We start from the raw sequence: 144,179 nt of genomic DNA, 5'->3' as shown, positions 1-144,179 counted from the left end.
CGCACCGCCATTGTCACCCACTTTTAGGGGGTACAAAAGCGTGCCTTATACCCCCCAAAATATGGTAATTAGAATTTGCCTTCTGGTATATTTTTCACTGTTTACAGAAAACAGACAATGAAACCCCCACCCCCCTTCCCCAACTTATTCTCTCTTTTCTCTTGCATGCCTGGCAGTATGACAATCACTTTAAACGAAAACACCAGGTGACTTCATGTATTGATACATCCTGCTGAGCTGTTATTTCAATCCAAGAAGACTGATAAAATGCACAATCAATGTATTTGGGAGACTGCCATTGTTCACACACTGAATGCAACACTTCAAGAGACAAAAGAGAGATTCACATCTCTGGACTCACTACTGAGTTGGAAGGTGGAAGGATAAATTTGTGACCTACCTTGCTGATGTCTCTTACTTTGTCAAAAATTAGATTGGCATTACATTAGGACAGGAATACATTCTTTTTTTGCTTACCTTATCTGCCTGCCTGCCTGCCTATAAATCCATCAATCCATCAATCCATCAATCATTCAATCCATCCGTCCATCCATCCATCCATCCATCCATCCATCCATCCATCCATCATCTATCTATCTATCTATCTATCTATCTATCTATCTATCTATCTATCTATCTATCTATCCATCCATCCATCCATCCATCCATCATCTATCTATCTATCTATCTATCTATCTATCATCTATCTATCTATCTATCTATCTATCTATCTATCTATCTATCTATCTATCTATCTATCATATATATGGCACTCTCTTTCCATGTTCCAGCATAACTCTGAAACCCCTTGAGCATTTTCAACCAAACCTGGTACAAAGATGACTTACTCTCTGGAAACAAATACTGTATCGTGGGGATAAGACACCGCTAACACCCCTCGGGGTGTGTGTTCTGTCAGAGGTGGGTTGCTCCCAGTTCAGCCCAGTTTGGCCAAACCGGTAGTGGTTTTTTTACCTAGGTTGCAGAACCAGCAGCAACCCGGGCTCTTCATGTCTGCAAACTGATTCCCTCGCTGCCGCTGATGTCACCGCCATATTGTTTTGTAGTGACTGCGGGTGTGCAGTTCACTGTAAATTGTTCTGCGCATGCGCAAAGAACAATTTACATTGAACTGCCCACGCATGCACAGCGCATGCACAAAACATGTGCGAAGTGAACTGGTAGTAAAACCGGCAGCAACCCACCCTGGTTCTGTTATGATACAGCCTGTTGTGCCTTAAAATGGCTTCTACTGTACAGCGCAGTGGAGTTGGCATGGCAACAGCTTCAGAGTACTCCACAAGGGTGCTCCCTCTGGTAAGGGGGAAAATCCAACATTAGAAATTACGTTTGGTCTGGACATTTTTCCCCCTATAAATAAATACCCGGGTAACGCCGGGTTATCAGTTAGTTCTGCATAAATAACAGAGAAGTCTATGGAGATTCTCAATCACCCAGGTCACGGTTGTTCCAAAGGTGCTTTTCCAAAAAACAATTGGACTTTCTTATTTGTTTGTTTTGTCCTTGAACACATTTTGCTTCTCCTCCAAGAAACAAACGGAAGAAGCTTCTTGGATGAGAAGCAAAACGTTTTCAAGGAAGAAACCAAGAAAATCCAGTTGCTTTTTTTGAAAAGCACCTTTGGGACAAACAACAGAGAAACCATTATGGATGGAAGCCTATTACAAGATTCCAAACAGGGGGGAAAAGTTAAAAGATTCTCTTTTACTTAGATCTTCTACTTAGCAAATTAATGAAATATTTCCGTTTTGCAGAGTTTAATCTGTAAATCAGGACCAAGAGAGCATCCTCAGTGGAGATGATTGAAAAGTTGGAAATAGGACAGAAATGTCATTTGTCATCAGGAAAAGACCCTTCCAACTCTGTTAATCTGTAATCTTTGAAATAATGTTCCATCTCATCTGATAAAGTTTGTGAGATGATGGCACCTTTCCCTATAATTCCAGCTCCGTGCACAGTCTGATGCCTTTTCTCCAGAATTAACATACATTCATTACATCTGAGAAAATCCATTCCTTTATATGTGTCTTTTCTGTTGCTTCTCTAAAGAGGCCGTTAAAGTGTGGTGAACAGATAGATGCACGAAGAACAGACACACAAACACAAAACTCATAATATACCTGATTTATTTCCCTTTTGAAGGTCATCTTTACCTCTGGCATATTCTAACTTTTGGGGGAGCCTCATTCCCATAAAGATTTTTCCCTCTCTCTTTGCCCCATGGAATAATAACAACAAAACGTTGCATTTATACTACCGAACGCTTTCTCCCTGTGCTTCAAGGGTATGAACCAATCAATCCTCCCAGCATCCTTATGTATCAAGCCATTTTTATTTGGTGCAATTGGGGATAGACAAACAGTGTAGAAAGACTGATGAGAACCTAATGACATAATTACTTCCCAAGAGATGACTTTGTCTGCAGCCCGTTTTCTCAATTCCAAGAAGAGTAACAAGGCATCCTTTGCAGAGACAATTGCAGGAAATTAGCACCCACCCTTCTCCTAGAAAAGGGGTGGAGAAACCTTTTTCGCCTTGGGTGGCAAAAGCATGCGTATGCATGCCATTGCATGCCCAAGTGTGCCCACACCCATAATTTAATGCCCTCCTGTGCCATGTCCCCTGTGCATGCGTGCGTGAGACCCCCCTCCACTGCCCCGTGCATGTGCGCATGGCTGTTTTTAGAGTTTGGGGAGGGTGAAAACGGTTTGTCTAAAGTGGTATATAAGTTTTCCTGCTTCAATAGGGGTTGGAGTAAAAACAGTGGTGGGTTCCTCTCCCTGTCGCCACTGGTATGCACACTCCACTGCCCCTGCAACAACCAGTTGCTTGTCGGAGGTCCCCCCGTCCCCGGAGCCCTCCGGAGGCTGTAAATGCCCTCCCAGAACCTCTGTGCGAGCCCTATACTTACCGTATTTTTCAGAGTATAAGACACACCTTTTTCCCTCAAAGAAGAGGGTGAAAATCTGGGTGCATCTTACACTGAATACAGCATTTTTTGCCTACTGAAACTCCGCCCTCTACACCAAAATGGCCATGCATAGCCTTTAGGAGGCTTATAGAGTGCTCTTGGGGGCTGGGGAGGGCAGAAATGAGGAAAAAACGAGCCATTTTTGCTCACTTTTGGACCCCTAGCCCCCAGGAGCACTCTATAAGCCTCCTAAAGGCAATGCATGCCCTTTTAAAAACAGAAGCAGCCTTATTTTCGCAAAAAAACATTCCATTTTTTGCTCATGGGGGGGGCACCCCCAGGAGCACTCTACAAGCCTCCTAAAGGCCATTCATGCCCTTTTTTGAAAAAAAAAAATGGGCCGTTTTGGGAAGGTCTGCAGAGTGCAAAACCTTTTTTTAAAGATTTGCCTCTTCAAAATCTTGGTGCGTCTTATAATCCGGTGCGTCTTATACTCCGAAAAATACAATATGTGGCATCATATGGAAACTCCTGGGGAGGAAGTGGCAGCACAAAATCAGCACATACCGCCATCATCACCATCACGTTCCCAGAAGAATGAAATATTCTAGGAAATATTAAAAAGGGAGAATATTCTACCTCCTTGGGTGAGAAAATGAGAAAGGTGCTCTTGGAAAGCAGCCCCACACTTTGTTAATAGCCCCAGAAAGACTGGTGCCAACCAGAGGTGGTATTTATAAGGTTCAGACCGCTTCACCCAAACCGCTAGCAGAAATTGCGGGTGGGCTTGTCCACCCGACCCAGCGGTATGCCATCCTATTTAGGCATGTTTTTGAGGCTGGGCGCATGCGCGGAAGGCATGCTTGTGCCTGCGAAGCGACTGTGTGTGCAACGAACTGGTGGTAACAAAATGTGAAACCCGCTGATGGTGCCAACCTATCTACAAGACAAAAGACTGGGCCAGCTTACCTACAAAACAAAAGACCTTCACCCTCAGGACATGATAGGATTAGCCCTCACTCAAGATCCAAACCAGGACAAAACCATTAAGCCATAATAGGAATTGCTCAAAACCCTTTCAGAACACAAGGCTCTTCATTACATCACCCAGTATAGTTCAACCAAGCTTGACTCAGAAAATCTACAAGGTTATTTATGACCCCTACCGCAGCCACAGGAACAGGAAGTTCAAATTCAAGCCCAAGAGAGGGTATCTCTCTCTCTCTCTCTCTCTCTCTCTCTCTCTCTCTCTCTCTCTCTCTCTCTCTCTCTCTCTCTCTCTCTCTCTCTCTCTCTCTCTCTCTCTCTCTCTCTCTCTCTCTCTCTCTCTCTCTCTCCCCCTCCCTCCCTCCCTCCCCTCTCTCTCTCCCATGTGCTCATTTGCCCAGGACCCCAAAAACCCATGTCATGTCCTGTCCACCATTATACCATCTTTCCAAATAGCCCAAACCTGTAAACATGAAGTGAGGAAAGCTAAGGCTCACAATGAAGAAAGGCTTGCCACAAAAGTAAAAAAAAACTAAAAAAGCTTCTTCTAACATGTTAAAAACAAGAAAAAGGTTAAGGAAACAATTGGTCCATTGCTGGGAGAAAGGGGCAAGAAGGTGACAAGCAACAGGGAGAAAGCAGAATTATTTAACTCATGTTTTGCATCTGTCTTTACACAAAAGGATAAAACAGTCCAACCTATCAAAAACAGCACCACAAAAATCAGATTAGGAACACAAGTTGAAATAGGGAAGAAAATGGTAAGTGAGCACCTGTCTACCCTAGATGAGTTCAAATCACCAGGACCAGATGGATTACACCCCAGGGTTCTGAAGGAACTGGCAAGTGAGATCTCAGAACCACTGAATTATATCTTTCAGAGATCCTGGAACACCGGGGAACTACCAGAGGATTGGAAAAGAGCTGATGTGGTTTCCATCTTCAAAAAAGGGGAAAAAAACAGATCCAGTAAACTACAGACCTATCAGCTCAATACCAGGAAAGATTCTGGAAAAGATAGTCAAACAACGAATTAGCGAACACCTAGAAGTAAACAAAGTAATAGCCAAAAGCCAACATGGGTTTGTCAAAAACAGATCATGCCACACTAATCTTATTGCATTCTTGGACAAAGTGACAAAATTAGTGGGCCAGAGGAATGCTGTCGATATAGTTTACTTGGACTTCAGTAAGGCATTTGATAAGGTAGACCATAACCTACTACCAGATAAAGTAGAAGAATGTGCATTAGACAGCATCACCATCAGAGGGGTTCGTAACTGGCTGACCAAGCACACTCAACGTATAGTCCTCAATGGAACTGCATCACAGAGCAAACAAAGAATAGTCACCTTTGTTGTCACCATGTGCTTTACTGCTTTATTGCTCAACTCTTTTAACTGTAACAGGAACCCTATGCTTTACTGCTCACCATGTGCTTTACTGCTCAACTGTTTAAACTGTAACCATGTGCTTTACTGCTCAACTGTTTAAACTGTAACCATGCGCTTTACTGCACAACTGTTTTAACTGTAATAGGAAACGAGAAACTCTCCTTAGGACAAAGGAGCATAGAGCATATACCATAGACTCAAACCGTGCCATCTACTGGCTAAATACTACTGTAGTTGTTGCATAAAAATAGATTCCAACAATGAATTCCAACAAGATGTCTGGATGTCAACTCCCAGAATTATCCAACCAGCTGGCTGGGAAATTCTGGAAACTGACATTTCACACAACACAAAGTCACCAGGTTTGAAAAAGATTCAATAGGCAAACTCACAATTGTTGATTATCAAATGAAGTCTCCTTGATGTTTATTTATTCATTTGTCGTGCTTCTAGACCGCCCCCTCTCCCAAAAGGGACTCGGGGCGGTGTACAGTCCATGCAAATATATCAAAATACAATAAAAAGTTGAATATGTACAGTTGGAATGGAGGAGGTTAAAAGTGGAATTAAAAGAACTGTACAAAGCCAATATAAATATAAGTTTTAAACCCCTAAAACACACACAATAAGTTAAAAACAATACCCCTAAAATAACCAGTTAATAGTCCATTTGCCAGGAGGGACAGTTGTAATTATGCCAGGCCTGCTAATCGGAACAGGTGAGTCTTCAATTTTTGCCGGAAGGAGCGGAGGTCAGTATGTTGTCACTTTGGGTTGCTTTTTAACTTAACATGCTTTCTCGTTGTCTCAACCTTCAGTGAGTTGATCACTGTTTGAGCCATTGTTTCACTTTTTGATCTCAACTTTCAACTTATGAATACGGGTTGTTCTTGTTAAAGAATGGGAAGTTTCCCTCCCACCTTCAATTAACGAGGTGCGGATCACAGCCCTTCCAAGAAGCATATCTCTTGATAAGAAATAAATAAAACCCGAGAACATGTTCTAATGAAAACAACTTTAATATGAAAATAAAAATAAAACCTTATTATCTAAACTTTACATTTTGGCAAGAGCAATTGTTGCCCACCTCCTCCGGTAGGCAAACGAAGATCAGAAGGAAAGTACAAAAATGTGTGACGTATTACGAAATGTGTTAGGAAGGCATGCGCAGTAAATCATTGTCAGATAAGAACATTTCTACAGTATAACTCAGAATAGAGGCTCAAGTTAGACAAACAAATTAACGTAGTGACAGTTCTCAACTTACAACAGTTTGTTTAGTGACAAGTTACAATGGTATTGAAAAAAGCGACTTATGTTGTGTTTCACACTTCTGATCAGTGCAGGGTCCTCATGATCATGTGATTAAAGCTCAGACACTTGGCAACTGACTCATATTAATGACAGTTGCAATGTCCCCGGTTCATGCATTCCCTTTTGCAACCTTCTGATAAGCAAAGTCAATGGGGAAGCCAGGTTCGCTTAACAACCAAGTTACTAACTCAACAACTGCAGTTATTCACTTAACAACAGTGTCAAGAAAGATCATAAAATGGGGCAAAAATCACTTCACAAATGTTTCACCAAGCAACAGAAATGTTGGAGTCCATTGTCCTAAGTTGAGGACTACCTGTATACAGGAAATGAGCCTTTGGCAACCGAAATGACAGTGTTTGGAGCTCCTTTTGGAGGTCAAGCGATTGAAGAATCACTTTATTTTTAAAAAAGGACATCCCAATAACATTGGAAGAAGACAACCATTTTCTGCTGATGCCTGAGGTAATTTGTAATGGAATGGATAATTCATCAGCCCTGAGGGAGACGACGATAAAAGCAAGGGGAACCGCAAAAGCTTATGGGAAATCTAACATATGTTGAAGAAATGCAGTTTTTTCCTGGCATGCTGGTATTTCTCATAGGCTCAACGTATGCCACACATTGCAAACTGAATAAGTGGCAGAACTAGTTCAAATATTCTTCACGCTTGTATATATAGGTAGCCTTTGCCTCACAACCATTCATTTACCAACTGTTCAAAGCTACGGTTGTGGCCCACCAACAGCTGGCTGATTTGGCAGTAGATTCAGACAGTGAGGAGGTTGGGGAGGAACATGGGCCAGTCCTGGAGTCTGGGGAAGCCTCTGTGTTGGAGGCAGAGAGGGGGCCAGAGCCATCTGACAGTTTCAGCTCCTTTTGGAGTCGGACATCAGTGGGGCCGAAGAACATCTGGAGCCTGTTCCCAGTGTGCGCATGTGCAGAGCTGCCAGCAGAAGGTAACAGTTAAGGAACAAGGGTTGACTCAGGAGTAAAGGCACAGGTGAACGTGAATGGCTTCTCCCATAGGGAATAAAGAGGAGCGAAAGGGGAGTGGAGTTTGCAGGAGACAATTAGTTCAATTCATTAGAGTAAAGATCTGTTCCTGACTTCTTTCCAAGTATTGTCTGCTACAGTGTGGCCTTTGGAAGATATCGGCCTGGCAGCTCTCCAAGCCTGATAAAGGTCTGTAGTTGTGAAATCTCATGAAAGACTGTTGGCTGGGACTTTGTTGGAGAGGAATTTCCTTTAACCTAAATAAAAGAGGTTTTATCAGGACGAGGAGTCGGCTTTGTGCTTTTGGGAAGCCTAGTTCAGAACAGCTACATTGGCATTGAAAAGTGTGATTTATGACCAGTCCTCATACTTACGACCATTGCAGTGTCAAAATTTGAGCACATGGAAACCTTGGGCCAGTCACTTTCTCCCAGCCCAACTTAACTTACAGGGTTGTTGTGGTAGTAACGGTGTCGAATATGTTCACTGATTTGATATGTTTGTAAAAATAAATAAGTAAATATTTGTTGGAGGGATCGATGGGTGACATAGACAAAGAGAAGATTAAAGTAACACATCCCAATGATACATATAGGAAAGGTCTGGAATATGTGGTCCCCCCCCCCAATGTTCTTTAAAGCACATTAAAACTGGTTCAGGACTTCAAAATCTTTCCTACCTGACTAAGAGAAGAAACCGGGGGTTACTCAAAATGATGGCTTCCCCATTGGGTGGGAGGGAGCTTCTATTGTCTTAAGAACCCATCTTCCTATATAGAAAATGGGAATTGAAGGAGGTCCAGCTGGAATGAAGTATGAAATTTTTATTTAGGCAATTTGTGTGCTTCTCCTCTGAGCTTCAGACTGTAAGGAAAGTTGTTGCGATAAAAAAGCTGTTCTCGACAGCTTTCATCCATAATGCATAGCCTTGTTAAGACTGGAGAACCTACTGTTGTGGCCCGCCAGTGGCCAGTAGAGCTAGCAGCAAATTCGGACAGTGAGGAGGTTGGGGAGGAACATGGGCCAGTCCTGGAGTCTGGGGAAGGCTCGGACGAGGACTCTGTGTCAGAGGCAGAGAGGAGGCCAGAGCCGTCTGACAGTTATCAGCTGCCTTCAGAGTCAGAGATCAGTGAGGCAGAGGAACAGCTGGAGCCTGCTCCCAGTGTGCGCATGTGCAGAGTTGCCAGACGAAGGGAACAGCTAAAGAACAGGGGTCAACTTGGGAGTAAGGCCACGGGCGGACGATGAATGTCCCCCTCCCAGAGGAAATAAAAGAGGAGCGAAAGGGGAGTGGAGTTTGCAGGAGACAATTAATTTGCCTAATTGGTTTGAGACTCTCTGAGACTCCTAGCCAAGTTTTGCAGATCTCGGCCTGTTAGCTCTCCAAGCCAGAGAAGGTCTATGACTGTAAATCCTCCCTTGAAAGACTTTGCTGGATGTGAATGAGCAGAATTCACAGTAAATTAATAAAAAGAGTTTTTGTCAGGACAAGGAGTTTGCTTCATGCTCTTGGGAAGCCTTGGTCAGAACACCTACCAAGTGGGGTGAAGAGGAAGATGGCTTCATGATAGATTAGGCAGGTGGCAGGGGGGCTGCATTTAATGTTTAAAGATGGGTTCAGAGCTGCAGCAAAGAGGATGAGGATGAAGATTGGGCCAACTTTGATGTAGCAAAGTTGGTCAGGTTGGACCACTTACCTGGACAGTGTGTAAGGGAAGGGCATGTGTGTGTGTAGGAAAAGAGGGTTGTGTGTGTAGGAGAAGAGCAGGCAGAATTGGGGGTGGAGTTAAACATGTCATCAGCTTAGAGTCCTTACATTGCCGCAAATGACCCAAATCCAGCCTCCTTGAATTCTGTTGCCTTTTATCTATGCCAACTTAGTGCTGACCATTAGTTGACTAGATTCTGGTGCATAGGCTTGAATAAACCGCCTGTGCTGCAGCTTAACGTATGGTCCTGATCCTTTGTGCCTAACAGGAGCAGGTTCCCCATTCTGGGGAAGCTTTTATATCTTTATTTATTGCAACACTTTACTGGCTGAATGATTCCTTGTTATAAGTATTATTATTATTTTTGAAACAGATTAAATCTCCACTAGAGCTTACGCAGCGGTTTTTAATGCAGCTTCTATTTACCCACTGCAGGAAACTGTCCAGAGGCTTTAAAAAGGACTGATCATGTATTTGTAGGAAGCCAGTTGATTCCCCTGAAGCTCTCAATTATTTTTGCAAATTGCAGAAGGGAATTTAATGGTGCAGTTTTAGGAGGCTGCCAGAAATGGAGCCTTGAGGATTGTACATGTTGTTCCATACATAGAATAGAATAGAATGAATAGAATAGAATAGAATAGAATAGAATAGATCGAGTGGTGTAGTGGCCTAAAGATGAAGATTCTCACCTCTCACTTGGAAGGTTGAGGGATCAATCCTAGCCAGCAACAAAGATTTCTCTATCAGGGTGCAAAGAGAAAATATTTGCTGCAAACACCACATAGGTGACAGGAAGGGTATCTGGCCAGCTGCATTAAATTGCTCTGACTCCACCCTGAATAAAAGGATTATAAGTTCATAAAAAGAAAAAAAATGGAATGGAATGGTTGGAATGGAATAGAATAGGATGGGACGAGATGGGATGGAATAGAATAGGATGGGACGAGATGGGATGGAATAGAATAGGATGGGATGAGATGGGACGGGATGGAATGGAATAGAATAGAATGGAATAAAATAGAATAGAATAGGTTTATTTGGCCAAGTATTTTTAGATATACAAGGAATTTGTCCTGGAGCACCGGGGGAACTACCAGAGGACTGGAAAAGAGCTGATGTACTTCCCATCTTCAAAAAAGGGGGAAAAAACAGATCCAGGAAACTACAGACCTATCAGCCTGACCTCAATACCAGGAAAGATTCTGGAAAATATAATAAAGCAACGAATTAGCGAACACCTAGAAGCAAACAAAGTAATAGCCAAAAGCCAACATGGGTTTTTCAAAAACAGATTGCATTCTTTGATAATGTGACAAAATTAGTGGACCAGAGGAATGCCGTCGATATAGTTTACTTGGACTTCAGTAAGGCTTTTGATAAGGTAGACCATAACCTACTACTAAATAAAGTAGAAGAATGTGGGTTAGACAGCATCACCACCAGATGGATTCGTAACTGGCTGACCAACCGCACTCAACGTGTAGTCCTCAATGGAACTGCATCTACATGGAGGGAAGTATGCGGGGGAGTACCCCAAGGCTCTGTTTTAGGCCCAGTACTCTTCAACATCTTCATCAATGATTTGGATGAGGGAATAAATGGGGAACTCATCAAATTTGCAGATGACACCAAGCTGGCAGGAATAGCCAACACTCCAGAAGACAGGCTTAAGATACAGAAGGATCTTGACAAACTTGAACATTGGGCACTATCTAATAAAATGAAATTCAATGGTGAAAAGAGTAAGGTTCTACATTTAGGCAACAAAAATGAAATGCACAGGTACAGTATAGGTGGTACCTTGCTCAATAGTAGTAATTGTGAGAGGGATCTTGGAGTCCTAGTGGACAACCCTTTAAATATGAGCCAGCAGTGTGCAGCAGCTGCCAAAAAAGCCAACACAGTTCTAGGTTGCATAAACAGAGGGATAGAATCAAGATCACGTGAAGTGTTAATACCACTTTATAATGCCTTGGTAAGGCCACACTTGGAATACTGCATTCAGTTTTGGTCACCACGATGTAAAAAAGATGTGGAGACTCTAGAAAGAGTGCAGAGAAGAGCAACAAAGATGATTAGGGGCCTGGAGGCTAAAACACATGAAGAATGGTTGCAGGAACTGGGTATGTCTAGTTTAATAGAAAGAAGGGCTAGGGGAGACATGATAGCAGTGTTCCAATATCTCAGGGGTTGCCACAAAGAAAAGGGAGTCAAACTATTCTCCAAGGCACCTGAGGGTAGAACAAGAAGCAATGGGTGGAAACTAATCAAGGAGAGAAGCAACTTAGAACTGAGGAGAAATTTCCTGACAGTTAGAACAATGAATCAGTGGAACAGAAGTTGCCTCCAGAAGTTGTGAATGCCCCCACACTGGAAGTCTTTTAGAAGATGTTGAATAGCCATTTGTCTGAAACGGTATAGGGTTTCCTGCCTAGGCAGGGGGTTGGACTAGAAGACCTCCAAGGTCCCTTCCAACTCTCCTATTGTATGTATTGTATTGTATTACCTTAGCGTATTCAATACAATCCAGTAGCGGACATTTTGAGTAGTTCAGAGAACCAGCAAATACCACCTCTGGCTGGCTCTGCCCCTATTTATTTGCTGCATTCTGAATCCCAGTTGATCAGCATCGCAGCCGATTGGCTGAGTCTTCTTCTGTTGCCCTGCACAGGAGAATGGAGTTGGAAAGCAGGTTAGTGGGGTGGGGTGGAAATGGAGATTTTACAATATCCTTGCCCTGGAGTGGGGAGGGAATGGAGATTTTATATTATCCTTCCCCCAGGAGAGGGGAGGGAATGGGGATTTTGCAGTATCCTTCCTCTGCCACACCCACCAAGCCACGCCCACTAAGCCATGCCATGCCCACAGAACCGGTAGTAAAAAAAAATTGAATCCCACCACTGATCTGTCCTCTCAATTCTCCCCGGTTCTATCTGTTTATATTTTTTTTAAAAAAATCTACATTTATTCCTGTACACAGTTGCTCCAGTCATACAATATGTTCACATCTTGACCGAAGAATATACACATGTTTGTACATCATTCTCTCACATAAAAAGCCCATTTCCGTAGCCAAAACCCATTTTTGCAAAACTCGAGAAATGTTCAATTCAGCGGATAATTGAAGTGGCCCCCACATTCATCCCGAATGCATGAAAGAGACCGGTTTCTCTTTTAAATGGAAAAGAGATGAACATTTTTGGCAACGCGTGTTCCCCATAGTCGTTTCTTCAAAGGTGTTTCTTTGGAAGGAGAAGATGGATAGAATTCTTTGAAAGAAAATGGAGGGGGGCGGAGGAAGCACAACTGGGGAAAAAAAGAGATGAAAGAAAGGGAATAATTCCTGAACAGATCGGTGTCCATTAAAGGAATGTGAAATCTTCAGAAATGTGAAGTATAAATAAATAAATAAACGCGCCGAGAAAATAGGACACTAAGTAGTTGGAACCTGAGAGCAAAGGAATTGAATACAGTATTCAACTGGAAACTATACAGAACATTGTTTCCAGGACACAATATGGATTTTGGCTGAGCTCCACGTTACCAACTGTGGCTCTTATTTTATTTTTCATCTCCTTCGTTTGATTTCCTGCTGAATATGCAAGGTTCATTTGATGTTGAAATGGGGGGGTGAGCAACGATTAATCTCCCACGCTCTCAGACACCTCCAAAGTTCCACCTGCAAAAATAAATAAAAGTATGCGGCGCACAGAGCAACAAAACAGTGTGAGAGAACAGTTGATCTGATGTAAGAGTATTGATTTCTCCAGGCGTTTACACTGGGGCAGCTGGCACTTGGACACAACTGAGAATCATCGCCTTTAAGGCTGGAAAAATTAAGCCAGAGACAGGCACGGATTCTCCCTCACTCCATGTCCGTATGTCTCTTTCTCCCTTCTTTCTCTTCCCCCCCAAAAAGAAAGAAAAGTTTCTTTGCATTTCTTTAAATCCTGTCTGTTTAAAGAACACAAAGGCACACAAATGTGTTCTAACCTAGGCTTCTCCAAAAAGCATGAAGCAGATTCCCTACACACAGTCACTCATGCCCTGGTGACGTCTCGCCTAGACTACTGTAACGCTCTCTACATGGGGCTTCCCTTGGGACGCGCCCGGAGACTGCAGCTAGTCCAGAACGCGGCCGCGCGGGTTGTCATGGGGAGCTCTAGATACTCCCATGTAACACCTCTCCTGCGTGAGCTGCACTGGCTACCTGTAGTTTTTCGGGTGCGTTTCAAGGTCCTGATTACCATCTTTAAAGCGCTCCATGGCACAGGACCTAGTTACTTGCGGGATCGCATCCTCCCACATACATCCCTGCGGCCAATCCGCTCTCACAGGGAGGGGCTTCTCCAGGTGCCGTCCACTAGGCAATGCCAGCGGGCGACGCCAAGGAGTAGGGCCTTCTCTGTGATGGGCCCAACCCTCTGGAATGACCTCCCCCCCGATATCAGAACTACCACAGACTTCCGCTCCTTCCGACAAAAATTGAAGACTCACCTGTTTCGATTAGCTGGCCTGGCATAATTATAATTGTGACAACTGTTACCTCCTGGAAACATATTCTTACCTGGTTATTTATAGGGTACGGTTTTAAATTTAACTGATTTTAGGGTTTTTAGAACCAGATTTATATTCTTCCATACAGTTCTTTTTAAATTTTTAACCTCTTCCTTATGTGTATTTATATCTGTATTTATATTTGTATTTGATACTTATTGTTTGTTGTGTGGACTGTACACCGCCCCGAGTCCTTTTCGGGAGAGGGGGCGGTCTAGAAATTTGAAGAAATAAATAATAATAAATAGTCTCCCTTTATTTATTTATCAGCACAAATACAACAGATAGATAGATAGATAGATAGATAGATAGATGGATGGATGGATGGATGGATGGATGGATGGATGGATGGATGGGTAGGTAGGTAGGTAGGTAGGTAGGTAGGTAGGTAGGTAGGTAGATATAGATATAGATATAGATGATATAGATATAGATATAGATATAGATAGATATAGATATAGATATAGATATAGATATAGATAGATATAGATATAGATATAGATATAGATATAGATGGCTGGCTTTGACTGATTTCAAAAAAATTAAGGAAGAAAGATGAGATTAGAATTTGGAAAGAAGACCACCAACAGATCCTAGGGCTATGGAAGGACCAAGAAGCTGGAAAAACCACAGCGTTCTAGGGGTAAAGAAAAGCCAAGAAGAGCACATGGACATCTCCAGAAAAGTGTAGAAGAGTAAGCAGAGCTGAGGGATGAAGTTAAGTGAGTCATAAGTTTAGAGTCATTACATTTCCACAAACAGTCTTTTAAATTCAATTGGCCCTTATCCGTCACCCATTTAGGATTGAACTGGTTTCTTGTGTATAGACTTAAATCGTCTGAAATGCAACTTAGCATATGGACCGGATTCCTTGCACCTGCCACCCAATCGCCAAGAATATTTGTAGGTTCTTCACAGCCTGCTTGGAGAAGGCTGTTAATCTGAAAAAAATGGTTTATAAATAATAGTAACACATCCATTGACTGAAAGGAAGTGAAAGGACAAACACCATGAGGCTGAGCAGGGACCTCCAAGACCACAGCCTTTTTCTCACAGCAGGTCTTGAATGAAGTCTGAGCTTCAAAGATAACAAAAGGTAAAAGTTCAGAAGGTTTAGCTTATACAATAACGAGTGGGACAGTGTCCCTTTATATCATACTGGCAACTGTGTTCAGGGTTACAGTGAGGTTAACCAAGAGCTGGAACAGGCTAAGAGGGATCTTACGTGGCTTTACCAAGTCCTAGCTTCTTCCTTTTCTGGAAAGGTGGACAAATCATGCCAGAATCTAGACTTTCAAAATCCAGAAGAAAGGAGAAAAATAAAACTTCTGATTCTAGAGCCATGTTTTTGTCTTACTCTTTTTGTCCTTGTTGCAAAAACAAGATGTATGTCTTGGTAGCGTTAAGCTTTTCTTCTGAATCTCTTCTTGGAGACCATAAGTTTCCATGATTCTCACGTACACAAGGTCTGACCTACTGCCACTGCGAGAGTCCCCCCTCTCGCAGGTATGGCCTCCTGCCCTTTCGAGGGCCCACCTTGAGGACGGGTTTATTAACCCAGAGAGGTGGCGGAAGCGCACATTGAGGGGTTTTTTAATTAAAAATCTTTTAAAAATTATAAGGGGTTCCAGGGATGGGGGGGAGGAACAGGTCAGGAGGGATGGGAGAGCCAGGCGTCTAGGTGTGGTCGAAGGAGGAGGGAGCGGAGTGGGGGAGGAGAGGGAAGATAGCATTCCTGTGCAGGGCTCTTTGATACCAACGGTCGTGGGGAGGGGCAGGTGCGAGGACAGATCAAGAGCGCGTAGTCAGTTGGGAGACCGGGGTTTTTGGTCATTCCCGGTCGTTTGTACCAACCCCTGCATACTAGGTGGTCAGGATCTACAGACCCAAGGCCTGAGACTGCTGTTATGCAACGCGAGGTCCGTTGTCAATAAGGCCCCCCTCATCCACGATCTAATTTTGGAGGGGGAGCCGGACCTCGCAGGAATAACCGAGACCTGGTTGGGCCACGAGGGAGGTCTTCCCCTCGTGGAAATGTGCCCACCAGGTTATCGAGCATTTCACCAGCCTCGGGCCCAGGGAAGGGGCGGTGGGGTAGCAGTGATTATCCGGGAAGACTTAGAGCCGAGAGAGTTCACTGTGCCACAGACACCCGGGTGTGAGTCCCTTGTCGTGAGATGGGGCCCAGGGAGGCAGTTGGGCCTGCTGATAGTATACCTGGCTCCTCGCTATACGTCAGCGGCCCTGCCTGAACTCCTCGAGCTGATCTCATCGGTGGCGGTTGAGACCCCCAAACTTTTAGTGATGGGGGATTTTAATCTGCCGTCGATGGGAGAAGCGTCTGAGGGGGTTCGGGAGTTCATGGCTTCCATGACAGCCATGGACCTGACCCAGTTAATTCAGGGCCCTACTCACGAGGGAGGCCACACGCTGGACCTTGTCTTTGTCTCTGGCCAGTGGATGAGTGATCTGGGAATAGGGGATCTAGACACTATTCCCCTGTCATGGTCGGATCACTCACTTCTCCGGCTGGACTTCCCTGGTGCTACCCCCCGCCGCGAGGAGGCGGAACTGGAAGGTATTAGATGGTTCCGCCCCAAGCGCCTGATGGAACCGGATAGGTTCCAGACGGAACTTGGGCCACCTCCTGTGGACCTGACCCGCCCCCGAGTAGAGGACCTGGTAGTCGCATGGAATAGTGCGGCTACCGGGGCCCTAGACCGGGTGGCGCCTTTGCGGCCTCTCCTGCGACGAAGAACCACCCTGGCACCTTGGTTTACCGAGGAGCTAAGGGTGATGAAACGCCACAAGAGACGCCTAGAGAGTCGTTGGAGATCCTCCCGTTCCGAATTTGACCGAGCACAGGCACGAGCATATTTGAAGACGTACCTTGTGGCACTAAGAGCGGCCAAACGTCAACATTGCGCTGCTCTTATTGCGTCTGCAGATAACCGCCCTGCCGCCCTGTTTCGGGTGACCCGTTCCCTCTTGTTTGAGAGACCACGGGAAGCCCCTTTACAGGGTAGAGCAGAGGAGTTTGGGAATTATCTACAGGACAAAGTCGCTCAAATCCGGATGGGATGGACCCCTTTCAGTGGTTCAGTAGAGACGCCCGTTGCGAGTCTTGAGGGACCGCTTTGGGAGGAGTTTGACTCGGTTGCCATCGAGGATTTGGACAGGTTGCGTGGACGTCTGCGACCCACCACATGTTTATTGGACCCGTGTCCCTCCTGGCTTGTACTGGCATCCTGGGAGGTCACGCGTGACTGGCTCCTGGGCCTGGTGAACGCCTCGCTGGGTGAGGGGTCTCTACCGGCCGCCTTGAAAGAGGCGGTGGTGAGGCCCCTGCTCAAGAAGCCTTCCCTGGACCCAACGGACCTAGCCAATTATCGTCCAGTCTCCAACCTTCCTTTTTTGGCGAAGGTTGTAGAGAGTGTGGTAGCACAGCAGTTCCCACGTCACCTGGAGGAAAATGATTATCTAGACCCGCGCCAGTCCGGCTTCCGACCCGGTCACAGCACGGAGACGGCCTTGGTCGCATTGGTTGATGATCTCTGGAGGGCCAGAGATAGGGGTTGTTCCTCTATCCTGGTCCTATTAGATCTCTCGGCGGCGTTCGATACCATCGACCATGGTATCCTGTTGCACCGGCTAGAGGGGCTGGGAGTCAGAGGCACCGTTTTACGGTGGTTTGGCTCCTACCTCTCTGGTCGGACGCAACGTGTGTTGACAGGGGAGCAGAGTTCGACCCGGAGGCCACTCACATGTGGAGTGCCACAGGGATCGGTGCTCTCGCCTCTCCTGTTCAACACATATATGAAACCGCTGGGCGAGATCATCCGTGGTTTTGGAGTGGGATATCATCTGTATGCTGATGATACTCAGCTATACATTTCCACTCCGAACCACCCCAATGAGGCCGTCGAAATGATGTCCCGGTGTCTGGAGGCCGTACGGGTCTGGATGGATGGCAACCGACTAAAACTCAACCCTTCCAAGACGGAGTGGCTGTGGCTTCCGGCCTCCCGGTTCAACCAGGTGCTTCCATCTCTGGCCATCGGGGGCGTCCAACTAGCCCCCATGGAACAGGTGCGCAATTTGGGCGTCCTCCTGGATGCCCGGCTGTCCATGGATAACCATGTAACAGCCGTGGCAAGGGGGGCGTTCCATCAGGTTCGCCTGATGCGCCAATTGCGCCCCTTATTGGACCGGGATGCCCTACGCACAGTCACCCATGCGCTAGTGACGTCTCGCCTGGATTACTGCAATGCTCTCTACATGGGGCTTCCCTTGAGATGCACTCGGAGACTACAGTTGGTCCAGAACGCGGCCGCGCGGGTGATTATGGGGAGGACTAGATACTCCCCTGTAACACCTCTCCTGCGCGAGCTGCACTGGCTTCCTGTGGTCTACCGAGTGCGTTTCAAGGTTTTGATTATGATCTTTAAAGCGCTCCATGGCACAGGGCCTAGTTATATGCAGGATCGCATCCTGCCTCACACATCCCTACGACCAATTCGCTCACACAGAGAGGGACTTCTCCGGGTGCCGTCCGCCAAACAGTGCCGGGGGGCGACACCCAGGAGCAGAGCCTTCTCTGTGGTGGGCCCAGCCCTGTGGAATGACCTCCCCCGTGACATCAGGATTACTTCCGATCTCCGCTCCTTCCGTGTACAGCTGAAGACCCACCTCTTTCAATTATCTGGCCTGGCTCAATCGTAATTATTCTTATTCCTCCTAACTGGTTTTAAATTGTATTTTAAACGTTAAATTTTAATTCTATATGGGGTTTTTATAATTGGGGTATCTTAATGCGGGTTTTTTTAACTGTCTATATGATGTAAATTGTCTACCTCCTCCGAGTTCGAGTCCGTGTTTGTGTATCTGTATGTATGTTCTGTATGTATGCCTATGTGTTTTTATATATTTTCTGTGTTTTATATGCCCCATTGTACGCCGCCCCGAGTCCTACTTGGAAAGGGAGCGGCTAATAAATTCAAACTTATTATTATTATTATTATTATCCCGATCCAGAAGGGGGCGCAATTGGCGCACCAGGTGAACCTGGTGGAACGCCCCCCTTGCCACGGCTGCCACATGGTCATCCATTGAGAGCCGGGCATCTAGGAGGACGCCCAAATTGCGCGCCCGTTCCACAGGGGGCAATTGCTCGCCCCCTGTGGCCAGCGATGGGGTCAGCTGGCTGAACCGAGGCGCCGGTAGCCACAGCCACTCAGTCTTGGAGGGGTTGAGTTTGAGTCTGTTGTCCCCCATCCAGACCCCGACGGCTTCCAAACACCGGGACATCACTTCAACAGCCTCGTTGGGGTGGCTCGGGGTTGAAATGTACAGCTGAGTGTCGTCAGCGTACAGATGGTATTCAACCCCAAAACCACGGATGATCTCGCCCAGCGGCTTCACATATGTATTGAACAGAAGGGGCGAGAGGACCGACCCCTGCGGCACTCCACAAGAGAGTGGCCTCAGGGTCGATCTCTGCCCCCCCGTCAACACATATTGCATCCGGCCGGAGAGGTAGGAGCCGAACCACCGCAAAACGGTGCCTCCGACTCCCATCCCCTCCAGCTGGCGCAGTAGGATACCATGGTTGATGGTATCAAAAGCCGCTGAGAGGTCTAATAGGACCAGGATAGAGGAATAACCTCTATCTCTGGCCCTCCAGAGATCATCGACCAACACGACCAAGGCTGTCTCTGTGCTGTGTCCGGGTCGGAAGCCGGACTGGCATGGGTCTAGATAGTCGGATTCATCAAGGTGACGTGGAAATTGCTGCGCCACCACATTCTCAACAACCTTCGCCAGAAAGGGAAGGTTGGAGACTGGACGATAATTAGCTAGCTCCATTGGGTCAAGCGAAGACCTCTTGAGTAAGGGCCTCACCACCGCCTCTTTCAAGGCAGATGGTAAGGATCCCTCCCCCAACGAGGCATTCACCAGGCCCAGAAGCCAGCCTCGTGTCACCTCCCAGGATGCCAGTACCAACCAGGAGGGACACGGGTCCAATGAACATGTGGTGGGTCGTAGCTGTCCACGCAACCTGTCTAAATCCTCGGGGGCAACAGAGTCAAACTCCTCCCAGAGTGGATTCACAAGACTCACTGTTGACGGCCCGTCCAGACCACTGGAGGGGGCCCATCCGCTTCGGATCTGAGCGACTTTGTTCTGTAGATATTCTCCAAACTCCTCTGCTCTTCCCTGTAAGGGTGCCCCCCGCGTCTCCTGAACCAAGAGGGAGCGGGTCACCATAAACAGGGCGGCAGGGCGGTTATCCCCAGACGCAATAAGAGCGGCGCAATGTCTACGTTTGGCCGCTCTCCATGCCACAAGGTAGGTCCGTAAATAGGCTCTTACCTGTGTTTGGTCAGACTCGGAGCGTGAGGACCTCCACCTGCTCTCTAGACGTCTTCTATGGCGCTTCATCACCCTGAGCTCCTTGGTATACCAAGGTGCCCGGGTGAGTCGCTGCCGTAGGAGAGGTCACAAAGGCGCAACCCGGTCCAAGGCCCCAGCCGTCGCCCTATTCCAGGCGGCCACTAGGTCCTCCGACCGAGCGCGGGTCAGGGCTACAGGTAATGGCCCAAGCTCCGTCTGGAACCTATCCGGTTCCATCAGGCGCTTGGGGCGGTACCAGCTTGGACGAACTGGCTCCGCCTCCTCGCGGTGGGGGGTAGCGCCAGGGAAGTCTAGCCGGAGACATGAGTGATCTGACCATGACAGGGGGGTAATATCTAAATCCCCTATTCCCAGATCACTCGTCCACTGCTCAGATACAAAAACAAGGTCCAGTGTGTGACCACCTTCGTGTGTGGGGCCCTGAATTAGTTGGGTCAGGCCCATGGCTGTCATGGAAGCCATGAACTCCCGAACTACCTCGGATGCTGCTCCCGTCGACGGCAGGTTGAAGTCCCCCATAACTAAAAGTTTGGGGATCTCCACCGCCATCTCCGAGATCAGCTCGAGGAGCTCGGGCAGGGCTGCTGACGTATAGCGAGGAGCCAAGTATACAATCAGCAAACCCCACTGCCTCCCTGGGCCCCATTTCACACCAAGTGACTCACACCCGGATATCTGAGGAACAGTGAACTCCCTCGGCTCTAGGCCATCCCGTATAACTACCGCCACCCCTCCACCCTTACCCAGGGCCCGAGGCTGATGGAATGCATGGAAACCTGGTGGGCACATTTCCATGAGGGGTAAACCACCCTCGCGACCCAACCAGGTCTCCGTTATTCCTGCAAGGTCCAGCTCCCCCTCGGAGATCAACTCATTAATGAGGGGGGCCTTATTGGTCACGGACCTTGCATTGCAAAGCATCAGCCGCAGGCCCTGTCTCTGTAGTTCCCGACCACCTAGGTTGCGGGGGTTGGTACAAACGACCGGGCGTAGCCAGCAGCCACGGTCTCCCAACCGACCTTGTGATCTTCTCTTGTCCTCGCATCCCCCCCTCCCCGTGACCGTTGCAATAAAACAACCCTCTACTGGAATAGCTTGTTCCCTCACCCCCCCCCCCATTCCGCTCACTTCCCTCCTGGACTCACCTGTTCGTCTGGCACTGGCTTCCCTCCTGGCCTGGTTATCCCCCCCTCCCTTCCCAGAACCCCCTAAAAACAATATAAAACATTTAGCTAAAAAGCCCCTCAGCTTCCTCTTCTTCCACCTCTCGGGGTTCACAAACCCGTCATCAAGGCTGGCCCTTGAGAGAGCCAAGGGCCATACCTGCGAAAGAGGGGTCTCCTGCAGACGGAGCAGGTCAGACCTCGAATAAATTAAAACGTTGTAATAGTCCCAGTAGGGTAGGGGTGCAGATGATGCAAAGTTAGTAGTTAATAGAGTCTCAGTGGAGTGGAGGGTAGGAAGTTGATAAATAGAAGAGTCTCAATGGAGGGTAGGGGATATTCCAGTGTCCAGGTGGTACTTGGTGCTTGGAGGCAGGGAGGGGGGAGGGCAAGAAATGATTAAATATCCCAGGTGGTAGGGGGAAGGCAAAGGTAGCAAAAATGGTGGAGGATAGATGAAAGTTCAGCTCAGCTGTTTCCAGGTGGATACAGCCCCCCCGATGGATGGGGGGGGCACTAGTATAGATCTATTTCAAGCTATTTAGCTCTCATCAGCTAGCCATACCCTTACTGGGATTTGAACTTGGGCTGTATTACATATTAGGCAGATGTGTTAGCCACTAAGCCACAGGCTCTCCTCCTTATCAGCTGAGGCAGGGAAATAGGTATGTGTTACAACCCCTGGTATGCCCAAATATGGGAGGGAGCTCACTACTCCCCCTTTCTGTCCTTTGGCTCATTACAGAAGACCACCCAGGCAGAAAACCGCATTTTTATTTTTAATGTTGCCTTTGCTATGTTTGTGTTGTATTTGTGCTGATAAATAAATAAAGGGAGACTAGTATAGATCTATTTCAAGCTATTTAGCTCTCATCAGCTAGCCAACCCTTACTGAGATTTGAACCTGGGCTGTATTACATATTAGGCAGATGTGTTAGCTACTAAGCCACATATATATCACAGTTGACTCCTGGTGACTTCATGGACATATCCATGTAGCAACAGCTAATGTCTTCTTCCAGGAAGTTTCTAAATTTCTTAATGTTCTCCAACTTCATCTAAGTATGCAAACCAGGTCTGAATCTGCTTAACTTTGTCTGCCTTCCCTTTCTCTTTTTGCTTTCCATCTTTCCCAGCATCCATTTCCAAAGTGTCCTCTGTTCTCATAAGGTTGACCAAAGGATTTGAGCTTCAGCTTCAGCATCAGAGGTGGGTTCCTACCAGTTTGCAGTAGTTCGATGGAACGGCATGCTCGCCACGCCCTTGAACTGGTTCACCGGTCACCGCAACATCTTTTTTTAACCTTTTAAAATGTTCTGCGCATGCACAGATCTATTTATAGGCAACTGCGTTTGTGTGCGCACCGAACCTGCCATAATGCCAGCAGAAACCCTCCCTTGTTCAGCATCTGTCCTTCTGAAGGACAGTCAGGATTGCTTTCCTTTAGAATTGACTGATTGGATGTCCTTGTAAACTAAAGGACTTCAGGAGTCTTTCCCAACATTCTCAGTCTACCTACAAGGAGTGCTAGAAGAGTAAAACAGAAAGAACGTATCTGTCAGTCATTCCACTGTTCCTGAAATGCCTTTGTTACATTTCTCTTTTTGAAATTCCATTCTCAAGCTCCAAAAACCAAGAAAGACACACAGAGTTGCTTCTAAGCGGAGTCCTTCATTATTCCTCACCTGTAGACCTCAATCTTGCCAAATGAAGCAACTGCTTGCATCACTGACGAAATACTCTGAGAACCTCTAGAGAGAAGCTGACGTGACCCCTCTTTAAACTTTGTTTAAAGTTTATCTAAACAAAATTTATCTAAACGTTGTTGTCTCTTGTTCCTCTGGAATGCACCCCTTCCATCAGGGAATCCAGGCTAATTCCACTACATCTACCATCTAAAATCGCCAGAGGTGGTAGCAGAAATTTTGAGTAGTTTGGAGAATCGGTAAATATCACCTCTGACTGGCCCCACCCCCATCTATTCTCTGCCTCCTGAGTCCCAGCTGATTGGCTGGGTCTTCTTTTGATGCCCTGCACAGGAGAACGGAGCTGGAAATCAGGTTAGTGGGGTAGGGAGATATTTGCAGTATCCTTCTCCTGTCACGCCCACCAAGCCACACCCACCAAGCCATGCCCACAGAACCGGTAGTAAAAAAACCTTGAATCCAACCACCGAAAAGCGCTCTGAATTTTGTACCCTACAAATCAAGTGGTTTGCTTATACTCTGCCTTTATGCATCCCACAAAAATTAGAATTATCCTGTGTCGGTATGACTACTGTGAAGGAAGGGGAGCATGTGAATTAAAATTTCACAGAGTGAGATAGTGAACTGAAGAAGTTTCTTGGATGAGAAGCAAGGAAAGAACCCTGAAAAAGTCCAGTTGCCTCCTGGAAAAGCACCTTTGGGGCAACCATGACCTGTATGATTGAGAATCTCCTTAGGCACAGGAGAGAGAAAGAGAGATCTACAGATTAGAAGAAATGTACATTTTCAAACAGCATAGGGGTTAACCTTTGAGACAATCACATCCCACTCTTGATTTACCTTCTTTCCTTAATTGGCAGATCAATCAAGTACAAGGCGTTCAATAAAGTATTTTTAATGAAAAATTATTAATACAAAGAATAAATATCATCAATGCGTTACTATAATTATGATTATTACTGCTATCAACACACTGATCATGTAGATATTAAGTTTGTTTTCTTCTAATGTAATTTCAAGAAAATGTATGGTTGGAAGAGACAGTACCTGGAAAATATACTGTATTTTGTAGGGAAATGGAAATGTACAGTATATACAACAAGGAAAAGAAAAAGATGGAAGGAAAGAGAAGTGGAGAGATGAAGGGAGAGAGGGAAGTTGGAGTGGGGTGGAGGAGAGGAGGGGAGGGGAGAAAGGTTGAGGGAACAGGAAAAGGAAGGAGACAGAAGAAGAGGGAAGGAGAGAGGGGGATGGAGGGAGGGGATGGGAGGAGAGGAGTAGGAGAAAGGGAAGGAGAGGGAAGTGGAGCAGAGGAGAAGGGAGAGGAGAAGGAAAGAGGGTAGGAGAGATGTGAGAGGAGCAGGAAAGAGGGAAGGAGAGGGAAGTGGAGCAGAGGAGAGGGGAGAGGAGAAGGAAAGAGGGTAGGAGAGATGTGAGAGGAGCAGGAAAGAGGGAAGGAGAGGGAAGTGGAGGGGAGGAGAGGAGAAGGAAAGAGGGAAGGAGAGTGAAGTGGAGGGGAGAAAGGAAGGGATAGAAGGAGAAGGAAAGAGAAGAAAAAGATGGACTGTCGTTGTAAAACTGAAAATGTGATGTATTTATAAAGGAAAATGTATAATAAAAACATTTTAAAAAATAAAGTATTTTTTGCAGTTAAACACTTCCTTCAAATGGGATAGGAAGTCTTTTTTCCCCAAGTGCAACCATCATATATTTTTGGAGTTCCTTCTTTGATGGACAAGATTGATTTTGTTTAAAATTGCATATGTATTTAAGCAAGCAAGATGGCTCTGACATAAATTACTTTGATGTATTAAACGAAGAGGCAAATACAATTTTCTCTCTTCATTCTCTCTTGTGCTGCTCGGCAAGACAGGCAGTGATTTATCTTTTTCCTTCTTAATTCTGACATGGAATCTATGCAAAGATTTCACCGTGGAGCTTGGATAGCAGAATGCACCATGTCAATATGTCACTGTTTCCACATCTAACTTTCCTTGAAACGAAGCCATCTTCATTCATTTAAGGTCGAAGCTAGCTGTGCCGTTGAAATGATGAGGTTATCCTTGATTCTATTTTAGTCCGCTAGAATAAAATGGCCCCGCTAAATGGGGACAGAAAAAAGCATCTTTGTCCTCACCCACAACTCCGAGTCTAGGACGTGCCATTCCCCAAGTCTGCTTCTAACTCCCAGGGACGGGATGCCAAACTTCTTCAATGAGGACGTTCACCAGTTCACCCTTCCCTTTTCCCAATACTCCTCACGGCCCTCAAAACAGGAAGCCAGGAGGATTTTCAAGCCCTTATAGACTCAGGCTGCACTAGATGCTTGATCAACCAGTCCTGAAATGGGAGATCAGAGCAAAAAGACTGGCTCACCGATTCCGGTTCGAACAGGTTGATGGGTCCCTAATGGGGGGAGCCTATGCCACCCACCTGACCGAACCAGTGAGACTAGAGCTAGCAAATCACTGGAAGTACCGTATTTTTCAGAGTATAAGAGACACCGGAGTATAAGACGCAGCAAGGTTTTGAAGAGGAAAATTTTAAAAAAATAGTTTTTGCACTCTCCAAATTTCCCAAAAATGGCCTGTTTTTCACGAAAATGGACCTATTTTATTTAAAGGGCATGAATAGCCCTTAGGAGGCTTGTAGAGTGCTCCTGGGGCAGGTCCCAAAATGAGCAAAAACCAGCCCATTTTTCGTGGAAACAGGCCCATTTTTTGTCAAATAGCTTTTAGGAAGCTTATAGCGTGCTGCTGGGGGCTGGGGGGGGGCAAAAAACGGGCCATTTTTTGCTCATTTCTGCCCTCCCCAGCCCCCAGGAGCTCTCTGAAAGCCCCCTAAAGGCTATGCACAGCCATTTTGGTGAGGGGAAAAGAGTTTCGGGAGGCAAAAAATGCTGTATTCAGTGTATAAGACGCACCCAGATTTTCAGCCTCTTTTTTGAAGCAAAAAGGTGCATCTTATACTACGAAAAATATGGTAATTCGATTCGTAATAGCCCCAAAATGACAGATGCAGTCAGACTGGGACTTTCCTGTCTAGACAAATGGGGACCGACCATCTGGTGGCAAGGGGGTACCCGCAGACTTAGGATAGCAAGGGGCCCCCAGCCCCTCCCACACCAGCAAGCAGAAACACTACACAGGGAATTCTTCCTACAAAAGAGCCCACCAGAACAACTGGCAACCCCAGAGGCCGAACAGATTCCAAGGGAGTATCAGGACCTCGCAGAAGTATTCAGCAAGGCAAAGTGCCCCCCCCCCCACACACACCATGAGGGATGGAGCAAGAAGTTTTCATAGCCAACCCTAGTATTGTAAATCACGGAGACACTCATGGGTGTAAATTGCTTGTCAAGCTGTAACTCGAGCACTGGTATTTTGTCCAAGTGGCAAGGGGCAGCGTTGTGATTTAAACCAAGAGTCAGAAGGCCAGCCTGCGGTCGACAGGTTCAAGGAGAAAGACGTTTGCAGAGATTGGGTCTTGGATGAGGGTCAGGAAGTAGAAGACATGGGCACGGCACAAGGTTAGGGCTATAACGGAAGGCATTCTACGTTTCTGAAGAGGCATTAAAAACCAGAGTTTGCCCCAGGCACAGCTAATGCAAATTAGCCCTGATTTGCTGAGGTCAGGTTCCATTAAAAAAAAAAACCTCCTCTTATATTAGGAGACTTTCTTTGCAAGTAGCTGCAAGGAATCGCCTTGAAACCTTTTTGGCTTTCTACACAGGCCTGACAATGTCTCCAGGGGCTAGAATGATGACCCTGAAATCCAAATTACCTGCAGCTGGATCATGGGGAGCAATATTTAGATTCATTTTTTTCCCCTACTGATATGTAATGTAAGATTTTGTCAGTTTGTTGTAGAAAAATCGAATCCAGAAATCACACACAGATAACAGATTCAGCTGGATTCATTCACTTCTTTATATACATAGTAACAGATGAATAAATGTACAATACCAATCGTAGATTCTTTCAGAAGTTACAAGCAGAACGAAAGCAGGAGAGAACAGTTAGTTTCATTTCAGAGTTCAGAGCAGACTAACAAGTCCAGACTTGTTTCGGTTTCAATTCTCAGCACACTTAAGCCACACCCAGACTTCCAGCCCAAGTCTGTTTCCAAAACAGCCCTCATTGGCTGACCCACTTGCTATGTCTATTCATTGGCTGACCTTGTTACCATGTCTCCCTTCAGTCCCCATTGGCTGATCTATTCCACTCCATGAATATTCATACTCTGACAAATTTTTAGTAGCCATGTTGATTCCCCCCCCCCCGTTTGCTCATCTCTAGGTGAAGATGTTGTTGTTGTCATGTTGTATCTGACACTGAGATCCTACAGACCACAGCATGCCAGCCTCCCTGTCTTCCAATGTCTCCTGGAGTTTGCCCAAATTCAAAGTCATTGTGTCAACGACACTATCTAACCATCTCATTCTCTGCCATCCCTTTGTCCTTTTGCCTTCAATCTTTCCCAACATCAGGGTTTTCCCCCCCAATGAGTGAAGATTCTGGCTGAACATTTACCACCAGAAGTTCGCCTCCAAGGGGTGTCATTTCTACAGCCAGATATAGAACTTCAAAGGTGGTGTTTCCAGAAAGAAAGTATCCATAGTTTATACAGTATTGGCTATAAAAGTCTGTCCGTGGCATCCAGCTTTGGTGGAAACAACCTATCTCTCAGGATTGCTCTCCATGGTGCTGAACTCCAAGTACTGAACTTGCCCTGACATTGCTCCAATGGATTGCCTCTTGGTGTGTATCTCCACCATTGCTCACAGCAGTGTATACAAGCTGGGATCTTCCAAATGTGTGGATTCAACTCCCAAAGTTGTTCACTGCCCAAAGTCAATTGGATTGAGATGGGCAGGAGGGAGGCGCTATAGAAGTCAAACAGTCAAACAATGAAAAAATAAAATTCCCAAGCTAGCATAGGGACTGCCAAAAATTATGGTAACTGAAATCCATATATCTGCGAGGAGACTGATCCCCAAGGAATTTTTTTTTACTGCACTCTGATGTTTCTGCATCTCTCAGTCGGGACATTTAGTACGCCGCAGAAAAAAAGTAAGGTTATAGCTACCTCATTAGTAGGGTTTCTGTTGTGGCCCAGCAGGAGCCATTGGAGTTGCCACCAGACTCCGACAGCAAGGGTCCCTCTGAGTCGGCTCAGGAGGATGTGGAGGACCCTGGACAGGGTTCCGACTCTGAGCAGGGCGCAGAGAGGCTGGTTGGCCACCAGGAGGTGCCTGAGGCATCGAGCTGTGGTGAAAGCCAAAGGAAGGGGGCTCCTGATGTCATGCCTTGGAGCAGTGGGGAGGTGTTACAGGACAGTGAGTCAGACATCAGCAGTGAGCTATTAGATGCTCGTTACCGGCGTGCTACCCGGCGTAAGGAGCAATTGAGCAGGAGGTAATTGCTCTCAGCTGCTGATCATTAGACTCCTCTCCAGACTATAAAGGGACTGCTTGTGGACACACCCTTTGCAGGAATCAACTGATCATTGGAGTTGGAGAAGCTCAGATCTGTGTCGTACTTTGGCAGGCTGGATTGCTGCCAAAGGGTTTACCTGGATTGCTGCCAATCTGTTCCCTGGACCTTGGCAGGCAGGAGTGCTGCTAAGGTGATTGTTTGGAGCTTGGTAGCTGGATTGCTGCCAAGGGGTGTCGCTGTAGCTGGATTGCTGCCCAGAGTGCTATCTTGACCTTGGCAGGCTGGATTGCTGCCAAGGTGGAACCTGTATGTCAATGAACATCTCTGGAAGAGTCTTTGTGTCGGAGTGTCTTGGTGACAAAAGGGGTGGTCAGAACAGGTTTCCTATTTTAGACCAGTCATTCTCAGCCCAAACGATCTCATGGGGTTAATGTTGTTATTCCCTTAGAGTGACTGATCCAAGTTCACCCAGCCAGCTTTCATGCTTAATTCCTAATGTCCTCATTTCTAGCCTGGTGTCTTAACCACTAGACTAAAGTGGCTTTTATTTCTGGATCCTCGTTTTTGTACATCAAAGGTTTCTATGTTTTTCTTGGTCCCAAAGGTGTTTTTTTCAGGAGGCAACTGGATTTTCTTGTTTTTCCTTTGAAGATGGTTTGCTTCTCATCCAAGAAGCTTCTGAAGCTCGGGCTGGATGGTGGGGAATGGAAGGATGAGTCTGTGTTGTCTGCATCTCAAACCAAAGTGCAAATGGTTCCAGGGGTGGGTTCTGGCAGGCACTACTGCTGGTTTGCTTGTGTGTATGTCGCACGTGCGCATGTGCTTTATGCATGCTGCACATGCATGCACAGTGCAATAAAAATTATTCTGTGCATGTGCAGAAGGGAAAAACAAGATGGCGGGGCCATAAGTGCCACCCAGAGAACCGGTTCGGGGGCATGGCAGGCCTGGGTCGCTGCCAGTTCCAGCAACCCAGGCCGCTAAACTGCTACCAGTTCGGCTGAACCAGTCCGAACCGGTAGGAACCCACCACTGAGCTAAACGTCTATGGAGATTCTCAGTCATCCAGGTCATGGCTCTCCCAAAATAAAAAAGTCCAGTTGCCTCCTGAAAAAGCACCTTTGGGAGAGCCATGACCTGGATGACTGAGAATTTCCATAGCTGGCAAGCTTTTCTTGGCTTCTCCCATTCTCTGAAGATAAGTTATCTCATGATGACCTTGATGGAATCTATCCAGGGTTCAACCTAGCTCTTTGTAGGAAGTGGCCAATGTCTCTAAAGAACACACATCATTCTCTGTCGGATATATCCAGTGGGAACCAAAAGTATGTTGCAAACTTCATTCCCCGAATTACCTCTTTCATTTACATTAAAATTTTTGTCTTTGCTGATTCAATTACAGTGTTAAATAAATCCTATTAATCTTCATTGAACTTTATAGTAAGTGAACTTACGATGATTATCCAAATTAGTCATAGAAGAACAAAGAAAAGGCAAAGGCAGTGACTCAGAGAGATTGATTAAGATGGGTTCAGTGGTGTCTGCACTTTGAGCATTAGTGTTCTGCTCCACTGAAGTTATTCAAGACGTATGCAAATAGTGAAATGATCAGAATCTTCAAATAAATTAACATGCATCATTGTTGAACGTGGTGCTGAAATTACTGGGGCTGACTTGATGAGTGAAGATGTGCTTTCCTTATTTTTACTTTCTAAACACAAAGAATGAATGTCTCTTTGTGTCCTTAAAGATATGGGTCTTTTCCCGTGTAAGGTTGAGATTGTCTTTGCAACGTTTCGGCAGGATCACACCTGCCATCTTCAAGCTGTGGGCTTAAAATGGGAAAATTTTAAGCCCACAGCTTGAAGATGGCAGGTGTGATCCTGCCGAAACGTTGCAAAGACAATCTCAACCTTACACAGGAAAAGACCCGAATACAACAAAACCAGCATACCTACACCCGTGAAAATCTACGAAAATATATATATATATAGCATAACTCTGGTGCGCCTCAAGCAATTTCAACCAAACTTGGTACACAGATGACTTACTCTCTGGAGACAAATACTGTGGGGGGTAAGATGCCCCTAACACCCCTTGATGTGTGTGTTGTGTTAAGATGCAGCCTGTTGTGCCTTTAAATGGCTTCTACTGTACTGCCAAAAATGGCTTGTACTGTACAGCGCAGTGGAGTTGCCATGGTAACAGCTTCACAGTACTCCACAAGGAGGCTCCCTCTGGTAAGGGGGGAAATCCAACGTTAGAAATTACATTTGATCTGAATATTTCCGCCCTATAAATAAATACCTGGGCAACGCCAGGTTACGGCTAGTCAATTATATTTTACTTGGTGGACCTTATAGCTAGCTAAGTTGCACAATGTAAGGAAGGCATCAACAGTATTTCAAATTTCCTTCTTTCTTAGAATCAAGGGGTTAGAAGGTATGACATGATAGCAGTGTTCCAATATCCCAGGGGCTGCCACAAAGAAGAGGGGGGACAACCTATTCTCCAAAGCACCTGAAGGTAGGACAAGAAGCAATGGATGGAAACCAGTCAAGGAGAGAAACAACCTAGAACTAAGGAGGAATTTCCTGGCAGTGACTACAATTAACCAGTGGAATGGCTTGCCTTCAGATGTTTGGGTGCTCCACCACTGGAGGCTTTTAAGAAGAGACTGGACATTCACCTGTCTGAAATAGTATAGGGTCTTCTGCTTGAGCAGGAGACTCAACTAGAAGACCTCCAAGATCCCTTCCAACTTTGTTATTCTGTATTCTCTAAGGCATTATAATGTCCCAATATTAACAGGGAAATGTTGGAATTGTTCAGGGGTTTTAGTGAGGGACAAGTGACAAAAGAAGCATTGCATATACTTTTATGCGTGCAACGTGATCTCACAGGCACATTTACGGTACAGTGGCCAATTCTGCTTTTGTTATTTTTATGACAACTTTCAGCCCTGCAAATGCCTCTGAGATTAATTATGCCTTCTCTGTCCATAACTTTAAAGTCTCTTTTTCACCATGCTACTCTCATGGTGTTAGTATCTTCCTAGTAACAGTTCCGTCATAAACCAGCCAGGCAAAATTGTAAATTTATGTTCCCTTTTTGGAGCTGTTTGAGTTACCTCATCATACAATGTCACTTTCTTCCTTGAATATTCCCATTGTGATAGTCTCAAAGCTGTTTCATTATGATAGTCTTTCTCTCTATTTACTCACCATCAAGTCTATTTTGTCAAAAGAGACATTTGCAAATATTAAGCAAGACCGAGGGGAAAAAATCTGCTGATATTTTTTTCTAGATATTCACAAGACAGTTTTTATGCCTAGGCTGAAACTAATATAATAAGTTTTTAAGTGAATGGCTGCACTAGTAAAGTTAGTAACAAGGTTGTTAAGTGAACTTAACAAGTGGCTTCTCCATTGACTTTGCTTGTCAGAAGATTACAAATGACGATCATATGACCCTGGGACACTACAACCGTCATAAATATGAGTCAGTTGCCAAGCATCTGAATTTTGATCACGTAACCATGGGGATGCCACAACGTTTGTAAGTGTGAAAAACGATCATAAGTCTCCTCTCAAAATTGTGGTGCCGACCATCAATAGGGAGCTGCAGCAGAGGGATGAAAGAGGCACATCAGTCGTGGGTTGCAGGCGGTACGCCCCAGTACGGGAGTACTGGAGCCTGCACGGAGCACCGGACACCGTTCCGGTATGGTGCTCCAGAGGTCCACCCGCCCTCGCTCCTTCCCCGTCTTTAAAGTCTTCAGCACTTCCGTGCACGCGCACAGCACGTAAAGCCCCTGTGTGATGCTCCGCTGAGCAGCTGGAGCATCACAGAGGCTCGTGGAAGTGTCACTGAACAGTAAGACGCATGCGCGCACTGCTCGCATCCATGTGGACGACGTTCGGCCCATTCCAACCACACCAGTTGGAACAGAATCCGGAACCCATCACTGAGCCACATGCAGCTCCAGAGCTACAATACAATACAACAGCAGAGTTGGAAGGGACCATGGAGGTCTTCTAGTCTAACCCCCTGCTCTAGCAAGAAACCCTATACCCGTAATGGTGAACCTGAGGGCATGCGAGGCATGTGCGGGCTGGCCAGCTGATTTTCGGCCTTGATTTTTGGCCATTTTTCAACTCCTGAAGCCTCTGGAGATAGTCACTTCCGGTTTGCTCGGAGGGTGGTTTTAAGCATTTCGAAGGCTTCAGGGAAGCCTCCGGACAATCCCTGAAGCCTCCGGAGGGCCTCCAGGGAGGCAGGGGAGGCTCCTTTCGCCCTCCCCAGGCTCCTATAAAGACTCTGAAGCCTGGGGAAGGTGAAAAATAGCTTTTAAAAAAGTGAACTCAGCTGGCCAGCGTGCGCATACGCGCTGGCCAGCTGACAGGGCAGCGCCTCGCGTGCCCTGACAAATGGCTCCACGTGCCACTTGTGGCACGCATGCCATAGGTTCGCCATCACTGCTATAGAATGTTCAAATTATTAGACTTGTTTTTTAAAGACTGCTTTATTATTGTTCCAGACAATTTAACAAAATGAAGAAATTTTTTGAAATAAATGCTTGATCTGAAGAGAAGCCCAGTGCTATTGTATCTTCTTTTAAATAGCAGAGAATAATGTATACTTCCAGAAAGCCACATCAATTTTAACAGCATCTGTACAAGTATAGTCTGAAATGTAATACCACAAACAGTGTATATCGTCTGTACTGTTTGCTGTTTGTTGCAAGGAGGCAAATTGCTGGGAGATAGAGGCAGATTTTTCCCCTTGTTTTCCTCCCCAAAAGTTAGGTGTGCCTTATACTTTGGAGTGTCTTATACTCTGAAAAATACGGTAGGTCTCAAGGACTCAAATCAGCAGTGATCAAACTTTGCAATATCATCTCTCCCCAAGAACTTTGTGAAGTCCTGTGATTAAAATTAATAATTGCCCATTGGAGTGGGCAAGAAATAAGCACACTGCTTTCTTGCAATAATTAAATTTTAATCTATATGTCAAATAAAACAAAGATGGAATCTGAGAACTTTCTTTCTTTCTTTCTTTCTTTTTTTTTTTTTTTGCAAAAGTTCTCTCCAGATGTCAGTTGAGGATTCTTGATTTCACACACTTGGAAAAAAGCGTTTTCTGACAAATCACATACGGAGGCTTTTCTTCTCAAATAACACCCCCACTCATTATGCTCATAAAGCCGAATAGACGTTTTTGACCCCAGTGCAGATTTTAAAGGATAATTTAAATCTGCCTGCAAATTAGATATTGTGAGAATGCACTGTTCATTGCAAAACAGCATTCGGCTACCGAAACAAAAATGCTAAGAAGAGAGAAAAAGAGGTGAATTGATTTGTAAGATTAGTAACACACAAAAGTCTGAACTCAACCCTGAGGCCTGAGCCAATAACTCACCTGCACAGGGTGCAAGATAACAGTTGGACAGGACCTTGGAGATCTTCTAGTCTGATCCCCTGCTCAAGCAGGAGACTCTGCCATTGAACAGAATAACAGAGTTGGAAGGGAACTGTAGCATTAAGCATTCTGTCATATGTATGGGAAAAAATATTGTGGAGGTAAGACACCCCTAAAATCCCTTGGGATGTGTGTTCTGTTAAGATACAGCCTGTTGTGCCTTAAAATGGCTTCTACTGTACTGCCATAAAATGTGCAGTGCAGTGGAGTTGCCATGGTAACAGCTTCACAGTACTCCACAAGCGGGCTCCCTCTGGTAAGGGGGAAGATCCAACATTAGAAATTATGTTTGGTCCTGACATTCCCCCCCCCCCTATAAATAAATACCTGGGCAATGTCAGGTTATCAACTAGTAAGATATGAAGCAAAATCTAAAATAAAACAAAACGGAATAGAATAGAATAAGAAATAAAATAAAGAATGGAATGACCAGGGCAGGGCAGGGCAGGGCAGGGCAGGGCAGGGCAGGGCAGGGCAGAAGAGAAGAGAAGAGAAGAGAAGAGAAGAGAAGAGAAGAGAAGAGAAGAGAAGAGAAGAGAAGAGAAGAGAAGAGGGTAGGGTAGGGTAGGGTAGGGTAGGGTAGGATGGAATGGAATCTAATGGAGTAGAGTGGAGTGGAGTGGAATGGAATGGAACTGAATTGAGCAATATAGAATAGAATGACACAAAACAAAACAAAATAAATAAAACAAAATGGCAGCAATGCAAAGGCTCTATCTCCCTTCGAGGGTGCCGTTCAGTTTCGCTTTGCTTTGCTTCGCTTCATTTCTACAGTCTCACTCCTTTTCTAAGCTCAGCCACCCTGCAGGAAACGAAAGGAAAGCTGCCTGTTGGAGAGAAGACAGCAAACAGGCAAAGGGCCCTGTGTGCAATTCTCCGCTGTGCACATTCTGACTGGTGGCTATTTACTTTTGCACGGTTTCCTCATTTCGTTCCCAGCTTTGCTATTTACCCTGCACTTGAATTATTTAACTATGCCGAAGACATTTTCTTCCCACCTTGAGGGGATATGAAAGCTGCCATGTGCACAAGATGTGATTGAAAACCTATCACACACACACACACACATACACACACACACACACACACACCAAAGGAATATAATCACCTTGAAATAGAATCAAATCAATTATTTCCCTTCCTTTCTTTTTCTTTTTCTTCAAAGCTTATGCATTTTATGGATGCAAATCCAATCGTCTCCATGCTCAAGGCCATTGCTACTCAGCGTTTCTGATAAATAAAAACTATTATTCTGCAAAACTACAAGCAGCAAAGTGGAAACCCTTCCTAGCATGCCTCGGGTCAAAGGGCTGCTGGAAGAGCAGATTCACACAACCGTTAAAACTTTCTCGGAAATTAAAACAGGGGAGCTGAATGTCAGGCCTGGAAGCCATCTTTTGCATTGGGCCTTCAGACCTGCCATATTGAATGCTGTGGGAAATTGGGAGGAGGGATCATATGGAGTATGGGAGATATATAGTCTAAAATAACATTCCTTTCTTACAGAGTCAAGGACGTCTTGCCCTGCACCTGGAGTGGCGTGACTGGGAGGCATCTCCAGTTGTGACGGTACCTGATTGGGCCATGTGACGGACATGTGGGTGCTGGGCAGGGGCTTGGATTCCCATTTGGGTGGGGAAAACCTGGTAGCTTTGAGATTCGGTTTTTTCCAGATGTGCCAATATGACATCTCTAATAAAATGAAACTTTGGAAACTCAAGCCTCAGAGTCTTCTTTCGATAGGGGTGTTACTTGGAACCCTGACACTGAATCCTTCTTCACATTTGGTACTGTAGAAAGTTAAAACCCACCACTCTCTCGTGGGTGTCCGAAGGTGTTGGGCACGCCACGGAAGGCACGCATGTCACACCCACACCTACATCCCCACACCCCGACACCCACACACACCGTGTGCTGCAATGCAAGGCATATGTATAAGGGGGACTGGATCAGCCAGGAGGCTGGCAAAGAAGCCTCTGTTTCTCCGCTGCCGTGGCTCGCAGAGGAAGGAGGCAGGGATGATGGCCGGCACTCGCCCCCTCACCACTTTCCCGGCTAGCCACTCAGCTAAGCCGAGCTTCTGCTAGGGATGCCCTTCTCCTCCCTCTCTCCCCCTGATTCCTCCCTGGCCGCACTCGCAGAGGAAGAAGGCAGGGATACTGGCCTACGCTCTCTTCACTTACAGCTCACTGTCGCTGCCCCTGTGACCCTGTGGCAACACACTTAAACATACTGCACCTACCTTGTAACCAAAAGTAGGGTATTTTTTTTAATACTAGTGTTCTTTCTGTTTGCCAGGTGGGAAATCTTTTGCACGGCTTGATTTGTAAATGGCAGGTCAGGTAAATGCCTTTGTAAGGCAATCGTGCAATGCCAGCTCACCTCCATCCCTTCCTTTACATTGGACAAACTGGGAAAGTCACACAGGAGGAAAGATGGCTTCTACTGCCCTTTCCCCCCCCCCCCGCCCCAGCTAGCAATGTTTTCCAGAAGCAAAATTCATTTTTCTATTGGAGGAGGGAAGGAAGGAAGGGAGGGAGGGAGGGAGGAAGGAAGGAAGGAAGGAAAGAAAGAAGGAGCTGGAATAAGGGAGGTAGGAAGAAAGGTGGGATGGAGGGAAGGAGAGAAAGAAAGGAAATGGAAATGGCAAGGGGGAGGGAGGGAGAAAGGGAGGGAGGAAGGAAGGAGGGAGGGAAGGAAAGAAGGAAGGAGATTGAAAAAGGGAGGGAGGAAGATAAGAGAGGAGGAAGGGAAGATGGAGGAAAGAAAGAAAGGAGAAAGGGAGAGAGAAGGAAATGGAGGGAGGGAGCAAGGGATGAAGGAAGAAACTGGAATAAGGGAGGTAGGAAGAAAAGTGGGATGGAGGGAAGGAGAGAAAGGTAATGGAAATGGCAGGGAGGAGGGAGGGAGTGGGAGGGAGGGAGGAAGGAGGGAGGGAGGGGAAGGAAGGAGATCGAACAAGGGAGGGAGGAAGATAAGAGGAGGAAGGGAAGAGGAAGGAAAAAAAGAAAGGAGAAAGAGCAAGAGAAGGAAATGGAAAGAGAGAGGGGGGGATGAAGGAAGGAAGGAGGTGGAATAAGAGAGGTAGGAAGAAAAGTGGGATGGAGGGAAGGAAAGGAGAGAGAAAGAAAGAAAATGAAAATGGGAATGGCAGGGAGGGAGGGAGGGAAGGAAGGGAGGGAGGAGATCAAACAAGGGAGGGAGGAAGGTAAGAGAGGAGGAAGGGAAGACGAAGAAAGAAAGAAAGAAAGAAAGAAGTCGGTGAGAAAGGAAGGAAAGAAAAAAAGGAGAAAGGGTGATAGAAGGAAATGGAGGAAGGAAGGAAGGAAGGAAGGAAGGAAAAAAGAAAGAAAATAGAGCAAGGAATGGAGGAAGGAAAGAGGGAAGGAGGGAGGAAAGAAGGAATTAATTAAATATTTCGATATGGAAAGTTATAATTGGGGGTAATCTGTCCTTTTTCCATGCTCTTTCCCTGAGGATCCATCCCTCCATTTCATGAAGTAAATAAACTTGGACAGATGTTTACTTTACAAGAGGGGGAAGGAAGTATTATATTTTCCCCTGGTTGGTTCAGCATCCCCCCCTTCCCTTCCCCTGCATCCTTCTCCGTCCCCTCCACGCCAGCCTTCAGCCCAGAAGGAAAACTTCTGGTATGGAGCAAAATCTGATTTGCATGCCTCAGGGAATAATAAAAGGAACCTATTATGGAATGAAATGGACTGTAATCACAGTGAGAGGAGGGGGGAAAGGGAGCCTGTCAACTCACAAAGAGCCCATTGCAGGAGAAAATACAGGAGGAAAGACAAGCCAGCATTCTGCGGCCCACCATTCAGAGAAGCTCCTTGGCTAGAAATTGGGTAGCCATTTCAAACTGGGTTTATAATAATAATAATAATAATAATAATAATAATAATAATAATAATAATAATAATAATAATAATAATAATAATAATAATAATAATAATAATAATAATAATAATAATAATAATCTTTAATTTATAGACCGCACCCTTTCCTAAACAGGACTCGGGGCGGTGTACAGTCATGTTAAAACAATGTAAATACAAAAATATGGGTAGATATACATAAATAGACGGAGGAGATAAGTTGTGCACTGTACAATAGATTAAAATTCGAATATAAATTAAAATTACCCTTAAAAATTACCCCAAAATAAGGTGTTTGCCAGGAGGTTGAAAGTGGGACTATAAATCAGCCAGGCCAGCTAATTGGAACAGGTGGGTCTTAAGTTTCTGTTGGAAGGAGCGGAGGTCGGTAGTAATTCTAATATCTAGAAGTGCTCTTTGGCTTTAAGTACAGTATGACGTAAATTAGTTTAATTAACCCTGACCCTAATTTACATCACACAGGCAGTAGTTAAAACCAAAGGCCACGGTAACAACAGCCATCCAATCAAACAGTCCAAAATCAGACCGTGACTCAGAAGTAGCGAAACAAACAACTCCCAATTTGCATCACATAAAAAGGTATTTGGAGACTGGTGTCCTGGCAGACGAGCACACTTCAAAGTGCGCTGATGATGCCTCCTCGAATGGTGATGAAATGTTTGCAACCAAATTGCCATGCCTGGAGCTCAAACCAACAGCCCAATTCTCTAGGGCAGTGATGGCGAACCTTTCTTGGCTCGCGTGCAAAAGAGGGGGCCGTGCAGGGGGGATCGTGCAGGGGTGTGCCACACCCATAATGCTATGCGCACGACGACCCCAGTGAGCATGCACGCATGATCAGCGCTCCACCCCCCCCCCCATTTTTGGTGTGCTTTTTTCGCCCTCCCCAGGCTCCAGAGGCTTTATAGAAGCCTGGGGAGGGTGAAAACAGCCTCACTCGCCCTCCTGGAGGCCCTCCGGAGGATTCAGGAACTTCCCTGAAGCCTCCGGAGTGTGAAAAACCGGCCCTATGGGTAAACCGAAAGTTCAGGAATGGACGTCCGGTTTGCTCATAGGGCCAGTTTTAGCCCTACCGCGCCTTCAGGGGCTTTCAGGAGGCTTCCCTGAAGACTCCGGAGGGCAAAAAAGGACCCTACAAGCAAACCAGAAGTATGTTCCTAAACTTCCGGTTGCCCGTATGGCCGGTTTCTCATGCTCCAGAAGCTGAAGCCTCCCAAGGGTGAAAAATGGCCTCAAAAGAAGGCTGAAGTCAGTTGGCAGTGCGCTCATGCCCGCTGGCCAGCTAACAGGGCAACACCTCGCATGCCCTGACAAATGGCTCTGCGTGTCACCTGTGGCACGTATGCCATAGGTCAAGGGTGTCCAAACTTGGCAACTTTAAGACTTGTGGACTTCAACTCCCAGAATTCCCCAGCCAGCTGGCTGGGGAATTCTGGGAGTTGAAGTCCACAAGTCTTAAAGTTGCCAAGTTTGGACACCCCTGCCATAGGTTCACCATCACGACTCTAATGCGTTGAGACCAGGGGTGTCAAACTCAAAGCCCAAGGGGTCAAACACAAGGTGCTGGCCCATGAGGCTGCCCCAAGCTCCATTTTCTCTGGCAGAGGTCAGCAGGAGGCCATCATGTCCAAAAACAGAGCCTGGGAGGGGTGCGTGCTCCCCCACCAGCTCTGTTTATGCTGGCAGAGGGCTGCAGGAGGCCGTCATGGCCAAAAACGTACATCAAACTGACAGGCCACGCCCACCCTGGCCACAGCCCTTGATCAAACATAACCCTTATGAGGCCATCAATGAAATTGAGTTTGACATCCCTGGTTTAGACACAGGATGATCTAGGACTGTGATGGCGAAATCTATGGCACACGTGCCAGTGGTGGCATGCAGAGCCCCTTCTGCTGGCATGGGTGCAGTCACCGCAGGTCAGATTTCTGTGGCTTTTTTTTCTGTGTTTTTCTGCAAACAACGAAACAGAAGCTCCTGAAAAAAAAAAGATCTTATCTCTTGCCGCATTGCCAGTGTTGGGATGTCCAGCAGGTCTCTATTGCGCATGTCTGTGCATGCACACCTTTCAGTTTGGGCATACGCATGCGCAGTTTGGGCACTCAGTGTCTAAAAGGTTCACTATCACTGGTCTAGGATGCTCAGTTTCCCAGCTGAATTCACCTCTGGTGGATTCAATTACGTATGTCTTGAAAGTGGAATTTGCTACAGGTTGAGGAGGAGGTTTCACGTTGTTGTATTTTCTTCTGGTTTGTTTATTTGGGGAGGGGCAGCAATGATACCCTTTTATCTCCCCCAACGCCCTTTTGCCTCCTTCTAGGTGACCACTGTAGGAAGTTAGCCCCCACCCCTCTCCTAGAAAAATGAAATATCCTGGGAAATATTGAAAAGGCAGAATATTACATTTCCCCTGGATAAGAAATGGAGAAACATGCTTTTAGGCAGGAAACAGACTCACCCTTAATAGCCCACACTTTTGTCAATGGGGCATTAAAAAGCCTGAGTTAGTTTATTCTACATAACAAAGATAGGATTAGCCTTCTACAAAAACTCACCACAAGGTACCTGGGAAAATCACATCAGCCAGCAAGGCAACCAAACTTGGACTCAAAGCACAGCCTAGAGAGTTGCCCCTGCATGGCCCCATGGGAGTCTGACAACCAATCAGAATACAAGATCAAGATCAAAGGCCAGAGAGGGCATAAAACCAGGGACTTTCAGCATCTCGGTCTCTTTTTCTTCTTCACCCAACATCTGGAAGCGTGTGATCCACCTTTTCTGTTCAAGAGCTCAAGCCATGTGATCCTGTCCACCATTAAACCATCTTCCCAAGCAGCCTCCATGTTTCCAGTGTCTTTTTCCCCCACTTGGAACTGAACCCAAAAGGACATTTCTTCCAACTCTCTCTCTCTCTCTCTCTCTCTCTCTCCTTTCTCTGCTCTGTCACTCTTTCTCTCTCTCTTTCTCTCTCTCACTTTATTTCTTTCATTTTTCTCCTCCCTCCCTCCCCCTCCCTCCTTTCTCTCTCTCTCTCTTTCATCTGTCTTTATCCTTCCTTCCTTCTCCTTCCCACCTTCCTACCTTCCTCTTTCTTTCTTTCCATCTGTCATTCCATCTGTCTTTTTCCTTCCTTCCTTCCTTCCTTCCTTCCTTCCTTCCTTCCTTCTTTCTTTCTTTCTTTCTTTCTTTCTTCTTTCTTTCTTTTTCTTTCTTTCTAGCAAGACTTCAAACCTTGTTCATGAAAACCTAGTCCCAGTTACCAGTTTGGGAAAGTCTTCTGCCTACATGCCACTGCATTCCTTATTTCTTCCCCCCATCCTCTTTTTGCCAGTTGTGTCTGGTTGCAGCCACTTTATCTTTGTCCTTCCACTCCTGTCGGATGATGTATTATCTCAGAAGCATCAAAGCTCAGACACGGGTAGAGTGTTACTGCTTTCCATGAGCCCAATTATAATGATGAATACAGGTTATGAATGGGGCTTGTGAAAAACATTTCCAAAGTCACCATTTTTTTTAAAAAAATGCCAGTAATGAACATCCAAAGAGCAAAATTTAAGCCAGAGAAGAATCCTTCTGGATTCACTAGATTTTAAAAAAAATATTATTATTAAAGGTTGCATTTCCTTCAATTTCTTACAGGTTTCCCCATGGAGCTTGTTGCCCTTCGCCTCTTTTTGTACAAAGGGGTTGAAAATTTAGCAGTCTCTCAATTCATTTCATAGGTTACCATTTATGCAAGCTGAGGTTTCAGGGTTTTTGTTTCGGTTATAAGTCCAGGTTTATTCTAGCATGAAAGAAAGTCAATTTTGGTGAGGTGTGGGAAGGGGAAAAAAAAGATGATTGCTTTGAAAAGCTGGAAGAACTGTAAATAATTTGGAGTTAGCTGCTAAAAAGAGGAGGTTCAGAGGTTACTTAAGACTTAATGTTTTTCTTCTTCTCCTTCTCTTGAAGTAGATTAACAGAATAACAGAATTGGAAGGGACCTTGTCGGTCATCTAGTCCAACTTCCCCACCCAAGCAGGAGACCCTACACCCATGATGGTGAACCTATGGCACGCGGGTCAGAGGTGGCATGCAGAGCCCTCTTTGTGGGCAGGCGCACTGTCGCCAGCTGTTCTTATAGTTTCCGGAGTGCGCATGAGCTCTGGCCAGCTGTTCTTCACATGCACCGGAGCACCGGAAATCTGAAGACAAGGTGGCTGGCACATGCATGTGCACCAGCCAGCTGGTCTTTGGGTTTCTGGTGCTCCGGTGTGTGTGCGTATATGTGCATTCCAGTTTGGGCACTCAGTGCCAAAAGGTTAGCCATCACTGCCCTACATCATTTCTGACAGATGGCAGTCCAGTCTCTTCTTGAAAGCCTCCAGTGATGAAGCTCCCACAACTTCTGAAGGCAACTTCTGTTCCATTGGTTTGATTGTTCTCACTTTGTCAGAAAATTTCTCCTTATTTCCAGGTTGAATCGCTCCTTGTTCATTTTCCCACCATTATTCCTTCTCTCTTTTCACACTGGGCAGCTTTCTTGTTATGCGATGCTGGAAGGAGAGAGGGCTGCTTTAAACAATGGCAGACATATGCTATGTTGGTACGCTTGTAAGGATATAAACAACAGACCTTGACTTACCGCCACAAGGTTGGACTGTTTTATCCCTTTGTGTAAAGACAAATGCAAAACTTGAGTTAAATAGTTCTGCTTTCTCGCTATTGCTTGTCACCTTCTTGCCACTTTCTCCCAGCAATGGACCAATTGTTTCCTTAACTTTTTTCTTGTTTTAAGCATGTTGGAAGAAGCTTTTTTTGTTATTTTTTACTTTTGTGGCAAGCCTTTCTTCATTGTGAGCCTTAGTTTTCCTTACTTCATCTTTACAGGCTGGGGCTATTTGCTGATATTCTGCCTTAGTTATGTCCCCCCCCCTTTCCACTTTTTATACTTATCTTTTTTGTCTTTCAATTTGTCAGAGAGTTCTTTATGCAGCCATGTGGGTTTCTTTTGGGAGCTGTTATTTTTCTTCTTCATTGGTATTGTGCGAGACTGGGCTTTTGTAGTCTCATTTTTCAAAATTTCCCAAGCTTCTTGAGTTGTTTTCCCCTTGAAGATTCTCATCCATGGAATTTTTCCCAAGCTCTCTCTCTAAGTTTATTGAAGTTAGCTCTCTTAAAGTCCAAGACTCTAGTTTTACTTTGTTCTACTACTTGTGTTTGCCTAATGTTGAATTCCAATATTGCATGGTCACTTGCCCCCAAGGGTTCCTGTGGCTTCAACACCTTCTATCATTTCCTCTCTGTTAGTGAGAATTAAGTCCAATATGGCTGATCCCCTTGTTCCCTTCTCTACTTTTTGGGAAAGAAAAGTTGTCTGCTAGGTTTCTTAGGAACCTATTGGATCTTCCACTTGGTGCAGAGTTTGTTTCCCAGTTGATGTCAGGGTAGTTAAAATCGCCCACTACTATTTTGGTGCGCTTCCTACATTCCTTAGTTAGCTGACTAGCAAAAAGTTCATCTACCTCTTCTGCTTGTTTGGGTGACCTGTAGTATAGACCTATGGCAGTGTCATTTCCCCCCCCCCAACCTTTAATATTGACCCAAATGCATTCAAGATAGTTCTCATCATTGTTGTGCTCTATTTCTGTAGAGAGGTAATTATTTCTTAGGTATAGTGCAACTCCACCTCCTCTTTTATTTGGTCTATTTCTTCTGCGGGCTGCTGACCCCTTGCACTAGACTACGGATCAATGGTTGTTTTACTTCCCTCTCTGTCTTAGACTGCCATATAAATGGGCTTGATTTTAAACTCTACTATCCTCAGAGGTGTCCACAAGATATTGTTAAAGAAATAAAAGCATAATGATGCAACTGAAGCTCTGACTGCTTTTTTATGTGCAATGATCAATCAATCATACTGTGATGACCGACATCATAACCTTTTTTTCCCCCACTACAACCCACAGACAGTCGGAGATTCATTTCCTCTTGCATTGTCTCCTTTTGTAGAACACCTGTAGTATAATACTCGGGTAGCCTTTCATGGGATTAACCACAGTACTAATAGGTAGATTTCAAGAAATATCCTGCAGCTGGACAATGTGCAATAGTCACGAAACTGTGGGAAGCTATAATAGCTGAAGATCAGGAGGATTTGGGTAGCATTATTTTCCAATGGAGACATTTTATGAAAAGACATACAATTTTGTGACAGGAGACCATGAAAGCTTAGGTCTTTTCCTAACCCTAAAAAAAGAGAAAAAAAGAGGGTTCAAATCCCTTTCTTTTTAATCCGAATCAGTTTTGCATGGATTCACTTCCATCTACTGTTTGTTGTGTGGTGTTTTTGTTTCTTAATTAATTTATCTTTAAAAAACCAAATCTGTATTAAAATAGTCTGGAAGTCCGAAACATTTGCAAAAATGGCCTCTGTATGTACAAGTGCTACTGGTATGTATATGCACACACCAGGAGTGGGTTTCAAAAAAATTTAGACCCTCTTCTGTAGGTGAGGCCTGCTTTGTGGGAGTGGCTTGCCAGCCATGTGACCGAGTGGGAGTGGTTTGCCAGCCATGTGACTGGGTGGGCATGGCCAACTTGTAAAATGTGATGAAACTCACTTAACAATGCTCTTGCTTAGCACCAAAATGTTGGCTCAGAAACTCTGGTATTTGAAGCACGCAAGTCTTAAAGCTGTCAAGTTACAAGACCCTTGCAACCCGAACCCTTTAGAAAAAAAAAACCAGGGTGTTCAAACTTGACAGCTTTAAGACTTGTGGACTTCAACTCCCAGAATTCCTCCTCTTGCTCTTCATCTTGATGATGTGCGAACAGGCGTGGGGGAGGGAGCTGGAACCGGTTCTAAACAGCACTGTAGATTTGTGGAACCTCTTCTATAGGAGAGGTTAGAACTAGCAGGAACCCACCCCTGGCACACACACACACACATATCTATAGAGCCTCGTTGGTGCAGTGGTTAGAATGCAGTACTGCAGGCTACTTCTGCTGACTGCCGGCTGCCTGGAATTTGGCAGTTCGATCCTGACTGGCTCAAGGTTGACTCAGCCTTTCATCCTTCCGAGGTCGATTCACTTAACAATGGTGGCAAGAAAGGTTGTAAAACGGGGTGAAACTCACTTAACAGTTGTCTCACTTAGCGATGGAAATTTTGGTCTCAGTTGTGGTGGTAAGTTGAGGACAACTTAAAAGGATGTTACACAGAAGAAGGGCAATAGACCTATTCTTTAGTATCTCAGACACGGGTTGCAAACATTCGGTTACCAGAAGATAGAATTTTAAATTATTGCCCAAACAATCTTTGCAATGGCGAACAGTAAGGTGGGACTGATTATCCAAAGAAATGGTAAAGTCTCTTTCACTGCAGATGTTCAAGCAGCAGCTGGACGGCCATCTGTCTGGAACGCTTTAATTGGAATTCTCTGAAACCAAGTGTGAAGTTGGCCTAATTCTATGATTCATTGATTCTAGATGTCCCATTCCATGACCAAGGATATCTTTTGATCAGCCTTAATGGACCCATTATGGCCCTGAGCCATCAGAATATGAAAGCATATCTGTGTTAAAACTGGCTAGTGGCAGCTTATCTTTTAGCCTAGAAATGTTTTAAACATAGCAAAAAAGACTAGAAGTGATGTTTTAACCCAACCCCATAATTGCTTCAGCAACTTCTCTTTATGAGAATATCTTCTCCCCTGATAGGTCCCTGTAGAAGGATGAAGCAATTAGAAGATTTCAAGATTGCTGAGAGCTAAATGATGTGTAATGGTGACTTCAAAGCAAGCCTAACTTCAGTTTATTTCCTCCTGACTCAGTCTAAGCCGGATGAAACAAACTCTGCATTTTTTAAAAAATAAAACCTCATAAGTTTTATTGCTACAATAAAACACAGGTCTGTCCTTGACCATTTAAAGGAAATACCTATCTGTGGAGAAAGAAAGAAAGAAAGAAAGAAAGAAAGAAAGAAAGAAAGAAAGAAAGAAAGAAAGAAAGAAAGAAAGAAAGAAAGAAAGAAAGAAAGAAAGAAAGAAAAGGGAAGGAAAGAAAAGAGAGAGAGAGAGAGAGAAAGAAAGAAAGAAAGAAAGAAAGAAAGAAAGAAAGAAAGAAAGAGGGGGAGGGAAGGAAGGAAGGAGGATGGAATGAATGATTGAAGGAAGGAAGGAATGTAAGAGAAAGAAAGAAAGAAAGAGAAAGAAAGAAAGAAAGAAAGAAAGAAAGAAAGAAAAAAAGAAAGGAGGGGGAATTGAATGAATGAATGATTGAAGGAAGGAAGGAAGGAAGGAAAGAGAAAGAAAGGGAGGAAGGGAAGGAAGGAGAATGGAATGAATAAAGGAAGGAAGGAAGGAAGGTAAGAGTACAAAAGAAAGAGAGAGAGAGAGAGAGCTCTAAATAGTTTTTTAAAATATATTTTTTGAGGAAGGAAAAAAAGTCAACAAGCAAATGGCAAAGTGGTTAGACTCATTATAGGCCACAGGGCAAATCTACTTTTAAATCATCAGAATAATGCTTAAATGTGCATCCATGCCCTAAATTAAGAAAAAGGAAATGAAATTAACAACCGCGGAAATCCTAGCCTGAATTTCTTGCAAGCCTACTGGCACTCATATATCACTGGTGACTCCATCTGTTTTACAGTACTCCAATTTGCGAAAATGTTTGACGTGTCTTTTAACTCAAACATGGCCCATTCTTAATCTTCAAATATTTGATGTTACCTTTTGGGTTGCCTCCTGAACATATCTTGTCTGAAACAGATGTCTGAACACCATTGCATAACCTCCATCACTGAGATCTCATATACTACCTTCCCTCTAAGCATCTATGCATAAAGAACTCAATCTATGATGAATAGAAAAAAATGTGTCTGGCACTAATATACCTCACTAAATAACTTTTGAAGACAAAACATCTGGTAATATTGTACTTGTGAGATCGGGTAATGTAAAGGCACACTCAAGCTAAAGACAACAACAGCTCTTTATTGTAACAGAACCAGTATGTACAATCCAGCGGTTGAGTCTGACAGCAGCCCTTTTATAGGGAGCTGTCAGACCCTTCGACCAATGAGATTGAATCTCTCTTCCCACCGGAACAGAAGACCTTGGTGGAAACCATTATAACTGTAGCTAGTATCTAACAGTACTGCTAACCAGGGCATACAAACCTTTGCCAGGCCAATTCTTGAATACAACTCGTCTGCCTGGAATCCACACTGTATAATGGACATTAATTCAATTGAGCGAGTCCAGAGGTATTTTACAAGAAGAGTACCCCACTCCTCTGCTCACAATCCCTTACACCACCAGGCTTGAAATGTTGGCCTCGCACAACCTAGAACTGCACCCCCTACCATCTCACCTAAGCTTAGTACACAAAATTGTCTGCTACAACGCCCTACCTGTCAATGACTACCGCATTTTTCGGAGTATAAGATGCACCTTTTTCCCTCAAAAAAGAGGCTGAAAATCTCGGTGCATCTTATACACTGAATACAGCCTTTGTTGCCTCCTGAAACCACCATGCATAGCCTTATGGATGCTTTCAGAGTGCTTTTGGGGGCTGGGGAGGGCAGAAATGAGCGAAAAACTGGCCTTTTATTGCTCAATTTTGCCCCCCCCCCAGCTCCCAGGAGCACTCTACAAGCCTCCTAAAGCCTATGCGTGCAATTTTTTTGAGAAAAAAAGGGCCCATTTTTGTGAAAAAACGGGCCATTTTTGCTCATTGGAGGGGGGCACCCCCCAGGAGCACTCTACAAGCCTCCTAAAGGCTATTCATGTCTTTTAAAAAAAACGAGCACATTTTTGCAAACAACGGGCCATTTTGGGGAGGTCTGCAGAATGCAAAAACTTTTTTTATTTGCCTCTTCAAAACCTTGGTGCGTCTTATACTCTGAAAAATATGGTACTTCAGCTTCAACCGCAATAATACACGAGCACACAATAGATACAAACTCAAGGTAAACCGCTCCAAACTCGATTGCAGAAAATAGGACTTCAGCAACAGAGTGGTCAACACCTGGAATGCACTACCTGACTCTGCTATTACATCCCCAAACCCCCATATCTTCAACCTTAAACTCTCTACCGTGGACCTCACCCCATTCCTAAGAGGTCCGTAAAGGGGGCGTGCATAAGTGCATTAGCAGGCGTACCGTCCCTATCCTACTGTCTCCATTTATTTGTACTCATTTCTTATGTATATACTTATACCTGCTTATACTTATATGTTTATGTTATATTCATACTAGTTTTCTCATACGTGCTTGACAAACCAAATAAAATAAAATAATAAATAAATAAAATAAGACTGCACAAATTTTCACTTTAGCATCCTCCGGTATCCCCCACTCTGCCTTCTCTGTTGTAAAAGACTAGATGGAATGTCCCATTTCTATTCTTTTTCTATTTAGATATTTTATTTATAAATATTCGATGTTCCCCTTCTTGGGAACAGAGGAGTTTTCTATAGCTTTCTGGTGCTGTTCCATAATTCATAAAATCAGGAAAGCACCTGATTTATTGTTTGCTTCCAAACAACGTGCTACCTTTTAATCCATTACCAAACCAAAGCAGACAACAGTGAGTGAAAACATTGGCAATTTATCTCTTCAAAACTTCAGGGAGTTTGAGATACACTTGGGTTTATGTTCACCAAAGCAACAGAGATAATTGAGGGTCTGGAAGTAAACCTTACAATGGAAGTTTGAGCCGGCTTTTCAGTGCCGAAAAGGTTCGCCATCACTGGCATAGAAACTCCTGCTTGATTGGGAGGTTGGACTAGAAGACCTCCAAGGTCCCTTCCAACCCAAATGTCTGTAGGGAAAATGAGGCAGGCAGGAACCGAGGCAAGGCAGATTGAAGGCTAACAGCAACCTCTGTTAACAGTTAACATGGCAAAAGCAAGGCAAACCACGAACCAGCAAAACAGCAACATTTGACAGCTGACAGCCCTTTTATGCACGAGCTGTCAGACGCTGAACCAATAGAATGGGCTGCATTCTCCCGCCAGCTGTCTGCTCGCGTCTCAACCAATCAGGGGCCGGCAATGATAGTCAATGGCGTCGTAACCTCGAGGACTTAACAGTTTTCATAGAATGTTCTTATTTCCCATTTCTCTCCTCTTCGTTTCCCTTTTCCCTGTCCCTCCTAATTCTCTTAACTCTCCGGCTGTATGAATCACTTTCCGGAAACGTTCTTTGAAAATAGGCTTCCCACGATTAGCGCAAACTGCGTTACAGAACCTGCTCTTCTCTCAAACTGCTAAGCCAGTCTAAAGCAACAGAACTTTAGCTCATTATAACAGAATCACTATGGATACAGAAAGGCCTTGGCAAACCCAGCTATTACATTCTGAAATCTGACATTCTTTTTTTTATTACCCTTCAGAAAACAAGGTTCATAAAATTTGATTATTTTATTAGTGCCGGCTAATTTAAAAGGAGGAAGATAATGAAACAGAAGACACTTCTCAAGGCGTAATTCACACTCTTCGGGGCCATCAAGTTGGAAGATGGCAGTGAGTGGCAGAGAACAGATTATTCATTCGCACTCCTGTGGAAGAACTTCGTGATCGGTTCCCAATATGGCTCTGTAAAACGATACTGGGTTAATTAGAGCCAGGACTGTACTGAAAAGACCGATGATGATTAATGTCCTTTCCTCTCCCAAATGAGGTTATAAAAAAATGCCCGGTGTCAGTAGTCTGAAAAAGAGAGATAATATAATCTCTCCATTTTGAATAAGGGCAGGACATTCCCGTCCTCGTTCCCAGTTGGTATTCTGTTATTCCTTTGTAAACCCCTGCAGGGAGAGTTTTTCGGAGGATAAGACACACTGGAGAATAAGACGCACCAAGATTTTGAAGAGGCAAATTTTTTAAAAAAGTTTTTGTACTCTGCAGACCTCCCCAAAACAAGTCCGTTTTTTAAAAAAAAAAACTGGGGGGGGGGGGCAGGAGCACTCTGGAAGCCTCCTAAAGGCTATGCATGGCAATTTTGGTGAAGGGGCAGGGTTTTGGGAGGCAAAAAATGCTGCATTCAGTGTATAAGACGCACCCAGATTTTCAGCCTCTTTTTGGGGGGGGAAAGGTGCGTCTTATACTCGCGAAAGGGCGGACTTTTCGGACCGTCAGCTACCGTTTCCCTGCCAGCTCGCTCACAAAAGGACCCTGGACAGTGAGTTGTGGATGGCGCCTTGCTAAGAATCCCCCGCCTTCCTGATGACGTCACCAGCCTCACCAGCCGTAAACCTCACTGCATGTCACTGCCATACACCATATTTGTACTTTATCCATCACTTTCTTCTCCCTCTCTCCTCCTCCTCCCTACCTCCTTTCTTCCCTCTCTCATCCTTCCCTTCTTTATTTCCCCTTCCTCTCTCTCCTTCTCCTCCCTCCCCTTTCCACTCTTCCTTTCTCTCCCCCAGAGCTGTTTATCCTTTGCAAACAATGTCAATGTAAACTCAATTATTTCAATCAACTGTAGGAGCCAAGGGGATCTCCAGTTTGCAGCCTAGTGCCTAGGGAATTCTGGGAATTGAAGTCCCATATCTTAAAAGTTGCTGAGGTTGAAGGACCCTGGTTTGTAGGACATGGTGAGCATCTCTTGTTTATGGTCATCCTGATTCCCCAATATACATATATTGCTACATTACAAAGCCTTTCAGAAATGTCAGCGAGAGTTATGGAGACAAAGTCAAATTTTCAGAGGCTCCTTCCCCCCCACTCCACCCCAAGAAGTAATTAGAAGTGTCAGAAAGAGTTTGCATCTTCTGTAACTATGACAGCTTCTCCAGTAGAGGTAGGTGGGTGAAAGTGGCAGCTCATCTCTCCTTTGTAATACCGAGCAAGTCTCACAATGCCATTTTTGGCTTTGGTGTTTGAAACCTCATTTTCCACCTGCCAAAATCACTTTGTAAGATCAGGCTGGGAGAATGAGGTGGGATGTTAAATAGCACATTGGGAGAGGAATGACATCAGAAGGTGCTTTCAGGTGTTTCCCGTAGCTGAGTCTTAAATGCTAAGATAGGGACACGGTGGCTCAGTAGTTAAGACACTGAGCTTGTCGATCAGAAAGGTGAGCAGTTCGGCAGTTCTAATTCCTAGCACCGCATAACAGAGTGAACTCCCGTTACTTGTCCAACTTCTGCCAACTTAGCAGTTCGAAAGCACATAAGAAATGCAAGTAGAAAAATAGGGACCACCTTTGGTGGGAAGGTAACAGCGTTCCGTGCGTCTTCAGCATTTTGTCATGCCGGCCACATGACCATGGAGACATCTTTAGATAGCACTGGCTCTTCAGCTTTGAAATGGAGATGGGCACCTAAGAATTGTTTTATCGAGCAATATATACTCAAAATTTTGTTATTGCAGGGTTTTTTTTTCTCCCACATATTTTTTTCCTATAGGAAACTTTTACAATTTTCATCTTTGGAGCAGAATTTGCCTTAAGGATCTGGTAAGTGTTAGCTCTGTTTTGCAACATGCTGCTTTCCTGGTCCCCAAAATGCTAGTTGAGATTTGCTTAACATTTCTTTATCCAATTGTTTGAAGGGACAGAGTGACACGAATCAACCTAACCTTTGCCATTTGCTTCTGTTAGGAGTTGCTTGTGCTATTTTGCTACAGTCAGGAATTGTTTGTTAGGAATGAATTCTGTAAACCTCACTTGTTAAGAATGATATCCTTCGCAATCTGGTTTCTCCCTTCAGTTATTTGCTTCAAAGCTAGGCATATCCTTGGAGAGTAAATAAGAAAGACAGAGCAGGCACCATATTTTTCAGAGTATAAGATGCACATTAGTTTTTGGGTAGCAAAACAAGAAAAAAAATTCTGCCTCTGCATACCAGCATCCATCGGTTATTCATCTGGTTAGCATCCTCAGCAAAGAGCCTGGTCAGCTTCAGCACATTATTGCAGCCTGATTCAGCATGAGCTGTTGATTGGAGGTTGGATTGGCCTCCAGGAATGCCACCAATCAGCTGTTCCAGGCCGCGGGGATTGCCACAGTCCATGGCTGCCTCCATGTGTCACGTATTTGGCCTCCCTGTCTCGAGTTTATAGCCTCTGTGCATCACATTTTCAGCCTCCGCATGCTCCGTTTCAGACCTGTTCCAATCTGCGGGGATCACCATAGCACATTGCCGCCAATCGCTGCCTCCCCGCATCACATTTTCAGCCTCCATGCATCATATTTTCAGCCTCTGCTTGCCCCATTTTTGGCCTCTGCGCATCGCGTTTTCAGCCCAGTTCTAGGTGGTGTCGATTGCCACTGCCACCGTCATCATTCCTCATTGCCTGAAACTAGCTGAAAGCGTGATGCGCAGAGGCCAAAAAACATGATGCGTGGAGGGCAGGGCTTCAGCAACATTTGGTGTATAAGATGCACCACAATTTTCACTCACTTAGGGGGTTAAAAAGTATGTCTTATACTCTGAAAAATATGGTAGTTACCAGTGGTGGGTTTCAAAATTTTTTAGAACCTCTTCTGTAGGTATGGCCTGCTTTGTGGGAGTGGCTTGCTGGCCATGTGATTGGGTGGGAGTGGCTTGCCAGCCATGTGACCGAGTGGGAGTGGCTTAGCAGTCATGTGACTGGGCATGGCCAAATTATAAAATGTGGTGAAACTCACTTAACAACGCTCTTACTTAGCAACCAAACTGTTGGCTCAGAAACTCTGGCATTTGAAGCACGCAAGTCTTAAAGCTGTCAAGTTACAAGACCCTTGCACCCCTAACCCTTTAGGGGGGAAAAACCCCAGGGGTGTTCAAACTTGACAGCTTAAGACTTGTGGACTTCAACTCCCAGAATTCCTCCTCCAGTCATGTTGGCTCAGGAACTCTGGCACTGAAGTGTGCAAGTGTTAAAGCTGTCAAGTTACAAGTCCCTTACACCCCTAACCCTTTAGAAAAAAACCCAGGGGTGTTTAAACTTGACAGCTTTAAGACTTTAAGGTTTAGATAGCATTCTTAGAGGTGGACGGGGTGATTGGTGAGCCAGCCAATCAGTGATCGGTGGGCGGGGCAAGCATGGTGCGGACGGGCGGACGGGAGGTAGCTGGAACTGGTTCTAAATGGCACGGTAGATTTGAGGAACCTCTTCTATAGAAGAGGTTAGAACTGGCAGGAACCCACCCCTGGTAGTTACCCGAGAACATCTTGCTCCATAGATAAAAGGGGCAGAGCAAGGCTGCCCAGGAATGTCCATCAAATAGATTAGAAGAGCATGAACATACAGGTCTACAAGGAATGCTCTGTAAGATAACAAAAAGCATGGACAGAGCATGGACAGAACATGGACGAAGAGTGCTCCATGGATAAGGAGGGCATGGGCAAGACATTGCCCACGTTGGGTAACAAACTTTTGTCTGTGATTCACTACATTTGGATGTAAAGCATTGGGGCTACACTCACTTAGGTGTGACTTTTACCTTACATGCTTTCTTCCTGTATGTTGTGGAAATAGTTTGTACAAATAAAAGCTGTTCCTTTTTCAAGCTTCTTCCTGAGTCTCATTTTGGCATTCTGGTGACTCAAATGCAGTTTTGGACCTAACAGTTTATGAGGCTTCATTTCTCACTCCTTCAGAAAATTGCTCTCAGGAATGCAGTTTGCGTAAAAAAAATGCTTGTGTGAGGCATGAATATGGGAGATAGGACCAATAAAGGAACAATTCTGAATGGAGAGGGATGGACATGCTAAGTAAAATACAGTCAAACAAAATAAGTATCTCTCCTTATTGCATCTGAATAGTTATTTTCTTGGCTTTTTATCAAGTTGAAGCTAAAGCGATTTTGCTTCCAGAAGCATGCACGGTGAGAGATTCCAGACTTCAAACTTAAAAAATGTAGCTTCTCTTTCTTTCGACCTAACTGAATTGCTTCCACATTGTGAATTACTGGTGCTTACTGATAGGTCTATCAAACCACCTGCATGCAAGCAAAGCCCCATCTGTGCATGGATGAGATCCAGCAGTGTGCAAAACCACACACCCTTCAGTCCAGGGAAAACCTGCCCTCCACAGAACCGGTCCCTGACTCCCAAAAGGTTGTTAAGTGAGGCTGTCCCATAAGCACAAAAAGCCATCACAGCTTGCAACCAAAAGCCATCAACAACTTGCAACCAAAATTGGCAAGCCCAATTATGGTCATAAGTTGAGGACTTCCCATAATTAAGGCAGGCTAAATTAAATCCACACTGAGTATAGGTACTCCTCGACTTTTCCCAGTTCATTTAGTGACCATTCAAAGTTATAACGGCACTGAAAAAAGCAACTCATGACCATTTTCGAGGATCTTGGAGCTCCAAAATCACCACAGATGGGGACTGCAGCCAAGAAATTAAAAGACACTTGGTCCTGGGGAGGAAAGCTATGGCAAATCTAGGCAGCATACTGAAACAGAGACATCACCCTGCCAACAAAAGTGCGTACAATCAAGGTTATGGTTTTCCCAGTTGCAATGGATGGCTGTGAAAGTTGGACCATAAGGAAGGCTGAGTGCCTAAGAATGGAGGCCTTTGAACTCTGGTGCTGGAGAAGACTCCTGCGAGTCCCTTGGACTGCAAGGCGATCCAACCTGTCAGTCCTAGAGGAGATCAACCCTGACTGCTTTTTAGAAGGCCAGATCCTGAAGATGAAACTCAAATACTTTGGCCACCTAATGGGAAGGAAGGACTCCCTGGAGAAGAGCCTCATGCTGGGAAAGACTGAGGGCAAAAGAAGGAGGGGACAACAGAGAATAAGGTGGCTGGATGGAGTCACTGATGCAGTCAGCATGAGCTTGAATGGACTCCAGAGGATGGTAGAGGAACGTTGTCCATGGGGGTCATGATCTGTCGGACACGACTTTGCAACTAACAACAACCAATGACCATTTTTACACTTAAGACCATTTTGGTACTCACATGGTCACATGATCAAAATTTTGATGCATGACAACTGACTCCAAATTATGACGGTCTCAGTGTCCCGAGATCATATGATCATTTTTTATGACCATCGAGGAGCAAAGTCAATGGGGGAGCCAGATTCACTTAATGCCCAAGTTACTAACTTACCAACTGCAGTGATTCACTTAACAAGAGTGGCAAGGAAGGTTGTAAAATGGGGCAAAACTCACTTCACAAATGTCTCCGTTAGCAACAGAAAATTTGGGCTCAACTGTGGTCATAAATCGGGGACTAACTGTATTATTGTTTGGGCAGCCTGCAAAGCACAAACCATTTTAGCACTGTGTCTCCCTACTATATTTTGCATTGTTTTGCTACAGTAAACCTTTCCGTATCCTTGCCTACTAAATTCTAGGCTTGTGGGAACAATTTTGTATCCCTGTAAGCAAATGAGGGAGATATATATCTTTTAAAAAAAACTTTTCAACCAGGCAGATATAAACTCCCCCTTATATGCAAACTGAGAAAGTGAGTCTCTGGCCTTGAGTTATTCCATATATCTTATTTAAAGCTGATATTTCATAGTCTACATAAGGACGTGGTAGGAGAAAAACCCAGGATATTTTTAAACAATAGAAATATGAGCCCATTCCCTAAACCTAACCTACATTGTGCCATCTATGATATTTTATTCTCAATGTATGGTCCAGAAGAAGGACGACAGCAAATAAACTGAGAAAATGACTATGATCATACAGTATGTAATGGGCTGTGAGAATAACCTTGGGAGACAGGAGGAAGAGCAGGGGGTGGACTTCAAAATTTTCAGCCATAGGTTCTCTGCCTGGTTGCTGGGTGGCTGTGGCCTAGTTGACCTCCTGCACAACAGTATGGGCATTTTTGCCTTCCCCATGCTCCGGAGGCTTCAATCGAGCCTCTGGGAGGGTGAAAACTGCCTCTCCCGGGCTCCAGAGACTCTCCGGAGGCCAGAAATGGGCCTTCCAGAACTTCTGGGAGGCCCATTTTCCCCCCTCCCTGAACTTCCATGCATGCCCTGCACTCACCTTGCATCCAAAACCGTGTAGAGACTGCTAGGAGGGGTGGGGCGCGGTGGGGCAGGGTGGGAGGGGCCAGCCAGGGGTGGGATTTGGAGGTTATCTGAACCAGCCGTAATGTTAGCTACAGGTTCTCCCAAACCCGGGCGAACCTGTAGCAACTCACCCCAGAGGAAGAGCTATAGCTAGGTCACGGGTGTCAAACTCGCCACATCACGCTGCCATCATGTGATGTTTCACAACATTTTTTTCATTCGCGGAGCTGGGGTGGTCATGACCTGCGTATGATGCATCCGGCCCACAGGCTACCAGTTTGACACCCCTGGCCTAGGCAATGCCTGACCCTCAGAACTCTGAGCTCCAAGTGGAAACGGAGCGAGAGAGAAAGCATACGGGTAGTCCTTGACTTACATTTCATTTGGTGACGGCTCAAAGTTACAACAGAGCTCAGAAAAGGGACTTACGACCGTTGTTGTATGCTGTTACCTTCCCTCCAAAGGTGGTTCCTATTTTTCTACTTGTATTTTTACATGCTTTCAAACTGCTACCGTAAGTTGGCAGAAGCTGAGACAAGTAACGGGAGCTCACTTAGTTACACGGCACGGGATTCAAACAGCAAAACTGCCAACTACCTTTCTGATCCACAAGCTCAGAGTCTTAGCCACTGAGCCACCGCATCCCATACACTGTCACAGTTGAATATATAAATATATATTAAAAATACTAATACAGTGATGGCGAACCTATGGCACGCGTGCCACAAGTGGCACGCAGAGCCATTTGTCAGGGCAGCACGCATGCGCGTGCTGGCCAGCTGAGTTCACCTTTTTAAAAACCATTTTTTGCCCTCCCCAGGCTCCAGAAGCTTTATAAGAGCCTGGGGAGGGCGAAAAGAGCCTCCCCCGCCCCCCCCCGGAGGTCCTCCGGAGGCTTCAGGGAATGCTTAAAACAAACCTCCGAGCAACCCGGAAGTCACTTCCGGTTTGCTCGGAGGGTGATTTTAAGCATTCCGAAGGCTTCAGGGAAGCCTCCGGACGGTCCCTGAAGCCTCCGGAGGACCTCCAGGGGGGCGGGGGAGGCTCTTTTCGCCCTCCCCAGGCTCCTATAAAGCCTCTGGAGCCTGGGGAGGGCGAAAAAAGCATGTAAAAATGGGGGGGGTCACGCGTTGTGCACGCATGCGCACTGGGGGGGCGCGTTGCATTATGGGTGCGGCATGCCCACACACGACCCCCTCACGCTCCCCCCACTTGTGGCACGCGAGCCAAAAAAGGTTCGCCATTGCTGTACTAATATATAATATATAGTAACATATAAAATTAATATGAAATGTTTCAAAGTCTTCTTTTGACCTAAGATCCTGCTACTCTGTTACTACAAGGCCATTAAAGTTTGTTTCACGGCTCATCTTTGCTCACAGACAGGAAGAAATCCAGCGGCCTCCTCGAACTGACCTCTTTTTTACCTATAAAGGGAAGACTTCTGTTTGAAATACTCTTAACTTTGCACTTCATCCTTTTGCAGTGAAACACTCACATGAGAGTGTTAAATAGTAAGTTTTCCATCAGGTTTCGCCCCATCCTCTTTGATACCATGCTCAGAAATGGACCTTTTCTTGTCTTGACTTCTCCTATTAGATTTAAAACTATTGTGGTAGGAAATGTAATATCCACCCAGGGGGGAATTATTGATGACCTTCTCTTCATAAATTAAGGGGAAAAAACTCTTTGAGAAGTTGCTACACAAAGATTTATTTAAACTTAGAACCTTTCTTCTACTCAACATTTTTTTAAAAAAAATGTACAGGTAGTTTTTTTTTTACAGTAGATTTTTATTATTATTTTTCTCCTTCTACCACGCATTACAATCATTATATCAACATTGTTTACATTGTTATATCATCATATCTGTACATATATATCACATTCCGCTTCTATATTTACATACTTTTATACACAGTTCTATAGATATTTATATATATATTGTTTTTTGGCTTAATTATTTTTCTTGTTTTGCAGCCATTTATACCAATTGTTCCAAATTTCATAATATTCTGATTCTTCTTTATCCTTTAATTTCAATGTTAATTTATCTAGGTGTACAGGTACTTTTAAGTTTTTAGAAGCCTTTCTCCTGTTATGTCTAATTCTTTATCTGTATTCTTAGAGGATTTAATAGTAATTACAACAACACAAAGTTTAAAAAGTAAAAGAAAGGAAAGAAAAAAGAAATACAGAAAAAGAGAATGAATCTATAAAGAAATGAGTTTCCTCTTTATCATGTCAAGTGTAAACAATTTTAGTAATTTATCAACACCTTTTAAAAAAAAATAGTTCTAACTAACTGACGGACTGCAAAACGTATAAATCCTGTCCATTCCGCATCAGTTAGTTAGAACTGAAGAAGCTTCTTGGATGAGAAGTGAAACATCTTCAAGAAAAATCAAGAAAGTCCAGTTGCCATTTGAACGAAAGCACCCTTGGGACAACTATGACCTGGATAGCTAGGAATCTCCATAGACTGTTATGAATTTTTTTAAAAAATATGTCCTTGGATCTAATATATTAATTTCTGTCTGTGTATAAAACAACCGAATGATCCATGAAAAAATGAATGCACTCTTTTTCTTTGCTTCAGACAGGGCAAATAAATCCTTCTCCTATTTGCGTTTTCAGCATCTATATAAAATGTGCATTGTAGCCATTTGGGGTTTTGAATTGCCAGCACAGGGGGACAAATAGTTTTAACCTATGCAGTCAACAATTTGCATTCAAATATCAATCAATCAATCAGAATAGAGCTGGAAGGGACATTGGAGGTCTTCTAGTCCAACCTCCTGCTCAAGCAGGAGACTATAATTTGAGGCAAGTGGTTGCCCAGTCTCGTCTTAAAAACATCCATTGATGAAGCACCCATAACGTCTGGTGGCAATCGGTTCCACTGGTGAATTGTTCTCAGTGTTAGGAAGTTTCTACTTAATTCCAAGTTGCTTCTCTCCTTGACGGTTTATTGTCTTGCCTTCTGGTGCTTTGGAAAATGAGTTGATCTCCTCTTCTTTGTGGCAGCCCCTCAAATATTGGAATGCTGCTATCATGTCCCCCCTAGTCCTTCTTTTCTCTAGACTGGCTATACCCAGTTCCTGCAACCATTCTTCATATCTTTTCATCTCCAGGCTATTAATCAGCTTCATCTCTCTATATAAAAGCCAAGTACCACTTGCTCATCATGAAATCTCCAGAACTGTAAAGCCTACAAACGTGAAATTTGGCATGTATGTTCCTCTTGGCTTCTAAGATGCTTGCTAAGAAAAGATTTATCGAAATGACCATCAGATCATAAATATTTCTTATACAGTATTATATTAACACATATTGATGCTAAGGGGTTAGACGTTCTACTCCCCCTCCCCACCTGAACGGAACTCTGTTCCAACTGCCATTGCCACGCTCTGATGCTAAGGAGTTACACATTCTACATTAATTTTTAAGCTTTAAGTGTCAATGCATAAAGCCGATTACATCGTTTTGTAGGGTATCCAGCTAGTATAAATATATAATTATGGTGGAAATGTTAAGAAAGTTGCATCCATCCCCAACTCTGGTATTCAAATTTCAGCGTGATAAATACATATCATGTCCCCCCCCCCTCCCTGCTTTGCTCTTTATTTTATATTTTAATCACCCATCTCTAAATTCACCTCTGGTACACTAGAGATATTACCTTCACTTCTACAGCTTTCTGTTACTCTCTCTGTGTGTGTTTTTTAAATGACCTTTTTGGATGCTTCCGTCACAATCTCATCTCTCTCATCCCCTTGAATATTAAGTGAGGTGCCAAAAATATCCTTTTCACCCCATCTTACCTTGCAATATCATGGCTTTTCCAGCAGGAGGAGGTGTTGCATCAGGAGCTTGGTTGCCAGGTGGCTTGCTGGAGGTGCCAGGTGGTGATTCTTCTCCAGACCTTCTTAAAAGAGTTGGAAGCTATCTGGTGTAGTAACTAAAGTCTCCCTTCAGGGCAAAATTCAGCTCCCTGGATGATTTCATGGAAAGAGACATTGAATCGCAAAGAAGGTTTCCAGACATTTGCAGAACCCGAGGCACCATCAGCAATTTCTTTAACTCTTTCTTGCTTTGGGTTAATGTTTGGGAAGAGGATGGTCCATGCCCTGCTCTTCTAACTTGTGGCAAATTAAGGAGGAGTGTTCCCTGGAAACAAACTTTCAGAACTGATGGGCTGAAAGCTTCTTCTGAGCTATGAAACAACATTCTGATTCGGAGGCAACAGCATGCAATAGCAAAGTGATTATTCTGTTTATATTCCAAACTGCATATTTTCAGTTGTTAAAATCCATTTGTAACATCCTTTTCTTTCTTTCTTTCTTTCTTTCTTTTTTTCTTTCTTTCTTTCTTTCTTTCTTTCTTTCTTTCTATCTTTCTTTCTTTCTTCTTTCTTTCTTTCTTTCTTTCTTTCCTTCCTTCCTTCCTTCCTTCCTTCCTACCGTCTGCACTTTTTTGTCTTCATCCTTACTTCTTTACTTCCCTCCTTCCTTCCTTCCTTCCTTCCTTCTTTTTTTCCTTCCTTCCTTCTATGTTTTTGTCTTCTTTCTTTCTTTCTTTCCTTCCTTCCCTCCTTCTTCCTTCCTTCCTTCTGTCTGTATCTTTTTGTCTTCATCCTTCCTTCCCTCCCTCCCTTCCCCCTTCCTTACTTCCTTGTTCTTTTCTTTTTTCCTTCCTTCCATTTGTCTTTTTGTCTTCCTTCCTTCCTTACTTTCATTTTCCTTCCTTCCTTCTTTCTTTTCTGTACCTTTTTGTCTTAATCCTTCCTTCCTTAGTTCCCTCCCTCCTTCCTTCCTTCCTTCCTTCCCTCCTTTCTTTCATTCTTTTTTCCTCCCTTCATTCTTTCTGCACTTTTTTGTCTTCATCCTTCCTTCCTTTCCTTTCTTCCTTCCCTCTTTCCTTCCTTTCTTCTGTCTGTGTCTTTTTGTCTCCATCCTTCATTCTTTCTGTCTGTATCTTTTTGTTTGCATCCTTCCCTCCTTCCTTCCTTCCTTCTTTCTTCCTTTCTTTTTTTCTTCCTTCCATCTGTCTTTTTGTCTTCATTCCTTCCTTCTGTCTGTGTCTTTTTGTCTTCAGCCTTCCTTTCTTTCATCTGTCTGCCTTTTTGTTTTCCTTCCTTCCTTCCTTCCTTCCTTCCTTTCTTTCTTTCTTTCTTTCTTTCTTTCTTTCTTTCTTTCTTTCTTTCTTTCCTTCTTTCTTCCATTCAGGTTTTTATTAGTTTATTGAAATATAAAATGCAAAGAAAAATGAAAATAATGGGAAAGTAGAGGAAGAAAAAGGGAGGAGGAAAAAGTGTAAGGTAAAAGTGGAAAGGAGAAAAAAGCATTGACTTTCAACTTTTAGCACAATAGAATAGGGGTAATAGTGTACAGCTTCAGCTTTTTACTTTTGCATAATACTACATACTAGCCATTTGTATAAAAACAAACTTATGTAATCAGCAAAATCCAAAATTAAAGTCTCATTTTTTTCACCTCCAGCACAAAGTCCAGAAGTGGTTTCCAAGTAGAAACAAAGTTGGTTGTATTCTTTTCTTTAATTAAAGCAGTCGATTTAACCATCTCTGCTAACTCCATCAGTTTTTGCAGCCAATCATCCATCGTGGGAATTAAAGTAGCTTTCCATTTTTGTGCGTGGAACTTTCTTGCTCCTGTCAGCAAATACAACATCAAAGCTAGAAAATTTCTTTTCAAGTTCTTTGTCCATTAAGTCTAAAAGAAAAGCATCTGATTTTAACTTTATATTCATTTTAAGAATCTTCTGTATTAAGATGTGGCTCCTACTCCTATATATATATATATATATATACTATCCTATATACAGAAATATATACTATCCTATATACAGAAAGACGGCAGCTCCGTTCCCATTTTAAGCCCACGCTTGAAGATGGCAGGTGAGATCCTGCTGAAACGTTGCAAAGACAATCTCAACCTTACACGGGAAAAGACCCCCGAATACAACAAAACCAGCATACCTACACCCGTGAAAATCTACGAAAACATATATGTGTGTGTGTGTATGCATGCATGCATGTATATATATATATATATATATATATATATATATATATATATATATACACACACACACACACACACACACACACACACACACACACACACACATACACACACACACACACACACACATATATATATATGTTGTATTTGTACTGATAAATAAATAAAGGGATATCTATCTATCTATCATCTATCTATCTATCTATCTATCTATCTATCTATCATCTATCTATCTATCTATAATTAGAGCTAATTAGCTCAAAATAGATCTATACTAGTCTCCCTTTATTTATTTATCAGTACAAATACAACACACACACACACACACACACACACATATATTTTCACACACCCGTGAAAATCTATGAAAACAAACAATATATATATATATATATATATATATATATATATATATATATATATATATATATATATATATATATATATATATATATATATATATATATATATATATATATATATCTTTGTTGCAGATCCACCATAAATGATAAAATTTTTCTTCTTTACATTTATATTACCAACTAAACATATAAAGTACGATATCCTTTTTTTTTGGAATTCAGAGCACTGATGGGTTAACTTCTAGGTAAAGGTAAAGCTTCCCCTCACAGATATGTGCTAGTCATTCCCGGCTCTAGGGGTTGGTGTTCATCTCGGTTTCAAAGCCAAAGAGCCAGCGCTGTCCAAAGACGTCTCCATGGTCATGTGGCGGGCATGACTAAACACCAAAGGCACACAGAACTTTGTTACCTTCCCACCAAAAATGGGACGCAAATGGTTCCTATTTTTCTTCTTGCATTTTTACGTGCTTTTGAACTGCTAGGTTGGCAGAAGCTGGGACAAACAATGGGAGCTCACTCCATTATGCGGTGCTAGGGATTCAAACTGCTGAATTGCCGACCCTCTGATTGACAAGCTCAGCGTCTTAGCTGCTGAGCCACCGCGTCCCTGGGTTAACCTCTAGGATTCTATATAAAGCTACATCCAATTGGCTGCAAGACTAATTTAAAATATTATGATAGAATGGATATATATATATTTTATTGCGGCTATTGTTAAATCAGGTGTGCAACAAAATATCTTGTTTATTTACAGCTTTCTGCAAATCTTGATCTATTTTCTATTCCTCCTTGATCTAAAGAAAAGGTAAGCGAGCAACATGGAAGACCAAATCTTCAGAGAGGCTGCATGAGAAGATTTGGCAGATTCACTGTCTTAAACAAGGGATTAACTGGTTTTACCCTAGCAAGATTTCCTTTGTGATTATGAAACAATTTGGTATCATCAATCTGCCAGTTCTAATCTACTTTCGATTCACTTTTTGATTAGACAGATTTATAGGAAAGAGGACAAACGATGTGGAGAAGACTTGGCATGAATAAACGAATTTCTATTGTATCCAAAAGTTCAAATATATTAAATAGCCCTGGCAATGAGGGAGGGGGGGAGATGGAGGGTTCAAACATGTGAAATGAAATCAAACAAATAAATCTCAGCAGTTTTCTGAACTGTTCTTCATTTAGCTGTCACAAAACAGGCTGGCAGTTCTTATCTTATCTTCTGTCTGCATGACAAACCAGCCTGGTCTTGTGCCGAGAACATGAATGACTCAGTCACATTTTGCTGCTTTTTATACTGCCCAGAAAAATTATTTATTTTTTGTTTAAGCCAATATGTTCCTAGCAGGGTCCAAAGAAATCACGGTATGGAGATTCTCAGTCATCCAGTTGTCCCAGTTGTGCTTTTTCAAAAGAAAGTTGGACTTTTGTATTTCCTTGAAGGCATTTCTCTACTCATCCACTGCTTACATAGAATAACAAAGTTAGAAGGGATCTTTGAGGTCTTCTAGTCTAATCCCCTGCTTAGGCAGGTAAATGTTCTAAGGTATGTCCTTCTGGGTTCAGTTCCAAGTGGGGAGGAAGACACTGGAAACATGGAGGTTATTTGGAAAGATGTTTTAATGGTGGGCAGGACCACATGGTTCGCGGTCCTGGGCAAAAGCAAAAAGCACATGGAGTGGAGAGAGGGATATATTTATACACTCGCTTGAACCCTGCATTAGAGTTTCCTGTTCCTGTACAAGAAATGTATCCCATTGGCTGTCAGACTCCCAGGTTAGACTTTAGCTAACTTTATAGGCTGTCTGTGTCCCAGACTTGATTGAGCCTTGCTGGGTGATGTAACCTTCCCAGGTGCCATGTGGTGAGATGGGTAGAGGGCTAATCCTATCATGTCCTGAGGGCTATGTCTTAATCCCATCCCCATGGAGCTGAAGCGGGGGGTAGGGAGCTGCAGGAGTTCCTTTGTCCTTAAAACATGTTTCTCCTTTTCTCATCCAGGGAAACATAATATTCTGCCTTTTTAATATTTCATAGAGTACTTCATTCCTCTAGGAGGGGGCTGGGTGCTAACTTCCTACAACCATTTCAGACAAATCTAAACTCTTCTTAAAAACCTCCAGTGCTGGAGCATTCACAGCTTCTAGAAGCAAGATGTTCTACTGATTAATTTTTCTGTCAAGAAATTTCTTCTTAGTTCTAGGTCACTTCACTCTTTGATTAGTTTCCATCCATTGCTTCTTGTCCTGTTGTGGCCCGCCAGCGGCCTGCAGAGCTGGAAGCAGAGTCGGACATCAAGGAGGTTGGGGAGGAACCTAGGTCAGTGTTGGAGTCTGGGGAAGGCTCGGACGAGGGCTCTGTGTTAGAGGCAGAGAGTGGGGCAGGGCTATCTGGGAGTTATGTGCTGCCTCTGGAGCCTCCAGAGTCAAACAACAGTGAGGCAGAGGAACAGGCTCCCCCTGTTCCCAGTGCGCGCATGCGCAGAGCTGCCAGAGGCAAGAACAATTAAGACAGAAGGGACGACACGGGAGTAAGGCTTGGAGATGATTGGCTCCTCCCATAGGACATAAAGGAGGAGTAAAGGCACGTGAGCATTGGCAGGAAGCAACTTGGTTCATGCTGGTCAGTTTACCTTCTGAAGCTCCATTTTCACTCTTTGCTCCATGTCGCCTTGCTAATTGCCAATTAAGTCTTTGGCAGCGTTTCAAGGAAGATAAAGATGGGTGCTTATCAGCCTTATCCCGAAAGACTTTGGCAGCCTACTGTAGGACTCTTTACAACTATTTGGGACTCATTACGGGCTGTGAATGAACATAATTCACAGCCTTTGAAATATATGAGGGTTTTGGGGATTAAGCGTGTGTCTCCAATCCCCTAATTATCTTTGTTTCTCTTCTCTGCACTCTTTCTAGAGTTTCAACATCTATTTTACATCTTGGCAACCAAAACTGGATGCAGTATTCCAATAGTGGCCTTTGTTGTTGGTAGTGGTTGCAAAATCATGTCCGACCCGTCGCAATCCCATGGACAACGTTCCTCCAGGCCTTCCTGTCCTCTACCATCCTCTGGCATCCATTTAAGCTCACGCCGACTGCTTCAGTGACTCCATCCAGCCACCTCATTCTCTGTTGTCCCCTTCTTCTTTCGCCCTCCATCTTTCCCAGCATTAGGCTCATCTCCAGTGAGTCCTTCCTTCTCATTAGGTGACCAAAGTCCTTGAGTTTCATCTTCATGATCTGGCCTTTTAAAGAGCAGTTAGGGGTGCTCTCCTCTAGAACTGACTGGTTTGATTGCTTTGAAGGCTTTGAAGAGACTTGCAGGAGTCTTCTCCAGCACCATAGTTCAAAGGCCTCCATTCTTTGGCACTCAGCATTGCTTATGGTCCAACTTTCACAGCCATCCATTGCAACTGGGAAACGTAGCCTTGCCAAGGAATTATAAAGTGGGATTAACATTTCACATGATCTTGATTCTATCCCTCTGAAGAAGTTCTGAAGAAGCTTCTTGGCTGAGAAGTGAAATATCTTCAAGGAAAAACAAAGTCCAGTTGCCTTTTGAAAAAGCATCTTTAGAACATTCACTGTATCCTGCTTATTTGAGACCAGTTTGTCAACAATTGGTACATTTGCACATCGAGATGAGATTGGTAAAAGGAAGGTGCCATTGTCTTAGGAGGAAAGAAATGAAGTTGGCTAGTAGACGAGCAATCATTGCTCTCCAATGATTCACCTACTCACTCATGTGGACAACCCATTTCTTTAGCCAGTCCCAAAACATACAACTACAAAGACTGCAGGGTAATATCTTGTTACACTAGTAATATCATTTTGCTGCATCAATGGGCAATTTCTGTTAAGAGCCATATATCAGGCTTCAAAGTGTACTCATACTGCCTTCACTTCTACTGCTTCTCAGGTTGGCAACAAACTATTGGGGGAGGGGAAAGGGGAACTGGAATGTAAGAACATCAAGCAGTCAGCCTGTGAGAACCAAGGTCACTGCAGCAGGTCTTGGCCAGACTTTCAATAACATCTTCTCACAACAATATTGTGACACTTAATTGGATTATGACCTGCACTAATAGGAGAGAGGGAGGAGGATTCTATACTTTAATCCAGGGATGGGATTCAGCTGGTTCAGACAAGTTTGGGTGAACCAGATGTTAATTTTAATGTGGTTCGCCAAACCGGTAGTTACAAGGACTGGCTGACCACATCCACCCTGCCCCTCCCCTCCCCGGAGTCTCCACGCAGCCCATTTTGGATGCCAGGTAAGTGCAGGGCTGGCGCGGAACGTCTGGGAGGGCAAACATGGGCCTACTGGAAGTCCAGAAATGGGTCCTTTTCCAGCCTCCAGAGGGAGCCCATTTTCGCCCTCCCGGAGGCTCAAAGAAAGTATCTGGAGCCTGGGGAGGGCAAAAACAGGCCTACTGGAAGCACCAGCAGTCTGGAAACGGGCCCATTCCTGGCCTCCGGAAGGCCTCCAGAGTCTGGGGGAGGCCATTTCCGCCCTCCCAGAGGCTCGAGGAAAGCCTCTGGTGTCTGGGGAGGGCAAACCCCCCCTGCCATGGTGCAGGAAGCCAACTAGGCCATGCCCCCATGGCTACACCCACCCAGCAGCCAGGCAGAGAACTGGTTGCTAAAATTTTTCAATCCCACCCCTGCTTTAATCATATTGAAATGCGTGGGAATGAGTCAGAGCCAGTTTTTCTTTCATTCTGTGCATTAACATATTGGATCATCTCGACAATGCTTGTTGGGTTGGGTTCATCATTCAGAACCTTGACATCATAAGTGTGAAAATTTTCACCTCTCTTTGCTCTTGTGAACATGTCTGAAAACTGTCCAGGATCAGTTCGGTTCGGCTTGGTTTGGCCGAACCAGTAGTGATTTGCCGGCCTAGGTCGGAGAACCAGCAGCGACCCAGGCTGGCCACGCCTCTGAATTACTTCCCCGGTCACTGCAGTTGCTGCTGCCATCTTGCTTTGGAGTTCTGCACATGCGCAGGACAATTTCTATTGAATTGTGCATGCACGTACATGCAAAGCACGCACATGAGTGAACCAGCAATAATGCCAGCTAGAACCATCCCTGAGCTAGATATCACCTTTTCTGGGTTTACCCTTCCAGGGGTCACCAAACCTGGCAAATTTAAAGGCTTGTGGACTTCAACTCCCAAAATTCTAGAAATTGAAGTCCAGAAGTCTTAAAGTTGCCAAGTTTGGAGATCCCTTCTTAAGCCATCAAAATTACCCCAGCCAGTATATTATGTGATATATCTACAGATGGAGGGAGGAATCCATAGAGGTCCTGATCTTCTCACGAATTACCTCTCCCACCGTCAATCTTGTCATGAGTTATCTACCACTTGCCTCTTCCCAATGAATGAATTTCTTTCATTAGCCAAAAGAACTAGGCAGCTGCTTCAGACATCTGCAGTCCAAGTTATTGATTTCCTGGCAAGGTGTTTGCCCACCCACAGATTATTTCCCTTCTTGGAAGCCATGCTGAGGTGGAAAGAGCTTTTCGGAAGAAATATGTGAGCTCCCAATGCTGAGATTTATTATCTCGGTTGCTGAAACACCCACAGACAGAATCCATTAAGGAAAGGTAGAAGACGTGGATGATGGGCTGTTGTCTTCTGATACTGAAAAACAACAAAAAGGCAAACCTGACAATACCAACTTTCTCCTTGCCACCCAATGGAGAAATGTTGTGCGTGTGGCAGCGTGTATGTGTGGGTTTGTACTTACACCCAACATGTTTTCTCCCATGCTGTTTTTTGCTCTAGATTCAAATTAGATAAACCACTGGAGACCTAGCACTAGATCTACTAATTTCTCTCAAACACCCCCCCCCCATTAATAAGGAATTAGTGGTAGCACTTGATTGACTTAATTTGGGCTCAGAAGCTAAGCATATTGATTATAATGATTAGTAATGGGATGGAAAACCAAGACAAAGCCAACAGCTGCAGACAAGATGCCGAGAACTTTGGGAAAATGTCTCCTGAAAGGAAATCAATAGCAGACAAGCCAATATTGCTGTCCAGAAAGTTGTGTGGACATATCCCAGAAACCACGTTGAAATAAAATTGAAGGTTACTTGACTTTAATGCTCATTAATCCTCAGTCTTGACAATGTTTCCTAGCACTCAGGAGTGGGCTGCTACAGGTTTGCCCGGGTTCAGGAGAACCTGTTGTCAACCCATAAAGTTGCCATGGTGAGGAAGGGGGGGGAGCACATTTCACGCATACCTTTGGCTAGAGTCAGATCTCAGATTACTGCAGCAGGCTTGTGAGGGGTGCACCTCACTGGAGAACGTGATTTATGATACAGACTGAGGGAAGGGAAGGAACAGGGGTAAAGTTCAGCTATAATTCAAATGAGGCTCAGATCTGATTGCAATAAGGTATTGCCAAAATGGTGCACCTGATTTTCTTTTGAAACTTGACTCGAGGCTCATGAATCAATTAGGGCATCTTTCGGAAACCTGACACCCGTAGCTAACGTTATGGCCAGTTTGGAGAACCTCCAAATCCCACCCCTGACTTTCCAGCTTAGAAAATGTGGCTAAATAGTACAGCAAAGCGCCGGAGTGGGTGGGCATGTCCATCCCCACCCGCACCCCCAGCCCCAGGTTGCCACTACCAGTTCACCCAAACCGGTCAGAACCAGCTGAATTCCACCACTGATCTTACGTTGAAAACTACTCTGCTAGAAGGATCCAAAGGATGATCACAGGAGTTGTGAATTAAATCCTGGTCATACCAGCGGAATTATCCAGCTTTGGCCTTCAGAAGAGAAGACGGGATGGATGGGACTGGGGGATATGATGTCATTCTTTAAATACCAGAAGAGCTGTCTGATAGATGAAGGTGAAGAATAATTGTCTTGTTATCTGAACATCTGATGGTGAGAAGAGTTCGCTGATGGAACTAATTATCCAGGGAGATGGAACTAATTAGCTGAGGAGGCGTTGTAATAGTTCAAGCAAAATGAACTGCCTGTTATGGAGACTTCATTCTGCATTCCCTTGCGTTGGGCAGGAGGTTGGACTTGATAGCTCCATCCCATTTTATGATTCTGCTTGGGCTTCTGAAATAATTAACAACTCTAAGAAGCCTCTCTTGCTGGTGACAGGAGGTGTGTTTATTTATTTATACTCCACCTTTATTATTTCTACGAATAACACAAGGCAGCAAGCATAACTAATGTTCCTCCTCCTCTTTCTACCCACAACCACAACCCTGTGAGGTGAGTTGGGCTGAGAGATTGTATTACTGGCCATGTATGACTGGCCCAAGATCATAAAAGTTAATACAATCCTGGGAAACCCATTACAAAGTAAAGAAAATGTTGGACTCTAGATTGCACAGAGATCATTTACAATATGTCATCCATTGGAAGGTGTACCCTTTGTCTGAGGTCACTTGGGTGAAAAGCTGGGATGTGGGAGCTGATAGATTGGTGAAGCAGTTTCACGAAAAATTCCCTGAGAAGCCAACGGAGCCCCCTGGGGGAGGTGGGGATAGAGATGGTTAGAGAGTCTTTGGATTCCTGTCCCTAACCCCCTATCTCTTGTCTCATTTCAGGATGTTTTCATCACTTGATGGGAGGCAACTTGTCAACCCTGGTGTTGTGGCAGATTTGGACTGTGAGGAGGTTGGGGAGGAACATGGCCCAGTCCTGGAGTCTGTGGAAGGCTCTGATGAGGGCTCTGTGTCGGAGGCAGAGATGGGGGCAGGCCGTGCGACAGTTATCAGCTGCCTTCGGAATCGGATATCAGTGGGGCAGAAGAACAGCTGGAGCCTGTTCCCGATGTGCGTATGCGCAGAGCTGTCAGGAGAAGGGAACAGTTAAGGAACAAGGGCTAACAAAGGCACAGGTGGATGGTGGATGGCCCCTCCCCTAGGGAATAAAGAGGAGCGGAAGGGGAGTGGAGTTTACAGGAAACAATTAGTTCACGTAATTAGTGTAAAGATTTGTTCATGATTTTCAGATACTCCTTGCCAAGTATTTTCTTGTACAGCATTGCGTTTGGAAGATATCGGCCTGGCAGCTCTCCAAGCCTGATAAGGTCTGTGGTTGTAAATTCACCCTTGAAAGACTGTTTGCCGGAACTTTGCTGGATGTGAATGAAAGGAATTCACATTAGCCTAATAAAAAGAGGTTTTGTTGGGACAAGGAGTCTGTTTTGTGATTTTGTGAAGCCTAGGTCAGAACGCCTGGATCCATTTTTGGGTCGGACTTTACAGTCACAGTGGGAACGGGAGAGTAGCGAAGGGAGTATAGTCATAACAACATTCTTTTACATGAGATCAAGGTTGGTCTGCTGGCACATGGAGGGGAGTGAACGAAGTTTACTGGTAGCTGAGACAGGGGATTGATTGGGCCATGTGATGTGAATGTCACTGGACAGGACAGAGTGTGAGTTTTAGTGTGGGTGGGGAAAACGCAGGATTTTAATTTAGATTTTCCCCAGATGTTCCAATATAACTTCTCTAATAAAATCTTACTTGGATGGACTTTGTCTCAGAGTTATGAATTGCAATGAGAAGTTAGTTGGAATGCTGACACCCTGCCTTGTACTGCATATACCACGTTGCTCAATTTGTGTCTGGGTATTTTATCCTTGCAGTGGACAAGCTTCTGCCTTAGTGTATTCTTGGGTTTGAAGTGTCCACGTATGCTGTGTTGGCTGAAGATCCTCCTGAGCTTTTCCAATATTCCTGAATGTAAGGACACACTTTCATGAAGTAGGGAAAGTATTCTGCTGTTCCTCTCACTACTGCGCTGCAAAAGAATTTTGAATAAATTTGAGGACTTGCTGCTAAGTTGTGCAACTTTCTCGACACACATGATTAGTCACTCATTTGTCCTGCAACTTAAAGCAAATACCAGAGGCAATCGTGCTTGACGTATGCCTGGTCACTTTGTTGTTGTTACTTACGAAGTCATGTCCACGCATCGCGACCCCATGGACAACATTCCTCCAGGCCTTCCTGTCCTCTACCATCCTCTGGAGTACATTTAAGCTCACGCCTGCTGCTTTGGTGACTCCATCCAGCCACCCCCTTCTCTGTCGTCCCCTTCTTCTTTTGCCCTCAATCTTTCCCAGCATTAGGCTCTTCTCCAGTGAGTCCTTCCTTCCCATTAGGTGGCCAAAGTATTTGAGTTTGCTCTTCAGGATCTGGCCTTCTAAAAAGCAGTCAGGGTTGATCTCCTCTAGGACTGACCGGTTGGATCGCCTTGCAGTCCAAGGGACTCACAGGACTCTTCTCCAGCACCATAGTTCAAAGGCCTCCATTCTTTGGTGCTCAGTGCCAAAGTCCAACTTTGGTCCAACTTTCATAGCCATACATTGCAACTGGGAAAACCATAGCCTTGGCTGTACACACTTTTGTTGGCAGGGTGATGTCTCTGCTTTTTAGTATGCTCTCCAGATTTGCCATAGCTTTCCTCCCCAGGAATAAGCGTTATTTAATTTCTTGGCTGCTGTCTCCATCTGCGGTGATCTTGGAGCATAGGAAAATAAAATTTGTCATTACCTCCATTTCTTCCTCATCTATTTGCAAGAAATTGGGAGGGCCAAGATGACATGATCTTAGTTTCCTTAATGTTGAGTTTCAAGCCAACTTTTGCACTCTCCTTCTTCACCCGCATCAACGGGCTCTTTAGTTCCTCTTCACTTTCTGCCATTAGAGTGGTATCATCTGAATATCTGAGGTTGTTGATATTTCTCCCGGCAAGGCTTGAGCGGGGTGAAAGCGCAGCCCCTTTCATTGCTTTCCCATTCAGGCGGCTGCGCTTTCATGCCTTTGTCATCCGGCAGCGCCGACATTTCTGCCTCCGCCCTCCGCAGCTCCCGGGCGCCATTCTGGCTACCTCCATCCGGGCGCGCCTGGGAGCTGCGGAGGGCGGAGGCAGAAATGTCGGCGCTGCCGGATGACGTCATCCGGCAGCGCCGGCAACATTTCTGCCTCCTCAGCTCCCAGGCGCGGACGGACGGATGTATATAATATTATATACTATTATTTCATGAAGAGAGGTGAGGCTCTGCCTCCCCTGCCTCCCCTGACCGCACGTCCCTGCAGTAGATCAGAGGCAGAGAATTATTTTCTTCTTGTTTTTCTAGTGTTAACAGCAGGCTTTTTTTTGTCTGAAGTTTGCCTGGTAAAAACAGATTATCCGATGTTTGGTAACAGCACATTGTTTGTGTGGTGTTTATCTGGTAATAACAGATGGTTGGTCTGGTGTTTATATGGTAATAGCAGATGGTTTGTCTGGTGTTAGAACCTGCCAACAATCAAATAGAAAGCAATACCCTAATCAAAGATCCCCAAAGAGAAATTCACACTCCCACCAACATAGACAAGACAAGCTACTGTATATAACCAAGGAACAAAGCACTGATAATGTTACCTAATTTGGTAATGAAACATCTGCAAGAAAACCACCAAGCTCAGAGAGCACCAAGGACCTCACAGTTCAACTCTAGATATTCTCTTCTATTGAAATACGACTCCTTTGAACAGTCGTTCTTCAAATCTGGTTGAGAATACAATGTTGAAAAACTACACACTTTGTGTAGCACAGCAGTAGGAAAAATCCAGTTTTTAAAGCATGGCTTTTTGGTTATTTTCCCGATCTCTCAGACATGGTTATTATTTAAAGTATAATAATATAATTTATTATTGTACAATTAATAATTATATGTACTCAAATGGACATGACAGGTAACTGAATACCATATTGAAGCTAAAACTGAAACAGGTCTTTACTGTTTGCTGCAAGGAGGCAAATTGCTGAGAGACAGAGGCCAAAGAATGGGGGTTGGTGGGTGGGTGGGGCTACATTTGGTGTATAAGACACACCCAAATTGCCACCCTCTTTTGGGGAGGAGGATGGAAAGTGCATCTTATACTCCAAAAAATATGGTTATTAAATCATAAACGTATAACATAATGTATAATGCTGACACTTAATGGCGAAACAATAGAACAGGGATGTCAAATTCAATTTCATTGAGGGCCGCATCAGGGTTGTGTTTAATTTCAGGGGACTGAGGGAGGGAGAAATGGCCAGTGGCCAGCCGGACGCCACTCATCAAAACTCTGTTTTCAGTCATGACAACCTGGTGCATCCCTCTGCCAGTGGAAGTTGAGCCTGGGGGCTGCGCATGACTTGCCTGGGCTCCGTTTCTGGCTTCAATAGCTTCCTGCAGCCCTCTGCCAGTGAAAACAGAGCTCAGGGAGGCAATGTGTGGTCCACCCAGACTCCGTTTTTGGCTGCGATGGCCTCCTGCAGCCCTCTGCCAGTAAAAACAGAGCTCCCCAAGCTCCAGTTTTCCCTGGCAGAGGGCTGCAGGAGGCTGTCACAACCGAAAACGGAGCCCTGGAGGGCTGCGTGTGGCCCTCCCAAGCTCAATTTTCGCTGGCAGAGCCACCATGGGCCAGTCCATTCATTAAGCAGTACAGTCACATGATATCACATTATACAACCAAATTATATCATAGGGGACATTCCAGTCCCAATTAGTATTGTTAACTCAGCACTACCTCTAATAGAGGAGTTTATCTTATTTGTTCGTCTGTATCCTGCTTTTATTATTTTTACAAAAAACTCAAGGTAGTAAACATATCAAAGAACCTATTTTCTCCACAACAACAACCCTGTGAGAGGGGATTGGATTGAGAAAGTGACTGTTTCAAAGTCACCCAGCTGGCTTTCATGCCTAAGGCAGGACTAGAACTCAGAGTCCCCTGGTGACTGGCCAAAGTCATCCAGCTGGCTTTCATGCCTAAGGGGGGACTAGAACTCAGAGTCCCCTGGTGACTGGCCAAAGTCATCCAGCTGGCTTTCATGCCTAAGGCAGGACTAGAACTCACAGTCCTCTGGTGACTGGGCCAAAGTCATCCAGCTGGCTTTCATGCCTAAGGCAGGACCAGAACTCACACTCCTAGTGACTGGGCCAAAGTCACCCAGCTAGCTTTCATGCCTAAGGCGGGACTTGAACTCATAGTCTGTTGGTGATTGGGCCAAAGTCACCCAGCTGGCTTTCATGCCTAAGGCAGAACTAGAACTCACACTCCTAGTGACTGGGCCAAAGTCACCCAGCTAGCTTTCATGCCTAAGGTGGGACTTGAACTCATAGTCTCCTGGTGACTGGACTAAAGTCACCCAGCTGCCTTTCTAGGCCAGCATCTTCATCCCTACACCAGACTAGCTCCCTTTGTTTGTCTTGAGTGGTCAGAGCTGAAATCCTGTTCCACAGAGAGAGTTTTGAATGCCACCAGTTGGTGATTTGGGCTCTGTTTATATCCACAAATAAATAAACAGGCCATTCCATCACCTCCAGGTGAAAATAGGAGGGTGAGGAATGAGACACAGCTTGCTAAACATCCTAATTATTGTGACATGCTGCTCTTGGAAGCATAATCATTCAATTCATGAGGGGCCCTGATGAAATGGAAATCAAGGCTTTGGCACTTTGGAAGACTTGTGGTCCTACCGAAGACAGTTCTTCTGGTGGAGATCCATAAATCCAGGCGTGCATGAAAAATTTTTATCTTAGCAAAGTGCAGCAAAAACCAAAAGCCGTGGCTTCATCTGGATCATAAAAAGTGGCTAACTCGGGGAAGAAGAAAATATATTTCTCAATTTGGGTTATTCTGGCAATTTATCTAGAAAGTCTCCTTGCATCCTTAAGCAGCCTCGAGCTAAATTAAGCGTTGCTGGTTTCAGAAGGGAGTAAAAAATCAACCATTAAGACCAGGAAGAAAATAAATTTGATTCTCTGGTTCAGCTCAAGGCTTCTTTTTTCTTAATGCTGAGCTATAGCAGATCTTTTTTTTTTTTACTCTTTATTTGGACATGGAGATAGATGTATCTCAGTTTAATTTCAAAAGCACTTTCCTAGACTTCATGTTAAATCTTTGATCAAGATTCAAACATTTTTTTTCTTTAGGAAGGAGGGAGGGGGGAAGGAGAAAGACAGATGGAAGGACAGATGGAAAGAAAGGAAGAGGAAGAAAGGAAGGAAGGAAGGAAGGAAGGAAGGAAGGAAGGAAGGAAAAAGACAGATGGAAAGACAGATGGAAAAAGAGAAAGAAAGAAAGAAATAAAGGAAGGAAGGAAGGAAGGAAGGAAGGAAAAAGACAGATGGAATGACAGATGGAAAGAAAGGAAGAAAGAGGAAGGAAGGAAGGTAGGAAGGAGAAGGAAGGAGAAAGACAGATGAAAGAAAGAAAGAGAGAGAGAAAGGAAGGAAGGAAGGAAGGAAGGAAGGAAGGGGAGGGAAGAAGAGAGGGAGGGAGGAGAAAAAAGAAAAAGAATGTGAGAGAGAGAAAGAGAGAGAGAGAGAGAGAGAGAGAGAGAGAGTGAGAGTGAGTGTTGGAAGAAACGTCCTTCTGGGTTCAGTTCCAAGTGGGGAAAAAGACACTGGAGACATGGAGGCTGCTTGGAAAGATGGTTTAATGGTGGACAGGATCACATGGCTTGAGTCCTGAACAGAAAAGGTGATCACATGCTTCCAGATGTTGGGTGAAGAAAAAAAGAGAGAGCAAGATGCTGAAAGTCCCTGGTTTTATGCCCTCTCTGGCCTTTGAACCTGAGCTTGTATTCTGATTGGTTGGGCCATGCAGGAGCAACTCTGTGGGCTGTCTTGAGTCCAGGTTTGGTTGAGCATTGCTTCTTCCCAGGTGCCCTGTGGTGAGATAGGTAAAGGGCTAATACTACCATGCCTTTATCCCATCACCCTGGAGCTGAAGAGGGTGAGATCTTTGCTATGTAGAACAGATTGGCTCAGGCCTTATTAAGAGTGAGCCTGTTTCCTGCCTAAAAGCATGTTTCTCCATTTCTTATCCAGGGAAATATAATATTCTGCCTTTTCAATATTTCCCAGGATATTTCATTTTTCTAGGAGAGGGGTAGGTTTTAACTTCCTACAAGAGAAAGAGAGGAGAGGGACAGAGGGAGAGATGAGAGAGAGGGAGAGAGAGAGATGAGAGAGGGAGAGAGAGGGAGAGAGAGGGGGGAGAAAGATGAGAGGGAGGGAGGGAGAGTGAAAGAGAGATGAGAGAGAGGGAGATAGAGATGAGAGAGAGAGGAGAGAGAGGGAGAGAGTGAAAGAGAGAAATGAGAGAGAGGATGAGAGAGATGAGAGAGAGGGAGAGAGAGATGAGAGAGAGAGGGAGAGAAATAGATGAGAGAGAGAGAGAGAGAGAGAGAGAGAGAGAGAGAGAGAGAGAGAAGGATGAAAGAAAGGGAGGGAGAGAGAAAGAAAGGAGGGAGGAAGAAGGTCATTCCCACCTACCATACCAGCTTCCAGTCATTCACTTCTTCTGCAGCTGCATTTTGGTTCTCTGATGTCTGCATTCAAGCTTTTTACAGTTTCAGGCACACCCAGGTGTATTTTCCCAAAACCAAGTTTTAGTATCTTTCTCGTCTGTTGGTCTGTGTGTCTCTGTATGCGGTGTGTGTGTGTGGGGGGGGGGGGAGGATGTTATTGGGAACAAAATGTAATTTGCCACAAGAATGATGGATAATATTTTATAAAATACAGCCGTGTGGTCACACATTTGTCTTGGGACCTGAGAGCATGACCAGATATTGGTTTCGATTCCTTGACCAAACGAATGGAGCCCCTTGCCAATCAGTTGACGTTCCCATTAATCCCTCGGAACAGGCCCTCTTTCCTCTTGTGGTCGCAGGACTGGAAGGGGAAAACCATACAGGGACATCAGCAGTTCCTGGGGGTGGGGGGGGGCCTTCATCGAGCGGCTGACATGGATGCTGGAGAAGGCACTGAAACATTCTTCATCTCCCAGTTCCTGCATTTCGAGCAGGAGGAAGGAGCCCAAATAGGGAAAGTAAAGTGATGAGTTCTCCTGCACTAGAGGACTTCAGACAGAAGCTGGAAGGTCACCTGAGCAGAGATTTCTGGGTAGAACCTGCACCAGAGTGGGAGTTGAAATAAAAGACACCTAAAGAACTTTCCAATGGTATGATTCTATGAACATGTATGTTAGAAGATACACACTGTCCGTCTGTCTGTCTGTCTTTCTATCACCTATCTATCTATCTTTCATCTATCTATCTATCTATCTATCTATCTATCGATCTATCTATCTATCTATCTATCTATCTATCTATCTATCTATCTATCTATCATCTATCTATCCCTCCATCTTATCTGTCATCTATCTAACTACCACATTTACCCACTCACTCATTTCTCTCTCTCTCTCATCTATCATATCTATCTCTCATCTTTCTTTCTTTCTTTCTTTCTTTCTTTCTTTCTTTCTTTCTTTCTTTCTTTCTCTTTCTTTCTTTCTTTCTTTTTTTCTTCCTTCCTTTCTCTCTCTCTTCTTCCTTCCTTCCTTCCTTTCTTTCTTTCTATCTCTCCTTCTCATCTATTTATTATATCTATCTGTCATCTATCTGTTAGATGATAGTGTGCTGCAGTTGCCAAAAAAACCCCCAACACTATTCGAGGCTGCATATACAGAGGGATAGAATCAAGATCATCCTAACTTTCTTCTACCTACCTACCACATTCACCCACTCACCCACCATTTCTCTCTCTCTCATCTATCATATCTCTCTCTTCTTTCCTTCTTTCATCTTCTTTCTTTCTTTCCTTCTTTCTTTCCATCCCTCCCCCCCTCTCTCATATATCTATTATATCTATCTATCATCTACCTATTAGATGATAGTGGCTGCAGTGTGCAGCAACTGCTAAAAAAGCCAACGCAGTTCTCGGCTACATAAACAGAGGAATAGAATCAAGATCACGTGAAGTGTTAATGCCACTTTATAATGCCTTGGTAAGGCCACACTTGGAATACTGCATTCAGTTCTGGTCGCCACGATGTAGAAAAGATATGGAGACTCTAGAAAGAGCGTAGAGAAGAGCAACAAAGAGGATTAGGGGACTGGAGGCTAAAACATATGAAGAACGGTTGCAGGAACTGGGTGTGTCTAGTTTAATGAAAAGACAGTTAGAACAATTAATCAATGAAACAACTTGACTCTGGAAGTTTTAAATGCTCCAACACTGGAGGTTTTTAAGAAGAGATTAGATAACCATTTGTCTGAAGTGGTGTAGAGTTTCCTGGCTAAGCAGGAGATTGGATTAGAAGACCTCCAAGGTCCCTTCCAACTCTGTTGTTCTGTTCTGTTCTATTCTATTCTATTCTATTCTATTCTATTCTATTCTATTCTATTCTATTCTATTCTATTCTATTCCATTCTACTCTACTCTACTCTACTCTACTCTACTCTACTCGGAAGTATTAGTAGATGCCTACAGCTAGCTAGCTGTTACATCATTTTTCAGGAAGGTAAAGAAAGGGATTTCTTTTCCAGCAGGAAATTTGGGAGGGGGGGATCAGGATAAGGCACTTGATTACTATTGATCAGCTAAGAACAGAATTGCCAAGACATAACTACTGGCCAGAAGCAATAAGCTCTGAATGGCAGTCAGTTTTCTGCAACTGCCATTCATTTCACTTTCAAAAAGTGCAAGTGACTGTTTGCATATTTTGAAACCTGGAGCTAAACTTCTGCTTCGCCTCCATTGTGTTATGAGCTGTTGATGTTTCTTAGTTGGGTGTTCTGACCCCCTCCTCTTGTATAACAAGTCACTCCGACACAAAGACTCTTCCAGAGATGTTTATTGACATACAGGTTCAACCTTGGCAGCAATCCAGCCTGCCAAGGTCAAGATAGCACTCTAGGCAGCAATCCAGCTACCAAGCTCCAGATAATCACCTTAGCAGCACTCCTGCCTGCCAAGGTCCAGGGAACAGATTGGCAGCAATCCAGGTAAACCCTTTGGCAGCAATCCAGCCTGCCAAAGTACGACACAGATCTGAGCTTCTCCAACTCCAATGATCAGTTGATTCCTGCAAAGGGTGTGTCCACAAGCAGTCCCTTTATAGTCTGGAGAGGAGTCTAATGATCAGCAGCTGAGAGCAATTACCTCCTGCTCAATTGCTCCTTACGCCGGGTAGCACGCCGGTAACGAGCATCTAATAGCTCACTGCTGATGTCTGACTCACTGTCCTGTAACACCTCCCCACTGCTCCAAGGCATGACATCAGGAGCCCCCTTCCTTTGGCTTTCACCACAGCTCGATGCCTCAGGCACCTCCTGGTGGCCAACCAGCCTCTCTGCGCCCTGCTCAGAGTCGGAACCCTGTCCAGGGTCCTCCACATCCTCCTGAGCCGACTCAGAGGGACCCTCGCTGTCGGAGTGTGGTGGCAACTCCAACGGCTCCTGCTGGGCCACAACAGTTGGGTAATGGAACCTCTGCAAGAAAGCACCACCTGAGCTACAACTATTCCCTTCTATTGAAGCATCTAATGAATCAAAGATTTGAGAGTAGATGCAGAAAAGAGTATTTCAATTTCTTCCCTTTCCTTGACATCTTGTAGGCATCTGTGAGATAATAAGGGGCTGCAATAAGTTCTGACATAGCTGGTTTCACTACCAACTGAACGTAAAATTATGAGCTAAACAATGGAAAGGTATCAAACTCTGTGCATTTGCAAAACTAGGCTATTTTTCCTTGCTTGAGTTTGGGGGCTGCTGGCCAGTAGATTGTGGGCTTCATAGAGCATAGAATAAAAGAGTGGTGGGTGGCCTAGTGGTAGAGCTCTTGCCTCACAACCAGGAGGCTGTGAGTTCAATCCTAGGTAGATGCAGATATTTCTCTCTGAGCATGATTAGACTATGCCGGCTGAATATAGCTCCACATTGGTGATAGGAAGGGCATCCGGCCAGTATATACTCAACTCCATTCAGTTTCCCAGACTCCACCCCACAAGGGATTATGGCATTATTAGAACAGAATAGAATAACAGAGTTGGAAGGGTCCTTGGAGGTCTTCTAGTCCAACCCCCTGCCTAGGCAGGAAGCCCTATACCACTTCAGACAAATGGCTATCCAACATCTTCTTAAAGACTTCCAGTGTTGGGGCATTCACAACTTCTGGAGGCAAGCTGTTCCACTGATTAATTGTTCTAACTCTCAGGAAATTTCTCCTCAGTTCTAAGTTGCTTCTCTCCTTGATTAGTTTCCACCCATTGCTTCTTGTTCTACCCTCAGGTGCCTTGGAGAATAGTTTGACTCCCTCTTCTTTGTGGCAACCCCTGAGATATTGGAACACTGCTATCATGTCTCCCCTAGTCCTTCTTTCTCTTAAGCTAGACATACCCAGTTCCTGCAACCGTTCTTCATATGTTTTAGTCTCCAGTCCCCTAATCATCTTTGTTGCTCTTCTCTGCATTCTTTCTAGAGTCTCCACATCTTTTTTACATCGTGGCGACCAGAACTGAATGCAGTATTCCAAGTGTGGCCTTACCAAAGCATTATAAAGTGGTATTAACCTTCACGTGATCTTGATTCTATCCCTCTGTTGATGCAGCCTAGAACTGTGTTGGCTTTTTTGGCAGCTGCTTCATAAGCAAATACCCTCACCCAAGAGCCAAAAAGGGAGGAAAGCCATTAAGGCACGATAGGAATTGCCCAACACCCTTTTAGTACACAAGCTTCTTCATTGCATCATCTCACAGCAGCCCAAACCTCAACCAAACTTAGCTCAGAGAAACATGACCCCCACATAGCCCCATGGGAGTCTGATAACAGCCAATAGGATACATGTTCTTGCACAGGAACAGGAAGCTCAACTTCAAAGCCCAAAAGAAGGTATAAAAACCCCTCACTCTCAACTCCATGTGGTCTGCTGCCCATGTGCTTCTGCTTCATCCTTAAACCCAATCAGCCTCCAGCCTCCATTTTGTCTCCAGCACCTTTCTCCCAACTTGGAACTGAACCAGATGGATATTTCTTCCCACGGTAGTGAGCTGGGAAGGTGCATTACAGCCACTTCAGATTGTACAGGCAAAGCTTAAAGAAGGTGATGAGATAAAGGCATTACCGAAAGAAAGGGAAACGAGTAGCCAAAGCAATGAGAGGTGCTTATATATGAGCTCATCCGAGGGGAAAATAGGTCTCAATGAAATCTGTTTTGTACTTGCAATCACCATGATCTCCTGCATTTGGTTTTTCTCCAGCCACATTTGAACTTGGTTTTCATTGTTGTTATTCTTAGTTGCAAAATCATGTCCAACCCGTCATGACCCCATGGACAATGTTCCTCCAGGCCTTCTGTCCTCTACCATCTCCCATTTAAGGCAAAGCAGTAGGCATGAGTCCATTTAAGCTCATGCCTACTGCTTCAGTGATTCCATCCAGCCACCTCATTCTTCAGTGATTCCATCCAGCCACCTCATTCTCTGTCGTTCCCTTCTTCTTTTGCCCTCCATCTTTCACACCATTAGGCTCTTCTCCAGTGAGTCCTTCCTTCTCATTAGGCGTCCAAAGTATTTGAGTTTCCTCTTCAGGATCTGGCCTTCTAAAGAGCAGTCAGGGTTGATCTCCTCTAGGACTGACTGGTTGGATCGCCTTGCAGTCCAAGGGACTCGCAGGAGTCTTCTCCAGCACCAGAGTTCAAAGGCCTCCATTCTTTGGCACTCAGCTTTTCTTATGGTCCAACTTTCACATCCATCCATTGCAACTGGGAAAACCCTCACAAAGATGAGGGACTATGCACACTTTTGTTGGCAGGGTGATGTCTCTGCTTTTTAGTATGCTGGTTTTCATAGCCTGTTTCAAAAGAAAGAAGCATTCCCCCACCTCCCCCTGCTCTCCTGGCAAGGCTTTCTGACCCAGCTGGATGCCAACATTTTTTTTGGAAGCTTTTTCAAGCTCTCTCCTGGCCTCTTGGAGCCTATAACCAACCTCGGCAAAAACCCACCTGAGATGTTGATGGATTCAGCCAAAGTTGAGATCACCGGGGAGAATTACTCACTGGAAATTTAGGTCTGTTACAGTCCAAATGCAGTTAATGTGAGATGTGGAAATTGCATTACGGTAATTCCATGCTGGGAGGAACCGTATCAATTGGCAATTCTGCTGTGCTGGAGCTAATGGAAGCGCTGAGCTTTTAAACAAGGTAGAGACCCAAAAACGCTTGAGTTGGTTTAGTCTTTGCGAACTTCCACGCAACTTCACTCTGTTCTGCAGCTTGGAGGCTTACAGTGGGTCTTCCTGTGACTATTCCCAGATTTGAATTGTGAGGCAGGTCCGATTTTTTTTTTATTATTATTATTATTATTATTATTATTATTATTATTATTATTATTATTATTATTATTGCATCAACAGAAGTGTATCACAGCGGCCAGTTGTTTCGCCGGATTTGGCATTGATTACTAGTCGGGCCCCACCCAGGGGCCTAGGACGTCGTAACGTATTTTCGTAATATGTGTGCAGATCCAAGCAGTGCAGCCTTTTGCATTTGACTGATGGTGATTTTGTCAATTTTTAACTGTTTTAAATGTAATTCCAGTGCTTTTGGAATAGCACCCAGTGTGCCGATTACCACTGGAATTACCACTGCTGGTTTGTGCCATAATCGTTGGATTTTGATTTTTAAGTCCTGGTATTTCATGATTTTTTCATAAATAACCTCTTTTTCCAGGCTCTGAGTTGTAGTAACAAGCCATTATGGCATGGTTTTCATCTGCACTATATTTTTGTTGTTTTGTTGGCTGGTCCACTTGTAGCCCACTTGTCGACGGATGTCCAGGGACCTCAACATCCGCCGCGGCCCTTGTTAACCCGCGCGACGACCGATGCGGTATAGAATTTTTATTTGTTTCTTTCACCATGTTATATGGGTTGGCGGGTTTTTTTATGGGGCCAGGTTGCCAACCTGACCCCAACCCTCCTCCTTTCTCATCCGGGCTTGGGACCGGCAACGGCGGAGTTGTTGTTGTTGTTGTTGTTGTTGTTGTTGTTGTTGTTATATTTGTTTATTTATTTAGTGACTAATTCAACCTTCATTGGACCCCCGGGAATGGTGTAAGTTGCAAAGCCCACTATACGCCATAGGTCACCATGGCACAAAAACTGCAAAGTCCTTATTTTTGGGGTGGTGTCACAAAGATGAGGGGAACGAAACAATGTTCCAAAATACCAGAAGGCAGGACAAGAAGCAATGGATAGAAACTAATCAAGGAGAGAAGCAACTGAGACATAAAGAGACATTTTCTGGCAGGGAGAACGATTAATGCATGGAATAGATTGATTTCAGAGTTGTAGGTACTCCATCGCTGGAGGCTTTTAAGAAGAGATTGAACAACCATTTGTCAGGAATGGTATTGGGTCTCCTGCTTGAGCAGTGGGTAGGATTAAAGGACCTTCCAGATCCCTTCCAGCTCTGTTATTCTATTACAGTTACACAAAGAGATTTAAAGTACAAGTTGCTGCAGATGGATAGGCAATCAATGAAAACCAGACTTTGGGCCAATCACCAAAAGACTGTGTGTTCTAGTCCCGCCTTAGGCATGAAAAACAATTGGGTGACTTTGGACCAATCATCAAAAGACTGGGAGTTCTAATCCTGCCTTAGGCGTGTAAGCTTGCTGGGTGACTTTGGGCCAATCTCTCTCTCTGTCTCAATCCAACGCACCTCCAAGGTTTCTGTTTTGGGGAAAATAGGAAGAAGAATGAGTTCTAAGTATGTTTGCCACCTTGAGTTATTCATAAAAACAATAAAGGCTGGGAATAAATCAATAATTGAATGAGAACAAGTCCGAAAAAAGCAGGATTTTGTCTGCATTCCAAGAACTAGTGCAGTGTTAGGATAGGGACCTGAAATATTAGCAGCCAGCTGTTTTCCATGGAGATAAGCAGCATCTGGCTGGTTCTCCTTAATAATTCCAGTCTTCAATCTTCTTGAGATCAGCCTTGCCTTATCAGTCCTGGCCTTTTCTTCCTGCTCCTCACCTAATGATCTCTCTGTCTCTCTCTTCTAAACCCCCGAGAGCTTGTAATTCATGTCTGCTTCTTGCTAGCATGCAAACCTTGTCTTCCTCTGCTTTGAGCTGAATCCAATAACCAATTAAGCCTTTTAGAAAGCCTTATTTGACTGGAGCTTTCATTTCCCGTCTCACAAAGATGGCCGTGCGTGAATTACAGTTGTTTCATAAGAAGAGTTTCATGGCTTAAAAAGTGAATCGGGAAGCAGCCTGGTGCTGCGCTCCCCCAAAAACATTCACAGGGCAGTGTTAATTTCAGGATTCATATTTATAGGTGGAGGTTCCCACCTATTCAATTTGTGCCGTTCTCAGGTTACTGGTCACGACAAAGAGAGGAAGAATTGGGTTCAACAAAGGAGATAGGAGACTTTATGGTCCAAGAATAATGTACTGTTCTGACCGAGGCTTCCCAAGAGCATGAAGCAAACTCCTAGTACAGACAAAAAACCCTTTTATTCATTTACTGTCAATTCTGCTCATTCACAGCCGGCAAAGTCTTTCAAAGGAGGATTTACAGTCACAGACCTTGGAGAGCTGCCAGGCCCATATTTGCAAGGTGTCTCATAGATTCACAAACCAATGAAGCGAACTAATTGTCTCCTGCAAACTCCACTCCCCTTTCGCTCCTCTTTTATTTCCTCAGGGGAGGGGGCATTCATTGTCCACCTGTGGCCTTACTCCCAAGTCAACCCCTGTTCTTTAGATGTTTCTTTTGTCTGGGAACTCTGTGCATGCGCACACTGGGAACAGACTCCAGCTGTTTGTCTGCCTCGCTGATGTCTGACTCTGAAGGCAGCTGATAACTGTCATACGGCTCTGGCCCCCTCTCTGCCTCCGACACAGAGCCCTCATCAGAGCCTTTCCCAGGCTCCAGGACTGGCCTATGTTCCTCCCCAACCTCCTCACTGTCTGAATCTGCTGCCAGCTCCACTGGCCACTGGCGGGCCACAACATTTGCAGCATCCTATTGGTGATAAGAGAAATCGGGGTAAATGTGGATCCAGAATTATGCCACTTGCATTCTGATGCTCCCAACAATGAAGGGTAGGCTTACAGTCAGCCTCTCCTGAAATTCAAGAATTCTTCGATTAACTGCCATTCAGAGGGAAACTATACAATGCAGGAAGCTCTCCTTCTTTCTTCTTAATTTGACAGTAAGCAAATAATCTGATGTATCCTGGGGTCATTATTTATTTCTTGGCGCTCATGTTTGTGGAGTTGTAAAATCCAGTTTCCTGCCTCAGAGTCACTTTAAAAAAAAAAGAAAATATGTCTCCACTGGTGCCAAAGGAGTTTTATTTTATTTTATTTTATTAGAAAAATATGTCTGTGTTGGGATTTTATGAGAAAGATTAAACTTCCTTCCATCTCTAAGACTAGCGGTGTTGAATGAATAATAATAGTAATTAAAAAGGAAGGAAGGAAGGAAGGAAGGAAGGAAGGAAGGAAGAAAGAAAGAAAGAAAGAAAGAAAGAAAGAAAGAAAGAAAGAAAGAAAGAAAGAAAATGGCAACTTTGCTGTGTGTAAATATTGATGTGGAAATTAAAGGTTCCAGTCATGGTGGGATCACTTTGGCTGTGATTCCTAAGCTAGGAGATCCAACAGATCCCAGGAGCAACGTAGAGCTCTGTGACCAGAAAATGCTATGTTCTTTTAGTGGCACGGTGTAAGATTCAGGCAGAAACATCATGGACTGTATAGCTGTGATGAGCTGTTGGAAGAAATCTCTTTCTGGGTTCAGTTCCAAGTGGGGAAAAAGAAACTGGAAACATAGAGGCTGCTTGGAAAGATGGTTTAATGGTGGACAGGATCACATGGTTTGAGGTCCTGGGCAAAAAGGGAAGAGATGTTGAGAGAGCCTGAGTTTTATACCCTCTCTTGGGCTTTTAACTTCCTGGGGCACAGGAAGAGTTTCCTGATTGGTTGCTCTCAGAGGTCATAGCTAGCTTTATAAGTTGTCTGTGTGCTAAGTTTGGTTGAAACTTGGTGGGTGGTGCAATGAAAGGCAATGAAATGGCTCTGACTGAAGGGGGCAGATCTTTGTTATGTAGAATAGACTGGCTCAGGCCTTAATGGCCCATTTACAAGGTGGGGGGGGTATTAAGAGTGAATCTGTTTCCTGCCTAAAACATGTTTCTCTGGCTCAGGCCTTAATGGCTCATTTGCAAAGGGGGGCTATTAAGAGTGAGTCTACTCACTGCCAGAAGTTTGATCCTCACTCAAGGTTGACTCAGCCTTCCATCCTTCTGAGGTCGGTAAAATGAGAACCCAAATTGTTGGGGGAAATATGCTGACCCTGTAAACCAATTAGATAGGGCTGCAAAGCACTACAAAGTGGTATATACGTCTTAAGTGCTATTGCTGTGGCACAACCACCCAGCTGTCATTGTGTATAGGAACATCTGCACAATGGACAAGACCCTCCAAAGTCCAGAAGGGAAATTCTATACAGATTCATGGAGCATAATAGAGTTTATTAATGAGCCATGGTGGCGCAGTGGTTAGAGTATGGTACTGCAAGCAACTTCTGCTGACTGCTGGCTGCCTGCAATTTGGCAGTTAAAATCTCACCAGGCTCAAGGTTGACAGCCTTCCAACCTTCTGGGGTGGGTGAAATGAAGGACCCAATTTGTTGGGGGCAATATGCTGACTCTGCCAACCTCTTAGAGAGAGCTGTATAAGTCTAAGTGCTATTGCAATTGCTATTAAGATGCTGTGGGACTTCCAGATCCAGTGGACAGGCAGGTACTGGCCAATTAATCTATTAGATGTTGTGGTAGCAGACAAGGACCAGAAGACAATGGTAGTGACAGATATACCATATTTTTGGAGCATAAGACGCACCAAGATTTTGAAGAGGCAAATTTTAAAAAAAAGTTTTTGCATTCTGCAGACCTCCCAAAAATGGCCCATTTTTCACAAAAACGGGCCCGTTTCTTTTTTAAAAAGTCATGCATAGCCTTTAGGAGGCTTGTAGAGTGCTCTTGGGGGTGGGGTTGGAGAAAAATGAGCAAAAAAATGGCCTGTTTTTTGCGAAAATGGGCCCGTTTTTTGCCCCCCCCCCCAAAAGGCATGCATAGCCTTTAGGATGCTTGTAGAGTGCTCCTGTGGGCTGGAGGGGCAAACCTGAGCAAAAATGGCCCATTGTTCGCTCATTTCTGCCCTCCCCAACCCCCAGCAGTACTCTGCAAGGCTTCTAAAGGCTAGGCAGGCCATTTTGGTGAAGGGGGCAGGGTTTTGGGAGGCAAAAAATGCTGTATTCAGTGTATAAGGCACACCCAGATTTTCAGCCTCTTTTTTGAGGGAAAAAGGTCTGTCTTATATGCCGAAAAATACGGTAGTGGTGCCTAGTGACATCAACATCAGGAAGAAGGAGTATGAGAAGCTGCAGAAGGACCTGGTTCTGAAGGAAGAACTAGGGAGGAGGTGGAAAGTCAAGGCCAAAATGATCCTAGAAGAGGAGCTGTGACCTCTAAGATGGCTCCCACAGATCCCAGAAACAACACCAGAGCTCTCTGTCCAAAAGAGCGCAGTGCCAGGAACAGCAAAAATTCAGTGCAGAAACCCTCAAACTCCCAGGTAACTAGAGAGGACCTGAATTTGAGGAGACTCATAATGATCATAAGAAGTACTTTAGTCTTTTCTTCCCACATCCTCTCTAGCTCCCCTTTCAGATCCTGGTACTTCTCCAGCTTCTCACACACCTTCTTGATGTCGCTGTCATTTGGTATTGCTGCATCTATCACCATCACTGTCTTATAGCCCTTATCTGATAGCAGGAGTTGGTTGACTAGTAGCAATAGCAATAGCACTTAGACTTATATACCACTTCACAGTCCTTTGCAGCCCTCTCTAAGCGGCTTGCAGAGTCAGCATATCACCCTCAACAATTTGGGTCCTCATTTTACTGACTTTGGAAGGATGGGATGGCTGAGTCAACCTTGAGGTGGTGAGATTCATACTTGCTTGTCTGCCTCCCCTTAAATGCTCTCTTGGGAACAAAAATACTGCATTGTTAATAGTTAATAGACAGCCATGGGCCTGACCCAATTAATCCAGGGCCCCACACACGAAGGTGGCCACACACTGGACCTTGTCTTTGTATCTGAGCAGTGGACGAGTGATCTGGGAATAGGGGATTTAGATATTACTCCCCTGTCATGGTCAGATCACTCATGTCTCCGGCTGGACTTCCCTGGAACTACCCTCCACCGCGAGGAGGCGGAGCCAGTTTGTTCAAGCTGGTACCGCCCCAAGCACTTGATGGAACCGGATAGGTTCCAGACGGAGCTTGGGCCACTACCTGTAGCCCTGACCCGCGCTCGGTCGGAGGACCTAGTCGACGCCTGGAATAGGGCGACGGTGGGGGCCTTGGACCGGGTTGCGCCTTTGCGACCTCTCCTACGGCAGCGACCCACCCGGGCTCCCTGGTACACCGAGGAGCTAAGGGTGATGAAGCGCCATAGGAGATGTCTAGAGAGCAGGTGGAGGTCCTCACGCTCCGAGTCTGACCGAACACAGGTAAGAGCCTATTTACGGACCTACCTTGTGGCATTGAGAGCGGCCAAACGTAGACATTGTGCCGCTCTCATTGCGTCTGCAGATAACCGCCCTGCCGCCCTGTTTAGGGTGACCCGCTCTCTCTTGTCGCAGGAGACGCGGGGGGCACCCTTGCAGGGAAGAGCAGAGGAGTTTGGGGAATATCTGCAAGACAAAGTCGCTCAGATCCGGAGCGGATGGGCCCCCCTCAGTGGGCCGGACGAGCCGTCAACAGTGATTCTTGTGAGTCCACTCTGGGAGGAGTTTGACTCTGTTGCCCCCGAGGATTTAGACGGGTTGCGTGGACGGCTGTGACCCACCACATGTTCAATGGACCCGTGTCCCTCCTGGTTGGTACTGGCATCCTGGGAGGTGACACGAGGCTGGCTCCTGGGCCTGGTGAACGCCTCATTGAGTGAGGGTTCCTTACCGACTGCCTTGAAAGAGGCGGTGGTGAGGCCCCTACTCAAGAGGCCTTCACTTGACCCAACGGAGCTAGCTAATTATCGTCCAGTCTCCAACCTCCCCTTTTTAGCGAAGGTTGTTGAGAATGTGGTGGCACAGCAATTTCCACGTCGCCTTGATGAATCCGTATATCTAGACCCACGCCAGTCCGGCTTCCAACCCGGGCACAGCACAGAGACAGCCTTGGTCGCGTTGGTTGATGATCTCTGGAGGGCCAGAGATAGGGGTTGTTCCTCTATCCTGGTCCTATTAGACCTCTCAGCGGCTTTTGATACCATCGACCATGGTATCCTATTGCGCCGGCTGGAGGGGATGGGAGTCGGAGGCACCGTTTTACGGTGGTTCGGCTCCTACCTCTCCGGCCGGATGCAATGTGTGTTGACTGGGGGGCAGAGGTCGACCCTGAGGCCACTCTCTTGTGGGGTGCCGCAAGGGTCGGTTCTCTCGCCCCTTTTGTTCAACGCATATGTGAAGCCGCTGGGTGAGATCATCCGTGGCTTTGGGGTTGAGTACCATCTGTACGCTGATGATACTCAATTGTACATCTCAACCCCAGGCCACCCCAACGAGGCTGTCGATGTGATGTCCTGGTGTTTGGAAGCCGTCGGGGTCTGGATGGGGGACAACAGACTCAAACTCAACCCCTCCAAGACCGAGTGGCTGTGGCTACCGGCACCTCGGTTCAGCCAGTTAACTCCATCACTGGCCATAGGGGGCGAACAATTGCCCCCTGTGGAACGGGCGCGCAATTTGGGCATCCTCCTAGATGCCCGGCTGTCAATGGATGACCATGTGGCAGCCGTGGCAAGGGGGGCGTTCCACCAGGTTCGCCTGGTGCGCCAATTGCGCCCCCTTCTGGACCGGGATACCCTACGCACGGTCACTCATGCACTGGTGACGTCTCGCCTGGACTACTGCAACGCTCTCTACATGGGGCTTCCCTTGGGACGCGCCCGAAGACTGCAGCTAGTTTAGAACGCAGCCGCGCGGGTAGTCATGGGGAGTACCAGGTACTCCCATGTAACACCTCTCCTGCGCGAGCTGCACTGGCTGCCTGTGGTCTTTCGGGTGCGTTTCAAGGTTCTGGTTACCATCTTTAAAGCGCTCCATGGCACAGGGCCTAGCTACCTGCGGGATCGCATCCTCCCACACACATCCCTGCGGCCAATTCGCTCTCACAGGGAGGGGCTTCTCCTGGTGCCGTCCACTAGGCAATGCCAATGGGCGACACCGAGGAGTAGGGCCTTCTCTGTGATGGGCCCAACCCTCTGGAATGACCTCCCCCCCGACATTAGAACCACTACTGACCTCCGCTCCTTCCGACAGAAATTGAAGACTCACCTGTTCCGACTGGCTGGTCTGGCATAATTATAACGTTTTCCTCCTGGCATACACACTTTTATTGGTTTTTAGAGGGATTGTCTCTTTTAAATTTAATTTTACAGGATATTGGGATTTTAAATTTTGTATATCCTGATTTATTTATTCAGCTGTACAGTTTGGCATATCTTTTATCCTCCTCACATATCTATTTATTTACTAATTTTAACTTGTTGTATTTTTGCTACGGACTGTACACTGCCCCGAGTCCCTTTTGGGAGAGGGGGCGGTCTATAAGCGCTAATAAATAATAAATAATAATAATAAGTTATTGTACTGTAATCCATTGAGAATATATATACATACACACACACACACACACACACACACACATGTTGTATTTGTGCTGATAAATAAATAAAGGGAGACTAGTATGGATCCATTGCAAGCTGTTTAGCAACGTTTCAGCAGGATCTCACCTGCCACGCTTGAAGATGTCAGGTGAGATCCTGCCGAAACGTTGCAAAGACAATCTCAACAGAACTATAAAGCCTACAAACTTGAGATTTGGCACGTATGTTCCCCTTGGCTTCTGGATGCTCGCTAAGAAAGGATTTTTCAAAATGACCAACAGATCATCAGTATTTCTTATACAGTATTATATTAACATGCGTTGATGCTAAGGAGTTAGACATTCTACTCCTCCCCACCTGAAAGGAACTCTGTTCCAACTGCAAGTTGCTTTATATGGGCATGGCCAGTGCTTGACTCATCTGGCCTGCAGGCTGGGAGTTTAGTTATTCTACTCCCCCTCCCCACCTGAAAAGAACTCTGTTGCCTTATATTAACCCACTCTGAAGCTAAGGAGTTATACATTCTACATTAATTTTCAAGCTTTAAGTGTCAATGTATCAAGCCCGATCATAACTACTCATTAATTTTCAAGCTTTAAGTGTCAATTTATCAAGCCCGATCACATAGTTTTGTAGTGAAGCATGGGTATCCAGCTAGTAATATTATATGGTAGTTGTTGTCTTTGCAATAGTAACATGGTATCATTCTAACATTGGAGGAAAATAGCAAGTACAAATGACTATAATTTTATCTCATTTTGATTGCCTTTACTCAGGATACTTAACCTGATTACTGAATTAACCTATTTTCTGAGTACACACAATATACTGACTGATTAGGCAAGCTGTTGCTAAGCTACAAAACAAACAAACAAATAAAAGTTTCTAACCAAGAGGGAAGGGCAAAGGTGTGATCTGGAGATTCAGTAAGAAGGCGTCACCATCATCTATTGAAATGTATTTCATTTTTATTTATTTATAAATGTTTGTATCGTACTGAACTCAAACAATTCTGGGTGGTTTGACATAATGAAAATTATTATCATTTGATCATTCAAGCCATGAAAATGATATCAAAATAACCATGCAAAATCAAACATGGCCACCTGGTCACTGTGAACTCATCAACAGCAATAATAAACTTATTTTGTTATGGAATTCTGTACCTTGAAGACCATAAGGGAGCCAATTTGGTCTAGTGGTTAAGGCACCAGGCTGGAAAGTGGCATTTCAAGAATAGAATAGAATAGAATAGAATAGAATAGAATAGAATAGAATAGAATAGAATAGAATAGAATAGAAAAGAAAAAGAAATTAGAATAGAATAAAATAGAGTAGAGTAGAGTAGAGTAGAATAGAAAGAGGAATAAGAATAGAAAAGTAGAGTGGAGTAGAGTGTAGTGGAATGGAATGGAACGGAACGGAACAGAATGGAATGGAACAGAATGGAATAGAAAAAGGAATAAGAATAGAATAGAATAGAATAGAATAGAAAAAGGAATAAGAATAGAATACAATAGAATACATAGAATAGAATAGAATAGAATAGAATAGAATAGAATAGAATAGAATAGAAAAAGGAAAGAATAGAATAAAGTAGAGTAGAGTGGAGTGGAGTGGAATGGAACAGAACGGAACTAAATAGAAAAAGGAATAAGAATAGAATAGAATAGGGTAGAGTAGAGTAGAATAGAATAGAATAGAATAGAATAGAATAGAATAGAATAGAAAAAGGAATAAGAATAGAATACAATAGAATACATAGAATAGAATAGAATAGAATAGAATAGAATAGAATAGAATAGAAAAAGGAAAGAATAGAATAAAGTAGAGTAGAGTAGAGTAGAGTGGAGTGGAGTGGAGTGGAGTGGAGTGGAACAGAACAGAACTAAATAGAAAAAGGAATAAAAATAGAATAGAATAGAATAGAATAGAATAGAATAGAAAAAGAAATTATAATAGAATAAAATAGAGTAGAGTAGAGTAGAGTAGAAAGAGGAATAAGAATAGAAAAGTAGAGTGGAGTAGAGTGTAGTGGAATGGAATGGAACGGAACAGAATGGAATAGAAAAAGGAATAAGAATAGAATATAATATAATAGAATAGAATAGAAAAAGGAATAAGAATAGAATACAATAGAATACATAGAATAGAATAGAATCGAATAGAAAAAGGAAAGAATAGAATAAAGTAGAGTAGAGTAGAGTGGAGTGGAGTGGAATGGAACAGAATGGAACTAAATAGAAAAAGGAATAAGAATAGAATAGAATAGAATATAAAAAGGAATAACAATAGAATAGAATATAAAAAGGAATTAGAATAGAATAAAATAGAGTAGAGTGGAGTAGAATAGAAAAAGAAATAAGAATAGAATAGAGTGGAGTTGAATGGAATGGAACGGAACGGAATAGAAAAAGGAATAAGAATAGAATAGAATAGAATAGAATAGAATAGAATAGAAAAAAGGAATAAGAATAGAATACAATAGAATAGAATAAAATATAAAAAGGAATTAGAATAGAATAAAATAGAGTAGAGTGGAGTGGAGTGGAGTGGAGTGGAGTGGAACGGAACGGAACAAAATGAAATAGGAAAAGGAATAAGAATAGAATAGAATAGAATAGAAAAAGGAATAAGAATAGAATAGGGTAGAGTAGAATAGAATAGAATAGAATAGAAAATGGAAAAAGAATAGAATAGAATAGAAAAAGGAATTAGAATAGAATAAAACAGAGTAGGGTAGAGTAGAGTAGAGTAGAGTAGAATAGAATAGAATAGAATAGAATAGAATAAAAAAGGAATAAGAATAGAGTAGAGTAGAATAATTGGAAGGTACTTTGGAGATCTGCTAGTCCAACCCCCTTCTCAAGCAGGAGACCTTATACCATTTCAGACAAATGGCTGTCCAATCTCTTCTTATAAACCTCCATAGATGGAGAACCCACAACTCTGAAGGCAATCTATTCCATTGATTAATTGTTCTCACCGTCTGGAAATTTCTCCTTATTTCCAGGTTGGATCTTCTCCTTAATAAGTCTCCATTCATTGCTTGTCTTGCCTTCAGGTGCTTTGGAGAATAGGTTGACCCCATCTTCTCTGTGACTACCCCGCTAATGATGGCAGACTGCTATCATGTCAGCCCTAGTCCTTCGCTTTGCTAGCTGTAGACAAAACCCGGTTTCGGCAACAAAATGCTAGTCATACCTTAGCCATAAAACACAGCTGGATGACTTTGGGCCAGTCACTCTGTCTCAGCTCAACTTGCCTTACGGGGTTGCTGTTGTGGGGGAAAACAGGAGGGAGAAGGCAGTGGTGGGATTTAAATAATTGAAAACAGGAGGGAGAAGGCAGTGGTGGGATTTAAATAATTGAACAACTGGTTCTCTGTCCTAATGACCAGCTGGATGGGTGTGGCCATGGTGGGCATGGTCAGGGGGTGTGAAAGGCAGCACTCAGCATCCTGCACCCTCCCTGGGAGTAAAACCGGGCCGCAGGAGGATACACCGCACCACTGCCACCACCCTGTGCCCCATTTTGGGCCTAGTAAGCCGCCCTGCACTTACCTGGGAGCCAAAACAGAGCGCATGGGGACTCCTGGAAGGGGCAGGGCAGGAAGGGCAGGGCCAGCCAGCAATCTTACAACCCACTTGCCCGAACCAGCATGAACTGGCTGTATCCCACCACTGGGGGGAAGGTGTGTTGGATAAGTTTGCTATCTTGAGTTATTTGTGAAAATATTAAAGGCAGAACATCTAAATGAGTGAGTGAATGAATGAATGAATGACTGACTGACTGACTGACTGAATGAATGAATGAATGAAAGAAAGAATACATACATGCATGCATGCATACATACATACATACATACATACATACATACATACATACATACATACATACATACGATTTCTGGCTTCTTGGTCTTATGCAAGAATAGGACCATGAACACCTGTTCCTTAGATGTATTTACAAATTGGGCAGATTATCCTTGCAGATTTTAGTCCCTGAGATTTCTAAACCAAGTCAGTCAAATTTGAAATGTCAAATAAGATAGCAAGAAAGGATTCTGTACAAAGCATCAATCTTGATCAAACTGATTTTAATTGATAGGACAATTCAGTTAGTGGTGTGTGTGTGTGTGTGCACACGCGCTTTGAACCATTCCCTCAGAGTACTCTCAATACAAAACAATTCAACTTTCCACACTGAATCAACAATTCAAATCAAATCAGGGTTGATTTGCACACCCCAACAAATTGAGGCTTAAAGTAGTGAAACTGAGAGGCTGCGAAATGCATGGCTGCGTCTTTAATTTGATGTGGCTAAGTTGGTTGTATAACATGACGTGGATTTTGAATTTCCTGGGATCCAAAATTGGCAGCTGTTGGGAACGTTTGGTTGAGAAATATGTGGGGGGAATGAAAAGAAGATTGAAAAGAAAATCACAGCAATGTTTAAAAGAGAAGTGGAAAGCTACTTCGTTACATCAAAGTTATCATCACAACACATTGGACTTCGCTCATGAATAAGTACAACTTGTAAAGCACCCAGAGTCATGTTGCAGGCGAGATGGGTGGCATAAAAAATTAATAAATAAAAATCAAATAAGAATAGAATAGAATAGATTTGCCCCCAACGCTGTAATATGCATGGTTTATGGATGACAAAGTCCCCACTCCACTGTAGAATTATTCTGGAATGTACAGAAATTTTGGATATAGGATCATTAAAGGAAAAAAAATAATAATCAAAGGGAAGAGACGATTGTACATACGTAGCTGGTAAAGCTGAAGACATAAAAATCCTAAATATGGAATAAAAATTAATCTACTGCCAAGTTTAGCCCTGATTTCACAAGTAACTCACATCCGCTCCAGATATGAGTTTTGGGAGTGTTGAAGAATCCAAGAGTTGATGTATACATCCCATCTCATTGAGGGTTTGATCCATGGAGGTCCACGTGTGATGTAATGTGCCCCTAGAGAGGCAGTGGGGGGAGTCTTGGCAAAACAGAGATTTCCCAGAGATGGCCCCAGATTAAGAGACTGCACAATCCCAAAATGGATGGGGGACAGGGAAGAGCTTCAGTAGCCCCATCCTAAAATCTCTCAGGATCTCTAGTAGGTTAGAAGGTTATCTATAGCTTCAGTATGGCAAGATTCTGTATATTGGATGTAAGCAAAGAAACCATTGAACTTGATTGGATTTTGCTGTGAGACTCTGGGTTTGGGCATGACATCATATGTGGGGGCCTATGGAGTAGCACCAAAGCCATTTTGCCAAGTCAACTAAAATTCATTCATTCATTCATTCATTCAATCATTCATTCATTCATTCATTCATTCATTCATTCATTCATTCATTCATTCATTCATTCATCCCTTCAATTACTATAACTCCAATCTCACCTACATGACTTTGGGCAGTCTCAAGGTTAGCTTGGAACTTCATCAGTATTATGGACACTCCATTTTCATTTCCCAAAACAGCCTTTAATAAAACATGCAACGTTGTGACTAAGATGGGGTGTCAAGTCACAACAAGATAAATAAGAATAAGGAAACTGAAAGTGATTTTTCTTCTTCTTCTTCCAAAATCCCATCAGGGTTTCGTGCAGTTCTTTCCACAGAGAAAAACCACTACCTATTAATTTTGGGGGGGAGATATTTTGGGTTTGTGGAACATCTTTGTGGAGCATTTATTTATGCCTTTGAAAAGCATCTCCTTTTTAGCTGTACAGCTAAGTGTATTAATTAGCAGGAGATCTATGTAAAGGCACGAGATAAATAGTCTGAAACAGTCACCTGTTTCGACTGGCTGGCCTGGCATAATTTCAACGCCTATCTCCTGGCACTTATATTTTACTGGTTTTTAAGGGTATTATTCTATAGTCTTAATTTTATTGGGTATTGGGATCTTAATGTCTGTTTATTTTAATTATTTATTAGCAATACAGTCCTGCACATCTTTTATCCTCCTCTTATCCATCCATCCATTTTATATTTGTATATATATATTCCCCATGTAGTAATTTTAACTGTTTTAATTTTGTTCTTTGACATGGACTGTACACCGCCCCGAGTCCCTTTCGGGAGAGGGGGCGGTCTATAAGCGCTAATAAATTGAAAAAATTGAAATTGAACACTAGCTATGGAAAGAGTTTAGCATCCTAGCAAGGGGAAATAAATCTCAGGCAAAAAATAGGTCTGATTTGGAGTCTGATTTACCCAAAATCAGACTGTGGGGTCCTTTCCTTTGGGCTCATCTGTATCAGGTGAAATGAATTCATTTTAGTTCATGGGCACATCTCATCATTGTCAGCCATTCAATCATGTCCGATCACTCTATGGTTCAGCACTCTCCATGCCCCTCTGTCTTAACCTGCCTCCTTCAGATCCACCATGGTCACCCCAGTGTCATCCTTTATAGCGTTCAGCCAACAATTACTAGGACTCCTCTTCTCCCTTTTCTGCTGATCAATTCCAGCATGATTGATTTTTTGATTCTCAGCTTCATGTCATGACCAAAGTATGACAGCCTCTGTTTGGCAATCTTGCTTCAACTGATGTGTTTGGTGAGGTCCAGTCCAGAAGTGGCATTCTACCGGTTTGGATCGGTTCACCTAAACCGGTAGCGGAAATTGCGGGTGGCTCTGCCCACTTGCCCTGGCTCTACGGCATCCCATTTAGGCCCTTTTTTTTTTCACCAAAAGCACATGCGCAGAGGTGGTGCGTGCATGCAAAGCAAGCGCGCATGAACTCACATTTGCAAACTGGTAGGGAAGGCAAGTCAATACTCTTAAGTACTTAAGTATTTTGAATATGTTAAGTACCTTGAATGCATGTAGTTTTCACCAAGGTCCTCTGCTACCAGCAGGAACTCATTTAAATCTGATTGGCCCAAGGCCCTGCCAGAGCCCTATAAAAATGCTGCTATCGGACAGGACCTTCGCTGGATTGTAGGTGGCAGTCACTGAACAAAGAGCTGTTGTTACTGAGTCTGAGTCTGCCTACTCCGTTCACCCGATCTAACAAATACCACCCCTGGTCCAGTCTAGGACTTCTTTGTCTGTATTTTTGCAGTCTATGGAATGCGTAATAGTCATTTCCAGCACCATCTTTACCTTATGTGGTCATAAACCATTAGGAGATCGACGAATACTTTGAACAGGAAGCAGAAAAACACCTGAGGAGTGAGAATCGAAGGCATCTCAGTATTTTATTCACCAATCCTAGTTTGAAACTTTACTTGTAGACTGGTAGAAGACTCAGAATTGGTATTTCTGGGTAATTATAGATCTAAGAATGGCTAAAATGGCTTGCATTGCTATTGCATTATTTTTCTATATGTATTATGGCAGTGTATCTCAATCTTAGCAATTTTCAGATGGGTAGACTTCAAACTCCCAGCCACAAAATTGCTAAAGCTGAGAAACACTATATTATGTCCATTTTCATTAGCGTTCTTGAGTGCTGTATTTTATGTCTAATTTCATGTAACCTGCCTGAAGTGTGTTTTTCCACTTTGGCAGATTAATAAGGAAAAAAAAATCAAACTAGGAAATAATTGAGATTATTCCATTTTACAAAGCAGGATTTAATACCTATGAGAGCCAATCAACCGAGGTCCAAAGTTTTAGCAGGATGCACAAATTATATCAGCACATTTCATTTCAGCCCTGTGTTTCCTGAACAATTTGCACGTTGGCTGTTAGAAGAAGGAATATGCAATTCTTCCAAAATAGTTTTCTATTTTTACATTTATAAAATCCCATTTTTGGAATATATAACTAGGGATAGACCAGAAGATCAAACTCTTGAACTATCTACCTTCAAGAATCTATCAAAATATTTTTCAAAAACTTTAGATCAGCAATTTTAACTGCCTCCCATTTATCTATCAAGGACAGCATGCTCTTACACACAATAGAATAAAGCCCCCCCTCCCTACACACTGCCTTTTTTCTGAGATCATTTCAATCTGCAAAATGTTTTTGAGGTTTGAAATCAATATAATTAATGGATGATGATGGACGTTTGGTATTCTTCTTTATACAATGCCCCTGTTCGTTGTAACTGAAGAACTTAAAGAGAATATAACAGAAAGACCCTGAAAATCTATTAGGATGGGGAAGAAGATATATTTGAAGACCAGGACACAGTTACAGGGACACAGTGGCTCAGTGGCTAAGACACTGAGCTTGTCGATCAGAAAAGTCAGCAGTTCGGTGGTTCGAATCCCCAAGTGCTGTGTAACAGAGTGAGCTCCCATTACTTGTCCCAGCTTCGGCCAACCTAGAAGTTCGAAAGCACATAAAAATGCAAGTAGAAAAATAGGAACCACTTTGGTGGGAAGGTAACAGCATTCCGTGCACCTTCGGCATTTAGTCATACCAGCCACATGACCACGGAGATGTCTTCAGATAGCACTGGCTCTTCGGCTTTGAAATAGAGATGAGCACTGCCCCCTTAGAGTCGGGAATGACTAGCACATATGTGTGAGGGGAACCTTTACCTGAATAGTTGACCAAGGGTATTAAAATCACTACAGATGAATCATACTAGTTTGATGGGCACTACCTTAGTTGCCAGTAGTTTATGAGTGTCATTCAAAGTGCTGGTGTTGACTGTCAAAACTTTTAATTGCTTGGTTCCTAGTTTCTTTTGAGCATTGGCTCAGTGGCTTAATGATGCTAGAGATGGTCTCAGCTCTACCACTTCAAGCCCTAGCAAGGTGTGGCAGGGTGAGGTCCTGTCACTCACCTCATCTTCTGTCCATCCTAAAAATTCAAAAGCCTGTTCTATGCAAGTAGATAGATAGGTACCACTTCGGTGAGGAGATAAGCTGGTGCTCTGTGTAGGCAGTCAAATTCCTGACAGCTGGGAACCTACCTGGGTTGTAGTGCCCATTGTTGAGGCAATTCTGGGAAGAGGACCTTGGGTGACGCTGCTGTTCTTTGTCTCTGGTGCGAAGCCAGCTTACCCTCCTGTGGTGCACCTTGTGAAGCGTGCCAGTATTTCCTATAACAAGGCTAGTACCTTGGCAAGCCAAACTACTACTCTGTAATAACATCATGGTCTCCTGGCTGCTGTAACAAGACCATATTTTAATAATAATTATCAGTGGAAGATGGTACTCTGTATTTGATTAGGGGGTGAGGGCGAAGACAGATCTCCTTTGCCCTGACCACAAAGAATCCAAGACAGAAGTTTTCTGGACTCTCAATTCCCAAAATCAGGGGGCGTGGGAGCATTTTATAACCATCCAGAGTCAGTCCACCTAAGCCTGCTTCGATTCATTATTTGCAATTCAGTCAGATCTGATTCAGAGTCCTATTTGACGGCATTGCAGTGGCTCTTTTCATCACCAAGAAGAGGCCACCTCCTCTTGCCTCCAACCCAGGGGATTAGCTCATCTGTCTTGCATGCCCCTTTTTTCTTCCAACCGTTGCAAAATAGAATTAGGCTTCTGTGCTAACAGAGACGTCAATACACCAGTATCACTGAGGCTGGGTCTCTTCTGATTCAGGTTTATTTACATGCGGCCAGACAGAGAACTGATGGATTGCCACAAAGAATGCAGCCTCTAACATCCTGTTCTCTCCAACTGTACAGCCGGGAGAAGCCATAATGTTCCCTTCCCCCTCTATTGCATTCCAACGGACTGATTAACACAGCATACTGTTTACTGCAGCCCCAAATCCTGCTAAGCTCTTTGGGACAGTAATCCACGAGACGAGATTTCTCTGTTACTCTTCTTTTCTAACCTTTTGATAGTTATTGTAATGAGCTCGGTGGTGGACTTCTTTCAAAATTGATGAATTTTGAAATTAATCAATTTTATTTCATTTATATCCCCACCTTTATTTATTTATTTATTTTATTGTTGCCTTTATTGGCGAGCGTGTCTAAAGCTCCTTCCTTCTCCTATTTTTCCTCACAACAACAACAACAACAACAACAACTGTGAGGCAGAGGTGGGTTGCTGCTGGTTTGGCCCGGTTCGGACAAACCGGTAGCGGAATTCAGGCCTGGGTCACAGAACCAGCCACGACCCAAGCCTGCCATGTCCCTAAACCGGTTCCTTCACTGTCGCTTGGCTGCCGCCATTTTGGATTTTAGTGACTGAGCATGTGCAGTTCACTGTAAATCAGTGTTTCTCAAACTTGGCGACTTTAAGTCCTGTGGACTTCAACTCCCAGAATTCCCCAGCCAGCTATGCTGGCTGGGGGATTCTGGGAGTTGAAGTCCACAGGACTTAAAGTCGCCAAGTTTGAGAAACACTGCTGTAAATTGTTCTGCGCATGAGCAAAGAACAATTTACATTGAACAGTGTGCATGCAACCAGTGCATGTCTGGCACATGGGTTGCGAACCAGCAATAATGTCGGCAGCAACCCCCCCCCCTGCTGTGAGGTGAGTTGGGGAGAGAGAGGGCAGGAGGGCAGGAGAGAGAGTTGGCTTTTAGGCTTAAGGCAGGACTAGAACTTACAGTCTCCTAGTAATTGGCTCAAAGTCACCCAGTCAGTGACTTTCATGCTAAGTGGGGGACTAGAACTCAGAGTCTCCTGATATTGGCCCAAATTCAACCCGCCAGTTTTCATGCCTAAGGCAGGGCTAGAACCCACTGTCTCCTGGTGATTGGTCAAAAATATCCACATCTTTCATGCTTAAGACAGGACTAGAACTCACAGTCTCCTGGTAACTGGCTCAAAGGCACGCAGCCGGTGACTCTCATGCTAAAGGGGGACTAGAACTCATTGTCTCCTGGTGATTGGCCTAAAGACACCCAGATGTCTTTCATGCCCAAGGGAGAACTAGAGCTCACAGTCTTCTGGTGATTGGCCCAAAGTCATCCAGCTACCTTTTGTCCCCAAGGAGGGAGTAGAATTCACGGTCTCCTGGTTTCTAGCCCAGTGCCTTAATCTGTAGGAAGTTAACACCACCCCTCTCTTAGGAAAATGAGATATTTTAGGAAATATTAAAAGGGCAGAGTATTTCCCCTAAAAGGGAGTCAGAAACTCATCCCCCCTACCTTGGTCAATTTGCCATCAAGGTTTGAGCAATTCTATTCTACATAACAAAGATCTACCTCCTTCAGGCAGAGCCATAGTAGGAATTGCCCAAAGCCCTTTCATTACAACATCACCCAGCAAAGGCTCAACCAAGCTTGGGACTCGGGACAGCCTACAGAGTTGTCCCTGCATGGCCCCATGGGAGTCTGATAACCAATTAGAATACAAGCTCAAATTCAAAAGCCCAGAGAGGGCATAAAACCCAGGAACTCTCAGCATCTCTGCCCTTTTTTTTTCTTCACCCAACATCTTCAAGGCATTTGATTCTGTCCACCATTAAAACCATCTTTCCAAACAGCCTCCATGTTTCCAGTGTCTTTCTCCCCACTTGGAACTGAACCCAGAAGGACATTTCTTCCAACAAAGCATTAGACCAAATTGGCTCTCAGTGGTAGCTACATCCCTTTTTGATCTGGAAACAAAGAAAAAAAAAGAGGAAACAATCACGTTGATAAGAATATAGATGGGCAAACATCTCCTCAAACTTCTTAGGGAGCTGAGATACCTTCCTCACAGGAAGTCATAACTTTTAGGGTGCCTTTTAGCTTAGGGAAAGATGAATGAATAGGGGCTTAATTGACATCTATACATGCTATCTGGCTAATGGAAACTATGCTAGGATGGAGTAGGAATTTTGGTTATAACATAGATTTGAACAATTGGCAAGACTTATGGGAAAGAAACAGAAAGTTAACCCTAGCCACCATGTATAAAGAAAACTTATAAAAGATGTTGTATACATTAGGTGGCACATCCCACCCACAAGATTAGCTAAAATTAATAAAAACTTATCGCTGCGAAGTTGGAAATGCAATGTTGCGCTAGGAACCTTTTACCATATGTGGTGGGAGTGCTAGAAAGCTAGGGCCTTTTGGCACCAGGTAAGAAAGTGGTTGGAAGAGATGTTAAATCAAAGGATGGAGTTGATGCCAGAACTATTCCTATTAAGGAAAATTACCCCCCCCCCCAAAAAAAAAAAGAACATAGCAAAGGTGGATTATATTTAATGTTGCATATTTTAACGGCAACAAGACTGGCCTTCACACAAAACTGGAAAAACAAAGAGATTACCCCAGAACAAGAAATAATAAATAAGATACTGACGTGTGTAGAAATGGACAGACGGACTCTAGAGCTCAAAGACAAGGGTTGAGATGAAATACCACGAAATCTGGAACAAATGGTACCGATGATTTAGAAATGAGGGGAAAAGATTGGGACAGCAAAACACGGATAAGTTAAGAACGGAAAAATATGGTATTAATATTGTATGATAGGTAGGAATTGGATATGTATATGTACTGATAGTAACTATATAATGTAAGGGATTAATGGGTAGGTAATTTGGCTGACTACGCATGCCTATGTAACAGATATAAACTGTTATTGCCGTAAGATCAAGCCTTCTATGGAAATGACTATGCCAGAAATGTCACACAACATCCAACGTTTTTAATGTTTACCTAATAAAAACCTTTAAAAAAATATACTACCTGGCAAAGAGAAAGTGCATGGGGGGGGGGGGGAATTCTCATTTTCTTGGCACGCCATGACTGCGAGTCATTCTATAAAGCTGATTTGGAAGATTTAGAAGAGACAAATGAAACATCATATGCCCTTTATTGGTAATGATGGCCACTGAGTTGGACGGCTATAAAAAGGGATTAGATAAATTCATGGAGGACAGGTTTATTGAAGGCTAATAGTCTGGAAGACTTAATATCATCTTCAAGTAAGGAACATAAAATACCCTCAGATTTTAGGTCCATCCAGTCCAGCAGTCTGTGTCACACAATGGCTACATTTCCCCCTTTTTATCGTGTCGTTATTCATCTTGGATATTGTGGGAAGGAAATCAAACCTTCCCTGCCATTCATTCTTCCTTCTGTTTCCCTCATTCCAATCTCCCTGCCATTCCCAGGGGAAAAGTTAAGGAATTTGATTGGCAACAAAATTAATAGATTAACAGGGTTGGAAGGGACCTTGCAGGTCATCTAGTCCAGTGGTGGGTTCCTACTGGTTTGGACCAGTTCTCCAAAGCATCTGAAGGCAGGACAAGAAGCAACCAGTGGAAGCTCATCTGAAGGAGATCCAATCTGGAATGAAGAAGAAATTTCCTAACAGTAAGAACTGTAAGAGCAAGGGACGCGGTGGCTCAGTGGCTAAGATGCTGAGCTTGTCGATCAGAAAGGTCGGCAGTTCAGCGGTTCGAATCCTTAGCACCGCATGATGGAGTGAGCTCCCGTTACTTCTCCCAGCTTCTGCCAACCTAAAGCATGTAAAAATGCAAGTTGAAAAATAGGAACCACCTTTGGTGGGAAGGTAACAGTGTTCCGTGCGCCTTCAGCATTGAGTCATGCCAGCCACATGACCACAGAGATGTCTTCGGACAGTGTTGGCTCTTTGGCTTTGAAATGGAGATGAACACTGCCACCTAGAGTCAGGAATGACTAGCACATATGTGCGAGGGGAACCTTTACCTTTAAGGCAGGCAAAAGTAAGATTTCCTTACAGAAGTGGCTCCTGAGGGAGAATTCAACACAGCCATCTCCAATACTTGATTGGGGGTCTCCCATTATTTGTCCTCTGAGAAATGCACTCCTCTGCTTCAAGCAACTGATGATGTTTTGCTTCCTTTAACTTCAGCTTCCCAAAGGTGCTTTTTCCAAGAGGCAACTGGACTTTCTGGATTTTTTTTGAAGATGTTTTACTTCTCATCCAGGAAGCTTCTTTGGCACCGAAGAAGCTCCTTGGATGAGAAGTAAAACATCTTTAAAGAAAAACCAGAAAGTCCAGTTGCTTCTTGAAAAAGCACCTTTGGGACAACCATGTCCTGGATGACGGAGAATCTCCATAGGCATTAACCTTAGCTTGGAAACAAACCCAGTTCTCCTTCTAACAATTACATTATGTCATTTCAATACAACCATATTTATATGCACTAATTACAAATCCTTGAGACTGTATTACTTAGATAATTTGGAAACATTTGGGAAGCTCACAAGTCTGGACCTGAATGCAATATAATCTACTTCCACCGATATGTCAGGCACAAAGGATCAGGATCATGTGTTCAGTTGGAGTTGTAAGATTTTCTGCTCAAGCCTATACACAAGAATGTAGTCAACTAAAGTCTAATATTAAACTGGCACCAGATGAAAGTCGGCGGAATTCAAGAGGGGGTTGGAATTGGACCATTTGCGGTGATGTAAGGATTCTATGCTAATGACATGCTTCACTCCACCCCTCAGCTGTCCCTCTCTTCTCCTACTGATGCTTCTGAACATCCAACACAGTGGTGGGATTCAAAACCTTCTACTACTGGTTCCATGGGTGTGGCTTGGTGGGCATGGGTAGTGGGTGTGGCTTGGTAGGCATAACTTGGTGGATGTGGCAGGGGAATGATACGACAACATTCCCATTCCCTCACCACTCCTGGGGGAAGGATACTGTAAAATCTCCATTTCCACCCCACTCCAGAGGAAGGATATTGTAAAATCTCCATGCCCTCCCCACCCCACTAACCTGATTTCCAGCTCCATTTTCCCATGCAGGGCAATGAAATATGACCCAGCCAATCAGCTGGGACTCTGATCACCTGGGACTCTGCGGGCAGCTAATAGATTGGGGGTGGGGCCAGTCCAGTGGTGGGTTCCGGAACCCGTTGCAACTGGTATGGTTGCAATGGGGCCTGGCGTCCTCCACATAAATGTGCGCTGCACACATATGCAGCACACACATGCATCTTACCATCCAGCGATGCCTCCACGAGCCTCCATGACGCTCCAGCTGCTTGGCGTAGCATCATGCAGGCACTATACACCCCGTGCGTATGCGCAGAAAAGCCAAAGAGTTTAAAGACAGGTAAGGAGCGCGGGCGGGCGGGCGGGCGGGCGGGCCCTCTGAAACATCATACCGGAATGGTACCCGGTGCTCCGGGCAGGCTCCTGTATGCCTGTACCAGGGCATACCACCTGCAACCCATCACTGGGCCAGTCAGAGGTGGTATTTGCCAATTCTCCAAACAACTTAAAATTTCCGCTACCGGTTCGCCAGAACCAGCCACAACTGGCTGAATACCGCCTCAGATCCAACATCAGGGGTGTCAAACTTGTGCCCCAGGGGCCAGATCCATCGCATGCTAGCCTCGCCCCTGCCCAGTTTAGCGAGGTGAGAAAATGTCCCGATACATCACGTGATGCTACCGTGACGATACGAGTTTGACACCCCTGTCCAACATTGAGGTGGAGTTGCCAGAATCTCTCCCCAGTTCTGTATACTTGACCCGATAGATCCATCAAGAGAGGCAGGCGCTGGATCCCACCCATTAGGGAATACCACTAGCAGATCCAGGAACATAGTCTTTTTTATTGTGATACTCACTCCCTGGACTATCACTCCCGCAGAGGTTGGATTTGCCTCAACCTTGGTGCCCTTTCATACGACCTTGAGGACCTGATTTCATTCTTGAGCCTGTGCAGTTGAACCTGTATCGTGTTTGTGTTGATATTTGTGTTCGTTGGTCTTTTGCCGCTGGTTGCTGTATCTATTATTTCTTAGCGTGCTAGGCTAGAAGGCCTTCAAGGTCCCTTCCAACTCTGTTATTCTGTTATAATCTTTTAATCATTGTTAGCCATCCAGAATCAGGCATTTGAGATGGGCATCTGTGTAAATTAAATAAAGACACTTTTAAGCCTTACTGTCCATGTTTCATCATTGTGGAAAAATCTATCTGTCTGCTTGCTAAGAGCTGACACCAACTGGATGGCACATAATCAATGACCTATGTGCCTCAGGAAGTAGTAAACAGTCATCAATATCAATAGCTTTTAATAATCTGATCTCCTATGAGCCTGCCCACTCGTTTTCATTTAAAACCATCCAGACTGGCTGTTTTTATCACAACTGCAGACAACACACCTCCAAATACCAGGGAAACAACAGCAGGGAGAGGTAGATGTCTCTTGTTTATCAGTTACCTTAAAGGCTTTGGTTGATTACTGTGAAAACGAAAATCTATCCAAAAGTGGATCTTGGTCTGAATCACCTGGGTTATTTGATTTTTGTGTCTTGCTGTTAACCTTTCATATTCAACAAGATCTTGTTCATATTCAACAAGATGAGGAAGCACCTTCTTCCTTTTCAGCTCCTTTAACTGAAGGAGAAAAATCGAGTCCTTCTTTAGATGCCACCAGAGGTGGGATTCAGCAGGTTCTGACCAGTTCTGGAGAACCGGTAGCGGAAATTTTGAGTAGTTCAGAGAACCGGTAATACCACCTCTGACTGGCCCCGCCCCCATCTATTCTCTGCCTCCCGAGTCCCAGGTGAGCGGGAGGGAATGGGGATTTTGCGGTATCCTTCCCCTGCCACGCCCATCAAGCCACACCCACAGTACCGGTAGTAAAAAAAATTGAATCCCACCACTGGATGCCACCATATTTTTGATCTTAATTCTTGGTATTGAAATGGACTGCTGTATTTAAACCATGCTTTCTAGTTACAGATAGTCCTTGATTTAGGACCACCACTGAGCCCAGAATTTCTGTTGCTAAGTGAGACCATTCTTGTGAGGTTTGCCCCATTTTATGACTTTTCTTCCCACAGTTGTTAACTGAACCCCTGCTTGTTAAGTTAGTTAACACGGCTGTTGTGAATCAGGCTTCCCCGTTGACCTTGTTTGTCAAAAAGCTGTAAAAGATGATCCCATGACTGCAGGACAGTGCAACTATCTTAAATAGGTCAATTGCCAAGCACCCAAATTTTGATCATGTGATAATGGGGATGTGGGAACTGTCATGAGTGTGAAAAATGATCATAAATCATGGCCCTTGCAACTTTAAACAGTCACTAAGTGTCAATACAGTCAAGAACTGCCTATATTGATGTAAAGAATAGAATAACAGAGTTGGAAGGGACCTTGGAGATCTTCTTGCCAACCCCCTGCTTAGGGAGGAAACCCTACACCACTTCAGGCAAATGGCTATCCAACATCTTCTTAAAGACTTCCGGTGTTAGGGCATTCACAACTTCTGGAGGCAAGTTGTTCCACTGATTAATTGTTCTAACTGTCAGGAAACTTCTCCTTAGTTCTAGGTTGCTTCTCTCCTTGATTGGTTTCCACCCGCTGTTTCTTCTCTTGCCTTATGGTGCTTTGGAAAATAAGTTGACCATCTTTTTCTTTGTGGCAAACCCTCAGATATTGGAACACTGCTGTCATGTCTCCCCTAGTCCTTCTTTTCATTAGACTGGTCATACCCAGGCTGTGGTTTTCCCAGTTGCAATGCATGACTGTGAAGGTTGGACCATAAGAAAGGCTGAGCGCCAAAGAATGGAGGCCTTTGGACTCTGGTGCTGGAGAAGACTCCTGTGAGTCCCTTGGACTACAAGGCGATCCAACCGGTCAGTCCTAGAGGAGATCAACCCTGACTGGTCTTTAGAAGGCCAGATCCTGAGGATGAAACTCAAATACTTTGGCCACCTAATGAGAAGGAAGAACTCACTGGAGAAGAGCCTAATACTGGGAACAATTGAGGGCAAAAGAAGAAGGGGAGGACAGAAAAGGAGGTGGCTGGATGGAGTCTTGTCCTATCCTCAGGTGCTTTGGATAATAGCTTGATTCCCTCTTTTGTGGCAGCCCCTGATATATCAAAACACTGCATGTTACTTTATTATGAGGGCTTGATCAGCCTCCTATGAAGATTTAAAAAGTTAATCAAAACACTTGAGTAATAAAGGTGAACACAGACTATTCAGTCTAGCCGGAAATCCTGGTCTAGTTTTACACTTGATCTGACAGAGTCAATCAGTTCACAAAAGTTGATGAAAAGGAAGGATGAACTCAGAATGACGTTTGTTTGTACAAGGGCTTTTGGTTCCAAAGCATTGTGCTGAGATAAAATGTAGAGCGGACACAAACGGATGCATCAGATTAGATTAACATATGCAAAGCTGACAATTCGGAGTAATGAGTTGGAAGAGTAAATAAGAAAGAAAGCACCAAGAAGTGCTTTGTTATAAATTAGATTGGGCACAGTAGGGAATACATTTTTTTCTTGAGACAAGGAACATATTTGTTTCCAAATTTGCAACATCTTGGCTTGACCAAGGTGAAATCACTAGATGAAATCACTTGCCCTGGCTGAAATTGTTCTATAAGGTAAAAGGTTCCCCTCGCACATATGTGCTAGTTGTTCCCGACTCTAGGGGGCAGTGCTCATCTCTGTTTCAAAGCCGAAGAGTCAGCGCTGTCAGAAGACCTCTCCGTGGTCATGTGGCCAGCATGAGTAAACACCGAAGGAGCACAGAACGCTGATACCTTCCCACCAAAGGTGGTCCCTATTTTTCTACTTGAATTTTCTACGTGGTTTCGAAATGCTAGGTTGGCAGAAGCTGGGACAAGTAACGGGAGCTCACTCTATTATGTGGAGGGATTCGAACTGCCAGGGATTCAAAGCGCCGAACGGCCAACCTTTCTGATTGACAAGCTCAACATCTTAGCCACTGAGCCACCACATCTCTTGAAAATTGTTCTATACTAAAGGTCATGTGGATGATTTAAATCAAGCTAAGTGGTTGATTCTCTTGGCGTATCCATTGGCAACTTGGGCCCTATGATTTTCGTATTTCATTCCTCTATTCAGCAGATCACTTGTTCACAAGAGATTTAGGCTTCTACCTGATCCACTTGCTTGAGTATTGATTCATTCCTCTCAAAATTCATTCCTGAAAGTTAGAACAGTGGAATGATTTGCCTCCAGAAGTTGTGAATGCTCCAACACTGGACGTTTTTAAGAAGAGGTTGGATAAGCATTTGTCTGAAGCGGTGTAGGGTTTCCTGCCTGCGTAGGAGTTTGGTCTAGAAGACCTCCAAGGTCCCTTCCAACTCTGTTAATCTATTCTAGAAGCCAAGCCCTCTCCTCTGGTCTCCATAAAATGTGTTCCAAATCTTTACAGAGAATTTTGAAAGTCATTTTTTACCCAACTCTACTGAAATGGAGTATGGAGAATAAACATATCATCACTCAAAGGAGCAACCCAACACTGATTGAGACCTGGGGGAATGGGGAGGTAGGATTTGTCCAAAACAAATGGATATTGGTGGCTAGAGATGAGAAAAACTAAAGAAATCTCTTGTTGAAAATAAAAGTGGCATGGTTGGTATAAGTTCACAATTAGAATGGGTTTTTTCTTAGAATAACCTGGATTAAATTAACCGTCAAATAGGTGAACTCAATACAACTAGCCAGAATTGTTGCAGAAATTACAGGGTTCATCTGGGCAAAACCTTTGGTGAATAATTCTGACAATTCAATCATAATGCTGCTTGCGGTCCGTTTGTGAAATTTTGCTGCAACCATTGATCAAAAATTCAGTTGTTTCATCTTTTTCACTAAAATGGTCTTTTTACTATGGCTTGTTATCGGATGAATTTCTGCCTTCATGCAATAAGTTAACAAGCTTGTTCTTAAGCCACTAAAACAAAGCCTTCAGTTTCTTTCTCTCTCTCTTTCTCTCTCTCTCTCTTTCTCTCTCTCTCTCTCTTTCTCTCTCTCTCTCTCTCTTTCTTTCTCTCTCTCTCTTTTTCTTTCTTTCTTTTGTTCTTTCTTTCTTTCTTTCTTTCTTTCTTTCTTTCTTTCTTTCTTTCTTTCTTTCTTTCTTTCTTTCTTTCTTTCTTTCTTTCTGATCTTTATTGGCTTTTCATTCTATTTCCTTTAAGTACTGTATTGGCCATGCATTGGCTTGTTCTTGCAATTAAATTAGCTTTTGAATGTTTCTTTCCTATATAGAGTCTTTACCTTTATTTTGTTGTCCTTGTTCTGTTGCTAAGTCATGTCCAACTCTTAAGTGGCCCCATGGACCATGGCATGCCAGGCTCTCCTATCCTCTCCTGTCTCCCAGATTTTGCCCAGATTCATGTTCATTGTGTCGCTGACACTATCTAACCATCTCATCCTCTGCTGTCCTCTTCTCCTTTTGCCCTCAATCTTTCCCAACATCAGGGTCTATTTCAGTGGAGGGATTCATTTTTTTCAGTACTGGTTCTATGGGCGTGGCTTGGTGGGCGTGGCTTGGTGACTGAATGGGCATGGCCAACTTGATGTGAGTGACCTGGTGGGGTGAGCTGCAACTGGGTGGGCAAGGGTGGGGACAGTCAGAGGTGGTATTTGCTGGTTTGGCAAACCAGTTAAAATTTCCGCTACCAGTTCACCTGAACTGGTCTGAGAGGGCGGGTAAGCGGGCATGCGGGGTGAGCAGCGAATGGGTGGGTGGGACAAGCGGTGACTGGGCAGATGGGGTGGGGCCAGCCAGAGGTGATATTTGCTGGTTCAGCAAACCAGTTAAAATTTCTGCTACCACTTTCCCCGAACCACTCCGAACCGGCTGAATAACACCTCTGGTCTATTCCATGGAGCCCTCTCTTCTCAACTGATAGTCAAGGAATTTGAGGATCAGCTTCTGTATCCGTCTTCCAAAGAACAGTCAGGGTTTATTTCCTTTAGAATCAACTGATTTGAACTCCTTGCAGTACTTTTATGTATCTGTTCACAACAATGTGAAGTCACAGCTGCCAATTCTTTAGCTGGTGTTGGCCCTCAGGCACATCACGTTCTTCCCACGTTCTTCCCAGCAACATGGAATGTTGTAATATATCGATGTTGTACATGTGCAGAGCAAAAGGTGGGGCTTTTTGCAACAGACAGATGAGGGTTTGTCAATCTGCAGGTTTCCTAAATGCCATCCAACCTTTATTATTATTTAGAAACCAATTGGACCAACCCCTTGTATCCAGAAATCTTCTCACCAGAAGCTTATGTTCTATTTACTCAATGAAATTTTGCTTTAACTGGATATGTAACTTTATATCATAGATCCATGATGGTGAACCTATGGTGCGTGTGCCACAGATGGCACGTAGAGCTCTCTCTGCAGGTACGCAAGCCATCACCCCAGCTCAGCTCCATTGCCTCTCGCTGGCTAGCAGATTTTGGGGTCTCTGCCATGCAGGGGTGCAGCGGGTCACGGGTGCTTGTGTGGGGGAGGAGTGCATGCATGCCTGAGGATGGGGGGGAGTCCGCTCATGTGCAGAGGGTGGGGAGGAGCACGAGGGGATGCAGTGCCCCCCCAGGGGCCTGTTTTTGGTCCCAGCTGCAGGGGGGCCTACTAGGCCCAAAACAGGGTGCGGGGTGGTGCAGTGCGCCCATCCCATGGCCTATTTTTTGTCCCAGGAGGCTTCAGGGCAGCCTTCTAGGCCCAAAATGGGGTGCGGGGAGGTCATGCATGCACGTGTAGGAGGAGGGGGCACACTGGGGATTTCCACGTGCATGCATAGGGGGTGGGACATAGGGGTGGGTGTCACACACGTATTGCATTGTGTGTGTGTGTGTGTGTGTGTGTGTGTACATGCAGTTGCACACACTCACTTTCGGCATGCAACGACAAAATGGTTAGCCGTCCCTGTCATAGATAGTTGTGATGGCAATAGAAATTCAGCCTTCCACAATCAAAAATGCTGCCAGCGCAAAGTTTACGTCTAACATGTGAGGCATTGTACAAAGTTTCTTCAATTTTTTTTTGAGAGTGTTAAAATATTTTTAAGCGCGATGCCATTTTATCTGCAGGGACTATGCCAACATTTCAGCCTGTTTCTCTTACCAATTGAGCATCAAAGTCTGTTATATAATGAAGAATAATATCGGCTGTCTTGCAAGCACTAATGAATTCCACTGGGCAGTTTTAGCCAGAGTTGCATTCTAGACGATGCCTGGCTTTTAAAGTCATTAAATTTAATTATGGTTTGTGTGCCTTGTCATCCATCCCTTTTGCTGGATCATTCAAAAGTCAGAGGAAACTTGAATATGGATGTAAAAGTCCTCCTATTTCCAAATTCTGTTTAAAATATTCCCAAATACTATCTGACATATGGGCCATGAAAACTAAAAGGACATTCTTCTAAAACAGTGTTTGGGAAACACTGTGCGCACGTGCGCAATTGGCTGGTTGCTTTAAAAACACGAATAGAACACGGGTGGGTGGATGGGCCAAATGAGCCACCGTACTGGTACACTGTCAGCTTCTCCCGGCTACTACTGGTATGGCCCTACCATACTGTACCGGGAGGAACCCACCACTGGTCTAAGGAGTTATAGATCTAACCTCCTTCTTCTAGCGAGAACCATCTAGAGCAGGGGTGTCAAACTCAAGGCCCATGGGCTGCTTAAATCTGGCCCATGGGGCTGGCCTGGAAATATCAAAGGACCAGCCCGTCATGTCTCTGCCAGCTTCCAGTAGAACTCTGCATGCCAAAAACGGGCTGTGCAGAGGCTTCCTGGGGCCTCCTCACCGCTGGCAGATGCTGCAGGAAGACTGCATTGGACTGGATTACAATTATATGGCCTCAAGAAAGTGCCTGATCAGGATAGAAAACAAGTAATATCCTATTAATTATTTATTTATTTATTTATTTATTTATTTATTTATTTATTTATTTATTTATTTCGATTTATCAGTCGCCCCCTCTCCGCAAAGGGACTCGGGGCGACGTACAATTAAATCAAAATACAAGTGTGGCATGGAGGAGGTAACACCAATATTTAACAGTCAAGTTCAAATAAATAACAATAAATTAAAACAATTAAAACAGTTAAAAACCCCAAAATTTACGTATAAAATATTAAAATATTAAAATTGCCAGGGAGGTTAGAAAGTTCTAGTTAAGCCAGGCCGGCTAGTTGGAACAGGTGGGTCTTGAGTTTCATGCGGAAGGAGCGGAGATCGGTCATTGTCCTGATATCTGGGGGGAGGTCATTCCAGAGGGCTGGGCCCATCACAGAGAATGTTAATATGTGTTAATACGATAGTTTAATGCCAGATTTTACATACCATTGGTCCATTTAATCCATAATCAACAATCTATAATTGACAACCATTTCTATTCACTATCCTGGAAATTTACGTCTTCTGCTAGGTCTTGTATTGTCATGTTATTTATGATATTGTATTTTTATTATTGGTTAAATACAATAGTATAAATAGCTTTTCTGCCTGGAAAAGCATATTACTATTAAACAATGGAGTATAAATTTAGAAATTAAAAGTGTCAAATGTCCACCCTCGCCACGCCTACCATGACCACGCCCACCCTCGCCATGCCTACCATGACCACACCCACCCTCGCCATGCCTACCATGACCACACCCACCCTCGCCATGCCTACCATGACCACACCCACCCTCGCCATGCCTACCATGACCACACCCAACTCCGGCCACCCCGGTCAAACACAACCCTGATGCGGCTCTCAATGAAATCGAGTTTGACACCCTCTGATCTAGAGAGACCAAGAATAAAGGTCTTGTCAGGGTTCCAAATAGCATCCAAAAGTAAATCCGAGTCCAAGGCAAAGCATTCCTCAAAGTTCCAATTTATTAAGAGAGCCGCGTTGGCACATCTGGGAAAACTCAGAATCTGAAAGCTTCCCGGTTTTCCTCACCCAGTTGAAAGTTCACGATCTTGCCCTCCACACCCACAAGTCCATCACATGGTCCAATCTTCCACTGCAACACTGGCAGCTTCCACCCATCCAGTTCTGGCCAGGTGCAGAGGTGCAGAGACAAAGGATGACCTTGGCTTTCTAGAAAGAATGTTGTTATGGCTACATCACATCTAACTCTGTACAATCCCCACCCTCCATTGTCCCACAATAGAAACTGCATAGCAGAATAATAGAAAGTGTGGCAGGCCAAAGACCCAAAAGAAAAGATGGCTGCAGGCCTGACAGGTCTTCTCCATGTGGCTCCCTCCCTGTGGAACATCATCCTCAAGGAGATAAGATTGGTCCCCAGTTTGACATTTATTTGCAAAGCCCCGAAGACCCGGTTTGGCCAATGGGTTTGAGGCCCCCAGAGTGGGATGGAGACCATCAAATGGCTCATTTGATTGTTGCTGCAGTGGGAGCGGGGGAAAGTGTTATTGCTTGTTCATTGTTCTTATATTTTATCCTTGTAAATCACCCGGAGTCACTGAAAGTAAATTGGGTGGCTGTGTAAATTTCCCTATATAAATAAATAGAAGCATGGTAAACAATATTAGAATCATGTAGTACAATCTCCCTTGACAATTGAAATCCTTTGCAGAATGTCACAGTTTCAGAGGTGGAATTCAGCAGGTTCTGACCAGTTCTGGAAAACCGGTAGTGGAAATTTTGAGTAGTTCAGAGAACCGGTAAATACCACCTCTGATTGGCCCCGCCTTCATCTATTCTCTGCCTCCTGAGTCCCAGCTGATCTGGACGGAATGGAGATTTTACAGTATCCTTCCCCTGACACGCCCACCAAGCCATGCCCCACAGAACCGCTAGTAAAAAAATGTGAATCCCACCACTGCACAGTTTGTATTTATTTAGCTATCTGAAGCATATGCAGAAAGACCCACCCACACACACAACATTTTAGGAAGAGATGTACTGTACATAACCCGTAAGTCCACACATGTCAGTTGCAAAAAACCCAGGACCCTAGCAGGTTTGCGCCACAAACTATTTATTAAAGCCTATTCTCCAGAATGTGGTCAACTAACGATCAGCACCAAATTGGCATTAAATAAGGGTCAACTGAATTCAGAAGAGGTTAGACTTGAGTTTCTTGTGACAATATAAAGACTCTAAACTACTGACATGTTTAACTCCGCCCTCCAGCTCTGCCTCTTCTTTTTCTACAACATTATGAACAACAGTGGAAAGTTGGAAATGCAACCTTCCAATTTCCTCAAAACTTTTTGCCGTCAACTTGTGTTTTTTTTGATATAGAGGAAAGCTTGCCACCCAGAAGAAAAGCCATCACTTCAAATTAGTTTATTTTTTAATTATATTTAAATCAAAGCAATTAAAAATTTAATTGAATTCAACTTGTAATTGTTAATGTGGACAGAAGGAAATAAAATCCAGAAAACTCCCAGGGATTATTCGTATTAACAGTTCTTCGTTAGTTTAATTTGATTTTAATTATATTTTAATGTAAATCATTTGTGTCCTGGCTCCATCTATTGCTTTGTCTGTGTTTTGCCTGCCTTTGGTATAAAAGCCCTCATGGGCTTTTAGATAAGTGAATTCCATTCCCCACCACCACCTCAAAAAAAAAGTGTCTATTTGAACATGTAGAATTTTTCAAACAATATAAAATTAAAAGGGCTGATACAGTTTTGAAGGATTAAATAATGAAGTGTTCATGTATTTCTTAAAAAATATTAATAAAAAAGTTTCTGGGATTAGGAGAGGAAGATGATTAACTATTAATGAGAGGTAGACCTGGTATTTTTCTACAGTGAAAAAACAAAATTAAAATCAGGGAGAGGGAAGGAGGGTGAGAGGAAGCAGGGGAAAAGGAAAAGGGGCGTAGGAGAGAGAGAGGAGGGAGTGGGAGATGGAGACAGGGTGAGAGGAGAAGTAAAGGGAAGAGGGGGACAGGAAGAAGGCGAGAGACGGAGAGATGGAGAGCAAGAGGGGGATGGAGACAGATGGAGAGTGGAAGAGGAGAGGGGGGAGGAAAAGGGGAGGAGGAATAGTATTGGGGGATGGAGGCATGGTGAGGGAAGAAGAGGGGGGATAGAGAGAGGGAGAGAGAGGGAAGAAGGAGATGTAGATGGAGAGGGGGATGGAGACAGGGTGGGTAGGAGAAGACGAAGAGGAGAGGGGAGAAGGAGAAGGGGAATCAGAGGGAGTGGGGGATGGAGAAAGGGTGAAGGGAGAAAGAGGGGGGGAAGAAAACGGGGAGATAGACAGAAGGAGAGAGAATGCAGATGATGGAGATGCCAAGCAAGAGGAAGAGGGGTATGGAGACATGGTGGGGAGGGAAAGAAGGAGAGGAGAGGGGGGAAGGGGAAGGAAAGGAGGAGGGGAATGGGAGGGAAAATGGGAGAGGGGAGTAGAAAGCAGGAAGGGGGAGAGGGAGGAGAGAGGGGGACAGAGGGGCAGGGGCAAGGAAAAGGGGAGGTAGAGGGAGAAACCAATCCGTTGTACTTTGAAGACTAACCAATTGGACTTCATATCACCTAAGCTGGTGTTTCTCAGTCTTGGCGACTTTAAGATGTCTGGACCTCTACTCCCACAAATTCCCATGCTGGCTGAGGAATTCTGGGAATGGAACTCCATCTTAAAGTTGCCAAGGTTGAGAAACATCCCCTAAGCTTAGGACAGGCACAAACCAATCCTCGAAGTATTTTGGAACGGTGTGCATTGAATAGGCCTTTCCTAGAACAAAGCAGATGCTGGTCTGGCTTTGATGAGCAAAACAGCCCCTTGGAAAAGCCTCATCAAAAGGCCACACTTCCACTCCACTAACTGGTGGATGGGAGTGATCATTTTACTTTCCTGTCAAAGGAACTTTTATGATAGACAGAAGTTGGTTCTCCTGAAGCGAAGGGATGAGTGGTGGGATCCCCAATCTTTTCCTACTGATTCTATGAGAGAGCGCTTTGCACACGAGCAGCACTCAAAAAACGCCCTCGGTGTCAGCAAGGGTGAGCTGAGCTGTTTTGTTTAGCTCAGCCGAGGTGCAGCAATCCACTCTGCCACGCGAATTAGCTGAGCTAAAAGACAAGGGAATATAAGACAGGGAATGACAGGGGCGGGAGGGCAGGGCCAACCAGAGTTGGTATTTGCCGGTTCTCCGAACTACTCAAAATTTTCACTATTGGTTCACTCAAACCAGTCCGAACTGGCTGAATACCACCTCTGGAAGGGATGTACCGACAATCACGAATCACATCAAGATAGAGTTTTGGGCCTCTTCTCAAGTGTCTCTTTGCTGACTGAGTCCAACTCAGATGTCAAATCTTTTCACAGTTTCACAATTCCATAATTCCACGAAGAAAACATTCCATCCCCCTTTGAAACCATCAGCTCTCTTGTGCAGGCAGATTTTTGTCTCATTGCCTGGAGATGGAATTTGAATTTCAAATAATAATAATAATAATAATAATAATAATAATAATAATAATAATAATAATAATAATAATAATAATAATAATAATAATAATAATAATAATAATAATAATAATAATAATAATTATTATTATTATTATTATTATTATTATTATTATTATTATTATTATTATTATTATTATTATTATTATTATTATTATTATTATTATTATTATTATTATTATTATTATTATTATTATTATTATTAAATATCAGGTAATAACTGACAGACAACCAGTAACAGTAACTGATTTATTCAACTTAGTAACTGAACTGAACTGAAAGCCGGTTGACAGCTATTTATATTCTCCAGCTGTCAAGCCGGTAGCCAATAGGGGCTCGACGCTCGTGCCGCCCTGGAACCTGTTTGAAACGACCAATCCTGGGCGCGCGTGGACAGGCCTCCTCTAGCGCCACCTGCTGGTGGACGCTCCGAGAATACAACACTCCTTTCCCCTTGTCCGCGCATGCATAATCCTGGAACCTGGTCGGCCTTCTGCGCACGCGCTGCGATCTTCTTAGCTGTGGAGTGACCGCCGCCGTAGAGGGAGGATCGCTTCGAGGAAGTGTCCATGAAGGGCCAAACCGTGGAACTCCTCCCAACTCACCAGGTAGATAGCTTGCCGGTATCGGATCATTGATTTGGCCGCCGGAGCTAGTTGTTCGCTCAGATCTGGGCCGATGGGCGTCGTCGTCAGGTCTTTGTGAACTTGGAATAACATTTGGAACATTTGAGCTGTTTAATGCTGCACCGGTGTCTCTTCGCCTCAGCTGATCTATGTGCCTCCTCCACACTCTTCCATCTCCAAGGAGGACCCTATAGGAACAGGGCCCTGTTAGCTCCGATACAACACCAGGCACCCATTTAGGATCCCCTGCAAAGTTTTTAGCGAACACTCTTTCCCCTACCATGAAAACCCTAGGGGGGGGGAGAGGATGGGTAGGAAGGGGTAGCGTAAAATGGATGCAATCTGTCTAACGTCGTACGGAGTTTCCTTCCCATTAACAACTCGGAAGGGGCTTTGCCAGTTATTGGGCAAGGGGTGGTATGCTGGCATCTTAAGAATGTGGCTACTCGTTGCTGCATTGGCAAATGAGCCATGCGTGCCAGTGATTCCTTGGCAGTGCGCACCGCGCGCTCTGCCATTCCATTAGCCGCCGGGTGGAATGGAGCCACGGGAGCGTGGCGAATGCCCTGGCGTTGGAGAAATGTCTGAAATTCTTGTGAAGTAAATTGGGGCCCGTTATCTGACACTATGATGTCAGGTAACCCATGTGTTGTGAATAAGTTGTCTAAGATTTTTATAGTGGCTGCAGACGTAGTTGAATGCATAGGGAACATTTCTACCCATTTTGACCACGCGTCAATTACCAAGAAGAAGGTGGTTCCCTCTATTGGTCCTAAAAAATCCACGTGGAGTCTGCTCCACGGCGATCTGGGTTGTTCCCATTGTCTGGATGGGGCTGCTGGTGGTGCGGGGCGGACCTGCTGGCATTGAGGGCATTCCTGTACCCACGCTGAAATGTCTGCATCCATGGAGGGCCACCAGATGTAACTGCGCCCCAGGCATTTCATACGGACAATGCCAGGGTGGCCCTCATGGAGACGAGATAGCAGTGCCTGGCGCAATTTGCTTGGGATTACTATTCTGTGTCCCCAGAGCAGGCAGCCTTGGAGAGATGACAGTTCCGTTCGGCGGCGATAGAATGGCAGTAGTGGCTGGTCTATATCAGAATTAGGCCATCCACTGCGGACGAAATGAATTATTTTTGAGATGATGGGGTCTGCTTTGGAATGTATTGCTATGTCTGATGCAGACAGTGGAAGTTGCAATTCATCTAAAAGGCAGATTGTTTCTGTAGGAGCTGGGTCCAATACCGGAATCGGTAAAGGGCAGCGGCTCAAAGCATCTGCATTTCCCATTGTAATGCCTGGCTTATGGATCAGCGTGTAGTTATAGGCTGATAAGAATTCCGCCCAACGGGACATGCGGGGAGATAAAATTTCTGGAGTGGGGCGGTCGCTAGCTAAAATGCCTAGAAGTGGTTTGTGGTCCGTTAGGAGGGTAAATGGCCGCCCATACAGGTAGTGGTGGAAACGTTTTACTCCCGCAACGGCGGCCAGCGCCTCCTTGTCCAGCTGGCTATAATTACGCTCAGGCTTGGACAAGGTGCGGGAGTAGAACGCTATGGGGGCCTCTGAGCCGTCAGGATATACGTGGCTCAGCACTGCGCCAACTCCAAATGGAGAGGCGTCGCAAGCTAGCTGCAGGGGCCATTTCTCGTCGTATTGTGCTAGCACTGGTGGAGCTGTCAAAGCCTTTTTGACAGCCGCGAGCGCCTGCGCCTCGCGGCTGGTCCAGAGCCATGGTGCTGAAGTGTCTAAAAGTCGGTGGAGGGGCTCTGCTAACGACGCTTTGTGTGGAATGAACGACGAATAAAAATTGAGGAGGCCTAGGAAAGCCTGCAACTCAACCTTATTGGTTGGGGTTGGTGCGGAAAGGATTGCCTCCACTTTTTTTGGTGATGGGTGGATTCCATCTTTATTTATTAGGAATCCTAGGAATTCGACGGCAGGAACTCCCAATTTACACTTTGATGCCTTAAGATGGAGGCCTGCAGCCCGGAATTTTTGGAGGACCGCACGTAGGGATTTTATTAGCGTGGGGGCGTCTTTGGCTGCAATGAGCACATCATCGAAATAGGGTGTGACCCCAGGAATGCCATGGAGCAACCGCTCCATCAATCCCTGGAATATTCCTGGGGCCACACTGACGCCGAATTGCAGCCTACGACATTTAAAAGCCCCGCGGTGGGTGACTATTGTCTGTGCCAGTGCTGTGGCTTCATCAACAGGTAGCTGTTGATAGGCCTGGGCTAGATCTAATTTTGCGAATATCTTACCTCGTCCTAATGTGTGTAGTACGTGCTGGACTACCGGTACTGGGTGGGGATGTGCTTGGAGGGCTTTATTAATTGTTGTTTTAAAATCTGCGCATATTCTTACAGAACCGTCAGATTTTAGGGGAACAACAATTGGAGTTTCCCAAGGGGAAAAATCGACTGGTTGTAGAACTCCTTGTTCCAGGAGTTTGTCAATTTCTGTGTCTACTTTCGCCTTTAAGGCGAATGGTAGACGTCTGGCCTTAAGCCTGATGGGAGCTATTGAAGGGTCGAGGTTTAAAGATATTGTGGAGCCCTTGTAGCAGCCTAATGATGGTGAGAAAACATCTTTGAATTCCGCAATTAGTGAGGTGAAATTGTTAGTAGGTAAGGAAGAGTATTGCGTTGCATGGATGCCAGTTATTGACAAACCCAGAGCACTGAACCAATCGAGCCCCAATAAAGAGGCCAGGGGATCCTGTACCACTAATAATGGTAGGTGGCCTGTGAAGGAGCCATAAGTAACTAGTAGCTTAGCGCAGCCTAGGAGCTTGATGGAGTTTCCCTGGTAGTCTTTCAGGCGGCAGTTTGCAGGGCTGAGTTGCTGTACTTTGTAGTGGGGTAGAATAGATGATAATGTTTGCCAAGAAATAATTGAGCGAGCTGAGCCTGTATCTAGCTCCATAGAGCAAGGCCGGCCTTCGAGGAAGATAGTCAGGTGCATCTTACCGCGACCTCCTGCAGATGCGGATGCTGAGTCGACAACCCATTCGGGGTTATATTCTTGGATGTCTCCCAGAGATAGAGAATTTAGGCGGCGATTTGGTGGAGCAGGTGCAGAAAAACGGTAGGCAGCATTTTGATTTTGTGGCCGGTTGTCAGGGGCGGATGAGCGGCATATTGCTGCTAAGTGTCCTTTTTTCCCGCATTTCCGGCAAATAGCTGCCCTAAATCGGCAGGTTGAGCGTGCGTGCTTGCCGCCGCAGCTCATGCAGGCGCGACTGTCTCTAAAATTTAATGATTGCAGACGATCTATTGCTAAGTCAATTTCTGATTATATAGAGGAGGCTAGTTGTTGATGGTTTACTTGAGGCGATGGAAACTGTTGTCCCGTTGGCAACGGCTGTGGCAACCGTCTACGGTCAGGGGTTGACTGTTCGGCCATCTCCGCTGCGCGAGCCTCATCAACGACAATTTTCAAGGTGAGGTCTGACCGGGATAGAATTCGGCGATGTAATTTAACGTCTTTCAGACCGTAAATAAATTGTTCCAACAGGGCTTCGTCCAAATCAGCAAATTCACAAGGAATAGCAGCCGCACGGAGCGCAGCCACGTAGTGGCTTATGGATTGCCCCTCTCCTTGAATGCAGTGGCGAAAATCTTGTCGCCTTGCAAAACGTGAAGGTGCTGGTTCATAATGTGTTTTTAATTTCGCCATCAACGTTTCCCAAGGCACCGTGTGTACAGGGGTGGGAGCTGAGAGAGCTCTTGCGGTTGCGAACATCTCTGGTCCACAGTAGTTTAAAAAGATGCCTCTTTTCCTCTCCAGCGAAAGGCTTGTTAAGTCGTGTGCCAGGAGGAAACATTCAAATCTTTCCACAAACGCCTCCCAGGTTTCTGCCTCCACACGAAATGGGGCGAACATCGATGAAGTCGTCATTGTAACTTGTTTTGCTGGGTTGGATCCGCCCGTCCTCGTCGCCAGTATTAAATATCAGGTAATAACTGACAGACAACCAGTAACAGTAACTGATTTATTCAACTTAGTAACTGAACTGAACTGAAAGCCGGTTGACAGCTATTTATATTCTCCAGCTGTCAAGCCGGTAGCCAATAGGGGCTCGACGCTCGTGCCGCCCTGGAACCTGTTTGAAACGACCAATCCTGGGCGCGCGTGGACAGGCCTCCTCTAGCGCCACCTGCTGGTGGACGCTCCGAGAATACAACAATAATAATAATAATTTAATTTGTTAGCCGCTCCCTCTCCACAAGGGACTCGGGGCGGCGTACAATAAAAGCACATACATATATACATATAAACATACACATACATAGATACACATACACGGAGGAGGTAACAGTCATTAAATACATACAATAATAGTAATAAAATTAGCAATTAAAATACCCCAAATTAAAAATTACTTTAAAAAGACTGTCAGGAGGAATAGGAGAGACTACGGTTGAGCCACGCCAGATAATTGAAAAATGTGGGTCTTGAGCTTTACACGGAAGGAGCGGAGATCGGAAGTAATCCTGATGTCAAGGGGGAGGTCATTCCACAGGGCTGGGCCCATCACAGAGAAGGCCCTGCTCCTGGGTGTTGCTCCCCGACACTGTTTAGCGGACGGCACCCGGAGAAGTCCCTCTCTGTGCAAGCGGATTGGTCGTAGGGATGTATGGGGCAGGATGCGATCCCGCAAGTAACTAGGTCCTGTGCCAAAATTGCCTTTTCATTTGGTGGTTTTTAACTATTTTCTGGGGCGACAGAGGTTGGGCCCTAACAGATTATTCGCTGCTCAGCATCGCAATGTGAGAAGCTGTATTAATTCCACAAATAAATGCATACACTCTTTTTTCCCCCTCCAGGAACATTTTGCAGCATTTCTTCTGTGACAACAAAGTTTGGGGGAAAAGAAAGAAAGGACTACGATGTTGACAGCATCAATAGATTATTATATACAGTATTTCTGGGGTCCGGGAAGAATATATCCATATTGATTATTTCACATTTTACATGATACTCAGCAATATGCAAACTAATACATGTGCTTCACACACAAACACACATATCAGCAGCTCAAGTTTCCATACTGACATTCCTGTCAAAATATAGAGACATTTCTAAAACAACAAGTCTCATTTTCTCGAGATAGTTCCATAATTCCTCGATACGCTCTCTTTCTTCTTTGAATGAAAGAATCATTCCCCTGGAGCTCTATTCGTTGTTCACCATTATTGTCAACATTTGACTGATTAAGGCATCAAAGATCTACTGTACCAAGAGAAAAATCACACTTGGAGTGCCAGCTGAAGGAGTGAAATTTTGGGGAAATCAAAAACAAATACAATGCATATAGCTTTACTACCTTGAAGCATCAAAATCCTTCATTCTTATTCTGCCAGAGGACATACTTGGGGCAATATTTTTCATCAGTAAGAACTGTTGGAATCACTTAAATATGAGACAGCCGTGTGCAGCAGCTGCCAAAAGAGCCAACACAGTTCTAACAGAGGGATGGAATCAAGATCGCGTGAAGTGTTAATACCACTTTATAATGCCTTGGTAAGGCCACACTTGGAATACTGCATTCAGTTCTGGTCGCCACGATGTAAAAAAGATGTGGACACTCTAGAAAGAGTGCAGAGAAGAGCAACAAAGATGATTAGGGGACTGGAGACTAAAACATATTTTTAATTTAATTTAATTTAATTAGCACTTCTAGACCGCCCCCTCTCCCAAAAGGGACTCGGGGCGGTGTAAAGTCCATATCAAAAACATCATACATAATAACAATTAAAAATTATTAGATGGATAAATACATAAATAAGAGGAGGATAAAATAGACAGAACTGTAATTGCTAAATAAATAATTTAAAATATACAAAGTTTAAAACCCCAGTGTCTTATAAAATTAAGTCCCCTAAAAAACCAGTAGGAAATATATATGCCAGGAGGTAGACGTTAAGAATTATGCCAGACCAGCCAGTCGGAACAGGTGAGTCTTCAGTTTCTGCCGGAAGGAGCGGAAGTCAGTGGTGGTTCTAATGTCGGGGGGGAGGTCATTCCAGAGGGTTGGGCCCATCACAGAGAAGGCCCTACTCCTTGGTGTCGCCCGTTGGCATTGCCTAGTGGACGGCACCAGGAGAAGCCCCTCCCTGTGAGAGCGAATTGGCCGCAGGGATGTATGTGGGAGGATGCGATCCCGCAGGTAACTAGGCCCTATGCCATGGAGCGCTTTAAAGATGGTGGTCAAAACCTTGAAACGCACCCGAAAGACCACAGGTAGCCAGTGCAGCTCGCGCAGGAGCGGTGTTATGTGGGAGTACCTAGTACTCCTCATGACTGCCCGCGCGGCTGCTTTCTGGAGTAGCTGCAGTCTTCGTGCGCGTCCCAAGGGAAGCCCCATGTAGAGAGCATTACAGTAGTCCAGGCGAGACGTCACCAGTGCATGAGTGACCGTGCGTAGGGCATCCCGGTCCAGAAGGGGGCGCAATTGGCGCACCAGGCGAACCTGGTGGAACGCCCCCCTAGCCACGGCTGCCACATGGTCGTCCATTGACAGCCGGGCATCAAGGAGGACGCCCAAATTGCGCGCCCGTTCCACAGGGGGCAGTTGTTCGCCCCCTATGGCCAGCGTTGGAGTCAGCTGACTGAACCGAGGTGCCGGTAGCCACAGCCACTCAGTATGAAGAACGGTTGCAGGAACTGGGTATGTTTAGCTTAAGATAAAGAAGGACTAGGGGAGACATGATAGCAGTGTTCCAATATCTCAGGGGTTGCCACAAAGAAGAGGGAGTCAAACTATTCTCCAAGGCACCTGAGGGTAGAACAAGAAGCAATGGGTGGAAACTAATCAAGGAGAGAAGCAACTTAGAACTGAGGAGAAATTTCCTGACAGTTAGAACAATTAATCAGTGGAACAGCTTGCCTCCAGAAGTTGTGAATGCCTCAACACTGGAAGTCTTTAAGAAGATGTTGGATAGCTATTTGTCTGAAATGGTATAGGGTTTCCTGCCTAGGCAGGGGGTTGGACTAGAAGACCTCCAAGGTCCCTTCCAACTCTGCTATTGTATTATTGTAAGTGTTAATACCACTTTATAATGCTTTGGTATGGCCACACTTGGAATATTTGCATCCAGTTTTGGTTGCCACAATGTAAAAAAGATGTGGAGATTCTAGAAAGAGTGCAGAGAAGAGCAACAAAGATGATTAGGGGACTGGAGGCTAAAACATATGAAGAACAGTTGCAGGAACTGGGTAGGTCTAGTTTAATGAAAGGGTAGGGGTGACATGATAGCAGTCTTCTAATACTTGAGAGGCGGCAACAAAGAAAAGAGAGACAATCTATCCTCCAAAGCATCTGAAGGCAAGACAAGAAGCAATGGATGAAAAGTAATCAAAGACAAAACCAATCTAGAAATAAGGAGAGATTTTCTAACAGTTAGAACAATTAACCAGTGGAGCCACTTGCCTTCAGAAATTGTGCTCCATCACTAGAAGTTTGTAAGAAGAGGCTGGGCAACCATTTGCCTCAAATGGTATAGGGCCTCCTGCTTGAGCAGGGGGTTGGACTGGAAGACCTCCAAGGTCCCTTCCAACTCTGTTATTCTGTTAGGTGAGCCTCCAAATTAAGGTACCGTAACAGGGGTGGTTTGCTGCCAGTTTTACTACCGGTTTGCAACCCCCGTGCGTACCAGATATGCGCTGCATGTGTGCGCACTGTTCAATGTAAATTGTTCTTTGTGCATGTTCTTGGTGGCGGCCCAGCAGCTGCGAAGGAACCGGTTTGGGGGAGTGGCAGGCCTGGGTTACTGCCGGTTCTGTGACCCAGGCCTGAATTCCACTACAGGTTTGGCCAAAGTGGGCTGAACCAGGAGCAACCCAGCTCTGTACCGTAATCTTCTAGTCCAAACCCTCCTCCTCGCCTGTGGCAGGAGATCCTAAACCAGTCTAGACATTGTTTGAGCTTGATTATTCTGACCTAACTAGCACTCTCCCCAACTGACCAGTGGGAAGACACACAAATTGGCATCCAACGAACATGTCTCTTTCACACATAAACTATGTCACCTCATGGTGTCTGATTCACAGTGATGGGCAAAACAATCTGTCCATTTGAAAAGCCCAACGAAATGATGCCAAAATGCCATGCACTGTGACTTCGTGTGGGAGGAAAAAATGTTGACAGCCGGGAAGAACGATTAGTGATAATGTTTGTCAGTGGGAAACCAACTACTGTATTCACAATGTCTTCTCCTGTAGATCTCTGCTGCGAAAGTCCAAAGAGATGGTGGCATGATGCTCACAGGGTACACAGAGGACTTGTTTTCAGTTCCTTCTTTGGATTCTCTTTTCCAAAGTCTCTTTAGAAAACTATGCATCATTTCAAATTAATCCATCTGTACTTGTGAAGGAGATTTTTTTTTAAATAGATGTTCCTATATAAGAATGCAATGGCGAAACACTAAGATCTTCAAGAAATCTATTTCAAGAAGATGATGAAGTGGGATGACAGTAGGATATTGTTCCTTCTCTCTCTCCTTCCTTCTTCTTTCTCGTTCCCCCTTTTCCCCTTTCCCTCCTTTTCCTCCTTCCCCTCTCCTCCCTTCCCTTCCCTTCCTTCCCTCCCTCTCTTCCCTCCATCCTCCATCCCTCCATCCATCCTTCCTTCCCTATCTCCCCATTGTTTTCTTCTTTCTTTCTTTCTCTTTTCTTTCTTTCTTTTTCTTTATTTCCTTCCTTACTTCTTCTCTTCCATCTTTCCTTCTGTGCTTCTTCCACTTCCTTTCTTCCCTCCTTCCCTCCCTCTTTTCTTTCTTTCCTTCCTTCCTTCCCTCTTCCCTTCCATCTTTCCTTCTGTACTCCCTCCCTTTCCCTTCCTTCCTCTCCTATTTCCCCTCCCTCTCCCTTCCTTCCTTCTTCCCTTCCATCCTTCCTTCTGTACTCCCTCCCCTTCCTTCTCTTCTTCCCTCCCTTCCTCCCTTCCTCCCTTCTTTCTTTTCTTCCTTCCTTCCTTCTTCTCTTCCTTCCTCTTCTTCCTCCTCTCCCTCTCTTCCCCTTCCTTCCTTCCTCTTCTACCTCCCCTCTCTCTTCCTTCCTTCCTTCCTTCCTTCCTTCCTTCCTTCCTTCCTTCCTTCCTTCCCTAACCTCACATCCTGAGTCTTAGTAAGAGGAGCCTTTCTTTTTAAAAGATATATATTTCCCCCCAAAGGTCACCCATAAAAGAGCTCACAAATCCATCACCCTTGGAGAAAACCATTTGGCAGAGAGAAAGTAAAAATGGCAAGTTCTGTTTAAAAGCAGCTCTAATGAGCAGAAAAGAAGAGATGGCCGGTTTTATTAGAGACTCACAGCGTCCCCTGAAAAGTCACACGTCAGCTCAGTGCTGCTATTTCCATTTCCCTGAAATCTTTTACCTTTAATTTGGGAGAAAAAAGGGCTACAATGGATTGGATTTTGCAACAACTCAGCAGTACAAATTCACAGGAAGCCTCTTTCAGTTCATGAAATTAAAGAAAAGCTACGTCTGATTAAATAACTATTTTATTTTACTATTTTTATATAAATAGCACGAATCCGGGGCAGCCTTGTAAGATCAGTGGTGATAAGGCACATAGTACATGCCAACTTTTTAATCAGCATTTAGGCCATCGCTGGAACTTAACTTCACAAGCACAGGGGAATTTTCTTTATTTGAAAGCACTTGTTTATTTCTCTGGTCTATTAAATTCTGAGTTGGAGGCTCATCTTGGATGTGACCTGCCTGGAAGATAATTGATTCGGCAGTGAAACTGCCTCTTCCTGGGGTCCCCAATAGAATGGAAGCCAAAAAAAAATGGTTTGGTTGAGATTTCAAGGGAAAGTTAACTAATTTTCATGTGTTTGAAACAGTATGCGCACTCCAGAGTCAACCATCCTTGGAAAGTCTCACTTTTCAACATTTTGAAACGCTGATCTCGCTTTTTTCCTTTTTCCCTGGATAGAATAGAAAAGAATAACAGAGTTGGAAGGGACCTTGGAGGTCTTCTAGTCCAACCCCCTGCCTAGACAGGAAACCCTACACCATTTCAGACAAATGGTTACCCAACATCTTCTTGAAATCTTACAGTGTGGGAGCATTCAAAACTTCTGGAGGCAAGTTGTTCCACTGATTAATTGTTCTCACTGTCAGGAAATTCATCCTCAGTTCTAAGTTGCATCTCTCCTTGATTAGTTTCTACACATTGCTTCTTGTTCTACCCTCAGGTGCTTTGGAGAATAGTTTGACTCCCACTTCTTTGTGGCAGCCCCTGAGATATTGGAACACTGCTATCATGTCTCCCCTGGTCCTTCTTTTCATTAAAGTAGACACAGTTTCTGCAACCATTCTTCATATGTTTTAGTCTCCAGTAACCTAATCCTATTTGTTGTTCTTCTCTGCATTCTTTCTAGAGTCACCACATCTTTTCTACATAGTGGCGACCAAAACTGAATGCAGTACTCCAACTGTGGCCTTACCAAGGCCTTATAAAGTGGTATTAACACGTCACGTGATCTTGATTCTATCCCTCTGTTTATGCAACCTAGAACTCTGTTGGCTTTTTGGCAGCTGCTGCACACTGCTGGCTCATATTTAAGTGGATAAAGGGGAAAGTGCACAAAACTACACTAAATTGGAGACCTTATCTTATTTTCTGGGAAACACGGTATTATTTAAAATATCAAAATAAAATGGAAATGGACTAATTCACAAAAATGAGAAACTGTGTCAGGGAATTGTACAGCCGGTGTCCAAATGTAGTCAGAGAAACTGACACAAACTTGTAGTTTTATAGAAATAAGTATATTTTACATCTGTATGTACAGCAAACAAGATACTCAGGCATATTATAACATCATGAGGTAAATCACAGAGCCCACAGAAGAAAAAGGCGGGAAAACAAAGAAACGCCACTCCTTACGCCCACAGCAACCAATCACATTGCAGATTGTCTCACCGCAGGAGCCAGCACTCACCAATCAATCAACTCCCAAAGGTGCTTATTCACCCGGTAACTGGACCTCCTTGGTTTTTTTTTAAGAGGTTTCACTTCTCATTCAAGAAGCTTCTTCAGCTCTGAATGAATGGTGGCAAATGGAAGGATTTATATTCCTTGTAGACAGTTGGTCATTTGCATTCTTTTAGAGAGTCGTTGAACCTTTGGGACAGCCATGATCTGGATGTTTGAGAATGTCCATAGACCTTCAACCAGTCAACCATAACTGCCTGTTCTGGCTCATAGCACAACTGTACTACTAATCTTAAATATCTTAACAAACTTGGAAATCCAATTAATGGATTTCCTAGGCCAAGTTCTTGGGAAGATTATTTCTTTAAAAATCTTCTGCAGAACATTAGAAGTTCCCTAAAGATATTGTTGAAGAGACTCCAGAAGCTTTTTCCAAGATACAAAGAAGAGGATTTTATTTTTGCAGGCTTTTGAGCCATTTCATGTCACTATTGAAAGAAGTCGCCGAACAGAAATTTGCCAGAAACTTCTCTTTAAATGTCAAATTAAATCAATTTTTTAAAAAATCATTGGAAGACTTTTTTGGGTGAACGTTTGCAGGGTTTAACTGAGAAGGCACTGACAATCTTACCACCCTTTTCTTCAAACTGGCTTTGCTTGGCTCATTATAACCAAACTATGGAAATAGGATGCATGCGATGCCAACTTTCTTTCTTGAACAAATCTTGCTCCAGATAATAATAGAATAAGCTGTCAGAGGCAGGCTCACACATCCCATTACAAAGTATAATCAATTTGTGAAATGACAAAGGAGGAAAAAAGTATCAACTGGGTTGAATTCATATATTTTCTTCTTTTTTTATAAACAAAAAGTTGTTGGTGCTTCATAAATATATCTACCATGGTTGCTTGAGTTTATTTAATTTTATCAACTGTTAGGAATTTGAGAAGACCAATCTTCAGAAGACAAAGGAATATTTTAGCTCCATCTAAAAAAATAAATGCTAAGAAGTAGTCAGACGTTTTTGATGGATCAGCCCTTTAATAACACAGACTTACTTTGTTTATTTGATAGTAGCTGATAACCCGGAGTTGTCGAGGTATTTGTTTATAGGGTGGAAATGTCCGGACCAAACATAATTTCTAATGTTGGATTTTTCCTCTTACTAGAAGGAGCCACCTTGTGGGGTACTGTGGAGCCATTACCATGGCAACTCCACTGTGCTGTATAATAGAAGCCATTTTACAGCAGTACAGTAGAAGCCATTTTAAGGCACAACAGGCTGTATCTTAACAGAATATATAGCCCAAGGGGTTTTAAGGGTGTCTGGCCACCACAGTATTTGTTTCCAGAGAGTAAGTCATCTGTGTACCAAGTTTGGTTGAAATTGCTCAAGGCATTCCAGAGTTATGCTGGAACACACACACAGACACAGACACACACACAGAAACACACACACACACACACACACAGAGGGAGGGAGGGAGGGAGGGAGGGAGGTTTGGTAACCAGCCAACCCTCCTAGAAGAATGAAATATTTTAGGAAATATTAAAAAGGCAGAATATTATATTTCCCCTAAAAAAGAAATTGAAATCTTAAGGGAGACAGAAACTCAGCCCCAGCTATCTGCCCCCAGCAGATATTTGGTTCTCATTAAGAAGGACTGGGCCAATGTATATCCAAGACAAAAGACCTTCAGCTCCAGGGTGATGGGATTAAGACATGACCCTGCATGACATAATAGGATTATCTATCAGCAGAGCTCATCACATGGCACAATCTAAGGACATGCATCACCCAGCAACCTTCAACTAAACTTGGGAGCTCAGACAACCTCAGCTATGACCCCTGCATAACCCCACGGGAGTATTTCAACAGCCAATAGAATACACATTCTTGCACAGGAACAGGAAGCTCAAGGGCAAGGCCCAAGAGAGGGTATAAATAACCCTCACGCTCCACTCCATGTGTTCAGTTGCACCAGGACCATGTGCTTGATGGTTCTGCTTCATTAAAAACTATCTTCCCAATCAGCCACCATGTTTCCATTGTCTTTCTCCCTGCTTGGACCTGAACCAGATGGATATTTCTTCCAACAATGTCTACGCCCAACTTTTAAATTTTCCCTAAGTGTCTTCCATTTTAGATTTCCAGAATGCTACCAAATATTTGAAACAATTGACTTACTCTCAGAAAGACTGATCAAATGAGGCCAATCTAGATCCTTTTATTGCCACCCACTGAAGAAAAAGGAAGAAAGTTTAGTGAATCATAAAAAGAACAGCCACTGAATCATTTTGTCTCTAAGCACCCTTGTCAAGAATGCCAGCATCCAAGTCAGAGTCCAATCCTTGCAAAAGCAGGCTTTTGTCATCATCCTAAGTCATACCGCAATGGGCACAATCGCTTTCCTCACTTCACAAATACCACACCACCCCATTCCATCCCTTCTAATGCTGAAGAGTCTTCCCTAATGCAAGAAGACTCAGTGACTCAACAAGGTGAACTTATTTCACCCGGCCTTGGCATTCAAAACCCTGAAAACCAATCAAATCAAGATAAAAGGAATCAACTGTCCTGCCAGTATGTCCAGTTCCCATTAAAGCTGCTCATTCGTTTCTGATCTCTCTCATTTAAGGCTGCATTTGATCTCTAAAGAAGATAAATGTAGATGATTGGTTCCTGGATATTGGAGGAGATTGAAAATGGTAGCCCACTTCTTTAGCCCACAGGATGGGTGTCTATCTGGGTGGAAGGAGGGAGGGAGAGAAAGATGGGGATGGATCAGGGGTGAAATCCAGCAGGTTCCGACAGGTTCTGGAGAACTGGTAGTGGAAATGTTGAGTAGTTCAGAGAACCGGCAAATACCACCTATGGCTGGCTCCAGAGTGGCGTGGGAATGGAGATTTTGCAGTATCCTTCCCCAGCCATGCTCACCAGGCTACACCCACAGAACCAGTAGCATGGGTGAAATCCAGCAGGTTTTAACAGGTCCTGGAGAACCAGTAGTGGAAATTTTAAGTAGTTCAGAGAACCGGTAGCAGAAATTTTGAGTAGTTCAGAGAACTGGTAGCGGAAATTGCAGGAACTAGGTATGTCTAGCTTAAGAGAAAGAAGGACTAGGGGAGACATGATAGCAGTGTTCCAATGTCTCAGGGGTTGCCACAAAGAAGAGGGAGTCAAGCTATTCTCCAAGGCACCTGAGGACAGAACAAAAAGCAATGGGTGGAAACTAACCAAGGAGAGAAGCAACTTAGAACTGAGGAGAAACTTCCTGACAGAACAATTAATCAGTGGAACAGAAGTTGCCTCCAGAAGTTGTGAATGCTCCAACACTGGAAGTCTTTAAGAAGATGTTGGATAGCCATTTGTCTGGAACGGTATAGGGTTTCCTGCCTAGGCAGGGGGTTGGACTAGAAGACCTCCAAGGTCCCTTCCAACTCTACTATTGTATTGTATTGTATAAATTTTGAATAGTTCAGGGAACCGGTAGTGGAAATTTTGAGTAGTTCAGAGAGGTGGCTGGCCCCAGAGTAGGGTGTGAATGGAGATTTTGCAGTATTCTTCCCCTGCCACGTCCACCAAGCCACGCCCACAGAACCAGTAGTAAAACAAATTGAATTTCACCACTGGAATGGATGAATAGATAGACTGAAGGATCAATGAAGGGAGGGAGGGAGGCAGGGAAAGAAGGGGATGGATTGAGGGAGAAATAGATGGATGGAGGGGTGAAGGATGGATAATGGATCAACTCTGAAGAGGACATTGATCTTGGAAGTGTTGGAGAATGTACTGAGGTGATTTCACCAAGAGAAAGGAAGCAACCACAAGGAAGATAGGAGGTTGCCTATCTTATTTCTTTTATTGTATTTGACTTCACTTTAGGATTATACAAACCACTTTGGGGAATGCCAAGTTGAGGCAGCGTAGAAATGTCATAGTGAATAAATAAATCAATGGAGTTTCTTCTGCTACCATTGGAGATGGTTGGCATATTGTCCCTTGCCCAAACTTTCTGAAATCAAATCAAAACGTTCTGATAAGCACACTCCTGCACACAGGAATGTGAGCGTTCTTTGCAAGTTTAAGTCACAACTGAAGCCCTTTTGCTGCTCATGTCGTCTTCGTCCCTACAATAGATTTATTCTGAAAAGACATGCAACCCGCAAAAGAATTCTGCATGGATACTTTAGCATAGAACAATACAATAGCAATAGCAGAGTTGGAAGGGGCCTTGGAGGTCTTCTACTCCAACCCCCTGCTCAGGCAGGAAACTCTACGCCACTTGAGACAAATGTGTATCCAACATATTCTTGAAAACTTCCAATTTTGGAGCATTCACAACTTCTGGAGGCAAGCTGTTCCACTGGTTAATTGTTCTCACTGTAGGGAAATTTCTCCTTAGTTCTACGTTGATAAGTTTCTACCCATTGCTTCTTGTTCTGCCCTCAGGTGCCTTGGAGAATAGTTTGACTCCCTCTTCTTTGTGGCAACCCCTGAGATATTGGAACACTGCTATCATGTCTCCCCTAGTCCTTCTTTTCATTAAACTAGACATTCCCAGTTCCTGCAACCATTCTTCATATGTTTTAGTCTCCAGTCCCCTCATCATCTTTGTTGCTCTTCTCTGCACTCTTTCTAGAGTCTTCACATCTTTTCTACATCGTGGTGACCAAAACTGAATGCAGTATTCCAAGTGTGACCTTACCAAGGCATTATAAAGTGGTATTAACACTTCATATGATCTTGATTCTATCCCTCTTATGTTTTTTGGAGGCAGAGCAAGAGACGGATACATTCTTTGCACCATGCCAAAACAGCCCTTTGCTTCTAGAAACAGGACAACCCTGAAAACCTTATCGATTCTATCCTTCCCCATATGTAAAGGTCTAACCTTCCCTCTGATCCTGGCAAGCAGAGAAAAAGCTGGTTGCATAAATGCAAAGAAGGAAAGTGTTTGAAAATCAGCTGAGATGCAATACAATCTCAATGAACCCAGTCCAGTTATTCAACACCCCTGCAGTGGGAAGCTTCTGTTGCAACCTAAACGCTGCCCCTCCCCCAACTGAAAAGTGCTGAAAAGGGAGCAATTGCAAGAGCCGCTGAGGCCTGGCCTTCAGCAAGAATAGAATAGAATAGAATAGAATAGAATAGAATAGAATGCAATGCAATGCAATGCAATGCAATGCAATGCAATGCAATGCAATGCAATGCAATGCAATGCAATGCAATGCAATACAATACAATACAATACAATACAATACGGAATAGGATAGAAGAAAAGGGAAGGGAAGGGAAAGGAATGGAGTAGAGTAGAGTAGAGTAGAGTAGACTAGACTAGACTAGACTAGAATAGAATAGAATAGAATAGAATAGACTAGACTAGACTAGAATAGAATAGAATAGAATAGAATTCTTTATTGGCCCCACAAGGAACACACAATTGGACACACAAGGAATTTGTCTTTGGTGCATATGCTCTCAGTGTACATAAAAGAAAAGATACATTCATCATGAATCATAAGTTACAACACTTAATGATAGTCATAGGGTACAAATAAGCAATCAAATCATACTAGGAAACAATCAATATAAATAATGATACAAACAACAAAGTTACAGTCATAAAGTCATAAGTGGGAGGAGATGGGCAATAGGAACGATGAGAAGATTAATAGTAATGCAGACTTAATAAATAGTTTGACAGTGTTGAGGGAATTATTTGTTTAGCAGAGTGATGGCATTTGAGGAAAAAACTGTTCTTGTGTCTAGTTGTTATGCTGTGCAGTGCTCTATAGCGTCGTTTTGAGGTTAGGAGTTGAAACAGTTTATGTCCAGGATGCGAAGGGCCTGTAAATATTTTCACAGCACTCTTTTTGACTCCTGCAGTGTACAGGTCCTCAGTGGAAGGCAGGTTGGTAGTAATTGTTTTTTTCTGCAGATCTAATTATCCCCTGAAATCTGTGTCTGTCTTGTTGGGTTGCAGAGCCAAACCAGACAGTTATAGAAGTGTAGATGACAGACTCAATGATTCCTCTGTAGAACAGAATCAGCAGCTCCTTGGGCAGTTTGAGCTTCTTGAGTTGGCGCAGAAAAAAGATTCTTGGTTGTGCTCCATGAAGGAAAGCATGGGAGAATTCTAATTGCAAGCATTGGTTTGATCAAGCAGCTGGGTAGGTAGCTAGCACAAACACCACATCCCCTGCTAAATTGTGGGTTTTATTATGTCTGCCTCCCTCCCTTTTTTCCTTTTTTTGAATAGCTCAGGGCACAGCAACTCATGCAAACAGTTGACCTTCTGCTCTAAAACCCTCAGCTCTTCATTTAGACGGCACGAAAATATAGCCGTGGCTACAGTTCGCTGCCTCCAGCTTTGGAATGCTTTTCTTTTTATAAATCAATATAATAAATCCATATGCACTTCTTTTTTTGCCTTCCGTTGAATCGGACACGATTGAACAGACTGAGGGGGGAAAAAGCGCATATGGATTTATTCTAAAGCTGAACAGCGTCTCCCGAAATCAGCCCGAGATACAGTAGTTCAGCTTTTAAACTAAGTTTGATCATGAAAGTCAAGATCCTCTCAAACCTACTAGGATTTTTGTTTCACGGCCCTGTTCTGACCTAGGCTTCCCAAGATCATGAAGCAGACTCCTCGTCCCGATAAAATCTCTTTCATTTAGGTTATTCCTCTCCAACAAAGTCCCTGCAAACAGTCTTTCAAGAGATTTCACAACTACGGGCCTTTATCAGGCTTGGAGAGCTGCCAGGCCGATACCTTCCAAATGCCACGCTGTAGCAGCAATTACTTGGCAAGAAGTCAGGAACAGATCTTCACCCTAATGAATTGAACTAAATGTCTCCTGCAAACTCCCCTCCCCTTTCGCTCCTCTTTATTCCCTATTGGAGGGGCCATTCACCATCCACTTGTGCCTTTACTCTGGAGTCGGCCCTTGTTCCTTAGTTGTTCCCTTCTCCTGGCAGCTCTGTGCATGTGTATATCGGGAACAGGCTCCAGCTGTTCTTCTGCCCCACTGATATCCGACACCATAGGCAGCTGATAACTGTCAGAAGGCCCTGGCCCTATCTCTGCCCCTAATGCAGAGCACTTGTCAAAGCCTTCCCCAGACTCCAGGATTGGTCCATGTTCCTCCCCAATCTCCTCACTGTCTAAGTCTGCCACAAGCTCCGCTGGCCACTGGTGGGCCACAACAGGCGTAGTCTAGCCTACAACGCTGGCATTTCTTGACAATTTCATATCCACGCCCTAAGTCTTATCTGGCTGTGCTTGGCTTTCTTTTAGGGTGTTACTCAAGGTAATCTGGGTGCCACCACACACTGTGATTAGATTGGTGAACTTTGCACCCAGTTAGCAAAAATATGAAGCATATGGGAGTTTCATAGGAGCACATCCATCCAGAAGTTCTCCCGCTGGGGTTTCGGATGTACAACTATCTTTGCATTGATTCCAAAAATTGGTTGAGCTCCCTGGATACACTCTTGAGAGGGCATCCATGGCACATATATAGATGGTACCTGGCTCATTAGGCGGGACAAGAAACAATGAATGGAAACAATCAAGGAAAGAAGCAACCAAGAACTAAGGAGAAATTTCCTGACATAACAATCCGTGGAACAACTTGCCTCCCGAAGTTTGAATGCAGAATTTAAAATCCAGAATTGTTTGTGAATTTAAAGAAGGATAATTGATTTGGCAGTCCAATCTTCCAAAAGAAGAATAGTTGTACTATTTTTTTGTAAGAACGCCTTCATTGATAAATTTATAATTTCCAGTCTCCCTCTAATGTAAAATCACAGCGGTTCTTGATCATAAGAGGAGTCACAAATATAGTCAAGTGTATCCTGTAAGCTTCTGGGGAATGATTCAGAATTTATCAGAGAACAAAATGAGTTTAAAGTGATTTTTTCCTCAGCAGAACTCTGGAAGCAAGTCACGAACTCTTGGTGTATTGTGAAAGAAATTCTTGGAATTTGGCAATTATTGGCCTGTGTCCAAAAAGAAAAGGAAACTAATTTGGGAAATAAAGCATCCATGTGTGTTTTTCGGTGTATATATAAATATAAATCTGGCTCTTTTCATCATTTTTTTAATTTTTTGTTTTGAAAATGCCCAAGTCCTTGATGACAGAGCAATTAATCAGTGGAACAACTTGCCTCCAGAAGTTGTGAATGCTCCAACACTGGAAGTTTTTAAGAAGAGATTGGACAATTATTTGTCTGAAATGGTATAGGGCTTTCTGGCTGAGCAGAGGTTGGACTAGAAGACCTCTAAGGTCCCTTCCAACTCTGTCATTCTGTTATTCCGTTCAGACATTCTAGACAACCTAGTCCAGATTCCCCCCCCCCCGCCCCTTCTTACTATGCCCAGGAATGGCAAATCTTTCCTAAGGTAGCATACAAGTAAAGACCAATCAAGTTCCTCCTTAATCAACAGGCAGGTGATAAAAAGGCAAAATAAAGGCACAGAAACTTGTAAAGCCTGCTTCCTAAGTTATGACACCGGCTCTCTGGGACAGCATCCTTCCCCCCCAGATCTGAATGTCTCCCATTCTGATGATCTTGGTGATGTTCGTCCATCGTCTTCGAAGAAGACCTTGACATCTAACAGGTTGTGGGCTATCCATAATGTGTCCCCAGGGGGCTGGTAAGGCCTACATGGGCACGAAATGTTCTGCTTACATGTCGGGCAGACATGCATGGGCACCACTGTTGCAGCATTTGCAGTTCTGGCTTTGCGGAGTGCTCGCTTCCCTTGTGCTATGGTCGTTGTTCTGTCCTCAGGTATCTGGCAACCTTGGTGGATCAGTGTGCGCCATGTCGATCGATCTCGTGCCAGGGTTTCCCAGGAGGTGATATCGATATCCCAGGACTTGAAGGAGGCTTTCAATGTGTCTTTCTATCATTTCCTTTGTCCCACCCCCACCCCGTGCGATCAATTTCCCCGAGACAGCTCACCATAGAGGAGCTGTTTGGGGATGCAATGGTCCGGCCTCTTTGCAACATGGCTTGCCCAGCGGGTCTGGACTCTCATCAGCAGGCTGTGAACTGATGGCAGGCCTGCTCTGGAGAGGACTTTTGTGTCTGGCACCTTGCCCTGCCACTGGATCCTCAGAATTCTACGGAGGCAGGACATGTGGAAGTGGTGAATGTGGAAGTGATGATCTCTAAGAAAGTTATTAAGAACCTAGTCTGTCTTTTCATAGCTTAACTACGATGAGCTTTATTCGGGGGTGAAATCCAGCAGGTTCTGACAGGTTGGTAGCAGAAATTTTGAGTAGTTTGGAGAACCGGCAAATGCCACCTCTGGCTGGCCCCAGAGTGGGGTGGGAATGGAGATTTTGCAGTGTCCTTCCCCTGCCACGCCCAACAAAAACAAAATGCACAGGTACAGTATAGGTGGTACTTTGCTCAGTAGTAGTAACTGTGAAAGGGATCTTGGAGTCCTAGTGGACAACCATTTAAATATGAGCCAGCAGTGTGCAGCAGCTGCCAAAAAAGCCAACACAGTTCTAGGCTACAGAGACAGAGGGATAGAATCAAGATCACGTGAAGTGTTAATACCACTTTATAATGCCTTGGTAAGGCCACAGTTGGAATACTGCATTCAGTTCTGGTCGCCACGATGTAGAAAAGATGTGGAGACTCTAGAAAGAGTGCAGAGAAGAGCAACAAAGATGATTAGGGGACTGGAGACTAAAACATATGAAGAACGGTTGCAGGAACTGGGTATGTTTAGCTTAAGAGAAAGAAGAACTAGGGGAGACATGATAGCATTGTTCCAATATCTCAGGAGTTGCCACAAAGAAGAGGGAGTCAAACTATTTTCCAAGGCACCTGAGGGTAGAACAAGAAGCAATGGGTGGAAACTAATCAAGGAGAGAAGCAACTTAGAACTGAGGAGAAACTTCCTGACAGTTAGAACAATTAATCAGTGGAACAGCTTGCCTCCAGAAGTTGTGAATGCCCCAACACTGGAAGTCTTTAAGAACATGTTGGATAGCTATTTGTCTGGAACGGTATAGGGTTTCCTGCCTAGGCAGCGGGTTGGACTAGAAGACCTCCAAGGTCCCTTCCAACTCTAGTATTGTATTGTATTATTGTATAACAAGCCATGCCCACCAAGCCACACCACAGAACCGGTAGTAAAAAAAAATGAATTTCACCACTGGTTTTATTCCTGCCCCCCCAGGAGTCATCCAGAAATCCTTCTGTGCGTTTTCCTGCCTCACAGCAGCAGACCCACAGCTATGGCATCGCACCTCAGCTCAGCCCAATGGCCCTCAATCAAATCGTTTGCCACACACTGACATTCACAACAAAACAGCCTCAGTAATTAACTAGAATTTTGCCTCCCCTCTGACGAGGACGAAGGTGGGCTGCCCAATGAACAATAAGCGTGTTTTTTTTTAAGTTTGAATTGAAACGTCAGTTTGATTTGGGGTCACGTCCTGGTGATGCCCCAGACTTTTAATTAAAGCCTTTTATTGAATGTCTACCAGAAGAACTGAGTGAAATAATGAAGGGAATGTACCCTCTGATTGCCAGGAGCCTTGTCACATACCAAGTCAATAGTAGGTCTGAAGTGCTGGGAGAGAGTATTTTTGAGTTCAAAAGGACAAGCTGCCCTGTCTCAATCACACACACCCCTCCATAATTACACATAATGGCTCGGGTTTTTGTTTTTTTTTAAAGATCTGCAGAAACAAAACATAATTACAGCACTTAGATATAATGGGCGCAGCCACTTCACTTTCCCATATCCCTCTTTTAAGCTTCCTCCAGTAGGTAGCATTTATCTATGATAGAAATGGAATGTTCTTTTTTTTTTAAAAAAAAAAAGGATTGTCAGTGGTAAGAAAGTCAGATAGAGGAGAATATTTATAGCTCAGGGTTGAAACGAGGGGTCCTTTAAACTTTCTCTCTCCCCCATAAGAGGGAGAGATTTTCCAAATGCCGCTTTTCCAAGGGGGGTGGGATTTCCCCCCCCTCCAATCTGGACTCCTCCAGGGTTGAAACAAAGTCCCCCCCCCAAAAAAAAACTGCAGAACAATCAAAAGTGTAAAGATAGTAAAAGACCTGGGGAGACCCCTCACCTCACCGCGCTTCAGCTGTTTCGTTCAAATTGATTGTTTCCTTCCAGGCTGCATTTGGCGAAGCGCGCGGTGGCATTCAGCGCACTCCCTACGCTCTCCGGCTCTTGGGGCAAGGCTGGAGACCCCCCCCCCCGCAGCCGCTGCCGTTCCAGGGGGCCCCAGCAAGCCACCCCTACGGCAGTGCGCCCCTCCAAGGCACCCTGTGCTCCCCCTAGACTTCAGGGGAGCCCACTGAAGCAGCAAAAAGGTGGACGCACGCGTCCGTCACCTTCGGCTACCGGAAGTCGTCTCCGAAACGAAGGGTCCTTGTTGCTCTCTGAGCTTGGTTGTTTTCTTGCAGACGTTTCGTAATCAAACTAGGTAACACCATCACGGCTAGAAGGGAGCGGGATTTGCTCCCGGTTTATATTCCAGGGCAATGATGGCCAACCTTTTTCTTACGGTGTGCCAAAATTGCGCGCACACAATCTATCGCACACATGCACATGCCCACTCAATCCTCCCTGCCCACCTGTGCATGCGCACATGACTCCTTCCCAGGCTCCAAAGGCTTTCCTGAAGCCTGGGGAGGGCGGAAACAGCCTCCCGGGGACCTCCGGAAAGGCAAAAAAACACACTCATGTCTGGTGCCCACCAAATATGGCTCCACAGGCCACCTGTGGCATGCATGCCGTTGGTTCGCCATCACGGTTCTAGTGGTTTGCCCCTGGCAGTGTTGGTGGGGATAGTCTTAGAGGTCATTTGGTTGGGCTGTTTACTATTAGCTTCTGTTGGAAGAAACGTTCACCTGGGTTCAGATCCAAGAGGGGAGGAAGACACTGGAAACATGGAGGCTGCTTGGGAAGAGGGTTTAATGGTGAAGAAGAATCACTAAGCATGTGTGATTCTGGGTAGCTGACCACATGGAGAAGAGAGAGAGAGAGAGAGAGATTTATACCCTCTCTTGGGCCTTGCTCTAGAGCTTCCTGTTCCTGTGCAGGAAATGCATTCTATTGGTTGTCAGACTCCCAGGGGGCTATGCGGGGGGTCCAGCTAACCTTGTAGGCTGCCTGTGTCCCAGGCTTGGTTGAATCTTGAAGGGTGATAATGTAATGAAGAGGCTTGTGTTCTGAAAGGGTGTCGGGAAATTCCTATGAAGGCTTAATAGCTTTTGTCCTGATTTGGATCTTGAGTGAGGGCTAATCCTATCACCCTGGAGCTGAAGGCCTTTTGTCTTGTAGATAAGGTGGCCCAGTCTTTCTGGGGCTGTTTACAAAGGTGGGGGCTGCTTTCCAAGAGCACGTTTCTCCTTTTCTCATCCAGGGAAATATAATATTCGGCCTTTTTTTAATATTTCCTAAAATATTTCCTTTTTCTAGGAGGTGGGGCGTGCTAACTTTCTTCACTTTGACAGTGCCTTGACTGGGGTATTGTTTGCTTTAGGATTGTTGATCTGGCGTTAATCTTAGTGTTAATCTCTACTCATCTGAGCATTGGTTGCTGGTGGGGAGGTGTTTTAGTCTTTTTGCTCCCTTTTTGGCTTGTAGATTATCTCTTTTGAATGTACGTAGATACGGTTTATGTCTATGTGTCTATTGATGGCTGATTTGTCAGGGTGCCCGGCTTCCAGGAATATTGTACCATTTTTGGAGTTGGCTTGGTCTAGGATCACCACAATTTCCCGGTTGAAACTGTGATCTATCTGTGTCTGGTGAGTTTTCATCATGTCTTCTGGCTGCTAGTTGATGGTTCATGGACATATTTGGCTAGTCTTCTGACTTCGTCCTAAGTTGTGGCTGTTGCCATTATACTATATGCTGTAGATGACCCCTGTTTTTCTTCTTCTGGGACTTTTTGGTTTACTTAAGATGTTTTGGAAGGCTTTAGTTGATTGATGTGCTATGAGGATGACATGCTTCGTAACAATCGGTTGGTAGTTTCTGAGATGTTTTTGACATATGGTAGTGCCATCTAAGGTTGGGGTGGAATTCAAAGATTTTAGCAACCGGTTCACTGCCCAGTTGCTGGGGGCGTGGCCATGGTGGATGTGGCCTATTCGTCCTCCTGCACCACGCCTGGGGGGGGGGGGGCTTATCAGCTTCCCCAGGCTCCAGAGGCTTTGTTCGAGCCTCCAAGAGGGCAAAAATGGCCTCCTCCCCCAGCACTGGTTATGCTATATTGAGTTGAGTTTGGTTCCTTTGAAGATTTTTGTTGATGGTGAGAGTTAACATGGACAAGATCTTTACAGGACTCAAACTCACAAGGGAAGACGAAAACAGCATGCTCCCCTTCTTGTATATCCTCATCAGCAGAGAAAGCTAGAAACACAGGTCTCCTGAAGAACCCCGCCCCCCACGCCAACAAAGTAATAACCCCCCTCCCACAAGAGAAACTGTGCATGAACACTATTTAAATGCAAACACACGGCAGCAATTCTGAAAGCCAGGAAAAGGACCATCGATGCAACATCTTCCAACAAAGCAAATATCTACGCAACTTCATCATCGCAATTAGCAACCAGAACAAACCACACCTAGCTTAAAATGCAGATTTTGGGGCGAAGGTTGAGAGAATTTCATGGACCGGGAGAACATATTGTCCTTGCTGAAATCCAGCATGAATTTTCTGTCAGGGCTGGCAAACTGAAACTGAAATCAAGAAATCATCTGGTGAGAATGATAGGAGAGGTACGGTAGCCTGGAGGTGAGGGCTCTCGCCTCACAATCAGGAGGCTGTGTGTTGGATCCTAGGTAGAGGCAGATATTTCTGTCTCTGGGCGCCATGAGAATATATCTGCTGAACAAAACTCTGCATTGGCGACTGGAAGGGCATCCGGCCAGTAAATACTTTGCTAGCTCCATTCTGTTGCCCAGACTCCACCCCACAAAGGAATAGGGGATCATTAAAAGAAGATGACGTTTAAAGTACTTTTGGATTCTAGTTTAGACATTTTTTCGCTTCTAAGGTTGCACTTTTTATGTAATTAGCAATATTAAACAAAAAAGACTCATTCCAGAGGCTGGAAAGTTGAATTAAAGAGATCAGTTGTGGATGCTCCATCACTGGAGGCTTTCAAAAAGAGATTGGACAACCATTTGTCTGAAATGGTATAGGGTCTCCTGCTTGAGCAAGAGGTTGGACTAGTAGACCTCCAAGGTTCCTTCCAACTCTATTATTCCATATCTTAAAATTGTGGAGGTTGAAAAAACCTCCTTATGTAGATTATGGGAGGAAATAGACTATATGAAGGTTAGTAGGTGTGTCAGAATGTCTAATTACTGTGTTTAGGAATAATTGATGTGATGCTATTTTAGTAAGAACTGAATTTGGAGGAACAGAACAGAAAGAATGGGATAAAGATGTAGATACAGATTGACACCCCCCCCCCCCAAGTGTTTAACCCACATAGTAAAACAAAATTGCATAATTAAAGGAAAGGGAAATAGCAATCAAAGTTTAACATGGAAGACTGTTTGAGATGTGCAAATATCATC

The sequence above is a fragment of the Natrix helvetica genome (assembly GCF_964273705.1).
Source record: "Natrix helvetica genome assembly, chromosome: 4".
In the NCBI taxonomy this organism is placed as follows: domain Eukaryota; kingdom Metazoa; phylum Chordata; class Lepidosauria; order Squamata; family Natricidae; genus Natrix; species Natrix helvetica.
This window is presented reverse-complemented; position numbering follows the sequence as displayed.